Raw genomic sequence first — 144,179 nt, forward strand, 5'->3', positions numbered from 1 at the left:
CTTGTGTAGCTGGGTCTAGCTTAAGTTCTTTTGAGTAGAGGTGAGGTGACAGACTGGGGAAGCGTGAGTGAAGGAGGATGTGTCATTATTTAATTACATTTTCTTTTTAAAGAGTAAAGTCTTACAGACCTGCAAGCCTTAATTTGATTTCCTCTGCAGTGATTGTATCCACTGAATTTGTGTTTAGCTTCCCCACAAAAGTGTAAACAAAACCAGGTCACTCATCTTTCACAGCCCTTGCCCTGTTACAAATATTCTAAATAGTGCACTTTGTGTTCAGCTCTGTCGACGAGAAAAGTAATTTACTGTCTATACACAGACACTCACCTGCTCATCACTACCTGCTGCCTTCTCCCAGTAAAAGGGGAGCAGTTCTTGGGCTGAGAGATGGTAGTCATCCTGTGTGAAGAGAAATCTGTTTCATTTGATGTGTTCTTTTGGGGTGTGAGGGTAGCACAGGTTGTAAGACATTTTATGTTTTGTTTCACAGCATCCTCTCTTGACAGCAGTGGATGCGGAACTTTGAAAGTCAGACTAGAGATAGAAGTAACATGTAATGATCCAAACCATGGTCTTCCTAAGCAAGATATGGTGGCCAGCTATGCCTCATTCCACATGGAAGGTAGACTTGATCATTGTAGATCATTAGAGCATTTCCCTTAAAGAGAGGAATTTTCAGTTGCTCTCCAATAGGACTAATAGATGAAAGCGTTACCATATTCTTATAATCCTTATTGATAGTGGTGAGTGACTTTAAAATTTCTGAAACAACATTGTTAGATGGCTTTACAATAAGAGAACAGGATCTTGCTGTCTTTCCAGCTGGCTCTTCCTGTGCAACCTCTTTACTGGGGTTATTTGGGAACATGCCTCATCTCTAGTTCTATCAGGACTAGAACAGTATCTTGTAAAGTTTGAGCTGCTTGGTATTAAAGACTTCGAAAAATTGTGCCAAAAGGAGCTGGAACTCTCTTCCATCTTTATTAATGGCCATACATAAATTACAGATTGTGTTTCTGTAGCTTGCCTTACTTCAGAGAGACTTTTCCCTGTGGTAACAGTAGTTGCTGTAGTTTAGATGGGAAAGAAGATATTGATGTGATTTTGGCTTGATGTGGTATCTGTAGATCAGGTTTTAAAATCTGTGCCTGAGGTTCCTCAGTTACTTTAAGAGATTTCAGAAATGGATGCTTTGTCCTCTTGGTTAGCATGAGTTAGTGAGAAATCTCTTTGCAGAGGGTGCTTTTCAAGCACCCTCTTGGGCCCTCTCCCTGATTGTTCATGCTCTTTCACATCTTCCTAGAGTCATCCAATGACAGCCTGTGGTTACGATGGGACTAGTTTTGATTTTTGTGTGCTCACTGCCACTGCTGAGAAGAGAGAGAAAACTGCTTAAAACATAAAGTTTATTTTATAGCATGACAGTTTATATCAAGTGAAGAAAATGGAATCCAGCGTGATAAAACTACTTGATGCCTTTTAAAAAACACTATGATGCTTTTAAAAGCTATTTTGTCGATGCTTTGTTGAAGATCAGTGCATTCTCCTGAAGAATCAGGCATTTTTCAATTTTAATAGTATTGTCTTGAAAACTCTTGTTTTAACTTTACTCGGAGTATTGTCTCTCCCTGCACTTTAGCCATTCACCAGAAGGTGGGGCTTAAGGCATTGTCAGTGAACTAGAACTGAAGGAATTTCACAAAGTCCTTTGGATTGGAGAGTTTGAAAAGTGTATTCTCTCCTCCCTGTTTTGCAGAGGAAATCCTGGATCAGCATGACAGCTCCCCAGGCCATAGCACCTCACACTCGAGAATCTTAGTGGTCCCAGACTGTCTGGTACCAGCAGAATCTAACTAAGCCAAAATATCATCACCTAAGACACATCAAAGAACAGAATCATTGTACCAAAAGTGAGAATTATTGTGCCCCTGGAGATGCTAGTGATGTTCTTCGAAATTACTGGGAAACTAATGAATGGGAGAGAGAGGAGCGTTTGCCTCATGTTTCTGGCCCAGTCCCAACAAGCACCACTGTCACAGAATGATAGAACAGTTTGGGTTGGAAGGGTCCTTAAAGATCACCCAGTTCCAGTCCCCATGCCATAGGCAGGGACACCTTCCACTAGACCAGGCTGCTCAAAGCCCCATCCAACCTGGCCTTGACTTGTGTCCCCATGGGCCAGAAACTGGTCAGCTTGATTGCTGTGGGGGGAGGGTTGCAGTGCTAGGCTCCCCGCACCTCTTGGCAATCTTAGGCTCATGAGAATTCTCAAGGCAGACTCTGGCACCCAAATCACTGCTGCCCTGACATGGAGTTAAGTTGTCAGCTGCAATCATTACACTGCAGTAGCAGGAAGCCTTTTGGATAGCAGGGACCCAAACCCCACAGTGACTCGGGGATGAGTGTCTCAGATGTTGAACCTGAATCAATTCTCTGTGAGGCTGTGACAGAGCAGCAGGGGTGCATAAGGGTGTCTGCAGTGACCTGTGTTTCTGGGATGCGGGACACTAATGGGCTGCATGGAAAGGAGCATTCTCATGGCTTTCCGCTTATATACACAAGTTGCTTAAGTCCAGTCTGGATCATGCTAGGTCATGTTTAAGTAGATAACTAGAAGCTGTATAGATTTGTCTATCTGCTTTATGGATGTACTCAGGATTAAGACTTCATACTGAACAGTACTTGACTAAAAACACAGCATCTCCCTCAGTTTTCCTCAGCTCTAGTTTGGGATGAAGAATAGCTGCCTTCTCTGCATGATGCAGGGAGTGTTTGACTCAGAGCAGCCCTGGTTCATGCTCTTTTATGGGTCAGAAAGATGCAGTTGGGGTCCAGTTATCTTTGGTGGAAGTCTGTGTAGATCCTTTTCCTGGAGGATGTGGATGGGATGAGATTTTGACCCCTTGCCCTTATGTGAGCTTTCTACTGAAACTGTTTGACCAGAGTAGCTGCTCTCTGTAGTGGCAACTCAGGTCACAGTGCCAGGAACATCTTTTTTTGAGTGAAACCAAAGTTTCACCTAGATCCCATCTTTGTCAGTGTCCTGTCTTTGGGAATGGCCAAAGGCTGATGCCTAGGGAAGAGGATAAGAATAGAGCAAATGTATAGCAATTGTTCCCCACAGTACTCCTCTGATCAGCAGTGATTTCCAGCAGAGGGATTCACTGAACTAGAGATGATGCCTTTATGTTCAACTGCCCTTTTAGAGATTTGGAACAATTCTAATGGGCAGTTTTCCCAGGCCCTGTTTGTCCTAAGGCTAAATTCCTACCACCTCAACGGAGAAGCTGTAATGGACCCATTGGAAATCACTTCAGTGTTGAATGTAACAGATTCCCTAGATTAACCATCTAGGTGCTGACAGCACTGATCAGTGAAGATCCAGTTCTTTCAGTTTTACACCATTCCAATGAATGGTGCAAAATCATTTGCTCAAGATAGCAAAACCCAAGAGGGGTAGCAAAAATTTTGACCTATTGAATCAGAATGAGTGGTTCTGTGTCCTCATGAAAAAGAAATGAAAAATAATTTTCTGCCTATTTTATGTCAAAACAATAGCCTTATCTCTATTTCAATTACGTGTCCTTTTTGAACAGTGTAGGTAAGTTCTGATATGTATTCAAAACATTCATCTCTTTATATCTTGAAAAACCATCAATAGGTTCAAAGCACTGTTGGCACCTAGCAGAAGCTAACCACAACTAAGAGTGAGGTTAACAAGGCAAACCCACTTGCTCAGGAAGTTTTTGAGACAAATCTGAAACACAGTGTTCCTCTCTGGCAGCAAAGAATAAATTAAGTGTTTTTCTTAGCTCTTAAAATGCATTTAAATGCCAGCATTCTCATGGGGAAGATTGGTTTCTGAAAAGAATTTGCATCAAAATTATCTTCATACCCACTTCTTTAGAAAAAGAGTTGATTGTCATTTATTTTCATAATCACTGTGCCAAGTATTCCAAGTATGAGGAAATACTGAATTCTGCATCTGACCTGCAGCAGCAGATTTGCTCCAGACAGCCTCATCTCCCAGAAAATGGATGGCTGTTCCCCTTGCAGTGTGGTTTGGATGGGGTGCTGCCACCCATGTTAGCCCTGACTCTGAGGCACACCAGCCATAGACCTTGTTCATTCTGGTGCTGCCAGAGTCCAACAGGGGGTCTGGTTCTTCTGAGTTTCATACAGCAGAAGAAAAGAGATTAACCCTGCCAAGAAGTGCCTACAGGCAGAAAAAGGAAAGACATACAAGAGCAAGGCACCAGAGACTGCTGAGAAATGACCACGATGTGGTGAGGGTTTTTCAAAGGTGAGTGCCTGTGGAGGTAATCTAGAGTACCTGGAAGTATAAATGCAAAGGGAATTAGTTAAGTTTCATCTCTATCTGTCTGCATGGGTGTTCTCATTCAAAGTAAAGATGACCTGGTTGATGCTATTAAACCAGTTTCACTTCACAAGTTTTATTGGTTCCAGTGGATTTTTTTTTTTTTTGTTTTTCCATGGTAGACAGATCATCTCTCTTGATCATCATTCTCTTTTCCAAGAGAATCCAAAGAGATCATCATTCTCTTTTCCAAGCTGGGGCTGGAGGAAGGAAGGACAGAAGGAAGAGGAACCATTCTTCTTAGGGTCAGAAATGAGAGAATTGAGTACCTTGTTAAAGAGATAAGGCTTGAGCAGAGATCAGCCCTTCAGAGCAATTTGTCAGTTGCAGAAAATCTACACGGGAGAAAGCAAGGCAACATCAAAGGCTGAAGGACGACAGAGGCTGAGGACAGTAATCTAAGGAAGGTCTGAAAGGTAAAGAGAAGCCTTTGATGGGGTGGAGCCAGTGAGTGCTAGGAAACAAGAGGACAAAAATAGAGAGTTAAGAAAATGATTGGGAGTAATGCTCTGAAGGGAGTGGGTGCAAGAGAGGACAAAACTGGAAAGAAGGGCTGTGAAATGATGTGAGAAGAAATGACAGATTTTAGAGAGACTGAGGAAGATAAGCAAGCTGAGACATAGAAACAGTCATATCCAGAGGAGGGAATAAGTGAAAGATGATATCCAGGAAAAGGGCGGAAGGGGCTTAGAGGAATCTGGTATTGACCAAACACAGAGGGCAGTGCTAAAGCAGATATCAACATCACAGCCAAGCAGACCAGCGAGGGAGTAGTCCATAGCAAAGGCGAGATCCATTTCAGTGGAAATGAAATATAGAAATATAGTCTACAGCTGAGAGGCAAATCAATGGAAGAAAGGAAGGATGCCAGGTAATGAGATGGGCACCAGAGTGGAGGTGAGAGTTAGTGAGGGTGTTGTTGAAAGGTAATGATGTGAGGGGAAGGTGAACTCCAAGGGAGGTCATCCAAGAGTTATCATGGCACAGCAGTGTCAAGATGGGACATGTAGAGAAGTTGGATGAAGTGGTGATGTTGGGAAGAGGGGGAGAAAGAGCAGGGGAGGTGCTGGAATTATTAATAATGAGAAGAAAAGCCCAGCAACCTCTCTCCACTTTTTATTTCTGGAATAATTAATTGCTAAGAAATATGTGGGAAAGAAAAGGAAGGAGTAAGATGACCACAAGAATGAAGAAATGGTGAGATGTTATTTATTTGAGGATGGGGAGTGAAAAGTTAATAAGAAGGGAGGAAATATGATTAGGCAAAAAAAAACGAGGGAAGACAAAACAATAGTGCTGGAGAGGATAGGGAGGCAGGTGCAGGTGGAAAAGACCTCTAGGGTTCTTGCAATTCTGAACAGAAGGGGAGGAAAATGCACATCCCTGTGACTCAGAGGTGACTCCGGTAGTTGCAGTGTGCTCAAACCACTACTGGTTCTTCTCTGACAGGCTGAGTTCCCTCTCCCTTTGTGGCACCTGAATCCCAGCAGCCCATAATCCACAGTCCCATGCCAGGTGTCTCAAATAAAAGTACCTTGTCCCTGAAGCAGAGAAAGAACTTCATCAATGCAAAGCTTAATGATAGAACACCCTGAATGGCACAAATACCACAGAAGAGCTTTACCCTGTGCTGTGTTTCCAAACCAGTGCTTCAAGTATGCAGAGCCACCATGCATTGAAAAAACTTTCTTTTGAGGCAACAGGAAGAGAGCTGTGCCCCTCACAGCATGGCAGTGTCATGTTCAGTGCAGCATCCTCCTTGTGCCTGGGTCACGGGCACAGCTGGCCTGTGTCGGTAGCGTCTTCCAGCCCCATTGGGCAGCCCCAGCTGTGCCCAGGGCCAATGCTGCCCGCCAAGCTGTCCCCGTGAGGTCAGCCAGGCAACACCGGGCCACTCTGGGGGCATCCATCTCAGGGAAACCTTCAGGCGACAAGTCCTAAGAGCCAGATATCAACAGTGCCTGCTGCTGAGCTCAGGAGCAGGAGCAGCCAGCTCTTGTAGGGTGGCAGCCAGGGCTGCACATGGATCTGGCCTTCCTCATGGCCCTGGTGACAGGAAGACCATTCATGAAGAAATTAGGGACAATGCTTCAATGTTTTGAGGATTGGCTTGTGCAATGGCAGCATTGTTTCCAGTCACCAGGCTGACATGAAGATTTAGGCAATGAAGCTGCTCAGCATGAGGGCCCTTTCTGAAGAAGAAGAGGAAGCACAAACATCTCAGTGCTGCTGGAGACTTGCTTGGAGCATGTGAGTAACCTGTGGGGCTCTGGCTAATTCCTATATGCAAAACGAGCGGGAGGGAGGATGCCTTGGCCAGGATTCCCCTTTAAAAATAGTGTGGGCCAGAGTATTTAATAAGTCTAAGTGATACTTTATGCTCATCAAGCAGCATTTTGTAAAGCTCTTTGAGAAACCCTGACTTGAAAATATATATACATCGGGGGGGGGGGGGAGGGGGTGGAATGGTGGATAATATTTTGGGGAAGATTTCTTGACCTCAAGCAAAGTTCATTTATTCTTCTTTTCTATTTAATTAATGAAAAGTCATGTCTGTCCCACACTTTTTTCAATTATCTGTTTAAGGTCTTCAATGACAGATAACTCCAAATATTTTAAATCTATATGAGTCACCCTAAAGGTTGAAAATCCTTTATCTTTCTTCCAAGTATCAGTAGATACACCCACAGTTAATTTCAGGTCTTAAATACCACAGATTCAAAGTCACCTAACTCTGCAGATCACCATCTGTACTTCACCATGTTTTCAGGGTACTGTTACTGAGGAATAATGTGACCTCAGTGATGTGACTGACAGTAAATTCATAGGGTCATGCTGTGTCGCAACTGGAAAAATTAGTCTTGACTAGTGAGATGCCTCTCCGCCTTGTAGCTGTCAAAATCAAACACTAGTTTGAAATTCATTGCACTGGGTCCCTGCCAGAAAATGCAGTGCAATGCAGTTTATTTGAATTCCAAGGATCCTGAGTAGGGCTGAGGCTGGAGTAAACAATATCCCTAAAAAAACACTGTGAGAGCAATGCCGTTCTAGTCATTAAGGAAACAGTAAGCCCAAGCCATTGATCAGTCCTAGTTCTCCTCTTGCCAAATAGAGCCATAACATAACCTTCTCTTTTAACAGAAGGATCTCAGAGAACAAATACCCTCTACTGCTGTAAAATTAGAGTTGTCTTCTCACTCCTAAGATGCCAGGAACATGAGTTTCATGGAGGTGCCTATTGGGAATGGCTGTCACTTGCGCCTAGTAGGGCAGGGGGAGCGCTGGGGCAAACAAGCTTGGACAACTTTGTAAATCAGTGGAGTTTATATGTGTCCAGCAGACATTTATTAGTTGGGAGATGAATCTTTTGAGGCTCTCAAATTTACAGAGCACATCCTCTCACAGTTCTGTGACTGCTGAGCTTGGTGAGAGCTCTTTCCTCACAGGACCAGAGCTCCCCATCCCCATCCCCATCCCCATCCCCATCCCCATCCCCATCCCAGTCACTCTCCCTGGGCCAGCAGCTCGTGAGTGTCCCTGCAATCACTGCTATGAGCTACTGGCCATGGTCTCATCAGGCAAAGAGAAGCAGTGAGGAAGGGTAGCCCGTCCTGGGCTATGTCCTTAATGCTCCTAGTTTTTGTCAGAGTAGCTGACTGCTGTAGGAATTAAGGAGAGGAGGGTGAAAATGAAGTCCTAAGCTCTTCATCACGAAGACAGGCTGTGCTGCCAGGCCTGTCCATGCAACTCAGATGGCCTCTACCCTCTTGAGTTGTCATGAAAATCTGTTTATTTTAGCAAAATGGCAAAGGGCAGGGGTTTGTGTAGAACCTCAAACTCACCAAGTCTCTACTGGAAGCTTTCCCCCCCACCCCGTGTCTCAAAGTTACCACCATCTGCAATGTGGAGGCACAAGCACCATGCAGGAACGGCAGCTTAGAATCACTCCATGTGCCTTTCCAGTTCACTGCTCTTCCTGTGGAGGGCTCAGTACAGAAGAATGAGGCATTTTTTCCTGTTTTAGAAGCAGCCACAATCATGTTTAACTTGGAAGAACCCATGGTAAGAGTGGCCAAGCTGACACACCTTTTATTAGACTGCTGCTTGCCATGATGAAGCTTTCAGGACTTGACACTTTATTGTGCTGACTGAGCTTTAGCAGCTGAAATGGTCTTGAACCTGGACAGACAGTGTTGCATCTCTGATGGTGCCTATCATCAAAGCTTGTGCCAATCAGTCTCTCTCCTGACAATTCTGAGGGCGTGAACATTGATGTCCAGGCATCACACTGGCAGAGATCCCATACCGCTGGGGATTGTGTGCTGCAGGCACCCAACAGCACCCAGGTTTGACATGCTTCAGGGCTTTCTTGATTTACCCACCTTGCTTCTTATTAGGTTGTCATTTCCAAAGCTAGATTTGGGGTTTGTGACACCAGGCGGGAACACAGGGAACTTGTTCTTGAGGCTTTAAATATAAATTTAGCAAAGACTTTCATAAGTAGCACTTACATTCTGCTATTTTAATGCTGACTGGTTGCAGTGTTGAAAGGTGTTTGGCAAGGCAGCAATGGCTGAGTTGTATCAACTCAGTGTCACCAAGAGATGAGGAACAGGGGATCATGATATGGCATTATTACATTCACTGTTCTGACAAAACTGCATGGTAGAATTACACAGCTATCTCCGTATGCATAAACACTCAAAGGAAAATACTAATTTTCTCCAGAAGCTGAAGCAGTTTAATGGAGAGGAGCAGCATTACCTCCACTCTGTATTGTGGTACATGACAAGGAGTGGGAGAATTACAGGTATGGCTCCTGTGAGAAGCTGCCAGAAGCTTCCCCATGTCTGATAGAGCCAGTGCCAGCCAGCTCCAGAACAGATCTGCCAGTGGCCAAGGTTGAACCTACGAGTGACAGTGGCAGCACCTCTGGGATAGCGTGTTTAAGAACAGGGAAAAAATTGCACAACAGCAACTTCAGCTGCAGAAATGAGAATATATGAGAGAAACGGCTCTGCAGACACCCGGGTCAATGAAGGAGCAGAAGGAGAAGATGCTCCAGGTACCCAAGCAGAGATTCTCCTGAAGCCCCTGGTGAAGACCATGGTGAGGCTGCTGTCCCCCTGCAGTCCATGGAGGTCCATGGTGGAGCAGAGATCCAGTTGCAGACCATGAAGGACCCCATGCCAGAGCAGAATGCTCTGAAGGAGGCTGTGACCCCTTGGGAGGCCCACACTGGAGCAGGCTCCTGGAAGAAACTGTGGACCCATGGGGAGAGAGAGAAGCTCACACTGAAACAGGTCTGCTGGCAGGACTTGTGATGCAGTGCCAGAACACTGGAGCAGTCTGTTCCTGCAGGACTGTATCCTGTGGAAGGGACCCATGCTGGAGCAGTTCATGCAGCCTGTGGGAAGAACTCACACTGGAGAAGTTCATGGAAGACTGTCTCCGGGGGAAGAGACTCCACACTGGAGCAGAGGAAGAGTGTGAGGAGTCCTCTCAAAGAGGAAGGAGCAGCAGAGATAACGTGCTGAACTGACCACAGCCCCATTTCCGTGCCCCTGTGCTGCAGTGGGGGAGAAGGTAGAGAAAATCTGAGTAAAATAAGCTGGTGAAGAAGAGAGGGGTAGGGGGAAGGTGTTTCAGTTTTATTTCTCATTACCCTACTCTGATTTGATTTGTAATAAAATAAACTAATTTTCCCAAGTCAAGCCTGTCTGCCTGTGACTGTAATTGTTGAGTGATCTCTTCCTACTCTCATTTCAACCCATGAACCTTTTGCAATATTTTCTCTCCCCTGTCCAGCTGAGGAGGGGAGTGATAGAGTGGCTCTGGTGGGCACCTGGCATCCAGGAGGAGCCGCTAAAATGGAACAGAAATAATGCTGGGCACTTTGTCCATAAAAGTCATAGAATCATAGAATCATTTAGTTTAGAAAAGACCCTTAAGATCATTGAGTTCAACCAAAGCCAAAACACTGACATTGCTATAGAAGAATGGCATAAAAAATACATGTCTTCAGACATGACACAAGAAACAAGGCATGCCAGCTCTACAGCTGCCTAAAAAACTTCAGTTACTCCTTGTTTGTTTGCAGTCATTCTTTAATGACATAATCTTCTCTTCTTTAGTTTTTGTTTAAATGAGTCTACCAGATCGGCATACAAGAATTCAGATTCCACTGACATTCATCTGGGAATTTCATTTAACTTAAGCAGGTTTTCATTTTTTCCTGGCAGGTTTTTTTTTTTTAATCTCTACCTAGAAGCTGAATTGGGTAAATACCCCAGATATCTTCAAGAACACATGCCTGAATCATTTTGTTATTAAACAACAGAAATCTTTCTTTTAGTTTAAGTGGGAGGATTACCAAAGCATATAAATGTAAATAATTAACAAATACATTTAAAAATTTTTTTCCAGGCAAGTAAACCAGAAGAAAAGGCATAATTCAGCAGATAAATTATTGGCTACTTGTGATTTGCCCATAACAAGTATATCTTCTGTGCTGTCTTCTTTTTTAAAAATGAGCATTTATTTTACATGATGGAGCTATTTGTGCTTCTACCAACCTGTAGCTCACACTGAAATAGGGCAACCTGCAAGGAAAAAGAGTGGTTACAAGGTGCATGTAGTTTTACATCGCTGGAAGATATTTCCTGGCTCTCTTTCAGCCTCTTTTCTCTCTGTTAGTGGCCTTCGACAGAATTGTACACTTCAACTCAAAAGAATTACATGGTTAACATGCTTAAAACCATTTCTGTTCATTTTGGAGTAAAATAGGCACTTAGGCTTATGCAGATAAATATTCCTTGCAGTTTTTGCAGGTTTAGTGTTAAACAGATGCAAAATATTTACAAGACAAGGGTCTTAGGTAGTTTAAACAAAATTGTGTGGAACGATGCGTGCCATTAGAGTAAGTGGTCAGAAACATTCTTGGCAGTGTTTAATGTGCCTCCTCCTTTCTTGTGCATAAATAAAGCAAATGTCACTGGAATTTAGTGAAAGGCTGCAGTGTTTTCACTTGGATCTGAAGCGGTGATTGCAGCTTGTGTAGAAGACACTCCACAGCAGATGTGGGTTTAGCTGTTGGGTGCTGAACCATGCCTGTATCATAGCCCATGCTGCCACATCCATACCTGGGCTGATGCTGGGGCTGAATCCTGCTTGCTTGTATCCAAGTGAGCTGCAGCCACTGCTGTAGAGAATTACAGAGGAGAGAAACTCTCTGTACAGAGCCCTTGAAATTGCTTGTAAGTATCTGGACAATTTGGCTCACTAAAATTCTTCCTTTATGTTTCTGTCTGCCTGTCTCTTCCATTTGTAAACCTCCCCCTACAAACTGTTGGGAGTACCATTTCTGTCTCCCAGCCTGCACCTATCTTTCCTTTGCATCGATGACAAACATTCTAGAAGTCAAAAGTTGGTAAGTTTGTTTGCCAAATGCAGAAAGCTGCTCCATTAGCTGGTATAAATAAAAAAGCTCCAAAGAGGATGAAAAAACATGAGGCAAGAAGCTCTGCTAGATTGTGCCAGCTGATGACCTGCTTCAATGAGTTTTCTAGAAATCCTGAAAACAAACTGCTGGTGCTTTGCATCTGCTCAGGATTCTCCGGCATATAGTGATTATTTGTCTGGCCTCATATGGCTTCAAGAGAAGCATTTGCATAAACAAGAGAGAAAGAATCAGCAATCCCAAATACCCTTTGTCTTGATTTAAGCTGTAATTTAATCGTATATATTACACTAATATCAACTGGGCTAATTACAGAAAATTCCTTTCCTGCAAAGAAACAAATTTCACAGTGCCATGGGAACAAGTCCATACTCATTGCAGCATGGCATCTTGGTTGTTTCCTGAGTTATCCACATTCTCAATGGAATTCTGTCTTTTAAATGAAAAACATCCAAGACTGCACAACCCATGCAGGCGAGCGTGGTGGATAGTTTCATCCAGAGAGATGGCTGCACTCCTACATGTTCAACCTTCTGTCTTCCCTGGATGCATTTGCATAGAGCAAGCAATGAAGAAACAACTGAGGAAAATAAAACCCCTTCCAGATTTGTGTACTCTGCAAAGATTCACCTTTTCCAATGCACCTATAGAGCATTTTGGCTCCAGTTGGTAAGTGCCGTGGTTTTCCCTTTTCAGAGCTGTGCTTTAAAAAGCAGCAAGTGCGCTTGAGCCTGCTGAGCAATGTCAGCTCCCATGGGGGGTCCCCTGTGTCGCCTCTGCCACCCATGACCAGCTGGTGGGTGTGGGGGGCTGTATGAGTGCTAGAGGGGCATGGTGAGGCTGTTCCTCCTGCCTTGCCAGTTACCATTTTCTCTTAGGGCAAGTTCACACATCCCTGCCAGGGAGTAATGGCACAGTCACATTGTGCCACTAACTACATCCACTGTCATTCCCAAATGCCCACCATGTACAACAATACCTTCCTTACACAGAACAGCTCTTGCTGCAGATAACAGGCAGGATTTGTATTTCTGTGATGCTAAGATCCCTGACTCTAACAGATGCTCTTTACCCAGGTTTATTGGCTAAAACTTTTGACCCAAATACCCAGATCAGTGTGGTTGTTTCTGGTTTTTTTTCTGTAGCTGTCTTCTGTCAGAAACAGCTGGTGTCCCATGTGAGAATTGCATGTGTTTAACCAGTCAGTGTTCAATTCAGTCCTTGATTCATAATCCAGAAAAGGCCTTTCAAAGTTGCACTTCGGCATTCCATTCCTCACTATATGACTGATGCTACTGCACTGCAAACCACATCCTTGAGAATGTCACTTAGGAAGGGGAGAACCAAAGCTGAAAGAGGATAATGAAGCATAGTGATGCTCAAGCAGCAGGGGCACCATTCAGCAGGGGCACCATTCAGAGCAATGAGGGGTGCAGTGACCAGTGTTGCTCAGTGTGATGCAAAGCCAGGAGGCTGCAACAGACAGCGATATACTGAACACGTGGTACTACAGATGTGCCTTAACTCGAGCTCTCTGAAACCCTGTCATCTAGAGACTCCTTCTGTTTGGTATGCTGCTTTGTTTTTAAAAGCCTCTCCCAGGCTGTAGCAGTCAAGTTCTAGAAGGAAATATTCCAGGGGTGGTGAAAGACAGCCTTCTGGAGATGCCCACAACTCAGGACTGCCTTTGGTTGTCCCAGTGTGGCTTCCTGCTTTAGTTCTGGACTACAGTCCCTACCTTGTGAATGGCTGCTCCAGTCTCAGCTTGTTCCCAGGCTTCCTCACAGAGTGCAGTGATCACCTTGCAGTGAAACAAAACCCAGGCGTAGTTTTGCAGGAGGATGCCCCATACCCAGTATGGATGAGCAGCTGCCAGGTTTGGCTCCCTACATCCCACAGAGCTCTCCAACACCATCCCACTGTAACATCACCAGGGTATGCAGCCTACAGTGTTCTGCTATGAACACACATTCAGCTCATCAGTTAACACTGTCTGCACCTCAGTTTGGATGCTGAACACAATGAAAATGCACATATGTAACACGCAGGGCACGAAGAATACTGTGTGTCCACTGATACAAGTGGGGACACAGCCAGTGTGCTCCTCTGGGCAGGGGAGTCTGAGCAGCTTGGCCAGGAGGCCCAGAGTGGGGAGTAGGGCCAGAGCCCCAGAAGCAGGTACATCCCTCAGCAGAGATGTAGCCCGAGACTTTGGAGCCACTCTGTGCCAGTCCTCCATGCGCTCAGCCATGGAGCTGTGTGGCAGCAGGCCAAAGCCTGTGTCTGGGCAGAAGGAGGTGTGGAGCCAGATTCCTGTGCAAAGCCTGCCCCTGCTATTTGCCTTCCTTTTATTTGTTCTTTTGTTTGTTTGGTCTGTTTGTTTGTTTTTCCCAGAAAATATGGTGTTTATTTTTCCCCATATCTTTCCTCTCCTTTCATAGCAGGCAAGAATTTTTATGCCCCATTTAGTTTTGGTTTGGTTTGGTTTTTGCTTAGTTTCTGCAGCAGAGGACCCATAATTGTTGCAGAAATATCCTTCAGCAATGCAGCAAAAAGTAGATGGGGGATATGGGTTGGAGTGTTGTGGGAAGAGCCAGACAAGTTGGACTGCAAAGTGCCTTACAGATCTAACAGTGCATCTCTCCAGTGCAAGGCTACTGAAGTAAAAACCCTGGCCAGGGTTCAGAAAGAACCAAAGATGATGTGAAGAAGGAAAGACAACCCGGTATAGAAAGTTCTGTACAGTGGACCCTGTATCCACGCAGGACTGAATATCCACCCCAGCTGGGAAGGTGCAGTGCCACAGGGGCCAAGACAGAAGGCAGCACGGAGGGTGCGTGTAACACGCAGGGGACAGGTGGAATTCCCCTGGGTGCCGAGGGGCAGGCTCGGGGCAGGCTCGGAGGTCGTCGTCTCCTTGGGGAGATGTTTCCCGAAGGAGCCAGGTGCGCGCACGCCAAGGCAGGGGATGCTGCGGGGACCGGCCGCCGGGGCGGGCCGGGGCGCCGGGCGGGCCGGGGCCGGGGCCCCGCGGGGGGCGGAGGGCCAGCTCCCGCCTCCGCGGGGCCGCCCCGCTGCAGTGTCCCGGCAGCCCGGGAGGAGGAGACGGCGGGGCGCGCAGGCAGCAGCGGGGCAGCCCCGCCGAGACGTTCGCCGGGCGGGCGGCAGCTCCGCGCCCCGCCGCTCCCGCCGCCCGCGCCCCGCGCCCCCGGCCTCATGGCGGGGCCCGCCGGCCCCTGGGCCGCCCTGCTGCTCCTGGCCGCCCTGCTGCCCGCCGCCCTGCCAGGTACGCGGGAGCCACCCCGCGCGGGGGTGAGCGCCTGCCGTCCCACGCGTGTCGCTGCCCGGCGGCGTGGGGCGGGAGGTGCCGCGGGCCGGGGGGCTCACGGGTGACACGGTGCTTGGAGATGCCCAGCGGCGCCGCTCTCTGCCCCCGCCCGGCACGGGGACAGGGACCGCGGCGGCATCGCGGGGGACACCCTGGCCGAGCCGGCCGCCTCCCTGCCCCGGCGGAGGCACCTGCCTCTGCCCCGTTTGTGCGAGCCTCTCGGCCGGTGCCCCCCGCGGGCGCGGAGGGAGACCCGAGCGGGCAGGGGAGCTGCAAAGCCGGGTTCGCCTCGGCACCGAGGGTCACCCGGCTCTCGGAGAGCGGCCAGGACCTTCCGGGGGTTAGCCCGCTGCTCCGGAGCGCAGGGCTGCAGCCCACAAGGACGCTCGCGGCCAGACGTGAGCAGAGGGCACCGGAGGGTGACAGCCTCCCGCTTGCCTTCAGCCCGTGGATGCCTTTTTACCGCTGGAACCGCGTGCTGGTTCCATCGTCCCGTCTGGGCTCTGCTGAGGAGCGGCGCTCGCGCGGTTAGCGGCACTGACACCGGGCAGCCCAGCGCTGCATCTCCCCGGGAAGGCAGGAGAGATCCCTCTTCTCTTCGTTCCCGCCGCCGGAGTCCTGTGGATCGAACCCTGTATCAGCCTGGGCGAGGCTGGCGCTGCTGTCAGAGTTCTCCGGGCTCTCAGCCTCCGGTTTAAGCTGCTCTGGAGGTGGGGTTGTGGGAGGCAGTGGCAGATCTGCCCCGTCCTTTCCCTTGTGGAAGCAGTGTACGTTCACTGCAGCCCCCTCGGCACTTTTTGCACCGCAGGCAATGCCGAACCGAATCTCCTCAGCTTGTACCCGCGAGGTCTGCACTAGAGCACGGCTGAAGACAGGTACAGACACACATACGGAGGCATTTCAGCGCCAGGTTCTATCTGTTGGGGCTACAGTGGCCATAGCGGCACAGGGACACTTGTCCCCAGGCTCCGGATGTGGCGGCTGTCCCATCTCCAGCCCCGTGCTGTAGTTGCAGAGGAGCCAGCCAAGGACGACAGCATCCTCCCCAACCCTCCCTGCAGCTCTGGGCTGTGCAGCAGAGCCCGGGACTTCATGTCACCCGTGGCTCCTGGTGAGTTTTAGTGTGCAGCTAAACAACCGGAAAGGAATGATCTGTTTAACCTGGAACCGCAATCTTTCTTTCTGTAATTTGCTATGCCCATCCAGGTTAAGCTTGGGATCACACCCCCGGAAGCGGATTTATAATACTGCTCCCTTGTGGCAGTGGTAAATGGAGGGGGAATTGGATCTCTGGGCTGCCTACTGGCAAGTGAGAGGAGGAGGGAAGGGAGCAGAGGAGTTTGTGTTCTGCTGTTGAGGGAAATATCCATGGGAAGTGTCATAGTTTCTGAGGAAAAGTTTTAACTGTTGAGGGCTTGCAGGCTATTGCTTCCCTGACTGTGTAAAGTGATTCTTGGAGATTCTGATCCTTCACTAAAAATTTTGCATGTAATATCCATATAGTCTTTCCTTGTTTGCAGTCCCACACCAATGTGCTGTAAAAATTAGGCCAATTTCTGAACAAACCCAAATGTGTTGGCATAGTGTTGCACAGAGCTCTGTGTGGTTCCCAGCTATGGAACTCTGGAGCACACCAAAACCTGCTGGAGTGGGAATACTGTTGTTAACCCCAGAGTGGCTGTACAGGACTGGATGTGGGCTGCATGTGTGCTCCCTGTCCTTGGGGGTGTGCTGGCCACATTGAATGGGCACCACTTTCCTTCTCCAGTCTAGAGAGTGGTTTATAAGCTACTATACACAGACTGTGTCCTGAACAAGTGCAGCCTCAGGTAGGAGGGCTGGTGGATCCTGGAGCTCTTTCTTGGGGTAAAAGCCATTGCTGAGCATTTTTGCTGCCCTTGGTCCTGCTTTCTCACCTTCTAGCTGTGTTTGAAATGGTCCCTGCCAACCACCTTCACTGCATGTGCTCTGTCTAGGGGACCTGTCCCAAACTCACTCTGCACTTCAGAGCCTTTGTCCAAGTGCCGTGTCTGGGAGACAGGGAGGCTGCCTTGGCTCAGTGGATGGGCTCCAGCGAAGTGAAAGAGCCCTTCAAGTTTCGTCTGTGGAAAGAAAGGAAAGAGTTTTCCCCAGTAAGGGTCTGGCATTGGGCTGGTGCTGTCATTGACTGTGCTCTGTTTATCAAAATGGAAAGTCAGTGTGGGGCCTGTGCCCAGGATTGTTGTGGCAATCCTCAAGCCAAGAAAGCGTAAGAGAAGGGTGTTGTGCTGGAGCCAGCTTGGGGGGCAGATCCGCTTTGTGTACTGCCAAGAGAGATTTGTTCCTTGCTGCCAGATCCCATGTGGGGAAGAATGGATACTGACTATGGAAAACAGTCCTGCTATATAAACCCACCTTATTAGCTTAGACAAACAAGCCCCACCTGTGGCCAGTGAGAGAAACTTGGGAGAAACATTAAGAAGAGGCTATGCTCAGAGCACGAGCCTTTCTGACAGCAATACTAACTCTCATTTTCCTTCCGTGTCTAGACTGTCTGACATAAACAGAGAAAGCAGAAGGGTCTCCAAGGAAACTTTCCACTTCATTTAGCTCTAAGGAATGTATCTTCTCAGTTATTTAGGACAGTGCTGTAATGGTCTTAACTGTATAGCTCTGTACCAGCCTCTGGGTGTGTCAGATGTATGAAAGCTCCTGTGCTGTCCAAGTCTGTGATTCCAGCTCTTCAGACAGCACGCAGACTGATTTTGGCTGGACATATGGTTAAGAAGATGCTTTCAGAAGCTGATCTATACAGAAAGAAGTTAGAGGGGGGCTGAGTAGATAATGCAGCAAGACAAAGACATGCCAGCAGGGGGAATAGGATCTTGTCTCTATGACCCCTGTGTTGAGTGAGCATTCAATTGCCCCAAAATATACCTCAGACACATTCAGTGCTCATATTTCCCATGTAGGACACTTAAATGTGACTTCTAAAGTTCTCAAGATAACTTGGGTTGGACTTTAGATCTGCTTCAAATTTTATGCAGCTGTCTGCATGTGGGCTGTTGTCTTCACATCAACGAAGAACAGCAGTATTTCCTTCAGGCTCAGTTTCTGGTGCATGTCTAGGATCCATGGTTTCTCTAGCTAGGAGTTATGTCACATATCTCCCTCTGTCACTGAGGAAGTGCTCAGGAGTGTGGCTAAGTTGGCATTGGGATGTGCTGGCACCAGGCATTAGGTCTCTTAAATTTATGCTGTTGCAGCTCAGGTATAATCAGGACTGGAACCTTTTCGTAACCAAAGACCTCTAGAGTGAACCCGTGTTCAGTAGCCTCGGTGTGATCCCAAATATGCAAAAAAATGCAGCCAAATCAACACTTTTTTTTCCCCCTTAGTTTTGAAGTGTCAGGATCTGCTTATCTTGCTTAACTTGAGTTACCTGTCTTCATAAATTAGTGTTCCTTTACTTCCCTCTTTGCCTGCCCAAGTGAACCATAGCTAGGGGCATGCATGTATCATGGGAACGTTTACCTTTGGTTGTGCTTTCTGCGAGGAAAGAGGAAGGGAGCACAGATGCTAGGTATGTCTCCTGCAGACTGCTAATGCACTAAGCTGGAGAAGTGGTCACTTCTCCAGAGTGAATGGTGTGGACATTGATGTGCCTTCCTTGTGGGAAGCTCCATGCTGCTATTTTCTCCCCCAAGCTGCAGGTGTACCACACTTTTGTGCAGCCCTGAGAGGGTTCTCCCAGCCCTGCAGACTCTGCACTGAATCCCTCAGGGAGGTGCAAGCACTCCCTGTTGTCTTTTTCTACCCCTACCTTTCTTTTTCTGCCACGTGTCATTTCTCTTTTACAGCTCCCTAAAGCAGCAACAGTTTCACTGGTGTGCTGCACTGCGGGATTGTTTTTATTCCTTTGAATGAAGTTGAAATTTAATTCACTTGGATCTATGAGTGTTTTCATTATTCCCCAAGATGAGAAAGATGGCTTCACTTCTCCAGCCAGTGCCCCTGCCCAGCACGAGAGAGAGCAATGAACTGCTGGGCTGCGAGGCAGTGAAATCCAGAGGGGAGCAGCAGGTACTGAACCTGAGCAGATCCTTTCCCTCTGTCTCATGAGAAGCCCAAGTATTTTGCTTCCACGTGGGTTGAGAACTTGCATTTTGGCTATGTTTGAACTAACACCATAGCCCCTGAGGAGTGGTACGGCTTACATTTTCAGGTCAGTAGAGGAGTGATGGGTGTCTAGAAGAAATGTGAGGTTGTCTGAAAAATCCTTTGCTGTGCATGACCCAATAGAAAGCCTTTGAAATCATGTTTACGTTTTCTTATATGTGTTTGCTATACTGCTGTTTATTCTGTTGCACTGTTGGCTGCAAAACCTACAGTCTGTGTTGAATGTTCACAAACTGAAGTGCCAAAATAAGCACTGCCAAGATCAAGACAGTGGCTTAAATAGCACAAGATTTAAAAAAAAAACCAACAAGAACTGCTGAGATCTTCTGCTTTGCTGTCTGTTCTCTGAGTCTCAGGACACACGTTCCTTAACTTTCCTCCATGCCGTGGATGCCCAGGGATTTAGAGGGGTGGTGTGGTTTAGTCCTGCATCTCCACTGCTTGCTCTTACCAAAGAGGCATTTAGACCAGTGGGATTCTGTGCTGCCGTTGTACCTGGCTAGATTGATAATGCACACTCTGATCCCAGCTCTCACATTTACTCTTACTTGAGCTTTTGCCTGCAGCACCTCTGTAGTTGGAGTAATTTCCTATGGGGGATGTACAAGCACCTGGAAAGTGTCTGCTTTCCCTGGTTCCTCTTTAGACAAGCTTGTAATGAAAAATAACTTTTTCCACAGTGTACCACATGGTTGAGTGCTTAACTACTGTACCAGTAGCAGAGTTAACAAGAGCGACATCAAACAGTGTTTGCACAGTGTCTCCTTCATTGCGTGGTCTTGATTTGCGTGGGGAGATGAGAGGTTGTGCTGACAGCTCATGTGCTTCTGGTCCCCAGCAAGACCTGTGCAGGCTGCTGAGCTCCCTCTGCCTCCTCTCTGCTGGATGGGACCTGGTACCCACCTCTCTCCACACCTCTTGTCCTGTGTCCTGCCCTCCTAAGGCATGTGGCTTCTGGGTCACGTAGCTCTGGAAATGGCAATTCCTCCTCCCCAGTTCCCTGGAACTGCTGTCTGGGATGTCGTGTAAGGTCTTCTCTCCTACTCAGGTTTTCTGCAAATGTGTGTTTAAACTTCAGCATGTTTTGTTCTGTTCACAGCACTTTCAGGATAGTTAAAATCTCTCTGGGTTAAATTGTACCTTTCTCAAGCAGCAGTCCCTGTACCTCACTCTCATTGAACTTGTAAGCTGTGGCCCACCATTAATTAGCTTTTCATAAATGACGTCTGTGCAGTGGGAGACAGCAGCTTGTCCCACGTGCCAGGCTGGGTTGTGTGCCCTGGCTGTGTCACATTGCTGTGCTGTGCTGAGAGCTGAGCACTTGTCAGTGCCTCTGAAATCAGCCTGCATGTGTCTCCATGGTGTACTCCACCAAGTATAGGTGCTTGCATTTGGCAGGCCTGTATTTAACGCAAATAGTTTCAAGGAGTGGTGAAGCAAGGAAAAGTGGAAGAAAGACCCAAGACATAGAGAAATTGTGTGCTCTAAACAGAGAGCTTTTCCTAAACAAAGAGAAATTGTTAGTTACATCAAATGTAATGCTGAAATCCTGTGGTAAGGAAGGCAGTCCAAGCTTCTCCTCATCCTGGAAGAACACATAAAACGTACATCCAAATTTAACTATGTACGTATTAAAAAGTGGTCTGGAGAAGTGTGCATTTTAAATCAGCCCTCTTCAGTGAGTAACTCAGTCATCAAATCAGCTCTTCATTAAACAGAGTAAAGTACTCTTTGAGGACTGTGGAGTGTGTTCATGTTTCACAGTTCCAGTGCAGCTATTTCACTATTACATAGTTTTTAAGTCCTTTTGGGCATCTCGCAGTGGTCCTGGTTCCAGCAGATCTTTCCAACTGTTGTATTCTTCCTGCGCTAAACTGATTATTTTTCCATTGCAGGAGTTGGTTGTACATTTGCTGTAAAATAAGAGGCCACTCTTCAAATGGTTATTAGTCATGTTTACTGTATAGTTGGATGCAATATTTTGACTGAAACTTCTTTTTGGGAAAAAGTGCAGGATGGCTGGAGCTGGAATGTTAGTGTTTCCTTGTCTCTAAAAAGAAGACAGAAATAAGAGAAATTGAATAGTCAATATAATTTGTTTTAGTATTCTGTTATGAAGACCTTAATCCCTTCTTTCAGAGTGGCATCCTTGAAAGGCTGTACAGAAGGGTTTAGGTATCAAGGAAAAACTACTGAGTTTACCTTAAAATTCCCGCAATGGAAAGAAGCAGATGTAACTGGCAAAACATGCTGCCATGGCTGGAAGCTTGTGATACCCAGAGTCCAGCCCCAAGCCCTGCCATCTGCCTGGCCAGCCCTCTCAGAGCCCCTGGATGCTCCTGCTGCTGAGGGAGGGGAGTGTGGGAGCAGCACCCAGTGCCCACCCCTAGCACCCACCCTGCAGCCTGAGAAGTAGCCAGGCTTCATGTTTTCAGCCTCAGGAAGACAGTGTTTAATTTTGCCTTTGCTGCTGAGATCTTTGGGCAGCTCTGAGAGCACTGCAGGACACAGGCTGTAGCCAGATAGATGGAGAGCTGGATTTAGATGCTGTAACTCCTGCTGGGTAGTGTCTTGCTTCATGTGGCAGCCCCATGGAAGTACCTAATGGCATCAGAATCTGACTCTGCGTGAGCAATTAAGCTGCACTTTCACATAGTCTGCATGTCTTTCCTTTTCATCACCTTTTGAAGCCATGCCGAGTTTGGTGACGTACTTGTGTGGTCTTTAGCATGGGATGCATTGCAGATGGCCCTCAGCTCAGGAGCCAAGAGGCTGCAGCAGTGTGAAGCCGACAGCGATCTGGTGCCTCGGCCAAGGGCTCGCTGCACTTTGCAGGAGTGGATGCTCTGGGTTACGTGTTTGCAGCCTTGCTGTCTGCATCAGCTGAGCTTCGTGTCAGCCTTTGTCCCAGCTGTGAGAAATGAGACAACTCTTAAAAAGATTAATTTATTGAAAACAGAAAAATTGAAAAATTACAGAAATTAGAAAAATACAAAAATTTGGGATCCTATGGCTCGGTAGATGGTATGCCCCAGGAGCGCAGGGATTTGAGATCTTCTGGCTGAGACAGCATTAGACCTCGGGTAGAGAAAAAGAACTTGCAGTGCTGGGCTGACTTTTAGCTGGTCCAAAGTCAGGAAAAAATTACTAACGGCTCCTTAATAGGAGTAGGCTTTTAACACCCAGCACTGGCGTCCCCCACAGCTAGCCTGCAGAGAGCGAGGGGGGAAAGAGACCCCGCCTCTCTGCCTCGTTCTTTTTATAGTGTCTTTGCTCCTCCCCAGTCTGCCCACAACCCGCCCCTTCGGTTGTAAGTGATTGGTTCTTTCCCTTTGATAGATATCTCTATCCACCAATGGCTCATCGTTGTCAGAGGGGTGATACTAGTTGAGATAAGGGAGCTACAATGCCTTCATTAAAATTCAGGTATTCAGGTTGCCTTGGAGCTTGCCTGCAGAGTAATGGCTCTATGGCTAAAAATAGCTGCTGGCTGTTAGAACTGGGGTTTTTGGCCTTGGAATCAGAATGCAAGTGAAAACACCTAAAAAAGGTATTAAAATACATCCAACACATCTTAAAACACTTGTAAAAGTATACAGTAAACACAGGAAGGGTAACTCTTATGGTGTACCGGTGGTTTGAAGTTTGAAAGGGGCAAGTTGGTGATTTTTAACTGGGGAATTTTTAACTGGGAAGGGTGCAACTCTCTTAATAAACTATTTTGAACAATTGAAAACACTGATAATGGAAGTGGATTTTTGTACCTGGGCTGATGGGTTAATTTGAAGATTTAATCTAAAAATATTTAACTCAAAGTTAATTAATTAAAGCACTTAATATGCAAAGACCAAGCACAAATAGGGATTTCACGTATGACACCAGCTGTGCTGTTGGTTTGATGTTTCTGGTCTCCCAAAGAAGAGGTGCTATAAAAAATTTAAAACCAAATGGCAGCCGTGGAACTGGTCCATTTGGCTTTGCTGGTCTGAGACTTCAGGATGATTTCAGATCACATGTATTTTTAATATGTGCATTTGACACGTGTCTAAGGTGGTGTTACTGGGGATGTGGGTTGGGGATCACAAGGCCTGGTTTCATTCAAAGGTCTAAGACAAACTTTCAAAGTGACATCTCATCTTTCCCGAGCTCCACTGGCCGTGTTTTAAAAATGAGTTGAATGCTTTTTCCCATGCTGCAGTGCTGAAGAACTGCCCAACCTAATACCCTGCTCTCTTCTACTTCAAATTTTCCAAACAAGAAGTAATGACTGATATCTTGTGAGTTGCCCAATTGCCCAAAGCTGAATGTATGCCAAAGCAAAATTGCTGTCTTTACAAAGAAACAAAGTCAAGAGAAAATGAAATTAAACAGAAAAGATCTTCTGTGATGGAGCAGCAGCAGTATTGAAAACCTAGAAAGTCTAAACCTTAAACAGCAATATTAGCAAGATGAATTTTCATGTTACATGTGTGCAGTAATGTATTATTGTGTTTGCCATGTGATGATTGCTGTGCCAGGGCACTGAGTTCCTTTTCTTCACTCTTAATGGCTACTGTAGATCAAGCCAGTCCTCCAAGAGCCTGAGTACATGCTTAAATGGGAGTCAGGGGACTGAATGCTCAGTGGGCAGTGTACATGTCTTCATGAAAGCCCTTCCCAGTCAGGTCAGAGCTGCTGGAGTTCAGTTGCTGAGTGCAAGTTTGTTGCCACAAGATGTCTCAGAACGTATGTGCGCCTCATCTGCCCTCCCAGCATGTCAGCCCCCAGTGCAGGATGTGCCATGGCCCTTGGAAGTGCTGATTGCTGAGGGCCAGACACCTCTGCACACACACTTTCCTCTGCAAAACAACTGTTTAAATTACTCAGGGAGGGATGGTGAGTGCTATGAGACATTGTGGGATTCTGGTTGTGTTTGGTATCTCATTGTGCAGGTCGGGCTGGAAACCTGCAGCTGATGATGTGATGTGGGAATGGGAATAAGTGTGAAACCTTGGAGGGATGGAAACAGATTTCAAACCACAACTTAAGTGAAGTTAAAAGAGAAGTGGCCTTGCATTGGCTTAAGTCTTTCCTTGTGGTGGTGACAAGCCAGCTGTCCTGTGTTATGCTAGCACAGAGCAGTCACAGGCAGCGTGGTGTGGGCACAGCTCTCACAGCTCTGCCTGCACAGCAGCACAGGGGGAGTGTGTCTGGGAGAGGATGGTGTCCATACTGCCTTTGGGAGTGGAGGGAAGGAAGGAAATGTCCATGCACGTGTCAACAGAGGGAAGGGAGAAGGAAATACAAGAGAAAGCAAGATTTTTTTTTTTTATTTTTTTATTTTATTTTTTTTTTTAATTTATGTTTTTGGACCACCAGCAGAGAGAGAGGAAGGATTCAGCTCAGTTGAGAAAGCTGAAGTGCTGAAGTGAGAGCTCAGGTAACTGATGGACCTCCTGGTCTGGTGGGAGTAAGCATCAGAATATCTGAGGAGTTAGAATGGATGTTTCTGAAGGAAGGTGGTGTGCCTGAAGACAGGGGGAATTATTTTTAGCACATGCCTACCTTTCTACTTGTTGCTTTCCTTTGGGAGAAGCAAGATTTTTCTAAAAATCTAAAAAGACCCTTACAGAACAAGCTGCTAGTAATTTCAGTAAGGGTGGCAGAAACAGACCCTATGAATCCAAACATAAGAACCTCATAAAATTAGACACAGAGTTTGCAAGATTTTTGGCAATGTGAAATGAGCCATTTGGCTTTTTCAGCAGTTAGACCTTCTGCAAATATATTTTTTCTCTACTTGTGCTATATAAATACATTTTTAAAGCCTCCAAACTTTTGTTATGGTTGCAAGCAGTCCCTATAAAAACTGAGAAGGCAAATACTGAAACTTAAAAATGTCTGTAGGAGCTTTTGAGTAATTTGGGGCCCCTTTGTATGGAACGAAATCACTGTGTTTCAGGAAGCTTTGCAGCTTTAGCAAAATGTTTGTGCTACTGAATGGTAGCAGATGGCCAACCCACAAAACGGTAGCAAGTTGCTTAAGCTACTTGTAAAATAGTGCAAATTTCTTTGCCTTGCCCTTAGCAGCCAGCCTTGTTTTGAGGGATCCAGGGTAGGACTTTGTCTCTGCTGTTGTTGCAGGCCTGCTTCCCACTGGCCACACAGAATACCCAGATTCAGGCTGCCATAACTGAGTAACATGTCCTTGCATGCCATATAGATGTAGGCAAAGCCCTGCGACAGGAGAGGATACCACTGCCACAGAAGTAAGGGTTGGTTTTCCTCAGAAGCTCAGGTTTGAAGAGAAGGGGAATTATTGTTCCTCACTACCTCATTATAGGTCACCAGCATTGGTGATGGGTGGTTCAGAGCTCACAAGCAGAGCAGGCAATGCTGGGTGGGTGTTTTGGTATTAGAAAGCTTCATTCCTCTGAACTGCACCAGTGTCAGCTCGGTGTCACAGGTCACCCAGCAGCAGTCAGAGAGTGGGCTGCATCAATACACCCTTCCACTGCATCCATCCTTCCAAATCTCCTACTTTGGGTGTTCAAACACCAAACATAAATAGCATAAAATAGGAGTCCATGGACATCAGTAATGTACAGGTCTAGCAGGCTGCTAGCTATGGCATGTTAAAGACTCTGGAAGCCCTTCCTGAGACTTGCTCTCCTGATTTTTGCAGAGGCTTTGTTAACATGAAGGATTGACTTTCTTTCCCAGCGGCTCCTCTTGCTGTATATCCCACTGGTCGGGGATATTCTGTGCTCTGTGGGGAGAAGCTGCAAGTCTTGCACCTCAGCATTGGAGACCAAACCAATGTAGATACATGTATTTTCAGTTTTAGATATCCCTGGGCTAACCCAAGGAAGATGGCATAGATTCTCTTTTGCAAACCTGCAGAGCTGTGACTGCATCTTTTTGATATGTTCAGATGCTTTTCAAGGGTATTAGTTGGGTAAAATCTCTGCCAACTGTCCCAGCTAGTGCGTGACAAACCGTGATGAGGTGAATCCGGGTGGCTGCTGCTGTGTGTCACAGTTGTGTCTGCTCAGCTATGATAGAACTGCTTATAATGTGTGAAACAGCCCAGGGCTTTGCATGGAGACATTGCTTTGAACATGACTGCAGAAAGTTGCTCTTTGGAAATGAAATGAAATAAGAAAGTAATTTATCAGTAATGAAGATCTGTGTCTATACGAGCCCAACCTAATATGAGCTCCTAAGAATAGCAATAATAGTATTGTGTCCATTTCCCTGGCATGCACTTTATCTAGGATCTATGAGTTTTGCACTTTGGGAGCCTTGGAGTGTGTGCCACCAGCTTCCCTTTTAGGGTACAAAGCTACGTGTGTACTTTCTGAAAGAGCTTTTGCAATAAATAATGTGGAAAAAAGTTACTTAGAAGAATCAGAGCGGGTGTTATTTCAAGACATGAATTGTGAACAGTTTTATATTAGAGGCAGATAAATAATATTTTAGTGGTTTTTATTTGCATTTTCCATTAAGAGGAAGCAGCAAAGGCTATGTTATTTTAAGATGTATGTTTTCCAGTCTCTGTGAAGAAACTTAATCTCTGAGAGCTGCTAATGAAAGAGCAGAGACTAACATTGAGCCTGCGTTTTGGTCTTAGCAAACCTGCACCTTGGGAAAGCAACTTTTCTGATTTATGAAAGGCTTTGAAATATGAAATAAAAATGGAGTGTTCTAAATTTTTTTTTTCCTTCAATGAATGATGAAGCCTGAATTCCTACTCTCTGACCTTGTGAGTCTGAAGCATTTTTGGCAGTTTGAATGGAAAGTTGAACATGCACTTCAGCTAGAGATGGAATGGAAAGACTTTACATAAACATATGAATCTCCAGTAGATTAAAAAATCTGTGCTATTTCATAGGGTATGGGAGCAAATGTATCTATCTATATTGAGGTGGTTTCAGAGAGAGGTGTAAACCACCCCCCCAACCGCAAGTAGGATGCTTGACCATGATTTGGTGAAGTCTGTGGTATGCATAAAGGAATGAACTAAAAGCAGAGCCACAGCATCCAGGTTGCCAACACTTTGGATTCAAATCCAATCTTCATTTCAGAAATATCTTTCTGGTCTTCAAGTGCCCAAGATGAACAGGTTTTTCAGGGGATGTGAAGGTGAAGGTGACTGAGAGTTGTCACTTTCCTCCCAGAGCGTGTCACAAACCAATACAGAGTAGGCTGTAGGCTACCGTTTGTCTCCTGGTTTGAGGAAGGGCCATGAAACATCCCAGCAACCAACAGCTGAGAGAAATTTGGAAGGAAGTCGGGTGTTTGGATAGAAGTATTTAATGAAAAATAAAATTCTCATATAAAGTGAATAATATGAACGAAACATGCAAAGCTTTGCGCTTTATTGATGTTGGTGACCACTGCTTGATGAGGTTGGAGTGAAAGCTGGTGCAGAAAGAGAACTGTGCTGCCTGCTGTGACTTCTCATAAGCCTAGCCCACATCTTCCATCAGGATAATTACGTACAATGTTTTCTTCAGCCTTTGAACAAGCAGGGCCTTATTCTTCACTTGACTGCTTCCGTAGCACGTCACTGATTTTAATGAGATTGCACTGATATGAAAGGAGAGCAATGGAGTGAAGATTTAGGTTCATAAGAAATGATCCAGGTGCACAGCATAAAGATGCCACGGTTTAGTTAGCCTCCTAATGAGTAGTGCAGTTTTAATAGGTGTGTTTTCCTTACTGGAGATCTATGGCCATAGCTGTGGGGAGCAGAACAGAGGTTGGCTCACAGAAGCACATGCTCTGGCTCTGACTTGTGTCCCCTGCCAAGCCACATCAAAGCTACCTCAGGCTGCGGGCATGGTGGGAGGGAGCAGTGGTGGAGGGGATGCCTGACAGCCTAGAAACAGTAATCTCTCATTTTGTTACTACCTCGCCTGTGGGTATCCATTGAGGTCCAGCTAAAGGGAAATAAGTTGTCTCATGCGTGGGGGTGAGAATAAATGTGGGCAAGCTGCAGTGCAGTGCAGTGCAGTAACGTAACTCACACATCCAGGACCCACATCCAGTCTGGGCAGGGCAGCACCATACAAGCTCCATGCTGGTGTCAGTGCTGGAGAGAAGAGCATTTGTGGGCTTCTAATCCTGTCATCCTTCCCATCCAGCCATACCTGTGTGGGCATCAGCTGTGGGTGGAGAAGCATCAGTTTCACCTTCAACTTAAAGAAAGCTCTGCATATATTCTTTCATGTGGAAATCTCTAAAGAAAACACTTCCTCAGTGGCAGCTTCACAGAATGTGAGAAAGCCACCGAGACTAAGTCAGTCTGAGCAAATATTCTGTTTTATTCCAGGTTTTCATGAAAGTACCAGAAACTTCAGTTAAATGGAGCAGTGCTAGCAGCTGATGTTTCTTCTTACTGCCATGGTGGATTTTACCATGTGCATTTGTACCAGCAGTCAGTTCTTTCTCATAGAAACACATGTAGAGATTGTGTCTTAGAGGTGACAGCTCTCAGTGTGGGAGTCAGTGTACTTTACAAGAGGGATATTATCCATCCTGGTGCAAGCTTTGTGTTGTCTTCATGCCTTCTTCTGCTGTTGTCATGGAAATTGCCAGGTTGTTAGAGGAAAGAGTGTTGCTGCTCATCACGGATTGTGCAGCCAAAATCCTGCCTGACTTCCAAGTGGCACTTAGAGTATCCCCATTCCTCCAACAGCCTTTGAAATGTTTGAGGGACAAGCAGTAGACTGGGGTAGTGGAGAGCAAAGGGAAGCCCTCTCCTCTCCAGGAGCTTGCATGGAAGAGCCTGTTGAAACCCATGAGTTTGCCCCAGGCACCAGTGATAGATGGATGTGTGAGTGCCCTTGGGTCTGCCCTCAGGAGCCATGGAGTTGCTCAGGGGGATCCTGCTGCCTTTGGAATCTCTCAGGGATTTCTTCTCCCACCTTCTCCTGCAGTCAGAGAGAGCAATGTGAGCTGTATTTAAAGCCCAGTTCTCTCCACTATGGAGAGTGTTACCACTTGTGGTACCAACGGGCTTCTTTGACATGGTTTAAGTTGTGTTTCCAGGGCCAATGCTGTTAAAGGGCCCAGCCTTTGTAGAGGTGGCTGTGAGGAGAGTGTGAGGATGGTGCATGCACGCAGCTGGAAGTCAGGGATGCCAAGGGAAGGTGTGGCTTCCAAGTATTCAGGAATGTGTTGTGTGTGGGTTTATCTTCTGTGCTGTCCACTTCTCTTCAATAGACAGTGTATTTTCAAGACCTTCTTTAACAATAAAAATATGCATTAAAAAGTAGTATGAGTCAGGTGTCCCTAATTTTCGAGAGGAAACTAACCAAAATTGTAGGTATGTTAGCTTTGTGGTGATGTTATGTTTGCTCTTAGCTTTCCTGAGATGGTTTTGATGTAGTGTGTGCTTCATCTTAGACTGTTACACACAGAAGTTACCACAATTTATAGTAAATAAAGAACATGAATATGAAAACAAGAACAAATTGGAAGTAAAACAATGTGGTGTCTACAGTCACGAACACAGCGTGGAAAGACACAGACTTTGAAGAGGGGTGTTTTATTCCTGACAGTGTCTTGCCATGTCATGAGTTGCTTGGTGTGGGTTCATGTTCTAATTTTCTCAGGCAGGTTTCCTTCCTGTCACTGAACTTTGGACTAGGGATAAAGAACAGCTGGTACAAGGATTATCTGGAAGAAAACAAGCTCAGTTTTAACTTCATCCTCTGCTTTTGTCATGTTTGTGATTGCAGTCAGATTAAATTCACACTGCACCATTTAAAGGAGCCTCAGGCTCTGATTTATCTCAGAAACAGGGCTTAAGATGTTGTAAGTTGATATTTGTGCTATTTCTACAATTGAATATCCAATGAAGCCAAGGAATGTGAGTTTCTTGCCCACTAGGAAGAATCTGAGTGTCACAGGAGCTGCCAGTTGAGACAGCCAGGAGTCCTGTGAGGCAGTGCTGTGTCAGCACTGGGAAACCTCAGGTGCATTTCAGCAGAGAAGCACTAATACTTGCTTTATCCTGCAGGTGAGGCGTCGAAGGGGTGTGTATGGAATCATTTGGGATCAATGGCTTTATCAGATCCATTGACACCTCAAGCTGTTCCTCTTTGTTGATGTAAAAGAAATAGGTGAGCTTTGCTATAAACTTGTTTTTCCGTAAAATCAGTGAGTCCCCCTTCTTGCAAATTAAATTTTCAGTGACAGGCATGATAAAGTACAGGTTTCCAGTGAAGCCAGGGAGCTTCAGGTCAAAGTGGAGTACCACAGGCATTCAGTCCCTCCTTACAGTCTTCCATTTTTAAGTTTAGAAAAGGTTAGACTTGAAGTCAGTAAACGAAAATTGAAAGGATGCCTGCATTAACATTTGAAACTCAGATATTATAGATCTGATTTTTATTTTTTATCAGAAACTTAAAGGCTGTAAGCCTAATTCTGCTGAAGATACCATCTAATCATCTGTTTTCTGGACTCTCAGGGAACAGCTGGAGTTGGAATTATGGCTCTGTCCTGCACAGGAAGAAAAATCCTTATGTTGTCAGTCATTTTGGCAGTATTTCTGGTTGATATGGTTAAGCCATGTAAGAGAGAGCAATCCACTAGAAAAAAAATTATTTTCACCAGATGAAGAACTTCAAATACTTCAAATGTATGCAAGATAATATTATCAGGACCTTGAAAGATGCATTGATGAGGAGCCCAAAGAAAAATGGACTAATATCAATGCAAGTCAGTATTAGACAGCCAGGTGGAGGAAATGTATCTAGACACAGGGATAGTTTGAGTGGCAGGTTTAAAAGCCACCTTCCAGTGCTGGTTTTGGAGTAGCTGGTTTTAAAAACACTTCCGAAATGGGTCTGCCAAATGATCAGCTTTTTCTGTTTTGTACTTATTAGGGAATTGGGAATAATTAAAGTTTTTATGACATACAAAGTACATTCTTCATAAATGCTGCTCCCTTTTCTCTTAGTGATTGAGGATTTTATTTTAGAAGGGTGACACCCCTACATACTGTGCCTGAATTTACAGAGTATGCTATATCCATCCATATCCATCTCACTGCCTTATGTTTGGAAGCTTTCAGGAGGCCTGCTGCTGGAATAGGTTTCATGTTTTACTCTCCCAGAAGTGGCTGCTGAGTTGAGCAGTGGGCTGTATTTCTCCAGGAACTGAAACAGTGGCCTGATGTAAACCATGTGTTTTGGAGACCAGGCCATGCACATTAGTGAGAGTGGCAACAAGGAGCCTCAGGGCCAGAGCTGTGCATCCAGGAGAGCGTGCAAAACACCTGCTCAATTCTTCTGGACTCTCAGGGGTTTTTGTCCTCCAATTGGACCTAAAGGAGCAATGACTTGATCCCTCCAGAGCAGGAGTAGGTTTCAAAATGAGTTGGAGACAAAGTGTGCTACCAAGGCTTCAGCTGGGAACTACCAATGTTTAAGCTGGGAGAGCACTGAAGACTTTTGAATGAATTCTTGAATCAAAGAACTCAAATGCATGTGGTGAGGGATATTTTTAAGTGCTTGTGAGACTAATGTCAGTCTTCAAGTGATGATTATAAGTGAAAAATGTATGCTGTAGTGACACGACTATGTAGAATAAAGCAAAGGGGCTGTTTTTAAGGTGTAACTGTCCATAGCATCTCTTGAGAAGAATGTGGAAAGATGGAAAATGCAAGTTTTAAAACCATGCCTGTTCAAGCCAACCAGTCACACCTACAAGGCAGCAGGGTTAGAAGGCAGCTCTGTCCTCAGGGTGACTGACAAGAGGAAGATGTCGTGCAAGGAATGTGCACAACCATATACCTGTTGTCTGTACCTCACAGGTGGTTGCAGTGACTGTGTGCTTCATTTGCTTTGATACTGGAGTTCTTTGTTGTGCCCATACCTACCTGATGAGCAACATGGTCACCAATGATTTTTTGCAGTTTAAAGGTTTTGGCTGTATACATGTACTAGCAGATGTAGATGAGCAAGATGATGATTAGGGCAAGATACCAAGGGCACAGTCTTCAGGGAGAACAGACAGACAATTATAGCCCAATAAATTAATGAAAAGGAGTCCCCCAGCTCAGCCTCTGGGTGAAGTCAGCAATGGTGAGGGCAGCCCTGTACCTTTGCCAGCTGGTTTCACCTGCTCTGTCCCTGCAAGGAGTCCCCAAAGCTGTTGTCACTCCAATACCGTCTTTTCTCCAACTCACTGAACAGGCAGGTGTTGGACAACACCCTGGACAGGCACTTGCAGACCAGGTCCATGGCTGCAGTGTGCTCTGACAGCCTTTGTGGGGTTCCTGGGGGCCTTTGCCACCACAGTGGTTTGATCATTGGAGAAGCCGAGATGTGAGGCATCCAAAGTCAGTGGGTGTGAGAGACACACAGCCCAGCCTCAGTGGGCTCCCTTCAAAGGTCACTGATGCAGAAGGAAGCCTGTGCATTGATGTCAGTGGGAGAACGTGAAGCCTTCAATAACTCACTGTTGGTTTTTCCTAAGTCGTAATACACGTGTTAATCGTGTAGAATTACATTCTTGAATTTGGAAAACGCCCTGGTCCACTGTGCTTAGCATTCAGAGGGCTCTTCAAAGGGAGCACTGGAAACTTCTGTTGATGCTGTCAATTTAAAGAATGTCCTCCGGATGCCAGGTAACTCCTCTACAGATGTATAATGAATCGCTTTCCTTAAATCAGACATTACCGTTGGATACTGGTCCTCTGCCCAAAACTCCTGACTGGAGCCCAGTGAATTATGGCACAGATTCCATTGTGCTTTGCAGGAACGAAAGCGTTCCAGTCCCTGCTTTCTGTGCCAAGCAGAAGCGTGTGGAAATGTGCTAAACGATTTTTTATTTTTTCTGCAAGAAACAAAGGATTTTTATGTCACTTGACTCTACTGCTTTAACTGATTAGCTTATTTCCAGGAGGAGATCTGATGTTGAGTGTATAAATTAGCAGCAAGAGTTGTTTAGCCCACACAGGGAAAAGGTTAACAGTGCATTTTAAAACGTTAGGGGACCTACCGACCCAGTAAGCCTCAGGGTAGATTTGTTCTCCCATTTCAGTCCTACTTCATCTGGTCACATACTTAGGCTTTTACACGTGTTAACTGCTGCAGTGCTCTGAAGATCCCTACTGGAGCTCGTGTTCTGCTCTGTGCCAGGGCAGGTCTGAAGGAAATCATTGAGCTTAGAGTCTTGTGCATTTAGAGCAGTCAGCACATCGCAGTTCGGAGGGCCACATCAGCACTGTTTGAGCTGGCTCACCCACTGCAGGAAATATCTTTGCAGAGTGAACTCTTCTTGGGATGGCCCCAGTCCAGCCCTCATTGAAGTTGGTGGAATTGCTCACATTTTCTCAACCAAATTTGCATCAAACCATCAACTTAAAAAAATTCCAGTAACACTTTGCCAAAGTGACATGGGGCATTAATTTTTGGGTGGAAAATTAGTATCTTCCTGTGATATTGTGTCTGTCCTCTTTCTTCTTTCCTTTTCTGCTCATGTGGCTTGGGGTTAGCTGTATGGTGACAGGTAACAGTCAGAGTATGTGAAGATGAGGAGGAGAGCAGCCACCCCTGTGTGGCTTGCTGGATGAGAAACGTGTGATGTTTTCTTTCCCCTGTGCTCTTCAGTTACAGTAAAATGACATTTTTGTTTTCCTGTTCATGACTAATCAACAAAGTTTGAAAACCTTAAGTTGCACCAAGGACTGAAGAGCTTAGATGTCTGGCTTTGCTAGTAAAGCTCTGCTTTCACCTTTTCAAATACACTGTTTCATAACCTATTTCAAATAGGGTGAGAAAATAAGATGGTGTATCAGAATTGCCCCAACCCTTAAAGCCAATCTACAAAGTGATTTACCTACTGGAAGATGGTGGAGCACCATGTGGAAAATAGCACCTGTCAGGGTCGTGAAGAAGAAAGAAGTGATCATGTTGCAAAGTATTTTTGAAAACAATAAACTTTTTTCTGGTAAGGTCTGGCCATGATACACCCAATACATGAACACTGCCACGTAAGTGTGGGGCTTTACTCGCAGGCTGCCCTGGTCCTTTCTGTGGGGGTGGCATCCCTCAGTCTTTCAGCACCCCTGGGCAGAATCCTGGCTTGGTTTCACAAGTTGCCAAAAACAGGGCACCTGTAGAGTTGCCTTAGGATGTGTTTGGCGTGTGTGTCCTGAACTTGAGTGTCACCGCTCAAGCGGTTACATCTAGGAGTGGCCAATATGAGTGTGAATGTTTTACGAAGAGTCTCACCTCACAAATGGAGTTAAATTTAGAGTTACCAGCTGAAGAGTCGAAATATAATGCCTCTTTTTTTTCTGTTCATGAATTACCTATCATTTTTTGCTGCAAGTACAGGTGACACCTTCATGGTGGTAGGGCTTGGACGCTTATGGAATGCATAGCATATAGAGTGTTTTCCAAAGAAATAGCTCAGAAATCTAGGAACCACTGGCTGAGGAATCTGGCTGAGGTACATTTCTAGTCCTGGTGGTGGGTTTTGAGAGGAAAACTGCAGGGTGTCCATAAACTGAGTTGCTCAGCTGTGAAATAGGATTGCAGATGGTCAGTCGTGCAAGGTTCTTACCTCAGAGGACAATTGGTTGAGCTTAGGGAATAATTAAGGACTTCTTAAGACAGGGATCTACTCTTTGAGGAGGATGAATGAACTGAGCAGTTCGGCACTTTTTCTTTACTCTTTCATACTGTTATGTCTGGTAAAGCAGCAGTAGTCTCAAGCACAGGGTTCAGAATCAGTAAGTCTCATTTGATGCTTAGAACTTAATTTAAAATAACACAAAACACCACCTTGCCCCTAAAAAAACTCCCAAGTTCCACCAGTTTGCTGCGGCAGTGCAGCCTATGATGATTTTTGGTCAAGTTGCCCGTTGCAGGATTTCATTTGCCAGCTACCATTTTTGGCCTTTTCTGATGACTTTGTTATCTCTCAGCAGCTACAATTTCTGCCTGCCAGCTGTTACTTTGCCCCTGGCTGGGTCACTCAGTCTCCCAGACTTCTGTCTGAAGGGAAAAGAGAGATTGATAGTTTTTTATAAACTATATGGATATTGTCTACTGACTGTGCCAAGTTATGTCTTATCTCTGCAGCAGAACACATTTTATAGGTCCAGTTTTCCACTCATGAAGTTACGGCACATAGAAGCAAAGTGTAGAAAAGTTTTTGTTGACTATGGAAGACAAAAGGAAAAATTTGTATCTAGACTTGTGCTGGTAAATTGAAGTGCCTGATTTTTTGTGACCTCAAATTTCAACTATGTTTTGTTCTTGTATCTTAATAGGTTTGAGTCACTTGGTATGTTTTCCCCTGCAGTTATAGATTGATTGCTAGGGGTCAGTACTTCCTTTTTCTTCTGGAGCTATTTTGTGTTTTCCTTTGCTAGATAATTGATGAGACCCTCTGAAGAATCTGTATGATTTGGCAAGTGCAAGCTGCCTCCTTGTGTGGTTGTTCAGAGGATGTTTTACCCTCAGCTTAGACCTTGTGCTTTGGGCTTACATAATTTAGAAAATGCTTTCCTACAGTACTGACACACAGAGAAATTTTGGCAATACTTGTAGACAGTTAATCTGTGAAAAGTCAATACCAAGGCTTTAATCAGCCCTGAATTTTTTGGGGTCAAGGTACTATACACAGATTCCTGCAGTTCTAAGTAATATTGGATTTCTGTACTGAAGAGAGTACAAGGGAGTGACTCTCATTTTCCAGAATATAGAAAAGCATTTTATTTTAATGTACTTGCAGGTAGCTCTTTAGATGAGTTCTGAAGATGATTACCAGTTGATTTAGTTTGACTAGAGTGGAGGTCCAGAAAGCTGTTAAATCAGTTTTGGAACAAAAGAGAAAAAATACTTAAGGGATATTTACAGGGGTAAATAATGGGCAGATTAGGAAGATTCAACATTAAGTTCAGTCAAGTACTTGGTAGCTAATTCTATTAGGACTGTTTAAGACTATTGTTCCTGGGAAGTTCAGTATCCCCACAGGAAGGGACTACATTAGGAGTTGAATGACTTCAATGATGCATGGGATTTATTTCTTCCTTCTCCTATCCCTTCTCTGGTGAGTGTAGCTTGTTTAGTTCGGTTTTATTTTTTGTTGAGATTTTTGGTGGTGGTGGTGGCAGTGGTGGTTTTGAGGAATTTTTTTGAACATGAATGAGCCTTGCCAGGAGGACAAAACTCTGGTCTTTAGGACACAATGAGTTTTTTTGTGGCTCAGTCTCTGCAGTCCTAGGGTTACCGTCCTCATGGAAATCCACATTTTTTTCCCAGAGCCAAGATGAGAGCAGGAGACCAGGACAAGAGAATGGTGAGGTGCAGGGGCTGTAACTGCAGGAGACAGTGGCTCTGTTGGGGACTTAAGGAGTGTGAAATGTCCTTTTGACTGGGAAGTGCTGACCCTTTGGCATGTCTAAACCTGGTGGGACAGCAACTTGGTAGGTACTTGTATGAGGAGGTGTGAACCCAGATTCATCTTCTTATCCCAGACCCGACTGATGGCTCCCGGGCTGTGGTGAGCTCCTGCTGGTGCTCTTCATTTTTTATGAAAAATCCCTTTCTAGTAAAGCCTGGCACAGACTTCACACAAAAAAGCTGTTTTTGATGGATCAGCAGTTATTAGCAATGCCATTTTAACCATTGCTGATAACTCCATCTTGGGTGCCTTCAGACTCCAGCCGGTCAAACTGTGATGAGGAACGATAAACAGAAACTGGAACTAACTAGTGAAATGGGAACTCTACTACCATGGAGTGTGGTGCTACCATGAGGAAAGTAATTGAAGCCTTGGAAAGCTCTGGTTTTAAAATCTGATCTGATTCCCTGCATTCAGCCTTAGGGTCAATACAATTCTCGTTTCCTAAAACCACATTTGTTTAAGATTGAATACTGTACTTGGTGGAATGGCATTACTAGAAAAGACAGAAAAACCTGTTGTGAGTGTGAACTGTAAAAGATAAGAGGGGAAAATCTGTACAAGTATGAGATCTCAGTGCTGGCTGGTGATACCAGCCCCTTTTTCCTGCTTGCAGCCTGCACAGTAACTGGAGATGCTGTTCAGAGAACCAGGCTGGTTGCTTGAGGAATCCTTGCATCACTGCCACTTCTTAAAAGAACGGTGTCAATGTGTCAGCAAATGTTAAAAAATACCCAACTTGCATGAGGTACATTTTATAGTGCTGTATGCTCAAGGGATCATGTAATGGGAGTTCGGGGAGTCAGGAGTTGAGTCGTGTGTGGAACAGACATTTTAGATATGAGTCTGTTGGGGAGCAGAACCATAAGAGATGGGTTTAGGAGAAAAGAACCTGCTTTTAATAGTAAAACTGTTCTGTGCTTCATTTTATATTGAACTTCAGCACTTGCCAAAAAATAATGTACTGGTGTCCCTGAACTAGGGAAAGGGGATTTTAAAAAAGGGAAAGGAATAGATTTAAACAGGAAAGATACAAGACATCCCCAGTTTCTGGCAGGAGTCCTTGTATCACGATATGTATTCACTTTCAGAATCTTGCACCAGTCTGTCTGAAGGGCCTGGGAAGAGACACTGTTGAGTATTGTACTTCCCGCTTGGAAAGCTTATTGTTACTGCAGTTTGGTGTTATAGAAAAAATTAAAAAGCTATAAAATTATGCCCTTTATTCTGACGTTAATAGATGTGCTTGTAACAGATATATGTGGACTGCTGTATGTGTCCATAATAATGCGCTTCATAATGACTGTCAGGGGGTTTTTGTGACTGTTTGCTTACTTTTTGAAGAGAAAGACATGCCAAGCAGACCTCTGAGAGTGCGAGCCCAGTCTCCAGATGGCACGCTACCTTTTCGGTGGAAACCACCTTATGGAGCAGGCTTCAGAGGTCCACGCAGCAGATCCCAAGGTTACCCCCGTGGGTATGGAGAGAGCAGCCGAAGGATGAGCTATGCTCCGATGCCACAAGAGCGACAAAACCAGGAAGCGAGAAAACTAGGTGAGTCAGGTTTCCCTGAGAGCACCTGGCTTAGCTAGCACACTTCTCTAATCCCCTGTGGCTGCTAGGTGAGCACAGATCGCGTGTTGTCCTAGCCATTGAAAACCCTTCTTCCTATAAATAAAAATACTTGTTACAATTGTCTTCTGTATCTTAGCAGAGGTAGGGTATTGCCTAGAGAATAGGGTAGAAATTGCAGGAGAACTTGATGCTATGTTAAATGAGACACCATTTACAAGTTTGTCATATTAACAGCAGAGGGAAAGGGTGGAGAGAAGAGCCATAGCTCTAATTCTGTTTGCATGTGGTGGGACTGCTCTGAAATCCATTCTTTCTTTTAAATGAAAAAGGTTACAGGAAACCTTCTGTTTTTTCCCTGCATGCACAGCCTCTGAGTCAGTTCATGTGGTTTCGTTTCCATCAAGGAGCTCACAGGGACGGAGCCAACCTGTCTATAGGTCATCTTTAACTAAAAGAAAAGTCACAGGTATGTTTCTTTCACATCTACTGTCAATGAGTGGAGACAATTGGATGCAGAGATAGCTTTGTGATATTTACTCTTTTGGTGCTGGAGCTACTAGGTTTTTGTCTGTGTGTTAAAGAGCTTGACTGATGTCTCCAATTCTCTAATTCAAGCAGGATTAATGAAATAATACAACTCTGTAACATAGTTGGTTGAGTTTCTGAGGTATTGTTTGGTTTGTTTTTTTTTTAATCTCCTCCTCTCTATCTAGTGACAAATGTTGTGCATTGCAGTAACTGCATGACAAGACTTGATTAAATCAACGCTAGGACTCCCAAAATCATATGCCTTCTTTCTTCTCAGATCCATAACCCCTTTTCTGAAGGGTTGATTACCAGAAGTGTCAACCTGGTCAGCAAAAGTTTTCACTTTCTTTTGGAAAGAAGGCATTACGTGCTGCTGCCATGGTTAAAAAGGATGAGTGAGATTCTGAGTCATCTCCATGCCAGTGTGCTTTTTCACCCCCTCACACTGTGATGTGAATAGCATAGGAATGGCAAAGTATTTAGGATATTTTGATGGTGATGAACACCTATGCCAGAGCTGAGAGTTGTGGTTGAACTGTACTGAAATCCCATCTCACACCTTTTCTGGAGAGGTGATGCCCACCCATTTCTCATGCTCAGTTTCTTTCTTCAGGTGCTCCCATTGCAAAACTTTGTAAATAGGCCCCCTAAGCCACTTGTGAGTAGGAGATGGGTCCTCTTGGCCATTTTTGTTTAGTTGCTCTTTGGCTTGGAAAACCTGGAACTGGCTGAGAACCCTCCCCACTAAAAACCTGATTGGAAGAGGGGAAATGTGCCTCCCTGCTGCCTGCCATCTCTGCAGGCAGTGCTGGATTTCAGGCTAATGTGCCACTTGCTGAAGAGAAGGGCAATCTCTCCCTGAATTTCAGTCATACATAAGATCCCTAGAGAATGAGGTCATCCTCCAGCATTTACTGGCTCCTTTCCTTTCCTGAGACATTGATATTTTTTCCAGTGTTACTTGTCTATAAAACTCTGGCTGAAAGCTTGTTCCTTGTACATTCTGTGCCTTTGGGACACTTGGAAATAGTTGCTGTTACAGTTGTAAGGAAAAGTAATAAATCTTTCATTGGCCAGTAGATAGACTAGACTAAAACAACTCTGATGGACAGACTGAAAAGGGAACCTCATCAAAATTCAAAACCTCAAAATATCAAATTAGTTTCACTTAATGGTAAAATTCTGTAAAATATTTGCAAAAGGTGTTCTGATATGTCAAAACAGCCTGCTTCAATGATTTTTTCCATTTCTTTCCTTGTATACCATAAAAAATTTAAAAGCTGAATTTAAACAATGTGTTTGAAGCACTTAAAACCATAAAATATGCAGTAATTCTCCCTTGTGAAGAATGGTTTTATTGCCCTTCAAAATTAACCCAAATTTTAAAATCTCAAGATTTTCTCTAAGACAAAATTTCTGCTCTCCTGGTACCTCTAGCAGTGCATTTGCCAGAGATGGTGAATATCAGTATGCTAATAAAACATTTGCTGTGGGTAACAGTTTGGGGACCAATAGAATATTGAAGGACTGTAGAATGTATTAGAACTCTGGTCTTGCAGGCACACAGCTAACAAAAGAAATGATCTTTCTGTGGAATACCATCATTAATCAATGTACTTGATTTTCCACTTCCACCTGTATTTCTAATTCAGCTGTACTGTGTGAATGTTACAGTGTCAGTTGAAGACATTTGCTGTTTTTTACGAGAACGCCAATGTTGTTATTGATATGCTGTTTTGTTTTGCCATTTCAGAGGAGGAAGAGGTGGAGGTGGCACAAGACATAACTGTTCGAGTTATGTCCTCTCAGTCTGTGCTTGTTACTTGGACAGACCCACTGTATGAAAAGCGGAAGGTTGCAGCAAATAGGTACTTAGCCCTGGGTTTTTTAAACGGGTACTGAAGGGGAACTGCTGCCAGATATCTACTGAATGCTTTTGCACTTATTTAATTGCTGTTGGTTATGAGAATAATTTAGCTTGCCTCCCAGGACCCTGCTCATTAGCATTTAGAGATCTGTGTAAGTGTTGTTCTACAGGGGTTTACATCTCTTATGAAATGCTGCTGGCACCAGCTGGGGTATTTGGCTATTCCAGTGGTGGTATATCACCACAGTCAGCAAATCCCCGAGTGTGCATGGGGAGAGAGGGAGTGGGGGACAGGGTACAGCCCACATAGGTGAGGTGTTGAGGTGGATTGTCAAAACAGACTACAGCTTCGAGATGACCATGCTGTGGGTGAAGGAAGCATCACTGCAGTGGGAAAGACACCCATCATCACACCCTGCATCCTCTGATCCTGCAGAAGCCCCGTGTAGCTGAGGCTGAGCAGGCTGGGGCTCCTTTGAGTGAGAGCTTGGCTTGTAGCAGCATGCTGCAGCAGTTGGAGACCAAAACAAACAAGGAAATGGGCTGGAAACTGCTAAAGCTCTGAAAGCACTGGACTGTGTTGCTCAGCCTGGGAACACTGAAGAGCTGTGCAAACTGGTGCTGAAATACCCTGAGAGTCACAGCAGGAAAACTAGTAACTGTAGATGTTCTCTGTTTCTTTGTGGAAGCAGTTATCTAGGCAGATACGTGGGAACTGAGCCACTGGTGCTATTCTGGGAGCAAGGGCCTGCCAGCAACCTGGCCGTGCTCATGGCCATGGGGCACTGAGATGGTGGTGTGGAGCCCCCCAGGATGCCTGGCTCAGCTCAGAAGATCTTGCAGCTTTCCCCAGGGAAGAGTGTGTTTTGAGTAAGAGTCTGGAAGGAGCGGTCCATCCTTGGGGATGAAAGCAATCATACTCCATTAGAGGAAGGCAAAAATGTTTGTTTAAAATATGCTGAGTTTTGTTGTTGTTGGTACTTTGTTGTTTGCACTTCGGTAGGTTCCTCCCTAAGCCCCAGCAGGCTACCTGAGGGCAAAGCATCCTTGTCCCTCTCTGGTTCTGCTAGTGCTAGGCTTCCACATGCAAACTTTTTATTTTCCTGTGTTTCTGATGCTAGGCAATATAATGTTCGCTATCGGGAAAAGGGGGAATCGGCAAGGTGGGATTACAAGCAGGTGTCCAACCGGCGGGCACTGGTGGAGAACCTGGTGCCAGACACTATGTACGAATTTGCCATCCAAATCTCAGAGGGAGAAAAGGAAGGCAAATGGAGCGTGTCTGTTTACCAGCGGACCCCGGAGGCAGGTATGTATTCAAAGAGTCCTTGGGGTAACACAGGTCTTAGGGTTTGAGCTGTGGAATAGGGCTGACTTGAGGGAAAGCCAGAACGAGCCAAGTGACTGCTTGGGGCAGCAGAGGGTTGAGAATATGGGAAAGGCCTCAGTGCTGCTGCCTGCATCCCTGCAGTAGTGAAGCACACCAGGAGAGCACACCAAGCTGCTCTTGTGGTGCAAGGAGAACAGGGGGAGATGACTTGGGTATTTCTGTGGGACAGGTCAGCACCTTTAACCCCTGCAGCTAGATGTGCCCCTTCCTTTGAGAAGAGCAACCTGGCTTCCATTACTCTCCCAGCAAATTTAAATCCTCCCTCCACCATGGAGAAGCTGTCAGGCCCCTTTGGTACAGGGAAGTGGTCCATAAAAACCAAATCACCGTGTCATTCCAGCTAAGCCACAATAGCAGTCTTGTGCAGACCTCATGTTCCTAAAAATATGGAATAAAATTTCACTATGGTCATCTGAGAGATAGATGTGACAGAGGCAAGCATGGACCTGAGCCATGTGTACTCTTCACGTTTATCTTTGAAATAGCTGTATAGGAATCTCTGCTATGAGAAGATGGAGCAAAAGGTGTATACTGTGTTGATCCTTACTTGCCTCTTCTGCGTATGGCTGTTTCCCAGCTCCTGCCAGTGCACCTGAAAATTTGGACGTTTGGCCACTAAAGGGGAAACCAACCTCTGTAGCAGCATCCTGGGATGCTCTTCCAGAGAGCGAAGGAAAAGTCAAAGGTGAGTCTTCGCTGTTGGTTTCTAACTCCCTCAAGGAGGTGGTCTTCTCAAAGTCAGACTGCTGCCCTGCAGTAAGCTGGAACCTTGGCTGTGCCAGGACTTTTTCACTTGATTAAACCCAAGCAAGATTTTCATGTTTCCAGCCCAGTGTCTCCACAGCACCGCTGAGAAGCCACCGTCACTGTCTGCCTGGGATGTCACAGAGCTTCCTGGGTTATCATGCATGCACATTTTACCTCTTCTCCCGTTAATAAGCAGGTCAAAATGAGGCTCAAGAAAGAAGTTTCCAGAAAGATTTTTAAGAATTAGTTGAATAAGAAAATGTTGGGTAGTTGCCAAGAAAGTAAGTGGGTTTATGTTGTGTTTTATTTCTAGTTTGTTGTGCAAGGAAATCCTCACCTTAAGAAGCAAGCACAAATCTGATTTCAGCAGATATCATGCATAAATCTTGTGTACTATAGTGTTATTGTACGTAGTCATAAAGATAGTTTGCCAGTTGGCTATGTTTTTGCATGGAATTAAAGAAAGAGGTCTTTCTGGGATTTTTGTTTCTGTTTCCCTCTGAAAATGAGGCTGATTTTTTAGCCTCCTGTTCTCCAGTGGTTGACAGAATTGTGTTCTCAAATTACACAAGTTTTTGGAGGTCCCTTATCAGCACTGCAGCATTTCAGGATTTAAAAACCCATTGGCCTGGAGAGAGGTACACCGTGTCTGCAAGACCTACTTTATGTGTTCTTCAGGGCAGTAGTGGAATTCCTTCCTTTTTTGAAGTCAGTAGAAGTCTTGCCAATTGCTTCAATGGAGCTGCAATTGTATCCAAGAATCATTATTTCTGTAAGTAGGGTCATGCAGGGACATTATCTGATCTTCGAGTCTGCTCCTGATTTTGACCAATCTGTAGCCCTTTTTTCAGTTTTGTCTGCATTGTTATTAGATGATTCATCCAAGGCAATCATTTTAACGATACCTAATATTCGAGGGCTGAATGCTTATACTCATCTAATTTATCATTGTTTGAGTATGAAGTGTTACATGAGAGGTCTTATTTTTAAACTAAATAAATGACAAGATATTTTTACTGGCAAAATAAAATCACTGAATTAGCATTTCATGGTCATTTTGATAGCATGTGGTAATCAGGAACTTTTGTCTTTTGATCCTTTTGTTTTTCAACCCTGTCCTTTTATATATTTATACCACATATTAAACTAATGGGAAAAAATGTTCTCCAGTAGCCATTTCAGAGTTATCAGAAGCTACAGCAATGTCTCTGCAATGAAAGCAACTCCTGTGTAAAAATAGGAAAAGAAAAAAGATTCAAAGGTTACCATGCCTTCTGATACATTGATTTAGTTTTCAGTGGAGCATTAAATGTATGTGTATATAAAATATTGATGATGTCTTTTTCCTTGATTTTGATGAACTGTGTGTGGCTTATTTCTTAACACAATGAATATGGGCTCACCATCAGAAGAAAAAAATTACGTTTCCTATTTTTAAAGATGACATTATGTTCTAGAGTTCTCCTGTTGTGGCACTGTGACTCCTCAGGTATTATTGTGGGTTTTCGTGTAGAGAGAGAAAGCTGGCAGCCCATGAAATTCATTATCAAACCCCTGGTTTTGTCTGATACCTGTGCCTCTTACAGAAGATTTGAAAAGAAAACAGAGCTTGCACATGTCTGAGATCTCACCTGCACTCCTTGGGAGTATAATGGGAGGATTCCTCTTCATGCCCAGAATTGTTCCTATAGGGGTAAAATTTCTCTCAATGCAGAAAACTAAGACAGAGCACAGGCATCACAGTAATTCAAAACTCAAAGGTGAGAGCAGGGTGAGTTTCAAAGTGGCAACCAGACCTTGCTTTGCTCTCTGCTGTGGTGTTTGGCCCTGGCTCTGGTTAAGCACAGTGTGTCAGATTTTGATTTTGTTGGACAGACATGGTGTTGCTACCATTTGGCAAATCTGCAGTGCTGATATTTTCTGGTAGAAGAATCTCTTCTGAATAGGAACAAATATTCAACTTAACCTACATACATACGTATATCTCTCTCTCATGTCTTTATACTCCAGCTGTTGACTCGGCGTGCATTGCTAGTGTATTAATTTTAGTAATGCACGTTCTAATTCATCCTACCCATACAGTCTGTCCGCTGGAAACAGGACTGTTTTCAGTTTCCTCCTTCCAACCGTCTGCCAAATCATTTCAGAATACATTCTTTCATACGCCCCGGCTCTCAAGCCATTTGGAGCAAAGTCCATCACCTACTCTGGAGCTACAACATCAGCCATTATAGATGGTCTGCAGGCCGGAGAGCGCTATATTTTCAAAATTCGTGCAGCAAACAGGAGGGGACCGGGTCCTCAGTCAAAAGCCTTCAGTGTCGCCATCCCAGCAGGTGAGCATCAAGCCATGAACCAATGGTGTAGTTCACCCACTTTTGCCTTGGTCCCAATTGCGTTAATTCTTGCTGACTTAACTTCTCTGCACTCTATCTAACCTGCGGGATTTTACTTCCTTAATATTGTTTCTGCTTGCTCTTTTCATGAGTGTATTGTCCAAATAAATGTTTGTCACTCTGCAGCATGTAAAAGGACATATTTATGGACATTTTAGCCTCTTACATAAATGCATGTCATGCTCCGTGACAGTATTATGTGCTCTTGTTATCCAAAGGGCAAAGAAAGCAATGCTCTGGGTCTTAGGCTGCTCTCTTCCTGAGAGCTCCCACTCTTGAAAGTCACTTAGTGTCTTACTTGGATACTACTCCTTGTGTTTGACTCTTGCCAAAAAGTTGCTGTTGTAGGGGCAGAACATTTGCTGGGTTAGCTAAAAAGATGGGCCACAGCCTTACATGGGATAATGCAGCACCATGCCATCAACATGACAAAATCCTGCTGAAGATTTGGTTCCACTGAAAGGGTGTTGCAGTCCCTGATTTTAGGTATTTGATTTTAGTTGGTGTAAGTTTTACCCACGCTACAGTAATTCCACATAGGTACCTTCATACAACCCAAAACTTAGCTTGGCTGGACTCCACAGCCTGATTAATACAGAAATAATTACTGTCTCATAGTCTCATAAGTTGTTTTGTTCTTGCTACCTGGGTGGTTTCTTCTCTTGGTCAGTTTCTGTGCATCTTCTATTGCTGTGAATAAACACTTTTTTTTTTTTGCCCCTAGCTGCTCATGAGGATTCAGTTGCTCAGCAAAAGACAAATATTCAAGATAATTCAGAGGCTAAAAAGACTGGGAATGCTGGCTCATCTCTTTCTCAAAGTTCTTCTGTTTCTTCAAAAGCCCAGCCGTCACCTTCTTCTAAGCAACTGTCTGTTCATTCACCTAGTGTTAGTGATAAAAAGAGTCTTCTTTCTGAATATAAGAATAAAATCTTGACTCGAGGGGTCCTAAGTAAATCTCAGTTACCTTCTAGAAAGACAGGAGAGCTGGAACCTGACCTGCAGTCCACTGAGGTGACAGATGATGGCGATTCCTCCCAGGAAGCTACAACATCACCACCAAAAGCCCAGGACCAGAGGAGGAATGTTAAACCTTTGTCCCCTAGTGGGCCAGTCCACCCTGTCCTTGCCTCAGGGAGGACCTCTGTTCGAACCCACACATCTGAGGTGTCAAGCCAGATGAGCACAGAGAAGCATGAGCCACCAGAACTCTTACCGTCATCAGCACAACATTCTTCTGCTTCGTCCATTCCCAGATACACAGATAATGAAACAAAGCAATTGAGGCAAAGCAACAATAATGTGCCTTCTAAGACCTATTCCCATCCTCTGCCTGCCAAAAGTAATGGTCTTGTGAGTAATGTGGAAGGGAAGCCAGACCCCATGCTGAGCAAAGTGTCATCTAAGACTTCAGAGCCTGGTCACCAGGCCTTGCCATCAAATCGGCAGTCTGCTGTCTCTCATGAGGGTGTCTTAGGCCATCGCAGTAGGTCTGGCTCTCTAGGTCATTCACATCAACCTGCTTCCAAATCAGCAGATTCCCATGCTCGTGATAGCCATAATGAGTTTGACAATGAAGAAGCAGAGGACAGAGCAGGAGAGCCCAGCACTAAGTCACAGCAAACAAGGCTATCCTCAGGCTCCAGTTCCCGCACATGGAAGGATTCGAAATTAGCTGCAGTGGCAGTCTCATCAAGGTCTGCTGTTTCTGGTTACACTTCACCTCACTCTCGCTCCTCCACCAGCACCAAATCCAAGGGAAAGAATGTTGATAAGAATTATAGGGAGGACTCACAAGATGAAAATCCCTTATTTCCTTCTTTGCCCTCTTCCAGGCAGCCTTCTTCAGCAATCTATTCCAAGAGAAGAAATCCTCAGGTTGATTCTGATTCTCACCCCAGAGAGACACATGGTGAAAAATCAGCCCGCTCTGACTCAGAAGAACAACAAAGTCAAACAGCTGCTCCAGAAAAGCATTCTGTTTTGCAGTCTTCTCTTTCCAAACACAAACCTGAAGAGCAGGGCAGTCGAGAGGTAAAAGAAACACTTGCTCAATCAAAACCAAGCAAGTCCTTGCCTAGAAAGTCATTCTCTTCTCGTCTTTCAGTGGAGAAGACCTCCCACTCGGAGGCTCCACAGAAGGCACAAACCAGTCCTTCCATACTGCATTCAAGGGGCCGACGCCTCCCATCTCACATCTCATCCCAAAGTAATGAAGAGTTGCAGGAAGATGATGATGAGGATGGAACAGAGGGCAGTGACAGAGCAAGCAGGCACTCTGTGTTTCTTAAAGAGGTGTCCTCTTCTAGGGGATTACCTGCATCTTTCTCTCAGGGAAGCTCAAGTTCGTCTCGATCAAAGCAACAGCAGCCAGGTTCTCAGGTACCTTCCTACAAACCAAAACATACTCAGCCAGACTCCAGTTCTGCCAGTGATACAGCAAAAGACAGCCAGTATAATCAAAGGCTGTCATCCACTTCGAGACAAGCTCATCCTTCATTACCTACTCGCTCAGGAGTTGCTACAAGAACAGCATCCCAAATAGAGAAGAAATATGGCCTGTTGCCCTCAAAAATGTCTAACACTGAACTTCCTCAAACATCTAAATCTCATCAGTCAGTTTCTAATGAAGAGGACAATTATTACAGTGAATATGATCAGAAAGAAGTGGAAGAGAAACCCACATCTTTGGCAGCAAAACGGTCCCCTTCTGTTTCTAGAGGTAACAAAAACGTATATGAAGACACTACTAGCAATAAAAGAAAATCTGCGGACACTCTTCTACCTCACAAAGTAAGTTCTGAAGAGGAAGAGATGGAAAAACCTTCAATATTAAAAGTGTCTTCTCCTGAATCATCAAGAAGCTCTGCCATAGCATCACGGATTACTCAGTCCTCTAACAAGCATACCCCATCTAAACCAAGCTTTGTCTGGCCACGTTCTTCTGCATCTACCACCACACACACCGTTTCTCCAGCAGTTTCTTCCACTTCATCTCCTCGTCAGCGACTATTGAACTCCAGGCTAGGGAGCCCTTCTCAGCGGCAATTTGTTCGACCTCCTTATAGATCAGGTATCCTGCCTTTGTTGTACCAATCTCACTAACTGTGTTTTTCCTAAGATCAGCAGTTAGATGAAAAGTCCTCCAGCAGAATGCAGGTTCAGTTATTAAGTATAATGTGTTGCTCTTTATTTTGGTGGTTCCTGGGAAGCCCAGTTCTTGAGGACATTGCCTATTTGGTGTAATATGGTGCCCCAGACCTTTTCTCTTGTCGTCTGATCTGCACAGGACCCTGTGATCCACAGAGAGAGTGACAGAGTTAGGTGCTAAGTTGGAAAAGGGCTATGTTCCTTATTGAGCAATGACTTCACCAAATGCTTATTGAAAGCCCATTTGTACTCAGAATATGACAACCTTTCAGGTACGTAGCTCTTCATCGTGGATTGCTAAAAGGCCTTTGTAGGTTCCATAGTACTACCTTGCCAATGCCTAGGCAGTGAGGTGTTTCTTCATGATGCCCTGGCATTCATGATTTCTTTAATGAGTTTTTAAGCAAATTTCCTCTTTTTCCTAAGTGACAGCTCAGGGTTGTCCATACCTGTTGAGGACTGTGCCCATCACAGCCAGGCCATCTAATATGTTTATGGCTGTGATTTACCCCAAGAGTTAGAGACTTGCTTTCTGACAGAGTATCTGCTGACCTGGGTAGTAGAATAGAAGGTCCACTACACATCAAGGTATTGATGGAAAATCCCTGACAGTCTCAGTGACTTTGCTAGGTAGAGCTTTAAGATGGGAGTAGACCTTGAATAATACCATGGAGGATGAGATGTATGGCATGAAAAAAAAAACGATTTCTATATGGAGATTATATAATCTTACTACTAGCAATGCAATTGTGAAGTTATAGCCAACAAGTGTTCAGTTAATTTTTTTTCCAGTCTATATATTTTTTCTCCTTATATTTTTCTGGAGGCAAGTCTCTGAGATAAGGTGTGAAAATTGCTGCCCTTTTGGAGCTGGGGGGCCTGCAGCTCAGTGCTACTGCTTCTCCCCTTGTGATCTGAGTGTGCTTCTGTTTAGCAGTGTTTTTTCAGCTAGAGAAGAAGACTCCTTCCTTTTCCAGGTTAAAAAACATAGGTGTAGAGATAATTCCCATCCCCTCTCCTTTCAGTTTGTCACTAAAGCTTTGTATAAGGTGGTTGTGTTTAATAATTGTTTCTTCCCTCATCCTATTTCTGAAATGCTTACAAAGATCACAAACATTTTAATGATTGTAGTGTCATCAAGAAATGTTGCCCTGCTTGCTTAAAAAAAAAAAAAAAGAGGGAATAAAGAGACCAAATAAACATGATGGAAACAGACCATGAGTGTTTAACCTCTTCAGAAAAACAATTTCAGATTCTTGTGTCAGCTACAGAAATATGACAGCTTCAGGAAGAAATGGAGTGCCTGGTTTGTGAAGTGCAGTGAGGGCTCTTTCTGCTCTCGTTTATATTCAGATCAGCCAGAAAATACATTTACTTGCAATTGAAAATATGGCTTTTAGGTTGCACAGCTTTCTTCAGAATAGTGTGTTTTCTTCCCTGTTCAGGTTATAATGGCAGACCAAATCTTACAACGAAAAATGGAAATGGAAATGGAAAAGTAATCCCTGGTAATAATGGAAAACCAAGTGGACAGAAAGTAATCAATGGCCCTCAAGGAACAAAGTGGGTAGGGTGACCTTCTCTCCAAATTCAAGATGTTTTGGCCTTTTATTGTACTTGTATTTTCATTAAAACAAGACAGGCAAGCAGTGGCCTCAGTCAATGCAGCTGTTGTAAAGTGAAGCTATACTTAGTGGTTTGGTTTCTACTGTTCCGCTGAAATCTAATGACAAATTCTGGGTTTTGTTATTGTAACATTTTAAATTTAAGGCCTGATGGGTTGAATTTTAAACTATAACATTACTCCTATAAAATTTAAAGAAACATTTGTTCTCCAGAGTCAGTGAGATTTGTGCTCCCCAGTGACTCCCTGAGTCACTGGGGACTTGACACGACAGGCTTGACACGACAAGCTCTTGTCTGCTGTGCACTGTGAGTGGATACTGCCTGGGATAGCTGCTGTGAAAGACATGTTCAGCAATGCTTCTCCCAGACTCGCACTCCAGGTAGAAGCTCCTGAGCAAGAGTTTTGAAGTAAAAAGTGACTCCATAACTGTCATGATGCTTTAAATGCACTTATGTAGGTTTTGCCATTCTTACAGACGTGTTTCCAGAGGTATTTGCAGAAGAGCTCAGATGCCATTGATAGGAAAGCCACACAAGCTGCCTACATGCCCACACCTTGTCTTTTAAAATCCTTTACAATGAGTTTTTAACCAAGGAAAGCAGGGAAGGAACTGGTGCTTCCTGCATGTTTGCCCAAGTGCTGAGCAGTAGGAGTCTGTGATCGGCTTCCCTGGCGTCAGCAGAGCTGCTCGCACATGGCATGACACATAACGACATTTATTTTATGGCCACTTCAATCTTACCATTTTCATTAGAGGAACATAAAAAAGTGCATCAGGTGTGTCACATTCAAGGGAGGCATTTTGAAAAGCATGCCCAAAGTACTTCAGATAGACTCCAGAAAGGGGGCTAGAAAGGTCCTTGGAAGGCCATGGGGCATTTCTCTGCCTCACAAGGGGAAGGCTTTGCTGCAAGCAGGATGAACACCTTGTACAGCAAGAGGATCTATGCCAAATCTGGGGCCTGGAGGGCTTCAGAGACTGATCTCATCATCTGCTGTCCTTCCTGCTGCAGTCTTTTCCTCAGCATCAGATGTAAGTCTGTCTTGCTGACCTGGAATTGCTGCTTCTGTCCCCTTCCCAGTTTCCTCCCAGCACTTAACACCTTTTGCATTTTTGTGTTCTGTGGCTCAGTGTCTGTTACCTTAGGTTAAAACAGCATATGGTTCAGCTGTTTTGGGTTGAAATAGCAACGAGGACTGGATTTTAACTGCAGTTAGCTCTGGAATTCAGTCCAAGCTCTCAGACATATTTGTTTTATGAGACAGAGGCTTTTCTTCAGTCTCCTATCCCAATTAAAATCTTAGCTACTTTGTTTTCACTGCCGTTTCAGTATAAAGTAACTAGTCTAATTTTTAAGTTTTGTTTGGTTAGACATAATTCTAAATCCCATCTTCAAAATTACTCAGGGTCATAATGAAATCAGTATTACAGGAATTCACCTTAGGAGTTGTGCAGCCCAAGAAAATAAAGGGTTTTGCTCCTTGGCACATGAGAGCTACAGTAGGTGATAGGAATATGGCTGTGCATCTCTGGGGCCCAGTTTCTGGAAATCTGCTTTCTTCAGCAGTGATATCTCAATGATTACTATATACTTGGTTAGTTTTAAAAGTTCAGGTGTGTTGTAGCTATTCCTGAACATCACATTTAGTGTCTGAATTTCCCCAGGATTTCTGTTGCTGTGAAATTTCATTTCACCCCCTCTCATGCTAGCTAAACTTGAGTCCATCTGTTGCTTTTAGATTGTAGATCTTGACCGAGGGCTAGTGTTAAATGCTGAAGGAAAATATCTCCAAGATTCCCAAGGCAACCCTCTCCGAGTGAAATTAGGAGGGGATGGACGTACAGTTGTTGGTAAGTTACAACTTCCTTCTTACAGAAGACGCTCTACAGTTTTTGTACACATAGTACAAGTCTTTGAGCTGTTGAATGCTTCAGCCATCCCCAGGTCCCATGCGAGCCATTTGGAGTGGCTTGTACCTCAAGTCTCCACCAGACAGTCAGCACATTGCAGGACCTGGGGAGGCTTTGAAACATCCTGTGGGACTCCTGAGTATGAGGCAGCAAGAGTCACTCAAGTCCATCTCACTTGTATCAGCATTAGAAAGGACTGCAGAACTGAGCCAGAATAAGGATTGATGATTAGAATAAAGACTGATGATTGTTTATATCTTTATATACACAGAAATAATTACTCCCCATTGCTAGCACTGTACCAGCCATGTGTGTGTGTTTATTTCATTTTTCCTTCTAAAACCAACCACAAATAGTAAGAAACCCTGTGTGTGTTCTCTGATGACACTGCTGTTTGCATGTCAGTCCATCTGTACAGATCTCTCAAATACAAATTCAGTGCCTCTTGTTAAACTGGCTACCATGAATATTTACAGTATCCAGAATTTGGCACACAAAACTTTATCTGCAGTGACAGCATCTTGCCAGCTCATCGCAGTTTTTCCTTGCACATGTTTGACATTAAGGAGCAGAATATGGATTCATCATGCATTTCATCAACAGTTATGAGAGTGACTTAGATGAAATGCAGTCATTGTCTGCACATTGTGATTCTGAAGTGAAACCTCCCTGGAGTGTTTATCAAACAACTGAAAAATGTGAACACCACTGTGGTTTATCTGAGGTTCTTCTGAACCATTTTCCAGCTTCCTTAGCCACGGTTCTTTCCTAAGTAACACCCTCTGTCTTCTGTCAGTTTAGTTACAGGAGGCTGTATTCACACTGTCAAGACTTTTGTGGCATCTACTGTGATAAAAAACACAGTAATGCTTAATGCTATAAGCCTGAAGTGGATTAATGGTGAGATTTTTTGGTTTTGTTCTTCTCTCCTAGATGAAAAGGGTGCTCCAGTGGTGAGTCCTGATGGATTACCTTTGTTTGGACATAGCAGATTTAGTAAACCTGTAGCGAGTGCACAAGATAAACCCATAATAAGCCTTGGAGGAAAGCCTCTGATTGGTCTCGAAATGATTAAGAAAACAACCACTCCCTCAACTACTACTACAACAGTACCTACAACAACAACCACAACAACTACCACAACCACTACAACAACTGTTGCTACAACCACCACCACCACCACTCCTGAGCCAACCACCACTGACCCACCCACCGAGAAACCCACACCAACCTGTCCTCCAGGCACCTATGGAGAGTATGATGATGAAGGCAACTTGCTCCTGGGGTTTGATGGCCTGCCAGAGTGCAATGCAGAAGGTAATTCCCTTTTGTGCTATTTGAATTTCCATGGCTGTGCTATTTGTACGGCACAGTTACATGGATGTAGAATGGGAACGAATCCGCCTTGAAGATTTTGGTCCCTTTGATAAGGTAGGAGCTGAGATTAGAGCATATGAAGAAGAGTTTGGGTGTTAAATGGTTTTTCATTGGAAAATGCCAACTTTCATCATAGCTGAAGTTTTTTGTGGAATTGTGTTGTTTTCAGCAAATTTCTTCCCTTGTGTTGGACCCACTTTTACCACATGTGTTCACTCACAGGGGCACAAGTTTAGGCAGTAGCTTTGTGGTCAAAGCACTTAGATAAAAGGTTTTCTCATTCAGTTTCAGGTCAGGGAAGGACGTGGGGGAACTATACATTTTGTCTATTTTGTGTTCATTTATCACAATGAATGCTGAAAAGTGTCTCTTTTGAGCCATGGTGGCAACAGCATTTGCAAAGTGATATTCTTGTTCTCTTGCCAGCCCTTGGAGATAGATTGTCTAGCAGGAATGCAGCACAGCACAGATGAAGCTGGTGACAGGCAACCTTGGTTCTGCACAGATAAGGCAGAAAGTTGTACACTGATATCTTTATCATCTGAAAATACAAACCAGTGTCAGTGCATGTCATTTTTCCTTGATGCAGTTACACAAGCTTAGGTTTTGGTGCCAAACTGAAATCCAAAGTAAACATGTATATATGCACTAGAATCTTTGGGTGTTGAGCCTGTTCCCTATCATGTTTTGTGCTTTCAGCACCTGGATGTTGCACTGTTAGTGAGTTAGCTGCTTATTTTGCCAAACCAGATCAGGGAGCCTCATGGTAGCCCTTATTCTTCCCATCTGTAATCCTCAACCCAGTGTGCTAATGGGCAATAGCAGGACAGCCATAACTTTACCAGCATGTTGGCAGTCAGACATCTGAGAACTGCAGCGGCCTGTTTTAATGGGTAATGAAACCCTCTCACCTTTCTCCCATACACCTGTATCTCTTAAGTCAAAGTAGATTTACAAGCAGGTCACGTAACCATGGCCTAGGAAGCTGAGCTATCACTTTGAAAAGGGCAGTAATCTGGGGGGGTATGGCTTCAGCAGCTCACAGTGAATCTAAGGATGGCATCTTGGGAGAAGATCTCAGAAGCAGAAAACAAAAATTCCTTTCCCAGCTGTCCTAGGTAACTAATGAGTCAGAATGTCAGTTCCTTCTGCAGGTGGAATTACAATGAGTTATAGTGTTAGTATTTATTAACAATTAGCCATGTTTGACAGTGTGCATTTATAGAAGTGTGCTTGCAGATGTGTATATGCACAGATGCGTACACACACAAATATATATATATATATAAATTACTTCATCATTAAATATTTCTGTGAAGATTTTTGCTTTTCCCTATGGGAAGTTCATCGTTCTTAATTGTACTTACAAAAGTGTTGCAAATATTGTTATATTTGGTCACTCTCATACTTTCAAAGTTGCCTAAAGGAAACCGTGATTTTTGGTAGTTAGAATCCCTCCCACACCCCCCAGCTCCTTTTCTTACCTTAAATGTTGATTATGTCCCGTAATGTTTCCTCTTTTTTGGCCTGTGCTGTTTGGTACCTGGAGGATGTCATCTGAGAATACACATTGTAAGAACAGTAGAAGTTCATTAAGTATGTCTGGGGTTAAACTGAAAGTAGGCTCCAGAAGCTGAGCAACAAAATAGTTTGTGGTGTTACATGTAGCAGAGTTCTAGGCTGGGGAATTTTCATGTGATTTTCTGAACATTTAAAAAATTCTGCATGCGTTTTTTGCCTTCTACCAGATGGGCTTGCTGAATCCTTGAACTTCACAGAGGCACGAATCAAAACTAAGTTTTTATTCAGGCTGTGTGTTCAATGAGAATGGCCTTTAAGTAACTCATAAACTGCCTGGCATTTTGACAGTATGTCTGCAAATGCCTCACAGTGGAAGAGTGAAAGGACAAGATGGTGCTGAATTTCTGCTTCTTAGCTGGTATATAGCTTGAGCAATATTAGTCCCTACCTGGAAATTTTAAAAGCTTCTCTGAAGAGTCCTTTTTTTTTTAGTTTTTTTTAAATCCTAGCGACCTGCCTCAGGATTAGATAAACACAGCAAAACAGCCTGCCTGTTCCACAAAGGAACTTGCTATAAAAGAAAAGATCTTTGTGGTATTTGTTTAATGATGGTTGTTATTGTTTAACAAGTGAAGTGTATATTTCAAGAGGGTAAACAACTACTACTTGAATTATCTAAACAATTAATGCAGTTTTCACTTGACCGTTTCCAAATCATATTGAAATATATTTTTATCTTGTCTTTCCCTTTAATCTGAGTCTAGAAAACACTCCTCATTATTTAGTGAAATACTTTTTCTGCCAAAGCTTGATATTTGTTGCTTAGTGCTTTACTCACAAACAGACAGGGCTGCAAGTGCCAAAACCCACCGCCAAATATTCTACTTAAACTTTAGCAAATTCTTTTATCTCTGGCAGGATTTCTTCTCAACCCAGCAGAATTTATTGTCAGCTTTTCACTAGATTCAGCAGTCTTTAACTTTCAAGGAGGAGTTTGGCCACACAAGGATGATTTGTCAGTGAAATTGACTAAACTTTATTCATACCTCACAAAGAAAAGAACAGGTGGAGACTTAACCACGCGTTGCATGTGATAAAATCAAGTGATGGATTTTGTAAGACAAGTAAGACAACAAGACTGTCTTTACAGATGCCAAAAGTCAGCAGCAAGTGGTCATAGGAAGACTTGGCCTTATTTGTTACAGGCAGGGTTTACTCAAGAGCTTCAGCGAAGGGTGATGGAGCAAGAAGAACTGCAGCTGGAGTATGTGCAGAAAATATTAAAATGAGAGGTCTGTGGGGAAGTACCCCTATCATCACCATGAAATAGCTAATGCTAAACAAGCACAGACACTGAAATTGAGTACAAAAATAGAAAATTAAATTTGGCTTTGCTGGATTGTAGGTAGGCCAAAGACTTAATAGCTAATAAACATGGATGAGTTGAAATCTGCCCATGAAAGATTTCAAATTTCTGCATATCTGATCCTCTTGTTTACTTGGATTTAGGTGGTCAAAGGTAAATGCATGCATTATAGATGTTGGTTGATGCTGGACAGTTGTGGGTAGATCTGCAAAATTCAGCAAAGAACCTACTTTGTGACTGACTACTCTCAGAGAAATCAAGTGACTTCCAAGGGGATCATCTGAAGAGTGGCTGTAGAAGTCTATCATGAGGAAGTCTCAGATTCTAATATGTGGAAGTCCAACAAGAAAAAACCCATTTCCTGTGTTTTAAAGTTTATTTTGTTATTAAAATCACACAGTGTATTTAAAAGAAAATTATTTTAGGAGGAAAAAAGTAGTCATACTGTAATTGTTGGTTCTAAAAAGAATTAGCAAAATGAAAATATATCAGATTATATTTGTGAACTAATTAACATTGGAAGTTGAAATTTTGCACTGTTTGCAGTACTGGTTTAGTAAAAATAACACAATTGCTTCTCTATTGAGTGTTACCAGAACATTACCAGTGTATGTGAAGTGTCCTGAGATCAAAGCTGTCTTTCTCTTGTCTTTGTTCACACGCTGGCCACTCCCCAGCCCCAGCATTTCACTGGAAACTTCTGATGGTACCTGCAGCGGGTCACAGCATAGTGCTTTTGCTTTGTTTGCATGGCTTTTTATGACTGTTCTGAGCTTTGTGTAATCTTTGGCTTCCCTGAATAACATGTGGAGAAATGCTTTCCTCAGAGTGTGGAGGAAAGCCTTCAGGATTCAACAGATGGTTGATGGTTGATGTATCTGGTGCTGGATTAATGTCCTGTGGAGATACTGAGATAATATAAAGGAATAGTCATCTGGGAAGTCTGTTGGTGCATTTGTATTGGGTTTTGGGGTGGATCAAGAGAATGTTTTTGATGTGCACCTCATAATATCTGTCCTTGCTATGCTTTCATTTGCATCCTGGAGCAATCTCGCTCTGATTTCCTGAACTGAATTCATGTTGGATGAAACTAAAGCAGAACCAGTGCTTCAGGATTACACCTATGTGGCCAAATATGTAACTGGCAGCCATTCCATAGGATCAGAGTAGAGCAAATGCAGAGTAAAACTCCAGAAAATCCAGCACTAATTACTTCATTCTACAAATCCATTCCTTTTGGGCTGCATTACTTGCAAGACCATTGACATGAGGGTCTATAAATGTCATGGCTGTGTGGGCTGTTTGTTTTTATACCTCCACAAAAATATTTGGGTAGAAATATTTAATTGCTTGGTTGGTATTTTTGGCATATAATATTTTCACATTTGCTGCTTCTGAGACTATAAAATATTGTCAAATCCAGATGTGAGCACTATGCAGTTGCTGGCAGCCTACCTTTGCTTCAGAGCAGCTGAGGCCTGGGGCAGAGCTTCTGGACTCTTTATTTTGTGTAGCAGCCCTGAACCCATTTTCCCCCAGCAAAGCTCCTGACTACTGCACTTAGCTTCTCATCTGTATTCAAAATATGCAGAGTGGACTGTCACTGTGTTATTTGGAAACTAGGCAGTTAGCTTATTTCTTTACAATTCAACTGGCTAAATATTTTTATTTTAAACTTTACTCCAGAATTATTTTATTGAATTCTTATGGCATTTTTTTCTTTCTCCTTCAATAGATACATTCTCAGGACTGGATGCAGATGTGACAGCAACTCCAGAGGCATATGTGATATATGATGATGGTACTGTTTAACTGTAGAAGTCTATTGCAAGTGTCATGTTGCTTTTTTCTCTGTCTTCTTTCTTTGGAACTAGGTTCAAGGAGGCAGATTGGTAGATAGGAGCTTAAGTGAGTGGTGGTGAGCTGGAAAACAGTTCTGCATCTCATGTGAAGAGAAAGGGTGCAAATCCACCTGTTTCTGGACATAGACGTCCCTTTCTATCAGTCCTGCAATCTAACAGGACCCTATTGAGGAAAAAATTACTTTTCAGAGCTGTGTCATATAGACACTGCATCACTTCTGGATTCGCTCTCTCTGGTACAACTTCTAACTCCAGTCCAGTCTAAGTCAATTACCTTCTCTAAAATACAAAATCCAAATAACATTTGAGCCCTGGAAGCTTGAAATACCTTAGTGAGTTGTTTTTTTTTAATGGGTAGCCTGTATTTAGACAATTAAGCGTGCTCATACTGAATGAGATCACCTACATATAAAATAACTAATCAGCTCAATTCATGTGGAATTTAAATCAAAGAAGTTTAAAATCAGATGAAAGAAAAAGAGGGAAATATTTTTTCAGAGTTATATTCATGCCATCTTGATATTATAATCAAGGATATACAAAACTTAGCTGAAGAGGAAGCATCAAGTCACAGCATTTAATTGTAAGTTTGCATAGGGAATGCAAATTCTCAATTATTGGAACAGCATTCACTTTCTGCCATCAGTGACATCTGATGTTCTATCCCTTTTAATCCTCAAATTTGTGCTCCTACCCCTGCATATGAAAGTGGGTAAGTACAGACCTCAGTTAAACAAAAAGCTTTTTAGTAGAATTTATGGCTCTAGAACAATGAAAGTTTTTTTATTTGTGGTTGTAGTGCTGGGATCTTAAGTCTAACCAACAACAGGAAAACATTTAAAAAGAGAGTGCAGCAGCTGAGTAGAAGATAACATAGACATTTGTACTTTTAATTCTGACCACTTCATACTGAGACTGACATTTAGAATGTGGGTAGGAGGGGATGATCTAGAAACTGCACAAGACACATATCCCATGTTCCCTGTATCTCCATGGATGCAGAATATCCTCAGTGCACAGGTATTTTGCCAGGCCTCCCTTTAGGTACAGGTCACCTGCAGAAAACAGATGCTTTAGCAGTTTAAGCACAAAACAATCAAAGACATTGAGCTGAGTTCCCCAGCCTGCGTGAGGTCATGGCAGGGATGCCAAATGCTAGTTTCCCTTCATTTTGTCTGCCAATCAGGTAGCACACTAGCTTTTCACAGAGCACTGAATTTAATAGGACTGAACATCATGAGAGTCATGTAGGGAAATTTGCCTTCCTTCGTGGCCCTGGAGGGACCACAAAGGGCAAGTACTGGACTCCACGTCTCCAGTCGCAGGAGGGTTTGAGAGTGGTATGAACCACCTCTGGGGCTTTAGAATTGCAACACAGTTTTCTTAAAAACCCATTTTTTCCTCTCCCTTATCTCCTTCCTTTGGCATCTGAGGGCTTTGGCCAGGGATTCAATTACAGTGCCATTGTCTCTTGGGGGTTGTGAGAGGAGGTGGCAGATGCACATTCAGGATATTGCTGTACAAATACATTTGTTAATTGTCATCCTGTTTAATCGTGTGACTGAGGTCTAAATCAGCAATCACATGCGTGTTCTGAGGCGAAGACTTTGTGCTCACTGTCCATCAGTTTGGTAGAAACCATTGCAAGGCTGAGGTGTGACCAGCCTCGACATAGAGGCCTGTAAAGAGTGTGCAGCAGCCAGGGCAGGGTGTGTGGCACTCCTTTGGGATTGCAACAGAAATGTTTCCCTTCTCAGTTCAGCCAAAATTAGATAAGCATGCTAACATTTTCATCTTATGTTTCCTCTGAAGACTATGAGTTTTTTGAGAGCACTTCGCCACCAATCACCACCACCACTGTCATCACCACCACTGCTTCTACGACGACAGAATTGGAGGTTGTCTATCCAGAGACCAGTGTTGTTGGCACTGGCCCTGTGTCAGAATATGATATTGCTGGGAAGAAACGCTTCACTGGTAAGGATGTCCTTTGGTTTATGTAGCTTACTACTTGTGCTGCAAAGAGTTCTTATTCCAGCAAGGCCAGCCCTTAAGCTGAGACCATTGCACAAACACATCCAGTAGACTTGTGTGTGGTTCTTTTAAGGATTGCCACCTTGGGAAGCCGAACAGCAGTACTTTTTTCCTTGCTTTGATGCTTGTGTGTCTGTGTGTGGGCCCACAGTTATTTCATTGGACCAGTACAAACCTCTTTCATTGTGAGTGCTCTGCTCTGTGTTCTGCATTGTATTTGGTCTAGTTGAAGTTAGTAAGAGAGCAAGAGTGTCTACACCAGTGCTTGGTACAGCTTGACTGCATCTAACTTCACACCAGTAGTTCCAGCAGTGCAAGTTTCCATGTAGGTGTGAGTCTTCCTCTGGGGGACCTGATTCTTTTACACTGATCTATCCAACCCACATGATTTCATCCACCTTGCACAAGCATGTGTGTCAAAAGCATGCTTCAAAGTCAAGGAATGAATTGTATTTTGGATATGAACTTTCCAAAAAGTAAATCCAGTAGAGATAAATATGATTTTGCTATTTGAATGTTTTCTCAGTAGAAGGAATTTGATGAAGGAGCCCCCATTACATGAGCCATGTCTCCTGTGTACACAAGCCATTCAAGTGTGTAGGTTGGTGTTGCAGCACTGACTTCAGAGCTGCTCTGCTTCTTTGACAGAGAAGCAGCTGGGGCCCAGAACAGAGGGATTTGGAGATTGTAGGGCACTGCATTCCAGCTTCCACCCCAGGCTGGTGACACCCCCTGAAGCCCTTTACATATTTCTGGCACCTGAACTGAGATCAGGTCAGCTGCTGACTCACCTAGCATTTCAGAAAAGAGTTCAGGGGATGCAGAATCATCTTTGACATGTCTTGGCTTCCCTTCCAATATCCACAAGCTTCATGTGGCTTAGAGTGGAACTCTGCTGCTGGAGTAAAAGATTTGTTTTTATATATGCCAAAACTTTTTCCAGTGCATCTTGAGTTTCTCTGTCCAAACAATTTCATGATGTTTCTATTCAGCTCTCTCACTGACAGTGCTTCTTGATTCATTTAGCTGGAGAGGCTAAAATTAACTTCATTGCGAGATCTGGAAAAAATTCCTTTAGGGCATGAAATCCAATAAGATAAACCAAGAAACGTTGGTTTATGAACATTTCAAGGCACTAGGGAAATAATATTACCATTTCAATGAATTGTATTATTGCAACTGAATAAACATTTCCAAAGCAAGTTTTATAGTCGTTACTTTGAATGTTACGGTGACTTTTAAGGCAATAAAAAGATGGTTTAATCTTTTTCTGAACTGAAGTGCAATTCCAGGAAGTATAAAGCTTTTAAAAATAGAAGTTACCGGTTGGTAGCACATGCCTGGAAGGCAGGGACTCCTGACTCCTGGTCCCTTAGTACCCAGGGGACCACAACAATCCCTTTAAACTGGTTGGACTTCACCTTGGAATTACTCTTTACGTTTCTTTTGTTGTTTCGCTCCGGCTTCAGGATATTTGTGTAAGAATCAACTACTTAGACCTGTAAAGTCTTAGATGATTGAAGGCCCTGGCAGGGATGTGTTCCCATGTGTGGAAAGGCAGAATTTGGGTGACATTTTCATCACACCGTCCAGAGCAGCTGGAGGTAGCGTGCGGAGAGTGCTGCAGTCAGGCTGCTCTCTTCTGCCTCTTCTAGCAAAGACAGTCCTTCGTCTTTGCATAATTTGGTGCAGTTGTGAGTGTGGAGTAAACCTGAATGTTGGCATCCCATTCCTGCTGCTCATCAATCAAGTTGGCTGTGAGCCATGCTTTGTTAACAGCAGTTTCTGGGCTGGAAGGTGAGGAATTTTAAAATGCACCACAAAACTTGACTCTCTTTAGGAAATTGCCAGCCTGTGTGCTACTCAAACTGCTAACTAAGTGCCACCCTTCCCTGTCTTTTCTAGCTCCTTATGTGACCTATCTCAATAAGGATCCAGCAGCCCCCTGCTCCTTGACAGAGGCCCTGGAGCATTTCCAAGTGGAGAGCCTTGATGAAATCATCCCTAATGACTTCAGAGAGAAAGATCAGCGTCCCCTGAAAGCCCCTCACAACATCACGGTCGTGGCAGTTGAGGGCTGTCACTCCTTTGTCATTGTGGACTGGGCCAAACCTGCTCAAGGAGACATGGTAACAGGTACTCTCTTGAGGGTTTCTCTCCTGATGGGAGAGTGGAGAAGGGGAAGGTTTTCTTAAATGACCATTTTACTTTAAACTGAGCTGATGGCTCATGAAGTTCTCACTCCTCTGCAGTTTTCTGAGGGAGGTGAGTTACTTTCTGAGGAATGAGAAAGGTCCATCAGTCATCCCTCAGTGCCAGAGTGAGTGAGCAGCCCATGTTGGTCCAGATCTTGAGATTTTGGCACTGATTTTGTGACAGTGGTTCTGAAGGCATCACATCCTGCCTGTGTGGTAGCTGTAATAGTACTTTGCTTGACTGAGCACTTCTGCCCCCAGGTAGTGCCCTCAGCTTCACTGCAGCCACCTCCAGGGCCTGCTTTGGAACATCTTTCACACTTGGCTGCAGTCTGTTACAAGCAGACGTGACTGCGTGGCTGGACCTGGTCTGGGTCCTGCCTGGCTGTGGGTGTGGCGACAGGAGTGGACTGCCTGTGGAGGGGCTTCTGGCTTGGTGGTCTTCTAGTCTGCTTTTGTTTTCTTTTTTTGTAGGAAAATAATGTAAATTCTCACAGTCAGTTATCTTGGAATCTGGGGCCAAGGCAATGCTTAGCTTGTTTTACTGAAATTTTGATCAAATAACAGTCTGACAAGCAAGGTTCTGAGAATTTTGTATAATTTTAATTTTTTTTCCCAAAAAAACTCTGATATTTCTGACTGTATTAGTGTCTGCACAATCATTGTGTCACTTAAAACAGTGAATGGGTTGCCTCTGTCATCTTTTTGCCTTCATTGTGTTTTAAATCAGAATTCACAACTGGATGCCATCCTCTGATGTAATGCTCCATCATTATTAGCTAATGATAGGAAATGGTTATAGGCTGGGATTTTCCAGGAGGGTTAGGCGTGGAATCACTTTAATATTTCAAAGATGTTTCCACTCCTTTTAATCCATAAAATTTACTGTGACACCTAGGGATATAATTTATTTAAAATATAATTAGAATCCTCCCAACTGTTTGTCTTTCCTGTTTACAGGCTATCTGGTTTACAGTGCATCCTATGATGACTTTTTAAAGAATAAGTGGTCAACCAGGACTGCAGGGTCTACTCACTTGCCAATTGAGAACCTGAAGCCCAACACACGGTAAGGATTTGATCCACTCCTTTTCAGCTCTGTTAAGGAAGTAAAACAAATTTTGAGAATTGTCAGTTGTTTTTCTTGGTCTTAGTATAAATGCTTACATCTGATTTAAATTTTACTCATTCTGTTGGACAGCAAACTGTTCTACAAACTGTACAACAACATGATATCTTTACCAAATTAACCCTGGAGCCAATGGCAGTGTGTACATGGTATATATGTTTGTATGTATAAGAACACATATCAGTAACAAAGAAAATCTTGTTTTAAAATGCATTTTCTAGTCTTTTGCATAACTGAATCAAATGTTAGGGGGGAAAATATACTAAAATATGCTAAAATATACCCGTGATGTGACTTGATGTGATGTGGGTCATTCCAACATACGTGTGGCCAAGATTTGGTGCCTGAGGGCTGCTGTGGAAATGCTGCCCACTAGTCTGTTTTCGCTTTCTGTTCACATATGTAGTGCTGGAAGAGAAGGCTTGGTGGTATAAAGTGAGGCTGTGGCAATTGCTCAGAAGTCAGTTTGGCAGGAGCTTTAGGTCTTTATCTTGCAAAAAATCTGACTGAAATGGCAGAACGAGAATGCATGCTTCACATGATACTGGAATAATTTGTGGCGACTGGGGGGAAAGTAAACAGCTACAGAGGGACTGCATTAAAATTACTCCGTCTGATAAGTCGGATTTACTCTAAGCAGATGCTATTGGCTGCTGGGTGTCCCATGAGGGGTTATAGGTGGTGCAATCTTGCAGCATGGGCAGTGTATGAGAAACAGGTTGGCATCTTGGCTGAAGTCAGCACCAGAGAAGATTTCAAGCTCTCCTGGAAAACATCTGCCTGGTGTTTAGGTTTTACAAACAAAACGGAAATCTATGTTTAATCCGTGTCATAAGTTTTCTTCTGAGGCCTGGTCTGACCTCCATTTGAGAAGTGGAAGTTTTTCCATTAGTGAAACTCTGATCAGATTCAGTGGGCACAGGAGCTGCTTCCTTGTGCCACGTGATTGTAAACACTAAACTACTTTAAACCATATTAAATCTTTAAACCAGTAGTTTTGACAAGGTCCCTTCCCTAACCTTAATTCCCAGCTGTCACAGAAGATGATGCAAAGGGCTGAACAGCATCTGCTCAACCACTACATCCAGTCTTCTGCACTCAGAAACATTATAATCCTTGCCATAAATATTTCAGTCCCCTTCCTAGGTATGGTTAGGCTTTTTCCTGCCTTTTTTAGGAAATCTGTCTCAGTGCCTGATGGGAGTAACTAGATAGTCTCATGATTTAAAACACTGTCCTTCACAATCATATCTCCAGGTCTCCTGAAATCTTTCTCTCTGTCCACTTGGGTTTTGTTCCATCTGGGGATATTTTGATCCCACAGTGCCTGCTACCAATTCCAGTGTTGTACAGAGTATTTCATAGGAGGTTCTCAAACATTTACTCAGGACTTAAAATTGCAAACAGAGCCTGGATCTTCTGTTTCAGGGAGCCAGATGCACCAAAAATTTGTTTCCTTTCTACATCTCCATTAAAACAAAGCCACGGTCTGTCCAACAAGCAGCATCAACCACAGCTGGCTTCTGTGTGCCACGAGGGCCACACAAAAGAGCTAAAATGTCCATGAAACCGTTGTCCTGTGCAAGTGGTAGACCTGTGTGGCACATACCTACCTCACGCCAGCTCCGTAGGAAGGTCCTCTTCAAGCTTGGCTCCAATGTCTTATTATAAAATTCGTTGTAAATATTGAACAGGGATGTAGTGCTGGGCCGTTTTAGATGGAGGAAGACACTTTGCATTAACCTGTGAACCTGCAAGCACTGATTTACACATTTTTCATATGGAGGGATGGTGTAGTTGTAGGAGGAGGATTTTAGCCCTTGCCATGGAGGTGCATCCTGCCATCTCAGCCTGCCACCAGACGGAGTGCAGGGCTGAGGATCCATGCAGGCATGCCTTTGGAAATTCTGGAAAAAGGAATTTGCATCTAATTTTTTTTAAAAAGTTGCTTCCCTAATTATTACGCTGAGTGATTATCTCACTTTGCGCTGTGAGTGCCAGCTATTTAATTCCAACAGAAGGGAGACACCTTGAATTAAAACAAAGAACAATTTTGCTCCTAATGACAGGCATGTTGAATGATTAGTCATGTAGCCTTAATGAAAAAATGTATTATATATTCAGTGCTCTGTTATAGTTCACTAGAATTGGTATATAAAATCTCGAAGGAAGTTTATTCTTAGGAGGAAAAGCCTTTTTGTTGTCTGTATTGAAAATGAACAACAAATGATACTGCATCTGTTGTGATTCTTCTGTGCCTAATGGTAACAATTCATATGGTTCTGCCTAAGCAAAGTGTAAATCAAATGTACATATTACAAATTTCGTTCATGTATTTATGTGATGAAAACCAGTTGAGTTATACTGATTTGAGATTTCCTGGCAAATTCATCAGCTGAAGGATTCTGAGTAATGAAAATGTCAGATTCCTGGATCTAGAATGGCTTTGGCAATTTCTTTTTTTATTTGTCATGTCTGAGAAAGAAGTATATCCTGACTACATTATTTTATTGACATTCTTAATACAGTAGTCATAGCATTGTCTATGTTTAAATCACAGGTCAGCAAGTCATGAGATCTGGCTCTCTTTCTGGTACAATGAGAGGCTTCTTGTGTATATAAAGGCTTAGGAATCAATTTTCCAATTTAGCAAAGAAAAATGTACTCATGACTTCATCACTGGTTTGTTTTTTTAGACAGGCAGGCAACATGAACCATCATATGTCCTAGATGGGCTTCTATGTATGTAACAGGACAGCTGAATGCTCAGTTGTCCTGATTGCATAGGTAATCAGTTCCTGCATTATGCATTGGGTCCAAAACTGCATGTTTTTCCCCACTTAACTAGCTGCACAAGATTCTTGGGCTGTTCTCTCTGCTGTTTTGAGGGGGGTCATCTCGCTCATATGTCTGATGGGAATGCTTTGAGGCTACTATGAATACATGTGTATTGAAAGGGTTACTCAGTGCCACTGTGTTGAAAGGTGGTATCTGATTATACTTCTTCGGAGGCAGTGGGAAGTCAGGTATCCACACTTTCCACTGTGCTTTGAAGCATTATGAAAAAGGTGTGGGCTGGAAAACATTTTTCTCCTGCTCTTCTGAAGCGGTTACAGCAAACACTGAGCTGAGTCAGTTAAGCTTGGTGCTGTGTTGCAGCTCTTTTGGTAACCAGAGTGAGGAATTGCTGCCTTGTGTCCCATCCCTATGGACAGGCTCGTGCTGCTCGCCCCTGTCTTGATCCAGGTGACAAAAGTGCTAGTGAGGGAGGTGTGGATGGATGCAGGTGCCCCATCACAGCATTGGCCAGAAGTGGAGGAGCACATGGGAGGCTTTTTCCCTTCCCTCTCCACTTTCCCCAGACATGCTAAACACTCTTTTATAGAAAAAATCCAGGTCAATAGTTAAAAACAGGCAAATTTTTCTGCCAACAAAAGGATTACTCTGGACATGAGCAAAAAGCACAGTCTTGCTAAATTCTGCCATTTAGTGTGTTTTCTTTCTGCCACAGCATATGTGTCTTTTAAAACAAGCTGTGAGTTGTTCATGAGCATCATATACTCCTTAATTAAAGGCAGAACTAGCTGCAGAAAGCAGGAGTGAAGTAGGTTTCTGGTGTCAGCTGCAGGACACAGCAGGGACAGGGGACATGCCCCTTGTGCAGACATGGGAACATGTCCCACAGAGGGTCTGACCATGCATGTGCTCCACGTCCGACACACCTACAAGGTAAATCTGTTGCCATGGATGAAGTCCAGACTATTTCAATTCTGGTAGCTTGCACATTGAGTTCACCTAGACAACCTATCTGTAATTTTTAAGGAGTAAACAAGATGCCCTGGCCCATACCCTGGAGATAACCACCTTGCTTCTTGGCAAAACCCAGTGTTCATGTGACTATCACCCTTCGGGCAAAGAAGAATACTATTTGCACATCTTTCCAGCCTTTTCATAAAGATCAGTTTGATTTTAAGGCAAAGCAGTTCACCTTAATTGACAAAAGATACTCCTTTTAATGAAAGAAAAAAAAAAATCACCTTTGCCAAAGGGCTGGGTCAACCATGTCCCCTCTGGTTTATTCTTGTCAGTATTTTCATATGTGCTTAGCTATGCTTAGGGTAGAGAGGCCTTCCATGCCCTGCTATGTGGTTAAGTCTGAGAGGAACAGATACAGCTGATGATACAGGAAAGTGCACATGGTAAATATTGAGTGGCAGACTAAAAACAGCGAAGTTCTTGCAACAGGCTTCTGTTGAATTTCCCTGCTGCCTGGTAAAGCATGAGCATCAAGTCTCAGCCCAGCATGGCCCATGCAAATGAAGCAGCACTGGCAGGCTTTTGTGCAGGATGGGGAGAGCTTCACCAGGAAGAGCAGCCTGATGTTTTTGATGGGGCAGACTCCCTTTCATCAGCTGTGATACATCAGGCCTGCCATTCAGGTGGGGCACTGTCATGTGAGGTAATCCAGTGCTTGGTAGCAACCATCCATGCAAGTAGTCGCTTGCCATGTTACGTGCGTAGAGTTTTGGAGATGTCTGCTTTTGGATGAGAGGCTAAACCAAGATCCACATGCTATGTGGATATTACAGAGGTACAGTAATTTTTAATTTTTTGATTAATTTCTTTACAAGAATGAAGTTGAGCAAGCAGGCAAGAAAGGAAAACCTAAACTAGGGAATTTTAAAAATTCTGTGCTGGAAATTTTTAAGTAATCTTTCGTTCTAGTTGGTTTCTGTTGGGCTGCTACAAATTTAAAAGGAAAAGAAGAAAACATTAATCCGGGGAAAATTGTCAGGGTAGGCATCAGCTAAAAACCACTGTATTTGGAAATGAACTAAAAATGTACTTAAATGTGTTCTTCTCTAAGGGTAAGGATAAGTTTGCTTCTGTTGAGCAAAGAATGGAGTTCTAGGGGTGAGTCATGTGCTTTGAGTTAAGCATGTGATTTAAATACTTTGGGGAAATCAATAAGACATCATGTGATGCTTTCTTCTATTACTCAAGTATTGTGATCTTAATGCTGCTGGAGTTTTTACAGAAAGGTTAAAAGCTTAGCTTCTAATCTCATATAAATCTGATCCAATTTCAGTTTGCAGTTTACACCACTGCTTTCCTAGGAGTTAATCAGGTTTAAAACTGTTCCTGAGATCTAAATTCGATTTCCTTGCAACTTTTTCTTTTAGTCTTTTGCTATTAGCTGTTTCGTAGAGAATGGATGTCGTTGTATGTGGTTTTTGGAAGGGGGATGATACATAAATAAGTGTTCCAAAAATATGCATGGGAGCAATTGCAAAAAGGAGATGTTTGTCTGTAACAGCCAGCTCATACTCTGGCTCAGTATCCAACTCCATTTAATGCAAAGGACACTCAGTGGAATTCTGCTTTGATTCTTACCCTGCTTTAGCATTATTTATAATTTAGCCATTGCACTGGAACCTGTTTTAATATTATTTCCCTTCTCTTCTTGTTTCAGGTATTATTTTAAAGTCCAAGCAAAGAATCCCTTTGGTTATGGACCTGTTAGCTCTTCCGTCTCATTTATCACAGAATCTGGTATGGTTTGCTTTTTATTTTCATCTCAAAACTCATAATAACAGATGTGGCAGGGCAAAGACTGAAACCAGCATGCCAATAACAGTGATTATTCTGGACTTGCTGCTTTCAGATTATGGGTACTTTTACTTTAATTATTTGTTTTCAGTTAAGATAGGAAAATAATAAGCATTCCTAATGCCACTATGAAAATGTAAGTAATGTTAAAGTCAGTTCCGGGGGAACAGGAAGTTGAATTTCAAATACAAAGAACTACTAATGTTCAACAATACAGAAGCAATGGGAAGGTTAAATGTCTTCGATAGATTGACCAAAAATTTAGTAAATTAGTTTCCTAATTGTGAACAGCTAAACAGTTGGAAGCAGTTGTCTCTGGAAGAAATACAGAAAGCAATAGTTCCATCAGACAGGCGCAAAGTTCTCTGTTTTTTTTTTTTTTTGACAAGGCATGCTGCTCTTTCACAAGGCTGAAAGTACAATCAAGAGCAACACCCCCTTCTAAAAATAGTAGGTTAAATGAGCTATTTTTCTCCTGTTTCTTCTACTTCCATCAAGCCAGAGGCCACCGACTCCACTGAATAATAAAGGACAAATTTTTCAGTCTTTACTTGAGTGAAAGGTCTTGTTGTTTCTTGCAAATTTTGCCCTTTTAATGACATGGGGTTTTCGCAGTGTCTGCCTTTGCTCATTTGCCTTCACTCTGTAGTGCTCACTTCAGAAGCTCCACTAAGAACTGTGGAAGTAAATCATCACAGAAGGGAGGCAAAAATGCAAGATAAGTCAGTGGTCCTGGATAATGTATTCAGATTTTCCTTAAATGAATAAGAGGCTCAAGTATTAATTCAGGCATAATATTTGACATTGCCCAGGTGGCCAAGAACGCCGATGGCATCCTGGTCTGTATCAGCAATAGTGTGGCCAGCAGGACCAGGGCAGTGATTGTGCCCCTGTACTCGGCACTCCTGAGGTCGCACCTCACGTCCTGTGTTCAGTTTTGGGCCCCTCACTACAAGGGAGACTTTGAGGTGCTGGAACATTGCTAGAGAAGGGCTGTCAAGCTTTGGAACAGGCTTCCCAGGGAAGTGGTGGAGTCTCCATCCCTGGAGGTATTTAAAAGACATGTAGATGTGGCACTGAGGCACATGATTTAGTGGAGGACTTGGCAGTGCTGGGTTGACAGTGGACTCAGTGATCTTAAAGACCTTTTTCCAACCTAAACAATTACATGATTCTGTGCTGTATCTTGCAGATTGTTTTCCTGCTGCCAGTATATGGGCCTGAATGCCTAGTTTTCCCATCTAAAATCAGCTTCTTTGTGAGCTTTATTTAACATGCTATATACACCAAATTTAAAGTTTTGTTTGCAGCACTGATCTTTTAAGCCACTTAAAAGCGGCTTTGCAGCTGGCACAAGTACAAAAACAGGTTGCTAAATGCAAGGCCCAGTGGTATAATTACAGTGATGGAATAGATCATAAGAGAAAGAAATTGCTAATTCAGAGTACTCTTCTAATGCAAGTGTAAGGTTTGAGCTGATGGGAATATTCAATAAAGAATGCCATCATAGGATGAAGCACCTTATTGAAAATGTTCAATCAGTGACTGTATGTTTTATGTTATAAAACAAGGTTTGGAACAAAATACTAAATTTTCTATTTGTTTTTTTCTTCTAGACAATCCTCTCCTCATTGTCAGGCCACCTGGTACGTCTTTCTCTGTTGTTTCATTCATGAAGTGCATAAAGCCTGTGCAAAACACTTAGAATACAGGAATGAGAAACATTTTTAAACATGCAGTTTTAGGTACAGTTTTAAACAGGAACGAGTAGTAATTCATGGGACTAATTCACAAAACATTTTTTGTCTTAAGACCCCTTATTCTGTTTCCTGGAAAGAAACCTTGTAAAGATATGTTCCAATAAGCACTTGATTTTGGCCCATCTTTTTCCCTGGTACAACAGCTTTAATTGCTTGGTAATAAGCAGTAAACTATGTTACTTCTGTATCTGTGTCTTTCAGTTGCCTTAGCATAGCTTGAATGGCACGATCAGGTTTCTCTCTCTCTCCCTAGTTCTGGTGCTTATCTGTAAAAATCATCATGCCCTTATAAATGCTTAAAAAGTCAAGAATATATTACTGACCTGAATGACATGCCACAAAGCTGTTTAGCTTGCTTTGTATTTCCAAATTTGCAATAAGCTAGTTCAGCCCCTAATCAGAAAATCTGATTTCCTGGTGCTGGGACTAACCTTGCTGACATGAACACTGGTAGGGTAACCCCAGGCAGGACATGCTCTCAGAAGAGATGCAGGAAAAAAGACCTCATGGTTATTACGCTCTGTCAGCTTTCCTAAGGATTTAAAATGGTTGGTTCTGGATTTTTTGCTACACTGTTCATGAAAACAGTGTCCAGTATAGCCTTTCCTTCTCTGTTTTGTTGTGCTTGCTAGTCTGGTTTCTTTGTGTCCTCTGAAGTCTCTGAGCAGTGATTGCTGGTGGAAGTGTTTGCAGGATTTGGTCCATGTGCCTAGTGAGAGGAAGAATGACTAACAGAAAAAACTTTCAATCTCTTTTGTAAACCACCTGGAAATAGCAGAGTAAAAACAGGGCTTTGGGCTGTAGCTAGAGAGAAAAATACCAATTATCACATTGGAAGCTTTTTGTATCATTCTGTATTCATTAACACAACAGCATTTTCAAAATAAATTATAATGTCTTGGCTAGTACAAAGCAAACATTTAGGTAAGCCAGTAGCAATATTTAGTCTTTTGCAATGCAATTAGGCAGTCTTCTCTGCAGCACTGCTCTGAACAGAGTTCCCCAGGAAAGGTTTCACTTGTCTGTTATTGGAAACTCATCTGTTTTGATGTAATCTGGGGAAACAAAACAGAAAAGTACGTTTGTGATACGATCTTTTTAACCAAATAGCAAGAACAGACTTCGCAGGCTGTTGTTCACCATGGAGTTCTTAACGTCTGTTCTTCTGTAAAAGGGTTATGTTTTATACTTAGTCTTAAAATGCAAGTCACTGTCAGACCTAAGATCAAGCTGTGTTAAGAAAAGAAACTGTGTAATACTAGGTAGAGAAGAAGTCTTACTAAAACAATTAAGACTGTACTTAAAGCTGTGGTTCAGTACATGAAATAGTATTTTAATCATTTAAACAGTTATTATTGTCTACTGCCTAAGAGGGATTTAATGAAGTCTCTAAGATTTTTTTAAATAGTATTTTTTCTTGAAGTACTATTTCTGAATATAAAAAAGTCATGCATTAATCTGCTGCAGCATGTCTTGTAAAACATACTAGATATTAACTTCTGCAAAGCTTGGACTGAAATGTTAAAGTCTGTCCCTATTGTGGGATTTATTTTTTTCTCCAAGGCGGTGAGCCTATCTGGATCCCTTTCACTTTTAAATATGACCCCACCTACTCAGACTGCACTGGCAAGCAGTACGTGAAACGAACTTGGTACCGCAAGTTTGTAGGAGTGGTTCTTTGCAACTCCCTAAGGTACAAAATTTACCTCAGTGATGACCTGAAAGGTAGGCACCAAGATTAATTTCCTGCTGCATGATTACTTGTCATCTCCTGTCTTCTGGCTTTCTTCATTTCATGCATGGCAGAATTGTGTGACCACTATGTGGGAGTCCTTCTCTCAAGAAGAATTAGCAGTAGCTCTTACACAGGTGCATTGGCTGAGAGATAATGAAGAAAACTTTCCATATTGTTGATCTGGGATTATGGGATTATCTCAATGTCCTTTCAGGCTATGCTAATAACTATTGTAGTGCCTTGGTATAGTTTCAATAGAGTGTTTGAATGTCTGTTAGAGAAAGAGAGCTCCACAGTTTTTAATTTTCATTTGAGACTGAAGTCAAGCTAACAGCATTGACATATTGAGCATTTTTTACTTTCACATGATATATTTCAACTAATCCAGTTGAAATTCTCTCCACCTGTCACCTGTAGTACACTGCCCATGGACTTGCAAAATGGGGACTACTCCTTACTGAGCTGTAACCCATTTATTTTCCATAATTTCTGCTTCCATACTGTGAAGGTAGCATTCTCCCTCTTTCCAGTCACTGTTTGTTCATTGGTAATACTGTCTGTGTCACTGTAACATTCTTCCCGTTTTCTTCCACAACTGCTTTCCTGGCGGTAAAGAGTATCCCAAACATAAGTATTGCTGAGTTAAGTAATCTGTCTGTATCCCTCTTCAGATACCTTCTACAGCATTGGGGATAGCTGGGGAAGGGGTGAGGACCACTGCCAATTTGTGGATTCACACCTGGATGGAAGAACGGGACCTCAGTCATACATTGAAGCCCTGCCCACCATCCGAGGTACAGCAATGGGGGAGTGGGATGCTGGCCAGGAGCCTGTTATCCCATCTGTGGGATTAAGGGGTAAGGAGCAGAGCACAGAGTGGAGCTCTGTCCACAGCTGCTGGCAGCTCTCCAAGGAGTCCAGCTGATGCAGTAGCTGAGAACATTATGCAAGACCCACAGGATTTGTGGGTGCAGAGAGAGAGAGACAGAGACAGAAAGAAAGGGGCATATCATGCAGATACTATGCAGGAACAAAATGCAAAATCAAGCAAACAAAAAAATGGTATAGGTCTATGAAACCTTTCTCTTATTGATAAGACCTGCCTCATTGAATTGAGGTGCAAAACCTCTTCCATGTGCCTAAAGGAGCCAGCAACATCTTTGCAAATACAGCTTTTGTGAACGATTTCTATTAGTTCATTCAATGCAAAACACAAAGGAATATGTCTAGTGACTTAAGGTAAGTACTTTCATTCTGGCCTGGTAGATACCTCTCTCAGAGGGAAAATTCTTACCTTGAAGGAGTTCTCTGAGCAAATTGCTCACCTCACATAACCAAGAGAGTGACAGCTTGCTTCACAAAATGAAACCAATCATGGAAGTCAGGCAATCTTTTCAGTAAGTCTCTTGGTTTAAATTACTTGGTTAGCTTTAGTGGTTTCAGGTTAAATTATGTGTTGATATTCTTTGCATGGTGGCGTTACCAGGAAGAAACTGAAATAGTGATTGATATTTGTGTATCACTGTGAAGTACTGCACTTCTTAGCTCAGAAGACAGATGATTAATCCAGATGTGTATATACTAGGTCTGGGAGACAGAGATAGAGAGCACACAAAAGTTTTATTATTGGCACAAGCCATGAGTGTTTCAGATGTTCCAATGCACGAGCTATGCGGACAAGAATGCTGCACCTCTTCTAATGCTTTAAGCAGTCACATTCTTTCTGCAGATGAATTAAAAGGGGAAGGGAGGGCTTAGCTCAGTATTTACTGCATGAAATGATACCTTTTTGTTTTGTGAAAAGCTGACTTTTAGTCTATTAAGCCCTGTGAGATAATATGATTTGATGGTATTTTTTGCCCCAGAGTCCTTCATATATTTAAACTGACTTAGAAACTTCATAAACACAGCTGAAATATGCCTACTTTTTTGAGTGAAATGCAGAAGCTCTTTGGCAGACCACAGCATTACACAATAGTTAAAGAGATTTTGAGCAGTAAAACCAATCAAAACTACAAGAAATATGAAGGACCAGAGTTAGATCATTCAAGAAAGATCTCAGCCAAATACCACAGCAAGCCAATACCCTTTTGATACAGCTCCCTGCCAGACAGTTTATAAATTTTCATTTGTGCTGTGGGATTGATTCTCACTGCATCTGCTACTTTTGTTAAATTGATGTGTCTGTTCTGGAATACAAATGGTTGTTTTTCTCCTGACAGGGTATTACCGCCAGTACCGCCAGGAGCCTGTATCATTTGGACGCATTGGATACACAACACCTTACTACTATGTGGGCTGGTATGAGTGTGGTGTGCCCATCCCAGGGAAATGGTAGCAGTCTGCTTTCCTGTCTTAAGTAGACCATGCTTTTCGAATTATTTCTACCAGAGGACTGTGAGCAACTGATTTGGAAAAGGAAAAAAAAAAAAGATAAATGGGGCAAACCAGTGAAGACCAGCTGCTCAAGAAACCCTCGTGAAGACAAACATGGACACCCTTTACCAGCCTAAATCTGTGGTGCTACTTGATTTCTGCTTGGAAGCAGGGATAAGATATAAGTTTGGTGTCCTACCTTCCTCCTCTGTGTCTTTAAGGCACAGAGAGAAGGTTGCAATGTGTGCAACCTGTGAAAATTAGAACTGCATTAGCCATGAAAATTTGGAAGTTTATTATATCTTACAGGAACGACCTAAGCATGCTGTGCTTGCTTAATGGGATGCTAAACTGTCTTTTGCTGCCCGATGGGGCTCCCCTATGCAATCATGCCATGTAACTGGCCACCCACCAAAGGCAGTATATTCTCCTGAAGACTTACCCTGTGGGTTTACCCACTGCTGGACTAATCACCAGGTCACAGTGTAAATTCACTTTGAGATATATCTGTATCTGTATCTATATAAATACAGTACTGTACATCTGCAGAAATACTTCTTAGAGATGCTGAGATCTTCTTGTTCACTAGATAAATATGTTTGGAATTTTTATGTAAAAGGTGCTGTTAATTCTTTGAAATATTGCTATGCACAATATATTAACCAAGGAAAGAGCTGTATTCTTCTTGTGAGTACTGTTGATGTAACATCTGAATTATTGATAAAAGACCTGTGTCCCACTTCCTTGGCAGCCTTTGGACTGGACATTCAGTGGGATTCTCCCCCTCTATCCATGTTAGAGTAGCACTGTATCATCCAGCGAAAACACATACCCAGCAGTTCATCAGCATCAATTAAGCTTTCTGTCCTTTACTATTTAAAAGTTTTAATGCAACTTTCCGTCAATCCATTCTCATCTTATTTTGTATGTTATTTATTCCTTGTCGGTATCTTTCACATTACTGTGCAGAGGCATAGCGTGAGTAATTTGGAAATTAGAAACTGCTTTTAACTTATTTGCTCTCCGAAAAGAAGCCCAAGCCACCAATACAGGAGTCAACTAGCAGGGGCTCATTTGACCATGGGGACAAATTGGGATACACTTCTTTTTAAATACTACTGACATCTCTTCCAAACAGACCAGATAGCAGAAACTGACATGAATGAGAGTTATAATAATGATTTTTCAGAAGGCATTTGGAAGCTTGCAATAATGTAGAATTTTTGTAGTCCTTCTGGGCAATGTAGCATTAATGGTTTTATGGTAACATCTCAACAACCTTTACTCATGTTAGTAAGACTCAGCTGTTCTGGCAGCCTGGGAGAGTAGCAGTAACCTGGGGGACAGATCCAGTCTCTGGTCCATCTCTCACTCTTTTTCCAGCTTACATGTAGTGTAGGTCTAACACCTCTTGAGGTGTTTCCTGTAGTTATTTTAAATTGCATGGGGGCAAAAAAGGGAGCTAAAGTGATTAAAAGAGCATTTTCTTTTTCATGGTGATTTGGGTTTTAACATTTTAATTTTTCTTTGGCTTCAGTACAGTGCCAAATATATGGTCTTGAAGTATAACTTTTTTCCCTAATAAACCTATGATACATGGTTCCATTTCTATTTCATCCTTTCTGGTCATCTGTGTCAACTAATCTAAGTGACAAATTGTTAGTTTTCAAAAAGTCCTCCTTGAGGCAGGAGTAAGTGTCAGCTTTTTGTAAGGGACTGGAAGCATGTGAATGTGTTGTTCCCTTTCGAAGATGGTTAGCAGCTAGTGTGGAGTTACCAAGAGCAAATCATGCCTGACCACCCTGATCATGTTCTTTGTTGAAATTACTGCCTCTGTGCACAGGGGAGAAAAGGGAATGTCATTGGCTTCTGTAAAGCATTTGGTATGGTCTCCCAATGTCTGCTTGTATTGAAACTGGTGGAACATGGCTTGGAGACTTGGTCTTTAAAGTGGAATGCACGGATGGAGTGCACCATCAGCAAGTTTGCCACTGACACTAAACTGGGGCTGTGGAGCAGTTTATGTGCTGAGGGCAGAGCTGCTCAACAGAGGGACTTTTACAGGCTGGAGAAACGAAATGTCAAGAAACTCATGCAGTTCAGCAAAGGGAAGTGAGAAGTCCCCCATGTTGGTCCTTGTGGCAATCCAGGCTGGGATGACTGTCCAGAGAGCAGCTTTGCAGAAGAGCTGCATTTTACCTTCAGAGATCACAGGTAAATTCTGATTTGTTCATCTGCAGAGACATAGTTTCTTCATTCTCTGATGGAAATACCTTTGGGGTGGGACAGTCCCATTCAGAGATAATCATTATGGGTGAAGATCTGATACAGTACTTTTTTCTGCAGCCTCAGCTGAGGAGGAAGTGGGGGTGCTGGGGCAGGGGTGGAGGCTGTTGTGCACTCTTCCCCTCCAGTGTGAATCTTCTCTGAGGCTAAACTAGCCAGGGCAGTCAGTAGTGGGGCACAGCAGGGAAACATGTGAAGTACAGTGGTGTGCAGCCTGTTGCCTTCGCTTTGAGGTCTGGGTAAGTCCTCTGTGCTATATGAGGTGATCTGATTGACACATTTGCATCCTTTGCCCTGTGCGTAGGGTAAACATGTTACTGTGATACCAGGTAGTTTCTTGATGAGATGATGCTGATCTTGTGGTGCGATTACAGAGGTGACTAAAAACCATGTGGGCCAGGAAAGCCATGTCCCATCCAGATCCTCTCTTCAAGGCCCTGTCAGTGTCCTGAACAATGGGCTGCCCTCCCCTTTCCTTCCCTATGTCCTTGCTGCCCCCATGACACCCTGGTCCTGCCATGCCACCATAGGAGAAGCAGCACACCCGCTTGGGAGCTAAACTTCCTCTCAGCTGAAGCAGCTGTTCAGCTTTGTGGCTGCCCTGCGTATCAGGGAGTGTCATACGACTTTGGATAGTGCTAATGGGAGAGGAACGGGTCTTTTCCTCTCTCAGCTCTCCTCCCATGCCCCTCTTACTGGCAACACCACATCTGCATCTGGTTTTCAAGCTCTTGGCGCCAGCTCAGAGAATGCCATGTCCCTTCAGAGGCTCTGAGGGGTGTTGCACCACCCCTGCTTTCTTGTCTAAGTGACCTTGAGGGAACAGGATGGAGGAGAAGAAGGATCCCCACAGAGAGAAAATTCACACAGCTTGGGCCTGCATCGCCTCCGGTCCAAGTCTCTCAGGGGTGGAGGGATGCCAGGGCCCTGCCTGGTGGGGAATTGTACAGAGTTGAAAAAGAAAGGGATGAAAACACAACGGAGGAAGGGGTGGGGACGAAAAGACAAGCAAGCTGCTCAAAGCATTGTCTGGCCTGGTCAGTTCCAGATGCTAATCTCTGATCACTGTACCATATTTTTGTGAGAATTGGGATTTCTGCCTCAAAGGCAGCAGGAACAATTGCCAACATGTGACAAATGCCAACGGTTCTCAGGGGCAGCCAAAGCCATGCATGTGGACCCAGCATGTGAACAGAGGAACTCTTTGGTGATGAAGGAAGCATTGAGTGTCACTTGGAAAGATACTAGAAGGCCTTCATGGGAGGTAACCCAGCCCTCTGAACAATGTGAAAAGATCCTTGCAGTTCCTCTCTACAAGGAACTATACAGTTTTCTGTCCTCAGAACTCATGCCCTCTTTTCTCACCAGGCGGATAGATATTATTCAAGTGAAGAACTGTCGTCTTCTGGCAGAAGAGAAAGAGGTAAATGCAGAAGGGAATGAGGTCAATGTGGCAGTAGCACAGCTCTGCTTCCTAAGGCAAAACTGGCATCCATGGATGTTTAAAAAGTCCCACCCACAGAGTCCTGCCAGCCTGCCTGAGGGCCCTTCGCTGGTAACATTTAAAAACAAAGACATGCCTTGTACTGCTGCTCCCTTTCTCATCCTGCTTGTGTGTCCCATAAAGCAGGAAGCACTCCCACAGGACTTGTGCCACATCGCTCTGCCAACTGCACCACAACAGTCAGTGAAATGTACGACCCTGATGAGAATGAGCACTTGGAGAAAAAACACCAGAATTGTATCGGAGTGCAAAAATCCTGGTGTCAACACTGGCAAGTCAGGTGTCAAAGGTGACAGCTTGTGGGCCAGGTCCTCAGGTACCAACAGTTGCCATAATACCTTGGGGCCAATTGTGTCACCAGTGCCAGTGTCACCCAGCTCCAAACATGGCCTGACCAGCAGAAAAAGAGCTGGAGAACCTCCACATGGCACATGCCAAGGAAGCACATATTCACATTCTACAGCAGAGGAGAGCCTGCACATGGAGTATCTTCTGCCCTCCTGTACAAAGCCAGCTGGTGGACATCAATGAGAGGGTGACCACGATGGTTAGGAGACTGGTGCATACGGCATACAGGGAAAGGCTGAGCACTGGGTTTGTTCAGACTTGGGAAGGGAAGGTTTTGCTGGCAGTGATTTGATATTTCACATGGCCTAATGGGATCATAAAGAAGATGCACCCACACTTTTGTGAGCAGTACACACACTGAAAGGCTGAAGGGCAATGGACACAGACTGCAGCACAAGAACTTCCTAGAAGTATTACGAATATGTGTGTATCATCAAACTTACCAAATACAAAGACAGCAGCCCAGAGAGGCAGGGAAAACTCCGTCCCTGAAGGTGCTCGTAACTGGCCTGGAGAGGGCCATGAGTAACCTGATCTAACTTCGATTTTGGCCTTGCTTTGAGGTCCAAGCGTGTTGGATCTGATTTTCAAAGGTTCCTCCAACCTGGAGAAATGTACAAGTCTATGAATGATACCAGCCACTATATTATGCAGCCAGATAAAACCAGAACCAAAATTTCACAAAAAACAAAGTTAAATCTCCAGACATTTTCCACAGTGGATTTATTTATTGGACAAAAATCATCATAAATTCACAGAATGGCTGAGATGGGAGGGGACCACTGAGAAACATCTAGTCCAATCCTGCTGAAAGCCAGGTCAGCTATAGTAAGACCATGTCCTCTTGCATTTTAAAGATCTCTAGTGATGGAAACTTCACAGTTTCTCTGCAACGTGTGTCAGTGTTTAACCACCATCCCACAATAAAAAAATATTTCTCTTTTGTTTAAATGGATTTTCCTGTATTTGAGTTTGTGCCCATTGATTTCTGTCTGTCACTGGATACCACTGAGAAGAACCTGGATCCATCTTTGTTACTCTCCACATCAGATATGATTCCACTGAGCTTTCTCTTCTCCAGACTGAAAAGTCACAGGTCTACCGGCCTTTCGTTTGATATCAGAAGTGCTCCTGTTGCCTCATCCCCTTCATGGCCCTTCATTGGATTTTCTCCATTATATCCATATCTTGTACTGGAGAACCTGTAACTGAGCACAGAGGACTCCAAGTGTGGAACACTGAATAAAAAGGAAAGAAACATCTTCAATAAAAACAAACAAACAAAAAAAGGCCTTTTTTTTTTCCTAAATGGAAGTTGCAAGCTGGCTCCCAGATAATACATTATCATTTGTGAGGAAGTGAGGGAGGCTCTGAGGGCAAAAGCAGGGAAGGAGTGTAGCCTGCTAGACTCCCATGAAGAATTTCTGACCTTGGTTTCTTATTGAGAGTAGTTCTTGTACATGCTTTCCAGATGTGACTTGTGAACGCTCTCAACCAAGCCTGAGGATCAGGCCACGCATGAGCATGGGCAGTACCCTCCTGGTTTTGCAGGAAGCCTCTAGATGGCAGGAGATACTGTTTGGCTGGGCCTTACAGCAGGTCCATGCTGCAGGGGATGAGTGGCAAGAGTGGAGGTTTAGGTTGGATATCAGGAAAAATATTTTTCACCCAGGGCGTGGTTGGGCACTGGAACAGGCTCCCCAGGGAAGTGGTCACAGCACCAAGCCTGTCTGAGTTCAAGAAGTGTTTGGACAATGCTCTCGGGCACATGGTGTGATTCTTGGGGTGTCCTGTGCAGGGCCAGAAGTTGGACTCGGTGATCCTGATGGGTCCCTTCCAACTCAGCATATCCTGTGATTCTATTCTGTGTGCATTCATTATTTCACACACATTGTGAGAAAATTCTTTTAATGAAGGCACAGTTTTGGTTCAGGAGCAGTAAAGTCCATTCTCAGCTCTTAGAGAGAATCTTAAGGAAGAAGTCCATCCCTTATAAGACAAAATTTGCAGTCTGCTCTGTCTGAAGCTTTGGAAGGTTCTAAGTTGAAACAGATACAAAAACACAGTGTGATCCTGCTGGGCTTTCACAGGTGATACTTTTCCTAAGGTTGCAGGCAGTGTGATTTTCTCAGAAGTACTCTGGGCAACAAGAACCAGTTTATCTTGCAGTAGGAATAAAAGCATTACTGACTCTTCCAGGAGGCTTTCAAACTCTTCTTGAATGTAATAGCAAGTATTTCTGCCCACCTAAGTGCATTCCACACTTCCATCCTTCCAAAGGTCTTTGCTATGTGAAGGTCTTCTTCATCATTAAAAATATGGGCTGCGTTTGTTTAAACTGCTGATAAGATCCCAGAAGCTTTTGTTGATTCTCCATCATTAACTGCAGTGCTGTATTTCCCCAACTCTTTTTCTTACTAAATGTCTGCCCCTTCCACATTGTGCCCCCTTCCCTGCCCCTAGCCCTGGCCACACCCTCGGGTTCTCCCTATTGGTTCCAGTACCCCAACTCCGCCCATGTACCACCCCTGCGCCCTGAGAAAAATCCCAGGCTTCCTGTCCATGTGGTTTCTGTCTGCCTCTGGGAATCAGGCTGTCATCGTGTAAAATAAAAGTTCCTCTGAGATCGCTATGCAGGCACCCTTCTGCCTCCCTTACTGTCACCGTGTTGCCCGAAAAGCTACGGGAGAGCCCTGCTGTGCTCTCTGGGAAGGTTGCAGCTTGCTAAACCAACACAGGAAACTATACCACTGCAACAATTAACCTCTATTTTTCTCTTTCACTTACTTTCTTACATTGGTAATTGGAGATTCTTTCTTGGAGCTGAGTGTCTTTCTTGAATCACTATGTCTTGCAAGTATGATCTAAGATACATCCAAAAATATATCACAATGGATCACTCGGAGGTTGGTGTTCCTCCCTGGCACCCGTGGGCATGATCTGTATTGTCCCACTCAATGTCTTCTAGCAGATGTTTAACCTGCCTTGCCCACACATTTCTCTCCCACATAAACATAGCAGATGTTAATGCCACAAACTCCAAAACACGCTGTAGCAGCATTTCCCCCTTCCCTCTGGTCAGTAGCATCATGAGGGAATAAAACGGAGGCAATAAAACACAGGAGAGGACTTGGGATCGGATCCTCTCTGCTCTTCCACCTCACCCAGCATCTCTCTCTTCATGCTGGCCCCTGTCTTGCCTGGTCCAGGCTGCAAAACCTCTCCTGTGTGAGCCCTTCTTGTGCTGCCCATGGGTGTCCCTACTGAGTAGGAGTGCTTGCATTGCAGGTCTTGCTTGAGGCAAGCTCATGAGCTGGAGTCAGTCACCAGTGAGTCACCTTCTCCCAGACTACACATGCTGTTGCACTGGGTGATGAGGGTCATTTTGGGTGGCCTTGGAAGGTCAGTATTCATAGATCAGCTTTGGAGGGGAGGAGCTGCTCGAAATGGCTCCTCAGAGGGTTCCAGCTGCCCTGCTCTTGGTTGGGACAGCCTTGAGAAAGGCAGAAGACATCTGCAGAGCTGCACCCCTCATCCCGACAGACATCCATGCGCAGACACTGGGAGTCCCTTTCTCCACGGTAGGGCAGGGTGAGAGCCCAAACCTGTGCCATGGTGACCCATACAGACAGAACTGCCTAAAGGCAAGGGCATACACAGGAGAGGCTGCCCAGAGCAGATAACACTGTATTTTTGTGTTCTGTACTGAAACAGCAGAGTATGTAGATACAAGTCAGCTGACATCTGTTTCGTTTATGCTGCTAATCAGCAGTGAATAAACGAGAGAAAACTGTTCCAGGCTCTGGGTATGTTACAATTTCCTCTGCCTGAATGTGAGAAAAAACAAAACCTACAAAATGAATACTATTGTCAACACCAGCTTTAGGCAGTGCAACCTAAACAGAACAGAGAAGTAACCAACCAGAACAAGGACTTGTCCCTTCTTTTCAAGTAGTGCTATGTGTTACTATTACATCTACTCTTCATTTTTTGGTACTCTCCTGCTCTGAAACTTTACCTTGCAAAACTGCACATTGATGGTCTTGTCCGCTGTACTGCATCAGCCTGGCTCCTGCACAGAGTGTCCATGGTGATGCTGCAGCCCCTTTGCTCTCCTACCAGGTACTCTGCTAGTCCTCAGTCTGCAAAGGCTCAGAATTTATCTTGCCAACAAACATGGCTTGACTTTCAAGATGATGGGGAATCTTCCTCTGAAGGGAAGGCTGGTGATTCCTAGCTTTACTGCTTGCTTTTTGCACAGAAATGGTCTAGGTTAGGTCAGGGCTGACCAACCATTTCCCAATTAACTTTACTGCTGGTGCAACTCTTATTTTATATTTTAAGGTTATATTATTTTTCTGTATTCTCAGTTTCCCTACTTGAAATATGCTTTAAGATCTTCTATTACAAAGGAAACAATACTTTGGTTTCTTCCTTTCAAATTTTTTTTCTGAAAATTATTCTGAAATCTTGTGTGCTGAGAAATCTGCTTGAACTGTTTTTCCTTAGAAGCTTAAAGGTTCAGAAACCTGAAAAAAACCATGGTGCTCAGAGAAACTGACATACCACTTATTCATACAGTTAGTGAATTCTTATGTTTATTATGTAGTATATTTTAATACTGTATACATCAATATATCACAAGATACTTGAGTAACCTCTACTGAAAACAGAATTGCTTCAAAGAGACATCATATAAGATATAGGGACAAAATGTTTTATAAGAGTTGTTTGAGTTGCATCTGAGGAGAAAAATATATGGCACTGAAGGATATAACATGAACAACACATGGTACATAGCAAATTCTTAGTGAGTTTTCGTGATATGCTGATGTTTCTAACAAGTGGATTAAGTGGGTATTAGAAGAATTATGATGCTTGCAACTTGGAAAATTCTGAAAACATTTGGAAATCTTTCACTGTTCACCTTCTACAGCACTCTCGAGAGGCTGAATGTCCCTTGGTACTGCCAGTTACTCCAAACAGCTTGGGGTCAATTAAGCTGAGTGATCAAAATGTGATGCACTTTTTGTGATCCCTCAAACTTCTGAGATTCCCAGGCCTTGGCTTCCTTTGCAAAAATAGCCAGACCACAGTCTGCCAATGGAAACATTCTTGGTTCAGGGATCTTTTCTCCGTCAGCAAAAGCAAGCTGCTGAAGACAGGTATCTAGTTTCTCTGTGCTGAGTGGTGTTCTGGTCATCTTGGTGTATAACTGCAGCTTTCCATTCTTGTGATCCAAATTTTCATTTTTACAAACATTCTGTTCACCTCAGAGGTCGCAGCTCCAAAGAAGAGCTTCAGGCTTGTGAAAAACATTTTCTTGAAATAATTCTGTAATGTATCACTTGGGAGGTAAAAATGTTGTGGTGTGGGTTAATATCTGCAGCGTGTAGAATGTTGAGATTTTTATAGTTGTTGGGTAAAACCAGTGAGATTGCCTAATTTGCCTCTCTCCCTTCAAGGCTTTTTTTGTTGGTTCCATTATTGTGGAGGGGAGCATGCTTCTCCATGGTGTGCATTCACTTTTCTGTAGGTGTGATCTTCCACCAGCCACATCAAAACCAACACATTTGTTTTCCAAACAGACAAAGAGGCAAGAATTTATATGATAGCCCAGTGCCCTCTGGGGTTTTGCTGACTTTGCCAAGTGTCCCTTGTTCATCCCTTGCATGTGGCTAAACCTGAGGTCTCCTTATGTTAAACACCTCACATTTCATTCAATAGAAGTACAGCAAGGCAATGCTGATTTGGTCTTCTTGTTTCTCACTCTGCCAAAGAAAAACAGGAAAGGAGATTGCAAGAATGTCAATGGAAAAATCTCTGAGGGTTTTCCTCTGCAAGAAAACCCCCTGATAAATATTATCCTTGTCTTAATGTTGCTTCATGCAATTACAGAAGTATAAAAAGGGACTCTTTGGAATCCCCACTGACTCCTGGTGCTTCACAGGACTGGAATCAGATATCTTGGGGATCTCTCAGCATGGGAGTAAATCTGGTCATGGGTTTCTCCAAGTTTCACTGCTCTGTAGAGACTTGTGCATTGTTTAGGAAGTTATAGGAAAAGACCCTCAGTATGGGGTCTTATTTTCAGTCTTGCATCTTTTCCACCAGCTTTTGTTTCTGTTGTTGTAACGGAGCCTGAAAAAACTTTGTAAAAAGGCACTTTGGTACAGACTCCACACATTTCACACACATGGGTCCGTAGTCCTTTTCAGGGTCTCAACTAACAGCTGGATTTGCAACTTCCTCCTTCATTTGGGTCATCAGGGTGTGGGTTAGCTAGCTGCCAACAGCTGCAAGGAGACTATCTGGAGCTGGAGGCTTCAGACCAGATGATTAATCCCCACCTTCTTCCTTATATTGTAGTAGAAGACCTTTTCACTTCTTGAAAGTGCAAAATCTGCCTTCTGAGAAGCTGAGGTTTCCTATTAAAAAAGGGACATTATTTAGTAGTTAGTTGCCTCAGTACTGGACCGGTGACAAGTTATAGTTACACTTCAGTTTTCAGCCTCCACAGAAGAACATTTAGAGGTCTTGAATTTAAATTGGTACATAAAATTGGACAACTAACTGTTTACAGATGCAGTAAACTGGATGCTTTTTTCAGGCTCACGATGTAGTTTCTGCCCCCATGTGCTGGCATGAGAGCAGAGCAGATGTGACCACAAACTCACACCATGGGTCAGCAGAGATGCCTCTACTGAGCTTCACCGAACAGGGTCATTACTTTGAGGCCAGAAGTGACTATAGAGAAATTAATATTTTAGAAAGAATGAACAGTGCCACGTAAGGGTCTGTTTGTCATTTCCCCCCTTCCTGACCAATTCTAGGCATCTGTTCTAGTCACACAGCTAATGTGGCTTTCTCTACAAGCACATTATTGCTGTGTTTCCCTGTTTTATGAGAAATGTTGATTTGGCTACTGTTATGTTGCTTTGTGGTTTAAGATGTTGAACTGGGAAGTGGTTCTCCTTCAGGATCTGAATAGATCTAATGGGAAGTAATGCACACCAGAATATGCAGGCATGGTTTGACAGAAACAGTCAACCCTCAGATGAATTGCAGTTCTTGCACTTAGATAGGAAATAGACCCACAGAGAAGCCACAGAGAAGCCAACAGATCAGTGCCAGGTTTAGATTTGGCTCCCTTGATGTGCGGATGGTCTAGCTGATGGCTGTGTTGACACGGACAGCTTAACCTGCTCTTGAATTCCAGGAAGTACTCCAGGAATGGTGCATCCATAACTGAATATGTCCTGCTCGCTTAGACTTGTATTCCGGAGCTGTCAACTTTTTGTATGGAGCTTAAGTATCCACATCCAGACACATGAATTTGCTTACCCAGTTTGTCCCTATGAAGCTAGCAGAAACTAGTCAGCTGTCGAGGAGCTGGGAGCCAGCTACAGAACAGACTCTACTGTTCCTGAAAACAGCCAGTCAATCAATCACACGCATGTTGCAATGTCCTACGATGAATACTTCATATGAACCAGCTACAGGGGAAACTCCATATAATAAATGTTGGCACCACTGCCAACATTTTATATTTTCCACTTGCAAATGGTCTTTAAAACAAACTGCACTGTGCTTCCATGGTTTCTGAGCAAACATGCTCAGACAGTAAGGAACTATAATCTAGATTTGCAGGAAAAGGAAATGAAGGGTAGAAGTGATTTCGCATCCTCCAGAAAATAAAAGGGGCAAAAAACAAAGTAAGAAGGTGAATGTGAGTGTTAAAAGAGACCTTTTGGAGGTCTGCCACCAACAAAGAAGGAGAGATGTGAGCTAGGGCAGTGCTGGGGTTGTGTCACAGGGACATGTGGGAGTTACCTGAGACTAGTGGACTTCATTTTACTGTAACCTCTCTATGTACCTGACGCGAGGCAAAAGAGCTCCCAAGTGCCAAGACCTTCACCAGATCTTTGCTTCCAGTAGCCAGAGTGTTTCTCTCAAAGCTGGTAGCACAGATGGTAGTAAGAGAGAGGAAGATATTTAGGTATGGTTAGGTAGGAGGAGCAGTTGAAAGCAAGGAGATTTGAGTGTCCTTCAGTGGCCAGTAAAACTGGGACAGGCCCATAGCAGAGTTCAGCTGTCCCAGGAAAGATCTGGAGATGAGAAGAACACAGCACAGTCCAAGGACAGGATGGTTAAAAATCCATTGTCCTTCTCCTAAGGTTGATGTGAAAAAGAAGTAGCAGAACACTTGGCATCCAGTGTGTGGGAAGCCAACTCCTATGAAAGTGGGAGGAAGAAGAGTTAATTGCTGAGTGGGAGGGAGGAAGAGCTTCACACTGGGAGGTTTTACTTATTTTATGGGGCTTTTTCTGGGCTGTAGAACTTTTATGGGTCTCTGAGGAAACATCTGAGCTGGCTAAAAGTCCTGCTGAGCTGGAAAGAGCACAAAAGTGCAGTGGGCTAGAGATAAGAAAAAATATTTAACCCAATTTATATTTCCCCTTTTTGTAATCCACACATTATTCATATGCCGATATTTGCTCTTTCCGCCTCACCCTCCACCAATAAAGCTTTCAAAGCACTGAAGTATCAGAATATTTTTTTCCTAAAGAACATTGCAAAAGTCCTTAATATCTTACACTGAAAAATAATTTTACATTCCTAAGCCTTGCCATTTCCAAGATGCTGGGGACAGGGATAAAAATCCCTCAAGAAATGAGAAGTCATCAGCGTGGTTTGGGGTTTCAGTGGTTTCACTGTTCAGCCTGTACTGAGGAGGCATTCCAAAATACACAGCTCCTGCTAATGCCACTGCCAGAGCACTGCTCCCTCATCCATGTTTTAAATAGTCCTCCCAAATGTATGAAGTAGGAGAAAGGGCCAAGAGTGGAAAGTGCAAAGCCCTAACAGAGCCAGAACATTCTGAGGTGGGTACCTACATGTTGTTACATCTAGACCAAGGCCAAGATGAGTTCGTGTCTGCTCTGTACTGCCAGTACAGAGTGGTGGTATGGGGCAGCTCTAACACTGTGCTTTTCAAGCCAAATCCCTTTCCTCTGTGACTGAGACATCCTATTCCAGGTCCAGGCCTCCCTTGCCTCCTGCAAGTCACAGGTAAGTTTGCTGTAGCAAATAATTTCTACAACTGTAGTTCATTTTCCATTTTATAAATACAATGCTGAAACCAGAATGTGATTGAAATGCAGACCCACATTAAATACCCTCTTTGGCACTTCGAGGTACTGTAACAAGTCCATTAGAAATTTGTGGAGTGCAGCAATCACCAAAAGAGCCCCAGCACCCCCAACTCTATTAAGTCTCACTATGAATCCAGTGTTTACAAAGACTTGGTCTGAATTAAGCATCTTTTGAGCTATTTGAACACTTTTGAAATGTGATGTTTTCTTCAGAGCAGGGGTGAGGAACATGTTCCTTGCTGAGAACCAAGTAGACCCAAGCACTATGACAGGCCAGGTCCCTTAATGATGTCCAGTAATGGAATGGCATAAGGATGGAGGGAAGTCAGACAGCTGGGGACTGTAAGACAGGCAACAGACCGCAGCTGTTCCCTGGCCAACCTGTTCACCCATACCTTCCTTCACAAATTAGTCTAGAAGGCATGGGAGGCTGCTCTCAGGTCTCACTGAAACTCTCTTCTGCAGGCTGAGCAAACCCAGGTCCCTCAGCTTCTACTCACAAAGCAAGTGCTTTAGTCCTGACCATACTGGTGGCCTTCCGCTGAAATTTCTCCAGTTTATTGATGTGTTCCTAGTATTGGGAACTTTAAAATTCCACGCGGTATTCTGCATGTGGTCTATTGAGTGTTGAGTGGAAAAAGCAGTCACTTCCCTTGATCTGCTGGCTGTGCTTCTGCTCACACAGCCCAGGGAGCTGCTGGCCTTCTCTGCTGCCTTTGGACAGAAATGACAAGAGAACAGTCCTGATTTTGCTCATGCTTAAATTAGTCACTAATTTTATCCTGGCAGACCTGTGAGCAGAATTTGGATCAGAGTAAACGGCTTTCAGCCTCAGTACTTGGGCTTTTTCTCCCATCGTGAACTAAAGAGAAGAGCAACAGGGGGATGCAGAAACCAATTCCAAAAAATAGCTAAAATGCCTTGAACCACAAAACCCAGTGAATCTGTAAACTGCTAATTACTAAAACTTCAAGGGATGAATGTAGAGAAAACTGCTGTTTATCTGATTTACACAGCTAAATCCTCCTCCCAGCCCTACACCAAGACCTTTCTGGGCAGGCACCTCTTCCCTGTCTAGCACAAGACCAAAGTCTGTAGTGCTGTCAGCCTGAATCTTTAACTGCTCATCCATTTTCCTACATATCTGTGTGACTAGTGCACAAAACACTAGCCATGGGTTTTCTGGGACTTAAGGGACCTGCACCACCCCTAGGTTTCCCTGAAAGCTCTGCCTTGTGAGGCCCCCATTCTCCCTTGCAAGTGTGTCATGTACCGAGCTGCATGACTGTACAGAGTCCCTGCTTATAGTGGAGCTGTATCCAGCATTGCAAGACACGAAACTGATGCAGAAATTCAGAGAGGTGGTGAAATGCTGGCTTTATGAGGTTAGTGAGAGCCAAAGGAAAATGTCTGTATTCCTTCACCAAGCTGAGCTGACTGTTTAGATCTGTGACTCCTTCTTCACATACTTTGCACTTATGGTCATGGTGCTGCTTGTGAAACACTTGCATGGGCTTGAGGTCAGCTGCCTACAGGATCCTGGAGGCCTGGGGGGACTGATGCCACCAGCCAACAGGACAGTGGCATTACTGTGATCAGAAGCCTGGAGCAGTGACATGCTGCATTTCAGAAAACAAGAAGATTGAAGTTACAGGTCTGCTGAAGGGTTGACTGCAATGGACCTGGAAAGGTCGGCTGTTTCTGGTAATCATATTCTTTCCATCTGCAACAACAGATTGCAGTTTCAGCAAAGTTTGGTCAATTGAATTTCAGTGTTTTTTTCTTCTTCATGATGCTCTTTCTCTTCAGGGGTCTGACTAATAGTACAAATGTTAAAATTCTTTCTACTTTCTTACTGCTTGTATTTGCAACCAGGCATTTTTGATCCACAAGGTCTATGTAAGTAGAACCAGCATTTTGCTGACCATTGCTAAAAAGATCCTTTTATGTGACCCATTTCTGAAATACTTATGCATGTGAGCAATTTCCACAGGCAATTTCTGAGTGGTCTTGGGAATCTGGAGAGGTCCCAGCCGACTGGAAGCTGGTGAATATTGTCCTGATTTTCAAGAAGGGCAAGAAGGAGGAAGCCGTATGAGGAGTGTCTGAGGTCACTTGGTTTGTTCAGTCTGGAGAAGAAAAAACTGAGGGGAGACCTCATTGTGGTCTTCAACATCCTCACGAGGGGAAGCAGAAGGGCAGGTACCGATCTCTTCACTCTCGTGACCAGTGACAGGACTCGAGGAAACAGCATGAAGCTGAGTCCAAGGAAGTTTAGTACAGATATTAGGAAAAAGTTTTTCACTCAGAGGGTGGTTGGGCACTGGAACAGGCTCCCCAGGCCAGCCTGACACAGTTCAAGAAGCATTGGACAATGCTCTCAGGCACATGGTGTGATTTTTGGGGTGTCCTGTGTAGGGCCAGGAGTTGAACTTTGATGATCCTTCTGAGTCCCTTCCAACTCAGCATATCCTGTGATTCTATGATTTATTTACTTATGGGCATTTGCAGGATCTGATCATGAAACATTTTTATTTAAGAAATTTCCAACTTAAATGGAGGAAGTATGTCATTATGGATCCTGGCAAAGGTTTCGGGTCATTGAAGATAAATATTCTGAACTCTTTTCAGGGATGAGAATCCATTCCTGGAGAAGGAGACCACAAGCATATAGGAGGTGCTGACTTAATTTAGAAGAGAGATTGGAAAGAGAGAAGAGCTTAGATAGCCCTTAGAGTGTGCTATTTAAATATTGCAACTCACACAAAATCACCAAGTGTTAGTCTACTTCTCACCCCAAAGACAGTTGTATAAAATTAAACATTTTTTCAAACAACATATTTAGAGTTCTCTTCATTTGCATTCTTGAATTGGAGCATTTTGCTCTCACAATATTGAGATTGCAAAAGCTGGGCTCAAGAAATAGAATACCTCTGATACACTTCTGCTACTTTGATTTCAGAAGTTAGAGGGCAAGCAGAATATCAAGCACTGCAAGAATTGCCCTCAAAGATGGCAAACTTGTCCCTAAGAGCTGACAGTGCTGCATCTGGGCAGCACTGGGCTCTTGCATGACAGCTCCATCTTCCACTGAACAAACTGCATCTGTCATCCCTGTAGGGCTAGAGATGGGTCAGTGATCACAGAGAGGACAGCAATGCAGTGTGTTCCCTCTTTGGTGCGTGCTCCTCCAGGCAGGAATAGTCATATAAATTACAATTAAAATGAGCCTGAACTACTGACTCCTTTCAAGCTCAGTCCAGAGACTAGGTGATTTATGTTTTTACAAACTGGATGAACTGCAAGCATCCTGGCAGGTGTTACTCACACACCAACAGGTCGCCCTCAGCACCTGAGTGCAAGCTGAACTATTGCATTTTTTGTAGCTCAGTTTGTTAGCACTGATTTGGGAGAGGTTACCGGAAAGGACCTTTCTCCCTCTCCCTTTCTTAACAATGACAGCTTCATGTTTAAGTAATTGTTAACCACTTCCTACACAGTAATTTCTGTACTCCCAGGTGTTCTGAATGGGTTGGATCATCATGGTTTGCCGTGGCTTATGGAAAAAATAGCTGGAGCTGCACATAGTTAATGTCCTGATAGGAGCCATGTCCAGCCCTGCAGGCTCATTTCCCTTCTGGTGCCACTGACACTTCTGAGCAGCGTGGCTGTACGTGGGAGCACTGTGGTTCTGTCTGCTGTAATGGGGGAAAAGAGGGAAGTTACTCTTCTGCTCCTGCATTACAGACACCTGGGGCTGTACCAACACCAGCATTCAGTTGCAGCAGGAGTGTGTTTTTGAAGTGAGTATCTGCCTTCCCCATGCACAACCTGCAAAGATTTGTACTGCAGGCTGGCCTCAGGGAACTCAGACTGGCAGGTGAAACCAGGCTGAGAGGGGTTCCTGGGAGTGCTTGCAGCATGTGCTACATCTTAATGGGCATCTGAACCAGGCTGGAGGAGAGATGAGTGGTATGAGGTGGGTCCTCAGCACCAACCCACTCCCAGACCTATTCCAACTGTGCTACACTGCATGTTGGTGCAGACAAAATTGTGACCTCCTCAAAAATCCACCTTGGTTGTTAAGCACAGAGTTTTGAAAATAGCTGAGCATTCCTTGGAGTGATTACATACAGCAATGGGAAAGCTGGGAAATAATAACTGAAAAATAATCCTGCAACAGAGACTGAAGGTAGGAAATCTGGTTTGGATAAAGGCAGCACAGCCCCGAACTTTCACCAAGTTTCAAGCTGCAGTCTCACACAGTACAGAGAAATGTCTTCACCTTGCCCTCCTCCGACCTCCTCCAGAACCATTTCTACTCCTGAGAGCTTCCTGCAGCTTTTAATTGCTCTACTGCTTTAAAATCCCCTTGTAGCATCCCTGTGCAAGCATGTGACATTTGAGGGTATTTCTGCCCCACTTTAGGATCTCAGAGTAACTTGTCTGAATTTCCTCTGTGGTGCCCGGTCTAGTCCAGCTAGCAATCATATGCTGGAGAACTAGAATCTGTGGAAATATTTTGACGATAAAAATTAGGGGTAAAATCTTGCCCTTACTGTTGTTCATAGGAGACTTTCCATAATTTTTGGCTGGATGAGGTTTCAGCCTGCAGCGCTGCTTGCCTTTAACATCACTGTGAGGAATGAATATGCAGTCACAAAGTTTTTAGCAGACTTCAAAACTGAAATGGGAAAGAAATGCATACTAGTCAGTGTTAAAGAAATTTGTCAACCTGATATTTATTTTAGAACAAACAAAATCATTTCCCTCTGTTCTCCCCACCTTAAATGGATAAAACATTTCCTTGGAAAGAAGTCAATACTTCCAAAGAATTTTGCCACGCAAACGTGAAGAACCCCTCAATGTTTGCCTGTGTGGAGGTGGTGGTCACAGTGTTCTCCTAGACAGGGGGTCTCCAGCACCTGCAGCACAGCTGGGTGGATTTCCTGTAAAGTCAAAGAAAAGAAATTGATAGGTTTTGTGGAAAGACTCATCTCACCCTGAAGTGGGGGAGGGGATGCAGCTCTAGGCAAACACCTGAGTATTGGTGCCTGCTGCTTCCTAGAGGTAGGACTCAGATGCCTAAACACAGGTCTCTCCCTAAGGTGCAATAGTGTATCTTGTGTGGTCCCTAGACATGATCATGGGAAGCTGTGGGTCACCTGTAGGTCTGGTTTTTTACCCCCCAGCCCCACAGGGTGCCTATCCTTAAACACCTAGATTTAGGCAAGGGAGTGAAGGTGAATGCATGGGGTCGGCAAAGCCAGAATTCTTCCTGGCAGCACCCCTAATACTCAGGTTTCTTTGCACTATGGTAGGACAAAAATATTTGTTGTGGCTTCATCACGTTTGGTGTATCAGGTGCACAGTGAGAATAAAGGCAGGGTAATTAAGCCTGTGTTTACCAATAGCCTGGTCAGTGAAACCATGAGATATCTCAGACTGTTGCTTCCACAGGGTCAGAGAGAGGGCACCACCAATACCTTAGAAATCCCCACTTGTCAGAGGATCACTTTTGAAATAGAGATGTCTTGAAAATAATGCCAAGGACAACAAACACATTTAGGCTAAAGGACAAATTGCTGGCTGATTGCAGACACAGGCTTTCTCTTTTATTGCAGAATCCAAATGCCATAAGATTTGTTACCCGTTTCAGACTTTAATGATTTGATTGTTTTTTTCTTTACTTGAGAAGAATGATGAAAACCAAGAAATTAGTAATAATGTTCTGCATCTGTTTGGCAATCAATTTCTCCTTGCTTTAAGTGTGTTCAGCAGCTCTACATCTCTGCTGAGTCGAGGATATTCAGTGAGCAGCAAGGGTGAAATATATTAACTTCTAAATAACTACATTAAAATTTCAATGAGAAAAACAGAGAGAGAAAACTTCAAAGTTCTAACTCTTGTTTGGCTTGGCATGTTCCCCTTTGTTTATTATCTGTACTGGTATAGTGCCTGCATCAAGGAGCAGTAGCCTGCTGTGCTTTGGAAAGTGACTAACAACTGTGTCCCTGCTCCGTGGCCCCGACAAGCAGAGTCAGAGAGGAAGTGTAAAATTGGTAGAATTCAGGTGACACGTAACTGTGAGAAAGATAAGCTTTAGGTCAAGCCTGTGGAAGAGAGAGAGAAAAGAATCTTTGTTTTCAAATGACAAAGCTGTAGGAAACGGAATAGAGTGGAAGCTGTTTTCAACACTAGTTTTCTTTAAGACATTAAACAATAACTTTTGTTCTCAGCATCTTTTTCTGCTCTGGTGGTGGTTTCCTTTTGGAAGCAAATTGCTTAACTGGTTTATGGTCCAAGGGCCAATGTCTGATATGAATGATGTGTCCACACAAGGGCTGGGCAGGAGACGATCCTCCAGCCTCATGAGGACTGTCAGGATCTGACATTCTTTTCTGATCAGAAAAGGGGAAATGTTGAAGTCCTGGAAAAAAAAGAAAAATTATACATAACAATTCCAAAGGAAATGAACATTTCACACTGAGTGACTGGATTCTCTATTTTATAAATCTTTATTTTGATTTTGACCTTTTAAAAATGTTTCCAAATGTTTTTTCTTCTCAAATAACAAATCTTTCAAAAGGGAATGCCATTTCAAATGCTAGAAAGGAAATCCTTGGAATACCAGAGCATCAAAATGTTCCAACTATTCCCCAACTTTTCTTTTTGCACTGGGCCATACAGGGGTGTGAGGACTCTGTGCAGTGGCAGCTCCCTGTCAAGATGTGGGGATGGCTAGAGACAGGGTTTGCCCATGGCATGGCTCTGGTGGCCAGGCTGGTGCTGGCTGCTCCCACAAAGGCCAGCTTCAAAAGGACCCTCACCCACCACCCGTGTGGCCTCCCACTCCGTGCAGAAGGTACGTGTGAGTGAGGTTTCGCCCTAAAGCCATAAGGACTTGTCTTCCTTCCAGCAGCTGTGTCAGCAGCGACAGCTGGAGGTACTTACAGTCTTCAACAGCCCCATTTTGTTTCAGTTTGCTTCTGACCACATCAACTCCTCTTATAAGACAGGTGTTGCATCCTGTTCCTTTCAGACATGACCCACATATTAGTGTAGGGATGGGGGCTTCTCTGCTCTCTGCTTATGCTGCCTGACACTGTATAATTTCAAAGACTATTGGTGAGGAATGGTCTGGCAGCCAGCAGAACCATGTAGAGATGCCAGGGAAACATCCTCAGTTCTTAGGGAGAAGTAGCCACCTGATGGATTTTAATGATACGAAAAAATTTCTGAACTGATACTAGAACAGGATTTCTTAGCTTTAGGATTGAATCTCAGACTGATATGTAAAACAATTTCATTGGTTTTACCCACCTGCCTACCAGAATCAATGATTCTCCAGCTTGCTACTCTGAAGTACACTACATGACATCTTGAAAGCCCTGAACTGAGTTGTACCTCATTCCCAGCATTTTCCAGGCATCCCAAATCTGAGTTCCCAGAACCGCTCTCCCCTAAATCCTTCCAAGCTGGGCTCCCTTACTCGGTGGTTTTGGCTGCCACAGGGAATTTGCGGATTGAACCTTGATGGAGTCTGAGTTCTGCTATCAATCAAAGGAACATTTAACTGCCACTGTGAAAAGAAGAAAAAGAAAGAAAGAAAGGAAAAGAAAAGGAAAAGAAGAGAAGAGAAAAAGAAAAAAGTAGGGGATAACATGTAAAATTTGGAAAGTATTGTGACTTGGAAAGCAAGTATAGATTGGAGATTTAAGGAAAATCTCACCCAGTCTATTATCACAAGACTTCACCCTTCTGAGCTGGAAAGGACAGTAATGACAGAATGAATATTGGAAAGAGCTACTGGCTGTGAGGTGTTTATTCCCATTTCATCAAACAAGTGAAATACTGGACTGCAGTCATTTTCATTCCAGAAAGCCTATCTCTGCAATTAAGTGGGAGAAACTCAAGTCCACCAGAGGAGGATGAGTCCTTATGGCAATCAGCAGTTTTGTAGCTCATTATCTCTTTCTTTCAGATAATAAGACAGTTTTCCCTCTAAAATTTCAACGTCCAGGAGAACGTGGTGGGAAGCCAGAAGCATAGCATGCATTCAAACCTGCTGTCATAAACTTGTCTCACACTGAAGTTGTCCTGAAGCCTGACCCAACTGTGAGTATCATCTTACACAGGCTAGAAGACTGGAGGACAGCTGGACACCTCCAGATGCCCAGTGTAACCATCTGCCTTAACCAGGTAGTCTGATGCAGAGATGGAGGGTAAACCTGGCTCATCTGGACAGCAGAAGTGAAACCAGGCATTTGCCTGCTGCTGCTGGTGGTAAGTGGAAATACTGTCACACACTTTCACATTTTATCCATGTGACCACTGAGAAGCAACTGCCCCAAACAGACTACTTCAGGTGCTTAGAAACAAGCTCTACAGGGGAAAGACGAGCCCATTTTTGCATAAAAAGTGTAGCTGCGCTTTCTCCTTTTCCTTTCAGTGCATACCCTGCCCCTGATCACCACTTATGGTCGTTAAATACACAGACCTAAGATGCATCAAGGGATATTCTGTGTGTTTTACAGATTTTTAAAATGTTATTTCTGTAATTTACCTTTTGTTCAGGCATTCTTTATTGTGCTTATCTCTCTTTGCACAAATTATCTGAGTTTCTTCTCTGATCTTGTGATTTGGCTGTGATCTCCTATTTCATCCATGTATTCCACTAAACCTTTATACTCTTTGTTTATCCATTTGCTTCTGTCTCTTCTTGCTTTGCATCTTATTCAGTAAATCATTCATGTATGCATATGTGAGCTCAACCACTTGTTCTGGCTTTTTTTGGTTTAAGATTCAGCATCATTCTTTCAAAGCAGAAGGTCCCACACCTGAAAAGATCTGATATCTGGAAGTGATTACAGTACTTACTGGCAGGAGGTTGTGTAGATCTGGAAACTGAACATTTAAAGTACTGTCATTGGAGGATACCTTCCTTGACTTGCTGGCAGTTTGGGATCCATTCCTGGGATACCCGACCCTATATGCACTGTATGCTACCTCTACGGGGAGTCTGAAAGCCAGACCCACCTTGGGCCTCCAGATCAACTGGTCAGGGGTACTGATTTTCTTCACCCATGGTAAACTGTCCTGATATGCTGAAGCTGGTGCAGCTGTATGAACTTTTGTATGTGAATTGATTGATAAGTGTCTTTCTTATTAATCAATCAAGTTGTTTTGGACTATCACTTATTCTACAGGGAGGTGGGCAGGCTGCTGTGCTGGGACGCTTCACAGTGTCAAACATTTTGACAACAGCCCTGCAGGGACTTGGCATCACCCAGCTATTTTTATAGCAGCAGCCCCTGTGTGCTCTGTAAGCCGATACTTTGCTAACCCTGCAGTGTTTAGATTAAAAAGAAAATAAGGCAATCAAAAAACCAACCCCTGACTGTGCCTGAAGCACAGGGCTTGGGATTTTGCTGCAGAGTGGCCTGCCACTGGGGACAGAACTGATGGACCCCCTGGGGGGTGCTCCTGGGGTGAGGAGCTGGGGACCAGGGTGGGGGGAACCTGTGCCAGTGAGATGCCTTCATGTCTGTCCCCATGGTGGGGGACAAACCCTCAGCTCTGGGTCTGCCTCCAAAGGGGGAAGATAAATCCTGCTGCCTCACTCTCTGGTAATCAGGTGGCCATCTCCAGTCTGGTTTTATCCTCCTTTGCTCTGTGCTGCTCTTGATCTTGTACCTCACCTTTATAGGGCAGAAAGGAGAACGCAAAGCAAAGCACCTGTGGAGGAGGGTCAGGCTTTGCCTCTGACTTTCAGGGGTTCAAGAGAATAGCGGTACAGTCCTAAAGACACACAGGGCTTGTTCCTCCTGACTCCAGATCCAAAGCTACAACTACAGACTTGTAAACTCTACAGAGGTTAAAAACAATGAGGGGCATGGTGTGGGGCAGAGAATACAGAGTTGTGGGGTGTCTGTGCCCCAACACAAGTGTGCAGAATAGTCTGAAGGGCTACTAGCAGGTAAATGAGAGTGGTCTGCAGATCGCCTAGTTTGGACCGGTTTCAGATCAAGACAGCAATGGGAATGAAAAAGATACAAATGATGATGCATCTCCTTGTATCCCTTTCCCTTTCAATTTTATGGAGAACCCATTTTTTTTTTGGATGTCAGCATGGGACACAGGGCCACAACATAATGTGTGGTGGTTTAGAAGGAGCTTGTAGCAAGACTGTTCTGACCTCAGCTTGCAGACTGCTGTCCCGTATCATGGTTTGAAGACACATAAGGCTTTGGATCCAAGTGCTGAATCCAGCATGGCTCCCTAGACCAGACCAGGAGCCTGGTCTTTGACTGCTTCCATGCCTGAAGAAAAGGAGACTGTGGGGAGACCTTATCACTCCACAACTACCTGGAAGGAGCACGCAGCTAGGTGGGGGTCAGTCTCTTCTCTGAGGCAACCAGTGGCAGGGCAAGAGGACATGACCTCAAGCTGTGCCAGGGAAGCTTCACCTTGGGTGGCCAGGCATTGGAATGGACTGCCCAGGGAAGTGCTAGTCACCATCCTAGGAAGAGTTCAAGAAATGACTGGATGTGGCATTTAGTGCCATGGTCTAGTTGACAAGGTGGTGGTCAATTAAAGGTTGGAATTGATCTCAGAGGTCTTTTTCAGCCTAAATGATTCTGTGATCCTGTGATCCCTAAGCATTTTCCTTCTGGCTTACAACTACTGATCAAGAGCTTGAGTTCATATTTGCATAAGTAACACCAGAAAACAATAAACCGCTCATGGATTTGATGGTCCCATCCCAGTTACCATTATATTTTCTTCTTGCTATTCTCTCCACACCTGAAAGATGAGCAAGGTTTCCCAAGGTCTGAAAGAGATGATACAGCAACTGTATTACTTATTAGCACAAAACCAGTACAGGAATTGCAGTGGGTGTGGCTGTAGGAGGTGGTGTGGTGGCAACTGAAGGGGATTTCTGCACATTCAGTATACGCAGAATATGGTCTCAGAGTTACTCTAGAATCTGTTTGAGCTGCTATTCATTAGGACCAGTGCTTCCTTTTATTAGGTCATGCTGTCTTTTCTACATTGTGAAGTCCTTTCATGCCAGGATTTTACTCTTATGGGAACTTAATGCCTAGAAAGAGCACTGTGGGATTGTATATAGTGAGGCCATAAACACTGGGTCATGACTTAAAGTCACAGCTTAATTTAAATACAAATTTGAGCTTGGCCTTAGCTGCAGCCAAAAGCACCTGGCAAAGGAATTACATGGGAACATTGCTGGAGGGGAACATAGGGTTTCTTGGGCAGGGGAGAGAGAGAGTGTTCATATCGTCCAGCTTTGGGTATTTGCCCCAGAAGTAAGACAGGGATCTCTTGGCAGAGTTTCCAGAAGACAATCAAGACTACCTTGATTCTTCACTTAATACCACCATCTGTCCTCACACAGCATATCCTTAAAATTATGTCACTGGTATAAGAATCACCTGTGTGAGAAAGATTCAGAGTAAGTGAAGGAAATTCTGGGCTCCAGTAGTATCATTCACCCTTTGGCATCATTTTTTACCTGGGAGAAGACAAAGCATGCTGAGGGCAGTGTGGCTTGTGACTTGGGTTAGGCAAACCCCTTTATCTGAGAGTTGTTTCCTTTGCTATCAAGTGTGGTCACTGTGGTGACCAGCCATGTGTGGATTTTGGAAACTAAGAAACTGTCAGTCCAGGCTGACTAGATCCTGCACGGGATGTTAGAAATAAGAGTGCAAGTGCAAATGCCCAGGAGAGCTCAGGGAGGCTGGATGGATGTGCGAGAGCCAGAGCTGAGGCACAAGAGGTGCCTCAACTAGAAAAATAACAAAAGGGCCAGTGTTACACAGTGGGAATATATTTTCTGTTCACTCCATTTTATAGCACTCAGTCACCAGTCAGAATTCAGTCAGCTACTGTGTTCCAGGCCTTGCAAAGCAGATACATGCTGAGCTCTGCACACATTACAGTATCGGTTCTGAAATCCTTGTTCGTCACAAGCAATGTGCTAATGCCCGTGCTAAAGGATGGTCTGCAGAGAATAGCACTGCTTGGGATGAACCAGACAGGGAAGCCTTCTTGTGTGTCACCTGCCTGGGGCAGGAGGGCTGCATGGGCACAAACTACACTGCAGCCTTAGACAAAACCTCACTCTCCTTTTATTCCTTCCCAAACTTTAATTTTTCACAGATCTCTACAAGCAGTGTTAGTCCTTACATGCACCAGCAGTGCAACAAGCGAAAGAACCTCCATTATAACCAGGCATCCGTCCAAGGAAGAAGAAAATTAACAACTGTGGCTCCAAAACTCTTGGAAGGGCTGTGTTGAACATATGTCTGTGGTAAACAGAAATTTCCAAACCTTAGTAAAACACCTTGCTTCTTATAACACAGATGGAATTACTGGGAACTTACTGTGCTTGGTAATTGATCAAGCTGTTTAAAATAGTAAGAGAAAACATCAGTTGCAATGTCAGTGAAAAGCATTTGCAAAAGTGCTGATGAATACGACTTTAATCCCATATAAAATTGTGGTGAGAAAAAGGAAATTTCTACTGGATGCTCTCCACAGAAAACCTCAGTTTTTGGTTGGTATTAATCCACCCTGAATAGTTTCTGATCTGATTATATTTTACAATAATGTGGAAAGGCACACCAGGCAAATCATTCACTGTGCTTTGTCCAGGTAACTTTTCACATGAAAAGAGAACAGGAAATTAATGCTGGAGAAAAAAAAATATATTGATGGACTTCCCTGATCATTTTAAAACTTCCACAGTCCTAGAGGAGAAGGTAGTAACAAATGAGTGGTCCTACACTGGGAGACTGTTACATTTCACAAGCAAGACCTAGCCCTGCCAAACCCTTGAAGGAGGCAGAAATTTCAAAGGATAGTTTAAGATTCTGGTTTGGTTTCTTTTCCTTGGAGGGGTCGTGGGGTGTAATTGCAGATTTAGCTGAGTTTTTGCAAAGCTAATGCAGAACTAAATGTAACCAGGGAGTAAATTTCAGAAAATTTTTAGTCTGGTTTCCATTTTTGTTCTCCTAAGTCAGGAAATTAGTTTTTCATGGGAACATCTACACAGACCTTGGGGTTTGTTCAGCCTGGAGAAGAGTAGACTGAGGGGAAAACTCATAGGAATCTACAGCTTCCTCAAGAGGGGAAGAGGAGGGGCAAGTACCAATCTTTTCTCTCTGTCTATCAGACCTGAAAGAGCTGAAAGAATGATATGAAACTGTGTCAGGGGAGGTTAGGAAAAGTTTTTTCACCCAGAGGGTGGTTGAGCACCAGAACAGGCTCTCCAGCAATATGGTTATAACACCAAACCTGACGGAGTTCAAGAAGATTTTCAAGAAGCATTTGGACAATGCTCTCAGGAACATGGTGTGATTCTTGGGGTTGTCCTATGCAGGGCCAGGAGCTGGACTCAGTAAGTGATCCTTGTGGGTCCCTTCCAACTCAGGGCATGCTATGATTGAATGATGATTCTATAACAGAGCACAGTAAGTTCAGAGGTACATAAGCTTGCCTTGGACAAGGTAACCTGAATACCAGAAGTATGGCAGCCACTGCAGGATGAAGGTTGCCATCAATTGCTTTGGAGATGCCTGGCTCAGCTGAGGTGAAGGTGGCTGTCTCCCCCTTCCCCATAAGCTGTGGGGCAAACATACTCCGCTTCAGTCCCATCAGTCCCTTCCCCAAAAGCAAAAGCCAGGGTGTGGACACCACACCTTTCTGTGCAAAGGTCCCTGGGAAGGGTTCTAATTACAGGATGTAAAGACACAGCCATCAAGTTCTTTGCTGCTAGGAGTGTTGTTTTGCCTAGCTCATCTGAACCTTTAAATATTGATCATCACCTCTCATTTTTTTTGGCATTCTCACTAGAAACAGCATTGTTTAGCTCACTACATTATGGGTCCCACTTATTTTAATGATGCAAAAACTCCATTTGCAAAGTAATTATGATTTGGGTATGTAAAGCAAAGACGAGAAAGTACACAAAACAAAAGACCATCAGCTCTCCCAGATCTAAGTTCTTCTCATTTTATGCTCTGGATATGAACGGAAAAATTGGAGGAGATCAGATTGGAAATGACAGTGTTCTTTTGTATTAGAAATTACATTTTGTTACAGGGGCGCTGGAGAGACATTATCAGCAGGGTGTCTGTAATTTATTGACATGTGCAACAATTTGGAATTATGTACATTTTAATATAGATGCTTACTTTAATCACAGTGTGCTATCAAGGATTTTCGTGCTGGGATTTGACCTCTTCTGTGTGGGAGTTTTATGTTCCCTAGTACCAAAATGGCTTGTAAACACTTTTAGCTGCCTCAGGGATGGAGCTGATGATTCTGCACATTGGTGGTGGAGGAAAGATCTATGAAAAGCCATGCAGCCCTGTAGCTCTTTGACTTTAGGCTCTTTCCCTTACATTTATTTTTTCACCTATATGTGCAAAGTTTCAGTTTTTCTTCATTCCCCATTTGCAATGGCTTTCCTGTGGAGAAACAACAGAGTAGGAAAAAAATCTCTTTCATAATACCTGTTAGAACATCCCTCTACCATGCAAGCTGTGACCACTTTAAATCCCTAGGACAAAGGATATAGTTTATCAGGTGAAACCACAGGTGTTTCTCTTATTATTTAAAGTATTATTCTTGTAACAGAAATTGAGAGAGAAGGGTGTTCAAAGATGCATCTCAGATTTGTCCTTTTGACTAGCATACATCTGCAGAGAGCTTTTGGTTTCTGTTCTCTGTGGTTATTTCATATTTTCAGACACTCCACTCAGCACTAGAACCAAAATTGGAAAGAGTACACATTAACCCATTTGATAATATGATGTGGTTTATCTTCTGCGTTTGTGTGACATCCATTAAAACATGCATTTGGCCTGGGACTGCCCTAGAAATGGGCACTGAAAGAGTTCCAGCTCTGCTCCAGGAAGAGACAAAGATTCAGGAAGTCAGTTGTGGGACCAGCTATCAGTAGTGTGCTCCTGAGGTGGCAATTCATACTAAATGAAGGTGGTGAAACACACAACCAGTCCACACATCTGATCACAAAATCACCAGGAAAAAGCCAAGCAAAAGTGTTGTCTCAGGATCATCTCTCATAGAGAAGATTTTCTTAGAAATATGTAGGACAGCATGGGGAAATAGGGAAATTCCCATGGGGAAACTTGGGATGGGGAAATCTATTGGAGGCAGCAAAAATCCCTGCCTCAGCTGTTTGCTCATTGCAAACCAACCTTCTCCATACTCCCTCAGTCTGGCAGAAGTATCTGAAAACAGAGATGAAGTCCGATCATTCCTAAACTACTTGAAATGTGAAATTGCTTTAGAGGACATTTCTAAAGAAAGCAGTGGGAGAAAAACAACGCTCTTTATAAAATCATCTTCTTTTTCCCAAACTGAGATAGCAATGGTCAACTTGATTTGCCTTGCTAAGCCTCTGAAAGATCCTGAAACAGTGAAACCTACCTCTGCTGTTGTCTTGGACCTCTTGTCACCTCTGCTGTTGTCTTAAGCAATATTGGGTCAGGAAAAACCTGGGCTTCTGAGTCCTGTCCTTGTGACTGGCTGATGAACAGGGCTGAGCTGTGTGTGCTGGGAGGAGTGGCAGACCCCAAATACCGAGTGCTGGCAGCCACAGCGTACTGTCCAACACCTTACAGCAAACTTCAGACCTTCAGCAGCTAAAGCCAGAAGCCAAAAAATTATCATATGCCTCTGGAAAGCAGAGGCCAAGATCAGGTACTGTCAATGTCCTCAGCCCACATAACAGCAGAGAATTTATGAAGTTAAAATGAAGATGGGCATTTAATCTTTGTCCAGAGTTGCAAGAAAATTGTCTGTAAAACAACTGGAGTTACCCTTCTGCCACCTCTAAATTTCAAACCTGGAGAATGCAAGGCTGTGATATGACGCTCACTGAGCTGCCCACACAGTGGTCTCTTCAGAAGGGGGCTTGTTTCCCTCTCTTTGCCTCAGAAATCAGGAATAGTTGGTAGGGCTGTCCTGCAGGGACCAGGAGCAAGACTTAGCTCCACATTAAAGTGCCCCGGGGCAGGGTGTGACACACACACTGTGAGTGCACACAAGTGCCAGACTGTGGCTAGCCGGGTATGGTGCAAATTCACCACATGCACCTGAGCCTGCTTGGTCCCTCCAGATGGATGAACTGTGAGGTGGAGACACACACAGGCACAGTCCATCCCCAGCCTGCTCCCCATGGTTTTCCTCTTGCCAGAGGCATGCTGCATCTATATTCCTTGCTGCATTTCATCTCTTCAGGTGCCAGTAGTGAGCTGGGAACTGCCAGTCCGGCACGCTGCTGGACATTGCTGGCTGGCAGCCCCTTGGCCTTCTGCTGTGTGACCAGTGGGTGAAGTCATGCAATTATTTGCAGCGCAGAGGAATTTGAGATACCAGCCCAGTTCTAGGCTGTAAACACATCCATCTTAGTGCTGTTGTCACTTGCATGATTAAAAGGGGGGAAATGGAAAGAGACAAAATGTCTGTGGAAGACCAACTTGATGAAAATGGAAAAAAAGAAGATCAAAAAGGAGCTTGATTAATGGACTTGCATCCAGGCCAAGGGATACATACACTGAGAAGCACTTTGACTTATTCCTGTCCATTTCCCATTTTGAGGCACACGGAGGGAGGGCTTGACAGTTTTATGCCACGTGCACACTGACACGGCACCAGCAGTGACAAGGAAGTTTACACAGACGTGTTGCGTTGCCGTCTCTCTTTCTTTGAGTTTCTCAAGAGGGATCTGGATAGGGATGGGAAGCAGACTCTGATAAACTTTGGGGTTATATCTCCATTCCTGTCACACTAGTTTCCAGTTTCTTGTACCCCCAAAGTGACTATGGCCCAGGATAAACAGTCAAAACTGCTACAGCAAGGAATGAAGTGAAAACTTTGCAGTCACTGAAAGCTGCTTCTCACTCACATTTAGGCATCCTACCATCCCTTCCCCAGACTTGGAAGTAGTATGAAAAAATTACATGCCCAAAAACACCTCAGCAGTGATGAAAGTGCCAAGCTCTGTGCATTGCTTAGTAAAACCTTCAACTCTGCTGCTCAGAAGAAATTCTGAGCCTTAATTTGGAGAAGATTAGCAAAATATAATCTCTCACTGTGGACTCTCCTGCCTGCCTGGATATTAACAGCAATGGATAAGGTGTGCTCTGTGTGAGATTCACTTAAGACGAAAAGCAATACTGTCAAAAAGCTCCATGGGTAAAACTTGGCTGGACAGTGAAGGAGCGACAATCTTTGTCACAAAACTTTGGCTCCATTCCCATACAGCTGTTGAATACTTTCCTTTCCAGCTATAAAATGTAAGGTTCTAGTTTTACTTGCTGGAAAATGCCACCAGGGTTTTATCCAGAGATTTTGCTTGCCCTTTTGCCTTGTTAAAAGTTTGATTTGTTTTCCAAGTCAGAAGACATTGTTCTAATGTGGGTTTAAAGAGCATCTAGGCTGTCGGCCCTATTCAAAACTGTTTTTCCAATTTGATATGTACTAGAAAGACTGACTTCTCCAACCCCTTCCCAGTGGTAGGGGAATTCTGCTGGTGGGGTTAGAATACAAGGTGGCAGAGTAGCCTTAGAGTGAATGGACAAGCTGTCAATCTACTCTTCTTGCAACGTCATATCAGCAATATATTGAGGGCCTGTTTTGCTAATTGACTGCAACCCTGGAAGACATTCAGTCATTTTAATAAAGAGCATGTAATGGCTTTTGCTTTTAAAGAATCTGCAAATGGTCAGGGTGCCCAGAAGAACAGATGCTGAGGCTCATCAGTAGCTTGAAAGCAAGGAGCTCAGCTGGCAGGCAGAGCTGTGAGAAGTTAACATAATGGAAAAAACAACACATTTTCCATGTAAAACCTCTCTGTTAAGTAGAACACGGCTGCATGGATTTTTTAAGCATTAAATAGTCTTCAAATCTCATTCCCTCTCCCAGAAAAGAGGAAATATAAACAGGCCAAATGCTGTGAATATGGAGGGGTTGGAACTGGTGACTTGCAATCTGGTTGCAAGGACACCTTTGCACCATGGGCGATAAGTGATATTGTGTAGAGTACATGCTGTTGAACTTCTTATCTGGCAGGCACAGGCCAGAGGACTGAATTCTGGCTGATGTGAGACTGGCTGAAGCAGCAGTGTTCGTGCCAACATGCAGAGCCATGTATTTGTACATGGCAGTTAGCATTGGCTTAGCCTATGTGGTCAGTCCTGCCTTCCCCTCCACACCCCAAGGTACATAAAATCTATATTCTTGTAGGCTGAAACGCAAATGAATGAATGAATGAATGAATGAATGAAAGAATGCATCTGAAGGGCATTGCCTTGCATGGCCCAGCCAGCAACACTGTCCAGTAGATGTCACTGAGGGAAGTCACTTGTGGACAGTTTCCCTTAGGGTAAGAACCAGTTACACAACTGGAGACTATCTGACATGACCCCATCATGCATCCCTAGGGAAGTAAGGCAGCCCCATTTCCCAGAGGCAGGGGTAGTAGAGGTGCCTTCCAACTCAGCTGTTCCTAAACCTGCTAGCACAGCAGCTTGTCAGACTCAAGCTGCCACCCACATTGGGCACAGATCCCTCTGGCTTTGCCTTTCTGATACACACCCCAAGCCTGTTGCCAGAGAAAATCCCTGCCTGTTGGCTGAGGCTGCCTGCTGTGTGCCTTGCACCAGCCTCGGACTCAGATTCTTTTCCGTAGACGAAAGGGCTTGACAGCTCTTCAGTCTGACAGCTCATTCTTCCATGGCTTTAATGAGGCCTGTAATTGTTATGGACTACAGTAGTTAATTTTGGACTGTAGAAGCAGCCAGTAGTTGGATAGGAAAAGAAGGGGTCTTTATATTGCCTGTCAAACTGACCTTCCTTTCTCAGACACTCTCTCCTCTCCCACAGCATCTCAATTGTGACTTTCTTCTACTTCTCATTGACTTCAGGCACCACCTCATCCCCCTGCAGAGGTCTACATGGGTTTCCCTTCCCCTGCCTCCCTGTAATGCCAAATTTCCCCTACACCCTTTCCTAGTGGTAGCAGATGCCATCTCCCTCCCTACCTGGTGCACTCCCCTCCCAGCACAGCCCCAGCCCAGGGCATGCAGTGGTAGCAGGGTGTTGGTCATACCATGGCCAGTGGCCCTGTCTGCAGAGCCAGGTCAGCCACATGGGAGATGTCAGTCTGAGTAGATTTTTAAATTGCTTTCATTTTTCAGTCTGACTGAACAACACAGGCACAGCTCCACAGCAGAGAAGACTTGTGCTGTTAAGCAAGCAACAACTCAGAGAAGGCCAGGAGCCTTTCCAAGTGCAGAAAACTTTCAGCTCAGTGAAGCCAGTTACTAAGGTACTTCAAGTTAGAGAAGTGATTAAGTGCTCTGCTGTGTCAGAGCCTCAAACTGCCACTTCATGACAGAAAAGAAAGATGTCTCAGCAAAATGGAGCCAACTTTCTTTCACAAAACTTGTGACATGCTGAATACAGTCTCAGAGAGAAGCTGCCAGCTATGAGGGCATATATGACTGCCTGTTGATATCAGTGTGCTTATACATCAAGCACATTCCCTCATGGGGTTTGCTTGCCTTGAGATGATTTTTGGAAGTGATAACTCCTCACAGAAAAGAAAAAAATTTATTCTGCTTGAAGAAGTTTATCAGAGCAGAAAAGGTAATTTCACATGCAGGGTCAACTGCCAAGCTGTGCTTTACTCTGGGTTGGCAAAATGAGAAGCAGGTCTGCGTCAAGTTTGGGGTTGCCTTGCATCAAAAGCCCTGTGCAAAACAGCTGGGGCAGCGATGAGGCATAACGTGGTAGGCAGAGCTGAGCAGGGGGGTCTGCTCTGCCATCAGAGGCTGCAAAGCACCCACAGCTTTCATAGTGGGCTGATGGGCTACTGGTCATGTTGCTGGTTTTAGTCTGGGAAGTGCTAGTTTCTGCTCCTGTCCCAATGGCCTAGTGCTGTATTTTGCTGGGCAAGACAACATTTTGAGGGCTTCTGCAAATTTCTTTGTTGAATCAGGCCCTGGCAATCTCAGTGCTGAGACCTGTTGATGGTTAGTTTGCTCAGGCATGCTGAACTCAGGCGTAATGATTGCAAACGCACTGAGAGGTTACTGCTCGACACAGGTCTGCAGAGACCTCCAACGTGTCTACCAGGCTAAATTAGGCTTGTGCAGGTGCCTAATTTTTATTTTTCCTTCTGGGCCTTTTGTATAGTAACAGTGTAATGAAAATATCCCTGTAGAGTCCAAGGCCCAGGCAAGATTTTGGCATGATAAGCTCCCACAGTTTCAGAGCAAGTGGTTCGATGGAGGCTTTGAGATGAAAGGTGCTGGCTGAGCTGACAGGTGCAGAGTTAATGCTGTTCAAGCCCCCAGGACTTCAACAGAGACAACCTAGGAGTTGGGGAGAAGAGGGAGTGTGGAAAGAGGCTTAACCAGCTGTGTCATTTGGCAAGGCATTTTATGGGCAGCATCATGCACAAGCCTGTCAGTACAAGGCAAACAGGATTCTGCTCCTGTCCCATGCAGAACTTGTGCAATTGATTGGGTGGCTGTTTCTGGTGTGTCCTGTTGCTGCCCTTTAGGCTTCTGAGGATGGATCCCTGGGCTGGTGCCTCAGTTTGAATGTGCCAGCCATCCCGCAGACCAGGAACAGAACACACTTCTGGTTACAAACCCTTTCCATGCCTGCCCTGTTCCACTTTGGTAGTGAAAGTACCCTCTGTCCTCGTGTTAAAACTAAGTTTGTTCTTTGCTTGTACAGCAGTGGCACTGCAGGCTGGAGCTGCCCCATGCAAGGCAGAGTTGGAGCAAACCCCTGGGCCCTGGTTTCGCCAGCTCCGACAAGCAGGTTTCTTAGCAGTTCTCCATCTGAACAGCTGCCTTGTTATTACTCCCAGTAAAACAGAGATGGGGGACATACTTTGAGGGGCAGCAGTAGGTTGCCTCCAGTTTAAATTTGCCAGCAGCTGAGGTGCTCTGGTGCAGGGGTGTGCAGGGGAGAAAAGCCAGCCCCAGTGAGTCTGCCAGTGGGGACTGAGCTGTGGGGTGTGCCCAGTTCAGTGAGATGCTCTGCACCCCCACCTGCCATGGCCAGGGAACACCTCAGCTCTGAAGGCTGTACTGCTCCTTCAGCATTATTGCATGGGCGTTATGGGAGATGGTTTTTCCCTCTGTTTTTGATTTGCTGACAGGTATATTGTAACCTGTCAGCAGGACTTGTTTCAGAAAGCATCTGAGTGACTAGCTTTGCCTGCTAGTGTCAGTCATTTATCACGAAGCACTGTTGTTTAAGGTGCCTGTTGCAGAACTCACACTCTCACAGTGCTGCATGACCACATGGCCTTCGGTGGCAGTACTGGAGTCAGATCTCTGGATTCTGAGATAAATCCATGCATGGGTCTGTCTGTTTAACCTGATTTCTTCTCAGCCTAGCTGGTACATACTAAGCACTTTTCTGCCCTCATCACGTCCTGTCAGCAGATCCACTGTTCTCAGTTCTGGAGAGAATAATAACATTTGATCTGTTAATTTTTCATGGTTGTTTTCCAAATGGCCCACAGTGGACTAACATGACTTCTTCCAGTTCTCCTCACAAGTACTTTTTATTGGACACATTCAATTATGGGCCAATAGTTATACTAGCAAGACACCCCTGGATCAGAGACATGGGGCTTGGATTCCTCACTAAAAAAGGATGCTGATTTTTGCAGAGGTGTTTCAGCATGAAGACAATTGATATCCAGCCTTAACATTGAGGAACGGCTGGTTTCTGGAAGAGCATCACTTTTTCCTCTATGCTGTATTCTCATGGCTCCCAAGCAGACAGGAAAGTTTGGAGTCCAGGAGTGGAATATTTTGCTGTGAGGAGAGAAGTGGATTACTAGAGACACATGACATGGGATAGCAACATGCGAAGGGTAAAACATTAATTTTTGTTTTAAAAATGTGCTGTTAGAAATTGCTGTCCTAGCAACAAAGCACCTTTGTTTGCCAAATGCTGAACCTTAACAACACCATATTTGTGCTAATTCCATCTGTTTCAGTTCAAGACAAGAGTTACTAAGTAAATCAACAGCAAGCAGTACCAGTGTCAAAGATCTAATAAAAAGTATAATATCATTGCCATGTAACCAGTCATTTCTTTGAAAATCTGAAATGCAGTGATTGTCCCAAAGCTTCTGGATCACAGGGAAGAAGTATCTGAAGGAGAGGAACACTGGTATGAAGTGTTACTGACTTTATGCTGCTCACTGATACACTGTTGGACTTAATGCAGCTATAAATCCTCATTTTTAGGTACTTCCCCAAAGTCTTGGTTAATGTAAATGGAAGAGGCTGAATGGTTAGATGCGCAGAATAAATGTTTTCCTCATCTTTATGTAGTGTTTCTTTAAATAGCTTTGCATCTCTGCTGGCTACACATGCTTTCCTCCAGGAGAAGAGACTGGGCTAGTGTTTCTAAAGCCTGCAGAAATGAACATCACTGCAAGTAGCTTCAGCTGTGGGCAAGGCTACATTGCCTACTTCAGTGGGAACCCACTGCAGCTGAGGGGGATTTGATTCCACCAGAGACAATTCATGTTGCTTCCTTCCATCTTCTTGCAATTTCAATTGCTAATTTCATCTACCAACAAGCAACTTCCTCAGCTCTGTAGTGGCTGGTGTTCCTCCTTAAACTGCAACACATATTGTTCTGAAAAGAAATGGGGATGGAGTAGGAAGTCGCTTAGCTGTGCAAATTTTAGTACTGACCTGGCTCTCCTCTAAGGCCTTGGGTACATCTTTTAATGATTCTCTTCATATTTCCTGTCTGCTGGATGGTTTCTGACACACAAAGGCCTAACGAGGAACATGGTGGAAAAAGTTTTGAAGAGAAGTGTCAAGCCATTGAGGATAACAAGGGTCTTCTTCTAGGTCTGTTCTACCCAGCTGCAGCTTTTTCTCCTTGGGGTAAACTCATGGAACCAGAGACACAGTTGCTGAGGAAGATCTTGGGAATTCTTCACTGTGAGGATGTTGAGGCACTGGAGCAGGTTGCCCGGAGAGGTTGTGGATGTCCCATCCCTGGAAGTGTTCAAGGTCAAGTTGGATGGGGCTCTGAGCAACCTGGTCTAGTGGAAGGTGTCCCTGTCCATGGCACGGGGGTTGAAACTGGATGATCATTAAGGTTTCTTCCAACTCAAACCATTCTATGATTCTATGAATTTAGTTTGGGATGCAAGACAAAGCACCTCCAGCTGTAGCACACCTTACACCTGGGCAGCCCTGTGTCAGCATCACATGATCAGATAAGAGAGTCAGAAAGTCTCTGAGTGCTTGCAGAGCTGAGGAAGGGAGTGCATGCCTGTGGCATCTCCAGAGGAGCAGATTTCACTGATGGTGTCAATTATAAACTTATGTTGTTATTGTTGTTTGTTTCCTTTCAAAGGATAGATTACAGGGTGATATTTAGAAGCAGCAGTAAATTATTATAAGCTTAAAAGCCTTGCTTGAAAGTGTCAGTCTCCACAAGCAGGTACAAATATTCCTCCTTCCCTCTTTCCTGTCATTGCCCTTCAGTAAGAAGTGAATGTTTTTACACAGAACTGAGTGTGTGTCCTGGTGTGCCTGGCCTCATATAAGAAGTAAAAGAAGGTTCTAGGATCAACTCTAAACCCTCTTCTCTTGTCCCCCCTAAAATTTACTTAAGAAATATTTGTAAAGTACACAAAGTCATAGGTCAGGGAATGATTTTCAAGTGTTCACACATTAAGTAAAGTGAAGATCCTTAAAAATGCAAGTGTTAAGAAGTATCTTTTTCCATAGGAAGACATGGCTTGGGCTTATTTATTTATTTAAAACAGACATTTAGAAATATACAGAGCTGAAAATGTCAAGAATTTTAGGACTGTGTGAAGTAATGTTCATGGCAGAACCAGTAAACACATCGCACCCAACAGAAACAGACTGCAACTGGCATAATAAAATAACCACAGTTATTCTCATTCCAGATGAAGCTCAGTTTAGGCATAATGTTAGCTGTGCCTTCCATCATATGAGCACTAATGTCTCCAACAGAATGTTTGCAGAGAAATAAAGCAAGCAGCTGATTACAAGGAAATTGGTTCATATGTTTTCCAGAGAGCTGAACTTCTGAGCTTGCTCAGTGAGCACTGACTGCAGGTTGCCTGGGTTTATATCAGTCTGATTACAATGATTTCCACAAGGAGAATTACTTTTTGTTCCTGCTCTGATATCCAAAAGCTCTTCAGTAGTTAGCTGAAATGCAAAAGACCATAACCATTTTCACTCTCTCATGTTTCAAATAGCTTAGAGAAGGTTTGTCAGGAGAGCTGGTTCAAATTACCATAATTATTTCTGCCATAGCTTATTACACAAACAATATATTAAGCATATGATAGGAATAGATAAAATTAGTTAAAGGAACCTAATCTAAATTTATTCTCTTGTCTGAAGTGTTTAGTTATATTAATCTCAAAATGAAGATGGAGAAAAGAGCTGCAGTCACTTTCAGTGGGGACAGCTTGTTGTGACATACACTGAGGAGCATTGCCCAGCTGTCAATGTATGACAGGCACAACACCCAGCATTACACAGGTGGGATGTAGAGTCCTTCCAACAAATAATTCCAGCTCTCTGAGCTGGAAAACAACTCTTCCGGATATCAGAAGGCCCTTGAGGCTAAATCCAAAAGGAATTTAAACAAAGTCACACATGGGCTAGAAAACAACACAGGATCCCATGCTCCTATTAAAGAGTATTTCGTTTTTGTAAGTAATGGGAGATCTTCTGAGTACCAGCCTGCACTACTGACTTGACAACCATCTTATTCCCCCAGAACATCTCAGATTTTAGGCCCTTGAAATACATTTTCAGGTCTTTCCCGAACTTATTTCCCACTTTTTCTTGGAATTTTCCTGTGTGTTTTAACGCTGTTTCTAATGAATAATTCTTTCTTGTTTTTTCTCACTTTGTGTCATCACATAGTGATTAATACCGGTGTCCATAAACTCCCTTTTCTAAGCCACTTTATAGCCTACATGCTAAACTTTATAGCAGCTGAGTTAATAGAGTGCATGTTTTTTCTCTTATGAGGCAGCTCCCAGTAGGTTATAGGCAAGTATTTGTGTTTCACCGTATGAAGACTTCATAAGCATCCTTTTAATTGAACACTGGTACTCAGCAGAGATCACTCAAGACTGCTCATTTTGGGCTGTGTGGCATTGCAGGGATAAATTTTTCATTTATTCCCATCTGTTTCCAAAATTGTTTTTTCTGGAAAAGTGATAGGGGCTTTAACGAAGCCTGTGAAAGGTCAAAAAACAACATCTCTAATTGAATGCACTCTTGGGAATTCACTTGGAAATAATCCTCTTCATTTTTTTGTCTCCCTTTCTGGCTGCCAGTGTTGAACCACAGAGTTAATAGCAGCCCTCTAAAATAAGCTGGCTTGTGTGTTGGGCCAGCCACAGTCATCCCTCTCTAAACCTTTCCATTTGCTGATACCAGAAGAATAATGGAGAAGAGTGCAGCTGGGGTGGAGTGTAAAGATGTGCTGAAGATGGATATGATAAATGCCTTCCTTTTGGCAATAAGCCTCTGCAGTCCACATGCAAAGGACCATGGAGTGAAAGGAAAGGGCAGATGATGGTTGTTTCAGAAGAAAACTCTGCAATTTGCTCCCCTATCTAAGGCTCCTAGGGTACAGCTTTTCCTCCAAGTGTCCCTGCTGGTCTCAGCTTGAAAAATCTCAGACTGAGGGAGACAAGCATGTGGGCTCCAAAACCTAAAGCAGTGGATGACAAGGAGTGCACACCAATCACCACCTGGCCAGGCGGGAGGAGAGGCACCACTGTGGTCTCAAAGGGAGGGAACACATGCAGTGCTTTGACTGACTGAGGCTGGGCTTATCTGGCCTCTATCAGGAGCCGCCAGCTTGCAGGACTGGTTCAGAGCAGGCTGCCAAGTTTGCCAAGAGGCTGCATAAACAGTAATTAGCATCTCCCCCATGGCTTAGCTTACACTGAATGGAAGATGGTCAAATCCCACATGATTTCCTGCAAACCATCATTTCAACATCTCTGGTGCTCTTCCAGATAGTGACAGCTACTGAATGGTCCTTTCATGAGTCCAACTTCAGCGATGAGCTCCAGACATGAGGATTTTCTGTCATCTGCTGACAAGTCTCTTGAGACACCGAGTCACCCATAGGCACAGCCATGGAGACACCATCCTCTTTAAATTTCAAGCTGGCAGACCAGGAAAGAAATGCCGTCAAATTAGAGTATTTTAGGGTGCTGCCAAGTTGTCTATAAACTTGAAAAACTTAGCTCTGAATTAATGAGCAAGCATCTTCAGCAAGCCTACCAAAATGGATTGCATAGTATTTGAGACATTCAAGTCCTAAAGAAACCTTGTTTATTAACAGGTGTGATTGGCCTGATGTGCTTTCCTTCAGCCAGTTTGCTCTCATTTTTAAAAAGATTTTTGAATATTTTGCTGGAAAACAGGCAAAGATTAAAATTAAAGGAGTATTATAGCCAGATACATAAAGGCCCACAAAACAAATGAAACTTTTGTTAATTGTAAGAACACTGGGATTTATATTTCTAAAGGCTGCTTTCTTGTGCTATAAACTTAATGAAGTAGATGAAAAATGGTCTTCACAGCCTTACTTGTGTGGCTGTAATGATTCAGTTCTGTGGGGTTTTATATTCCACCAGTCCTAGCAGCATGGGTATGGTTTACAATCAAGAGCAGTAAAATGAGAGTGAGTTGTATTAATCTCTTCTGAAATAGCCACCTCAAGCATTCAGACAAGCAAACTTTTCCTCATCAGGGAATAAAGGAATTCTTAGTTTCTACCATGAGGTTAAAGCCATGGTGTCTGTCCTGCCTGGCAGAGCTCTTGCCAACCTCCAGGACACAAGTTGCCAAAAACCTGCTGTTCCAGAATTTCTTATTTGAAGACACTGACAGCCCAATGCAGAAACACCATTCCTTCAGAGTGTGATACAGCACTTGGAAGCTACTCAGCCAGGCATTACACACAGAGAATCATGCTATTTGCAGCATTTTTTTTTTTGTTGTCCCATTAGGAGCTTTCAGAGAGCCAGCACTTGGCATTGTAGCCTGCAGTTGGGCTCAGCTCATACAAGTGTTCCAGGAGGATTTAATTGACATAATTCATAATTCACTGAAAAAGCAAAGTGGGACAAGTCAGACTCTGGACACAGGTAATGGAGAGCAGCAGTCAAGTGAAGATTGCAGCCAAATGGTCAAGGCTCAATTGTGCATTTTTTTTAGTTCAGGGTCTGCCACCTCTGAAGGGATGTGACAGGAGGGATGGGAATGTAACAGATGTGGAGATCATTTCTTGCCATTCCTTCTCCCTCCCTTTTTCTCTCCTGTAACAGGCATGATGAGGTCTCATGGCTCCAGACCTGCCCCTTGTTCGTGTGGCAGCCACTTTGAATTTTCCTCCACTGCTAGGAAGTCGAGCACAAACTTTGGCATGGAGAGTTCAGCCAGTGAAAACGCTGTCTAAGCTGTTTCGCTCCATCTCTACAGCTGTCCTGAGAAGGCCAGTGGGGTGTGCAAAATGTCGGCTTTTATTCATTTCTCTTGAAATGTCAACTAGAAATATACCTAGAGCCATGTATACATGTGAACATACCTGTGAAGAACTTCTAAATTAATACAATTATACTTTAATAGCAGAAGCTTTTCTCTTTGACCAAGGCACAGATGTAGCATGATTTGTTTGCTTCTGTGCAGGGAGAGATGGGAAATACTGGCTTTTTTTCAGTAAAATCCAGCTGTTGATTTTATAATACTGTCAATTGCTCTGCAACTTCTAGAGACACATGTCCTTGGTGCAACTGCTGGATCCACAGCTGTTCTCTTAAAGTTAACCATTGGAATGTGGGACCAATCCAGCCCTGGGAGATCAAGCCTGACAGATGTTCATCACATCTGCTCTTCAGAGCTTCCAGTAGATAAGTCCAACCATCTCTCCATTACAATCTTCTCTCATATTGATCCAAAATCTCCTTTGCCACAAATTAGGTGGATTTCTTCTTGTCCTCTGCTTTAAGCTATATAGGGAACTTGTGAAAGAGAAAGTGTTACAAGGCAGAAGTGCACAGATACAAAGGGGAAAGCATTCAGCCAGGCAAGAATGTTACAGAGAAAGGTCGAATAGCTATACACAATCAAAAATAAAAACTAGTCTGATGCAATTTCAGTACTGTCTCTCTTTTTTACCAAAATAATTTTAGGTTTGGTGCCTGGTCTTGTCTGTCTTGTGAATAAATTTCACAGAGTTCTCTCTATGCCCAGATCCAAATAGAAAATAGGAGAAGATACAGATCAGACCTTAGGATTTCCTTTTTGAAGGTATCTATTTCATTGGACAGCATGACACACAGACAACTGCTCCTTGCACATGGTTATAAAACTGGTTGTGCATGGTGGTTCAGCAGAGACTATTTCACTTTTTTTCACAAAAAAAATCAGGGTGGAGAGTTATAAAAAACTCAAAGCAAGAAAATTTTGCTTGTTTCCCCTTTATTCTCCAGATGTCTTATCCCTTCAGAGGAAGAAACCAGATTGGTCTGACGCAGTTGGTTCTAGACAAGGTCATGCTGATGCTTTTATATTCCGTCATTGTCTTCCAACCATTATTGTGGGAACACAGACTGCAGAGAATATTTCTCTGCCTGTTTTGAGGGGTTTTACCCCCCTGAACAACACAGCTTTTGACCTCTGTCCGTGGAAAAAACTGCCTACTCTTAGAAAAGAGCTAGAAACTACACTAGTGTAAATTAGGTGATAGACTAATATGTACAGGGTGAAAAATTTAGAGGTTTTGGGTTTGTTAATGTAGTAAATAGATAAAAGCAAAAAACATAAAAATGGAAGATTGTTGTTGTTCTCCAAACTTTCTTCTTCTACTACTCCATATTCTGCAGTAAAAGTAGTGTGGAGTGATTGGACAAAGAATTCCGCAGTTCCTGGCTGTGTTACTGAATAATTGGTAGAAAAGTAAAAATAATGTACGTTTTTAGTAACCATTGGTTAATTTATCTTTAAAAGGCTGTGTAAATCTTGATAATTGGGCTTTCTCCTGTATTCTCTGCTTTGTGCTGTATGTCTGGATCATGCTAGTGACTCTTTTTCTCTGATAAGAGTTAATAAACAACTATCAAGAAGCAGCGAAGACTGAGAGTCCCGTTTGTCTCTCGAACTCCTGGCAAGGACTTTAAAAACTCTCTCCCATCAAGAGAGGTTTGAGTATGGCATGATCAGTGTCAGTTATTAATTGTTTTGTTAACAACCATGGTGTGAGGGACATCATGCTGATGTCTGAGTCATTAAAAATGCATATGATTGTCTGCTTCCCACTGCTGTCCTTTGATGAAAGGGTCTGGGTCCTCTGGGCCTAAGACAACAGATGGTGGTGAAGCACCTGCCAAAAGAGCAGGAGGGGATGGAATGATGCATGTGGTCGTATCCTGCACCAGAAAATTAATAAAACCCAGAGCATGACTGTTCATTACTTCAACAGAAAGCCACAACTTAAATGAACATCAGAGAGGATCTTAACACATTCTTGTGTGGCATCCCAAGCCTACTGCGAGTGTTCTTGCAAACTGGTGAGTTGTCTCCAGAAGGATGCTGTTTTGGGCAGTATCTCTCAGTAAACACAATTTTTCATGCCACAGATGACATGTGCTCTGAGTCACCCCAGTAGAGTGCACTTATCCAGCTCACCACAAAATCCACTGCACTGTACATCCTGATGTGTGGGGAAGGCTCAGCATGCTTGAGGCCCCCACACTAAGAAGGAACGTGAGGAGCAGCAGGGCTGGGGCTGGGCCACTGGCCTCTGTCCTCTCTTTCCAAGCAGTCAGGTTGTCCCTTGGGTGACTTTCCCTTCCTATCCCACTGGGGTTCCTGGAGGAGCTGGCAGGGGGGTGCCAGGGATGACTCCTGTAACAGGAACTACTGAATGCGTGTGGATGGGGCTGTGAGAGCATGTCTTGCTGCCTGGGGTCTGCCTGTGCCCTTCTCTCAGACCAAGGGGAGCAGAATAAATACCATATTTATAGATGCCCGTTGGCATGACCACTTGGGGACACTCCAGATTCAACTCTCACATTCAACTCAGCACCAGGCATGAGCGATCCGCAACCCCTTTTTTATGCCATGCAACAAAAAGCTGTCTTGGTCCTCACAATTTCCCTGCTTTTGTGCTCTGCTTAAGCTCAGTGGGCTCCCTGCCATGAGAGGTTTGGACTCCCAAAGGCTTATAGGTGGAAAATACTCTGTCACTTGCTGTTTGCTGAGGCTGAACAGTGGAGTTGAATGACTGGCTTTCAAGCTGCCAGCACCTTGGCAAAGTTCTCAAGAGGATAAAAACCAGAAACATTTAATAACTGAAATACAGACTTTTCAAAATTACTCAGAAGCAAATGCCCTCATGGGTGTGGAGAGAATGAGAAGGGGACCTAGAGAAAACAAAACAAAACAGAAAAGATGTCTCTAGGGAAGGTGTCAAATTCTGTCACTGGGGCCTTCTGGAGATATGTCTCTGCAGAGTTCTCTAAGATTTTCTTGACTTACACATTCTCCGATGCAAATGCAACTGATCCAGTGTCTTCCTGAGATGAATGCTAAAATGAGGAGCACTTCCAAAATAAAACTGCTAATCTTTCAAACAGTAATTTTAGTAAGGTTCACTTGTAATTACTTGGTCATGAAGAAGCTGGGGGTCCAATTTATGCTTGGAGATTTTTAAAACCATTGTCCTGAAACTGTTGGAATACCTTTGGCCTCAGGTGCTAACATCAGAATATAATAATAAGACCAGTTGTTGTCAAGGTACCCAGCCCCCTGAGCTGGAAGACAGAGACAGGGACCAGAATGAAGCCCCAACAATCCAGAAGGGAATGGTCAGTAAACTGCTATGCAACTTAGACCAGCACAAGCCCATGGGGCTGGACAGGATTCACCCAAGAGTACTGAGGGGGCTGGCAGAAGAGGTCACTAAGCCTCTTCAATCATTTGTCAGCAGTCCTGGTCAACCAGGTAGGTCCCAGGTGACTGGAAGTCGGTAAATGTGATGCCCATCTATCTGAAGGATTGGAAGGAGAACTACAGGCCTGTCAGCCTGACCTCAGTGCCAGGTAAGGTCATGGAGTAAAATCCTCTTAAGTGCCATCATGCAACAAGTACAAGACAACCAGGAGAACAGGCCCAGCCTGCATGGGTTTGTGAAAGGGAGATCCTGCTTGACTGACCTCATTTCCTTTGATGACCAGGTGAGTGACCCACCTAGTGGATAAGGGAAAGGCTGTGGCTGTTGTCTATCTGGACTTTAGTAAAGCACTTGACATCATTTCCCACAACATTCTCCCAGAGAAATTGTCTTCCCATGTTATGGATGGATGCATTCTTCTCTGGGTAAAAAACTGACTAGATGGCTGGGAGATTGATTGCAAATGGAGTTCAATCCAGCTAGTGGCCAGCCATTAGTGGGGCACCCCAAGGCTCTGTACTGGGGCCAGTCCTGTTTACAATCTTCATCGAGGACCCAGATGAGGGGATTGAGCGCACTGTGAGTTCACAGACAACACCAAGGTTGGTGGGGGTGTCCATCTGCTGGAAGGTAGGAAATCTCTGCAGAGGGATCCTCTGCAGAGGAAGGCTGGATCCATGAGCCAGGGCCAATTATGTGAGATTCAATAACACAGTAAGCTGAGTCTTGCACTTGGGTCACAGCAATCCCATGAAGCACTACAGGCTGGAAACCTGCCTGAGGAAAAAGGACCTGGAAGTGCTGATTGATAGATGGCTAAACATGAGCCAGCTGTGCCCAGGTGGCCACAAGGCCAATAGTATCCTGGCCTGTGACAGAAATAGTGTGACCAGCAGGACCATGGCACTGACTGTCCCCCTGTATTTAACTGCTGAGGCCACACCTCGACTCCTGTGTCCACTTCTGGGCCCCTCACTGAGGCACCGGAGTGAGATCAGAGCAGGACAACAAAGCTGGGGAGGGGTCTGGAGCACAAGACTTAGGAGGAGTGGCTGAGGGAGCTGAAGTTGTTTGGCCAGGAGGAAAGGAGGCTCAGGGGAAACCTTGTTGCTCTCTACAAGTACCTGAAAGGTGAGTGTCAGTCTCTTCGCCAAGGCAACTAGTGACAGGACAAGAGGAAATGGCCTCAAGTTGCATCAGAGGAGAATATTAAAAAAATATTTTTTGCAGAAAGGGTTGTAAAGCATTGGAACATGGAAGTGGTGGAGTCACCATCCCTGGAAGTTCAAAAAATGAATGAATATGGCACTTGAGGACATAGTTTAATGGTGAGCATGGTGGTGGTGCTAGATTGACAGTTGGACTTAAAGGTCTTCTTAAAGGTCTTCTCCAATCTTTATTCTATGATTCTACCTTCTTGAAACAGTTTCCTGAATAAGCAGTTTCTGGGCCAAGTTCTTCTCTATTTATGTCATTACCTGTCCTATTAACTTTAAAGGGTTGGAATGGGCACAGTTCCACTCCCCCGTAAAACAAATTAAACTCTTGTTTTCAGAACATAGACCCTGAAGAACAGAGAAATGCAGCTGTGTCATATTGGCAGTTCCAGTAGTGCAAACAAACCACCCAAGGGTCCTGACTGAATAAGTGTATGCCTTGTTATCACCATAAGCATGGTAATGTTTAGAGACGGCTGGGAGACTGGGACAGCAGATTTCAACATGAAATTTAAAAAATCTTTGAAGGCAGTATTTAACAACGAAGGAGGTTCAACAGTTCATTTCATAGGTCATGATGTCCTGAGACTTGTGTAATTACTAAAAAGTTGTTTTAAGTTTGTAGGCAAACTGGAGTAATATAAACTAACACTATAAAAATGTGGGTGAGGTTTTCAAAAATACTTGAACAGGGTTTAACAGAGTTCCTTCCTGTATTGCGTTGCATTTTGATGCAAGACAAGTCAGAGCCAGACTAGGATTTTGAAAAGTCCTTCATCTTTTCTCCAGCCTTCAGTTTTGGTGCTCCCATGTAGGAAAATAATACACTTTCTTATCTACAGACTGTAAAATCACTTATTTCAATCATGCTGATTGAAAACAAGCCTATTTTGGCTGAAAATAAAGGCTGACTTGCACTTCTACCACTAAAGCAGAGGACATCTTCAGGGAAAAGATGCTCAGATGATAATTACTCAGCATTTTACACCAAACTTTAACACTATTTCTGAAACATAGCTTTATCTCCTCCATACTGCAAGACCACAAGGGTTTCCTACCTCTGCTCCTTCAGCTTCTGCTTGTGGCACTTGAACGGACAAGAGAGACAAGTCTCCATTCTTCATAAAGGCTTTTATTACAAGGTTGTTCAAGGTTCACTGATGAAAGCCCGTAGGTAGAGGATGCATGTGAAATTGGCAAAGGAGGTTGCCTAGAAAAACAATATGTAAAGGCTGGGGCATGATCAAAAAGAACAAAAAATCTGAAACAGAACATATTTCCCTTTCCTAAATTAAGTCCAAGTTTGCACCTAGTTTGTATGCTGCAAATGAAGATAATCCATGAGTTGGTGGGTAATAGTGCCAGTGAAACTTGATTTGCTTCAAATTGCTGAGGCTTAAACTTGGAGTTTCTGGAGTCTTTCTAGTAAGGGAAATGGTATACTGAAGTCTTGTCTTTTCTGGTGGCACTAAAAAATTAAGTAGCTCCTGTACTGTCATGTCGTTCCCCAAAATATGAAATTGATGTCTGCATCTGTTCTCTGTCAAATCTGAGAAAAAAACTGGCTAGGGGATTTAAAAGTTATTAGGGATACCTATGCAAAGGTATACACTGATACTGCTCTGACTACAGAAGCCTTAGTTCTTTATGAACACAGGCTAAAAGTGTGGCAAATTAGGGTGAAACCAGAGTTGAGTGAAGAATCCTTCTAAGATTTTGGTCAACGCTAAACCTATTATGATTTTATTATGTTTCCTAATATCAAAGTCACTGGTGGGGTGAGCTTTTGTTTTTGACAGCATTTGCTGCAAGCCAGTGCTGATTAATCATGTAAATACAGTATTTTCAAAAAGCATTGTGCTGAAGCTGCTCCTGTAGGCAGTCAGATGTGGCTGAAGAGACATGCAGCGCCATGTGACTTTGGCTAACTAATTGGGTAGCTAAAATATTGGATCTCAGATACATGAACAAATAGTTGTGGTGAACAACTTGTGAGCCACAGACAGATGTTTACTTGTGGAAAACTTTCAGCTAATAGTACGTATTTCTGGAGAAGTCATAGTCTGTTTACGGGCAATTTCTGGCATGAAGGGACTATATTCATCAATTAAAATGTTTAGTCTGAACTGGTTTCCAACTCTAATTGAAACTAAATGAAGAACTGGCTAATCCGGGTTGCAGCACTTTTCTTTTAAAAAGCTCCAACACATATGCCTCTTCTTCATGTATTGGTAACTATGCATGAGTTTGTTCAACTTTATCTTTCCTCAAGGGTGTGGTAAGAATGCTGCTTTTGTGGTAAGCATGCTGCTTGACCTTCTGTGCTGGTTGACAGGTTCTTGGTGAAAGTTTCTCAAAACTTAAGAAGGAAATAAGTAAGAGCAGGAAATTGAAGCATGTCCAAATAATACTAATGATATTGCGTAGGTTTGCCAAACCAAGGCAATTCACAGCTGATCACAAAGTGGGTGTTCAGTTTAAGTAGGAACATCCTTACCTTGTGCTTTCCATGGAAGCTTTTCTCTAATAGGAGCCTGCCTGGGGCTCCTTGGCAGGCTGCACTACTTGGTCTGCCAGCAGTAGCTGTTACCCAGCCAGGGAGACCCTACTTGCCCTGGTACATTTCCTGGTACATTTCTCCAATTTCTCTTGATGCTTTGTGTTGTGAAGGACAGAACTCATGTAGTCATGTTGTAGAAATAATCCACTGTAGATGTGAGGATGCTGGTTGGCTGAAAAATCCCTGTAAACCAAAAAACATTGCTGGCAACAAGAGCCTTAGGGTAGGAGGGCAGAAGACTCTGCGGTTCATGGATGCTGCCAAAATTCGTGGCAATCCATGAAATGAGAAGGCCTTTGAGAGATCTGCCCCAAAAGAGAAAAGGCATTTGGGCTATGGATTAGAGGTGAGAACACCACCAGAACTCTCAGCCCACCACAGTGTTCTTCACTGGAAAAAAGCACTCCCCAGGTGGAGCCAAATGGATGGGTGCCCCTCCTTCCTGCTCTTGTTTTCATGCAAGAGGCCTGGGTCAGGTGAGAGACAAACCATGCACTCTCAAGACAGTTTAGGCCACTTCTCAGTTCCCTGCCTGTAAAACAGAGCTATCAAAGGTTCATTTAGGCTGGTTCTGGCAGTCAAATGAGTAGCATTGATGAAACTAACTCTTGTGGCTGTTCACTCTTGTGATTTTCCAGGCTTTTGAGAAGAGCTGGATCAGACTATAAGGGAAATGTGACACACTGTCTCTTAGTTTTGCTGTTGTTTTTGGCAACATGGAAGTATCTTCAGCATGCTCCATTACCCAATACCAGAAGACACACAGCCTTCTCATAGATTATATGGTTTCAGCTTGTAACTTACAGTGTAATGAGCAAGACAGATTTGAAAAATATTACATTTAATGGCAGTTTAACTGTATATACAGTCTTTGGAAAGCATCAACAGCGAAACTCAAAACCAATATTGGTACTCAAATGTCTCTAAAACCACACAGCTTGTGACTGGAGCCAAGAAATATAGCCTGTATTCCCACTCTGTGTGGATTTAAACAGGAGTCATTTGGGATACATGGGTGTTGACTGGGCTGTTGCAATGATAGAGGGTGCTGGGCTAGTCACAGACAAGCTAATGTCTCATAAAGCAAAAAGTAGTTAGTGCTTTATGGATAAACTTGTTACTGAAATGATGGAAACCTCTTTGTCTTCTTTGTCTTTTGTTTCAGCAGGAAAGCCAGTTGCAGTAAATTAGGCAGGTTTGCTGGGTTCAGATCTCAGAACAAAGATTTTCCTTTTAGCCAACTTTATTCATGCCAATGATGACAAATATCAGAGGTCTCAGCTGGCTAGAAGAATGTGACTAACCATCCACAAATGTGTCCCTCATCTCCACTGTAAAAAATTAATAGAGGAAGCAGAAAGAGCAGTGACTAATTTAGTGCAATATCCAATGTAATTTTTTCAGGACACTGTCCCATGACAGTGAGGGAATTCTGGCCTAGATCTTCATTAAAAGGTGATCCAGATCAATGCAGGCTAGTAAAAGTACAGTCTTGAAGACTCAAAAGCCTTGAGGCAAGGAAACAAAAGCAAACATATATTATTTCTGAATTCCCATCATCTCCTAAACTGAACTGCCCTAGGACTACTGGGCATTGGGGCTTGGCTGCATATCAGAGAAAGAAAGAGAAGAGGTGGCAGAAGGTGGTTCAGTTCCCTCGCTGAAGTTCCAGCAGTGCTGGCTTGGCTGCTAACACAAACAGAAAGCAAACAACACTCCGAGCCCCTGCTGGTAAATGGTGTTGACTTATGCCAGTGGAAAGAGCAGACCTGAGCTCAGTGTGCACTTCTGGGTGAAGACAAAAGACAAAAGCCTTCCAGGCAGAACTAGTAAACTAAGGAAAGTTAAAGAGGAAATTCTTGTGGGAGTGCTGTCAGCGTTACTGTGATGGGTGGTGATTGTGGTCCCGGGCATGAGCCCCATACAGCTCAGACACAAACATCCGTCAGCCAAACACTGTCCAAGTGGTGATGCCCTGTGCCCCTAGAGAGTCCCAGTGGCTGTCCATGAAGTGGTTTGCCTCCACTGGTGTCCAGGTCCAACATCTCAAATATCTCCATATCTACTGGTTTGTGTAGCCACCAAAACACTGCTGTAACCCAGAACAGGCCAGGGGTATGGCTGATTTGGAAGCAGCCTATGAGGGGGCTAGAAGAGTATGAGTGAAACATCAGCTTTTGGAACCTGATGAAGATTTCTCAGTATATCAGCAGCTCTCTGAGAGGAACACAAATTAGTGAGCCTCAAAAGCTTCTAAATTATATAAAATAATTGAGATTGGATAGTCCAGCGAAAACTATCTGCACAGAGCTTTTTCCCAGAGACCTGGAAGTGTGTGTGTATGCATGTTAGAGACTTTTCTCTCCTTCAGAGCCCCAACACCTGCCTCCTCCTCAGACTCGGCAGGAGAGATGTGAGGCTGAATTCAGTTCAGGTACAGCCTGTCCTTTAAAGGTATCTGAAGACAGAGCATGCCGGGGGACTGTTGCAGACCCTGTGCTCCCATGTGCTTTCCTGTCTGGCACCAAACTTCCTCGTTAGTTTGAGCGACAGGGGCTGTGCTGCCAAAAGGAGATAGTTTAATTACTGTTTTCCTCCCTCCTCTCTTATGAAGTGGCTGTAAAACTACTCACTGCTGAACCTGAGCCATCCCAAGGCTCAGTTGACTGAGTGAAATATTTAAGAGGGCTATTTATTTAGGCGTCAGCTTCACAGCCTCCCTTCATAACCGTCTGTACAACTCTGAAGCTACTGAGTATTTCCATAGCAAATAGTATGATTTATTAGGACTGTCTTGGTTCCTATGCACAAACTCCCTCAACCATGCACAGATGGATGGTGTGAAAAGGAGTCAAATACCAGATGAGCTGCTTCCAATCAAGGGACCTCAATATGAGGCCACCCTAGACTGGAAGGCACTCAGACCTGGGTTTCTGAACTCCCCCACTCTAGAACAAAACAGCTTGCATGGAATCTATGGAGTCTCCAAGCATGGGACAAAATGGGATTGGTTTATTGGGAAATAGGAAGTCAGCTGGCATGTACTTGCTCTGAGTGCTAGCTTGCTCATAGCATCTGTGGAAGTTTTTCCTTTCAGTAAAAAGCCACCTTAGCTCTTGCAAGATTGTAATTCCTTTGTGCTCCCTGCCAGCACACAGTATATGGAGCATGCTGGTAGCCCCTAGGCTGGGGAGCCCCACGCAAGGAAGTGGGTGTGATTAACAGACAAACAAATCAGCAGATGGGAACAGACAGCATGAAATCCACAGACCACCAAGAGAGCTGGTTGTCCAGATAAAAGAATTCTGAAGCATTAACACAATGACTTGGGTCTGCTTGTTGAACTTTGAGGGGATCTGCTAAAGAAAATGGAAGGAAAGCACTTTTCTATCTCCTATATGGGGTACATGAGCAATTAATACAGCTATCTCAAAGACAAATAATTTCAAACCACTCCTCATCCTTTCAAGGACAGAATGACAGGTCTTGAGAAGGTGGTGAATCACAGATGCAATACATCATGGCTTTGTAAGGTTTTCTCCTAGTGTTTTGCAAGATATTCTTATAAGACAGCTTGGCAAATAGGAACCAAGCAGTTGCAAAACTGGTTTGGAAGCCATATACAAGGAGTAGCTGTCAGCGGTGCAACACTGCATTGGAAGTTGGATACACAAACAGACCTCTCCTATAGAAAGCAGTATTCACTGTCTTCCTCAATGACCAGAAAGATGAAAGAAAGAGCATCCTTATTAAATTTAAATCTGGTGCAAACTTTCCAAAATACTGGAAGACAGGGTAAGAGTTCACCATGATCTTGACAGCTTGGAGCAGAGGTGTGAACTGATGGAAAAGGGGAACAACTCAGGAAGCAAAATGTAAACTATAGGGATGGACACAAGTTTCCTGTTGCTCCACGTCTAGCTACAATTAACCAGCACCTTTCTAAATGCCAGGATTCCTGTAGCTCCTAAAAATATTGGCAAGGATTAGCACATATCATACAGGGCTTCCTGCCCTAGTAGCTGCATGATCCGCTTCTTCGCCAACCAACAGCTGCATATAGCAAAAAGTACCTTCTGGTAAAGCAATTGCTATAGGAAAGGAGTTGAGGTGATTCAGGTCTTCAGTACTTTGTCTTTAAAAAGTGCAATTTCTTCAGTTTTCCTTAAGGAGGTCCAGAAAACTTTCTGGTTTCTGTTTTAAAATTTTCTTTTCATGGGGGTCAGATGTTCTTATCAATGTCCCTCCACTCAAGATGTTTCTTGTGAAAACTGAACAAGAAGTTTCCTGCTTCAGACACCAAGAGCGAGTGGGAAGTCCTCTCCATACAACAACATTGAAGGGCCAGTGGAGACAAGGGCATCCAGGTGACCCTGCCAGGGCACTGTGCCATGCTTGTGTGGTGGCACTGCAGAAATGGGGACAGACAGCAGGTGGTCCATGGCAGTGCAACACCCTGGGCTCTGCATACATCCAAAGCATTCCTGAGAGAAGGAAGTAGAACAGTGTAGACAGCTACAGAAGTCTGAAGGCTGGACATGATCCTTGTGATGGCAGATCAGCATATTCAGCCTTTCTGGTGGGGTATAACAAAACCCAATGACTGGAAGTTGGAAGCAGGCCAGTTCATACTTGAAATAAGTAAGTCCCAACTTTTTGAAGCAGGAAGGTAACTTAGTGCAGATTTTTTATTGCCCAGGCTCTTGAAGGAGAGATTGGGTATTTTTCTAAAAGATGTGCTTTGATTCAGGATAAATCTCTTGCCATCTGTGTGTGCAGCTGGTCCAAGCCCAGCAGTTAGCTGGTACAGACCCTTCTTGGGAGGAGTGGTCTTCCTTCACCAATACCTGCCACACTGGCCGCCTCTCACCTCATAGTTTCTCTGGGCTACTTCAGCCGTGTGATGGGTGCATAGAGCTTGGAGGTGGGGTGCCATGGCCGGCAGCTCCTAATACATGGGCAGATGGTTGTCCCAGCCTCCCTGCAGCCCATGCCACAGCCACCAAGGGACATTCCTGTCCATAAGTTCCTCACCTTTCTAGTTTTCCTTGGAGTATGGACCCTGCTGAAATCGTAGCCCTTACTATGAGATAAATGAGTGAAAGGTAAGGAACGGCCCATGACACACGGGAGGGCAGCGAGTGTCCCACCTTTGTTCACTGTGGTCTGCAAAGTGCACCTGGGTTGTGGACGAGTCAAACACATGATGAGTGCCATCTGCTGGCAGATGGGAATAGGGTACTGGGGATGATGGAGAGAACAGCGAGGGCTCTTTCCACCCTGCATGCCTTCTCTGCTCTTGGGTGCTGCAAGGCTGTGTTTACAAACCCTGGCTCCTGTTGTGCCGTGGCCGTGGGTGCCAGTGACTGGCAGACTGACAGAGGGACAGCATGAGCCTCGTGCCATCTTCCGCATTCACGAGCTGGTGCTCCCTGCAGATGTGTGCTAACGCAGGAAGATGGACAAGCATGAGAGAAGGAGCCTTGGTGTGCAGCTCCAGCACTGACACAGGCCAAGAGGGAGCCAAGGTGGCTTGGCTGATGGGATGGTCCGCAGGAAGGTGGTGGGTGGAAGGTGCCCAACACCCTACAACACAGGATCCTTACAGCCTGTAGTATGTGGGCAGTGGTTCAGATCTCCTAATACGACCTGAGAACTTTTTACATTACTCACTGCTCTGTTTTAAGCCAAACCAAAAAGAATTTTAGAGTATGTATGGAGATGTCTATGTGGTTTCTATTTATTATATAAAAATCAAATGATACACAATCGAAATAAACCCATTGTGTATCTTTGTTGGTGAAAACCTTAAAAAATAAGAAAATACTGGTCACCAAGCATCAATTTTTTGTGCAAATTCAGAGCTACAATAATGCAGTAAACCCATACCCTTTGATAGGCAAAAGTATTTCTGTGCAGACAGTTCCAAAACAAATGCCATTGGAATAGCATTCTGTAGGAGGTGTTTGCTAATGGATGTGAGCACTGAGCAGCACTTGGAGGGGTCATTTCTGTTCACTGGCAGGATGGTGCTAATCCCACTAGAAAATAGGACAGCCATGTACTATCTATGAGATAATTATACTCAGTGATGGAAGACAAAGCCTAATTATATATACCTTATCAGCTAAAAGAGCTGTGTGGTGTTGACTTGGAGGGGACTAAACTGCAAAACATTTTTTTCTGTTAATTATAACATGCACTTATCACCCTTTTTAATTGGCAAAAATACCAGTTTCCTTCCTGCCAGTTTTTCAGGGATTGCTGTTGCAGTGCTTTCTGCCTGAGGATGCTGGAAACTTCTCAGAGAATAAAGACACATGTAATGCCTATGAAAACCCCTGTTCACAGTTTTTAAGTGAGCTGCCTAACTTAGGCATGGCTTGCTTTTCCAGAGCAAGTAATCACTAGTGCTGGTATGTGACTCCACCAGCACTATAGGTCTGATTTTGAAATAGATATTTCTTGCCTGAACTATGCAATGAGATATAAGATTTAAGACCTAAGTCAAAGAAGGCTGTCAACCTCAAGGTCCTCAGTTTACCCTGGAACACCCTTTGGGTGTGAATGTGAAAGCTCTGAAAAATGAAAACCATGAGAAGTATTTCTACTGTTTGGCTTGAATTCTCGCTGGAATGTTTGTTCCACATCTTTCAAAACAGAACAAGTGGAGCAAACACTTCCTGAATTAAGATCTGCAATGGACCTGTGAAGATGTAATGCAGACAAAATGTGGAGGTCTTTGACCAAGTCCTTCAAAGGCCAGTTTAGCCCTCTGCCATGTTAACATGTTATGGGCAGTACTTATAAAAACATTGCTGCCACAAACGTGTTTGGATACATGGCATTTGTAAGATGCAAAAATGAATTAAAACAATAAAAATTTGGAGAGGGAAAGGTCAAGCAGTTATGTATCACCATTCCCAGCAGAATGTAGAGCTTTGGTCTGAGCTGAGGTCAGTAGAGGTTTTTTCCTGACTTGGGTGGGTATCCCATCCAAGACCATTGAGAAAAGGGATGTGATATAAAGCATGCAGGTTATGCCCCAGTACAGACCTTGGCTTGGCTCAGGGGGCTAAGCAAGCTCTGTAAATAAAATATTCTTTACACAAGGGTTCTATCCCCACGTGTATATTTGCACGTGAGATGTCAGCTGAGGGAGGAAAGGCTGTTAGTGCCCTGTGTCTCTTCTTGCTCTTTGGGATCTGTAGTTATGGAAGCATGAGGCATTAAGAGAACAGCTTTCCCGTTGTTAATGTAATAGCCTCTTTCAATTTAATTTATTTACACTTGAAAAAATAAGAATGTAAACTTCTTCTACAAATATTTACTGTTTATTTTTACGACGTGTGTTTTTATGAAAAGTGTTCAATCTCTAAGTGAATTTCCTGATTACTGTTTTTGTTCACATGGTACATACACGTGCAGCAAAGGCAAATGCCTTGTGAAGGGGACTTAATTCTTTGAGATGAGTTCATAAGCAGCTCAAAGAGAGGAACTCACTGCTTCTGAGAAGAACAGAGATCTCCTAGCTACAAAGAGTCAATTAACCATAACCTGAATAGATTTATAATATTTCTTTAGAGATTGTACGTAAACAGAGGTGCCTTGTTTATAAACAAACCTGGTAATTTCAGAGAAACATGCATCTAGTTTCAGCCACCAGTAAGGTTTCAAGAGGTTTCTGCTGTCACTCTTGTGATCTCATGTACTTGAAGTGACACTCAGTTTCCTGCTCCGCCAAACTTAGAATTTTAAATAATAGCATAAAAATCTGAAGTGGTTGAGAATAAGAATGAGCAAAGTTTGTTGGACCAGATTTTTTGTAACACATTTCCTCCACTTGGAGTCTGTGCTGGTCAAAAATGGATGGACTGAATCCAGTGTAACATGGATCAATGTGTGCAAACTCCAGCTACAGTTTTAGGAAACAGATGTGAAAAGCTGGGTTTCTAGACCTGGATTTGTTTCCCCTTGCCTTAGATGTCCACAGTGCATTTTCCCAGGGCAAATCATCTCTGTTTTAGGAGGAGTTAAGCTGTGCCCATTTCTCTCTGTGTGAAGGCAGCCTGACCAACTCGTTCAGCTCTTAGGTGAGGTGGATCCTACCCTCACTGTAATGCACTGAGGGCCTCACTTCAGCAGCACCAAGCTCCATGCTTGCCTGGGACTGTTGGCTTTGGACATGCACTTATCTAAGTGTCCCTGTGTCCCAGACAGGAAACTTTAGGCCAGCTCACGCAAGAGCAGAATGAGCTTGGGGGCAGAGCCTGAGGGGCCCCCCAGGAAGGAACAGGGGGTTCAGGCAGACTTGTAGAGCCTGTGCCAAAAGTCACACTGCCCTTATGGCCACCATCCCCTGCCCCATCCGAGAGCCTGGGAGGCCTGGCTGCGCATCCTGCTGGGGGACTTGGGGTGTGGGAAGGCAGTCCAGCCCACACACAGAGAACCCTGCTCTGCACTAACATCACACTGGACAAGATCCTTCACAGATGAGAACACCCTGCTGTTCTTGGTCTTGCAAAGGCCTGTTTTACACATCTCTCACTGGAAGAGTGAAAAACTCTTTCCAGACATATAGCTTAAGTTTCTTTGTCCACTCCTCCAGTTGTATGTAGATACCCTCTACCCTTCCTCTACCCCTCACCCTGCTCTTCTTATTTTTGGAGGAGCCAAAATAGAAGAAGATAGTTTACTTAATTGTGTAATGGATAGATGAATTTTCTGGGGGGATGAGGACTGTGGGAATGAAAAGTTTGTTTTTGTTTCGGGATAAATTTTTTGGACCTTGTTATATTTTCTGTCTTTTCCCTATAATTCTTGGCAAAAAAGACTTAAACAAGATGAGGAGAAGAACTCCAGATGAATAAGTCTGTGTGAAATTAAGAGATTGTTGATTTTCAGTCAACAGAGGCTAATGAATTAGTACATAGGAATTATCTGTTCATGGTGTCCCCAACTTCTGTTTTCCAGACACTCAAGTCTGAACGCTGGATAAGACCTTTGCACTGAGGTCCTTGCTTTGAGGACTCCAGTTTTCTAGGTAATATGAAAACTGGGAATCCCAAACATATTATAGTAATTTTGAGTACAATTTCTTTCCCCAGCAGATGTCTGAATGTTTATAATGCACATACACACTTATGCTGCACGTAAACACCTTCAGCTTACAAAGGGGAAGCTATAACAGATAAAAGGAGAGCTGGCTTGTGTTGCTCCAGCAGTTCTGTGTGCAAACCTGACACACCACTCCTGTGTCAGCTGACAGGCTCTGCTATACTGGATAAACTACCTTTAGATGATTCTCTCAAGTATAACACTGTTTCTTCACTTAGCTTGAAGAAATGTCATCCAACAAAAAATGTGGGTTCTAGGCCTGCCATATAAAGCAGATTTTAGAACCTTAATGAGGAAAAAAAGGAGGCAAGAGGTAAGAAAAAAATGTAGATGAAGAGACAAACTCCAAGTATATTTGATAAATGAAGTAAAATTAAAGTCCACATCTGACTTTGTACTGAAACTTGGGGAGTTCTGGCAAGCAAAACCCTTAAACAGTCCTCTGTGGACTCCTGGAGATAAGAAGAAGATAGTGTTCATTCTTATATCTGAACCATTTGGGTGCTGACAAGTCACACTAACAGAATTTGCAGCTAAGTTGCCCTTTAGACAGAGCAGCATGAGATCAACCATCACTGAGATGCTGGCTGCCTCCCTTCTCTGCTGCCTCCCTTCTCCAGCTCTTGGGCTCACCCACAGAGAGTAAGGGAGAGCAGCAGCAATACAGCTGAAAGTGTTAACACAAAGTCTAGGTGGGGGAATTAAAATCCCTTACTGCAGTGAAGATGGAGTGCAAAGGTGGTAAATGTTCACGGTGTATAAGCAGTGGAATATGGAGCTGCTTAGTGATGTGGAAAGGAAATGCAGGGATCAGGATCATGCAGGATTAAATTCAAGTCTCCTTTAAATTAGCATTATTGAGTAGGGATGCATCTGTGCACATGATGGCTTGAACTGATCTTTTTAAGCAGCCTTGTAAATTTAACATTCTGGCTATACCCTTTTTTAATACCAATTTTTTCAGTTTGTTCTCATTTTAACTGTACAACTTTTATCTTAATTTCCTAAATAATCTTAAAAGCCAAATGAATCAAAAAGCAATATGTCTTTTAGCACTGTCACTAGAGTTGCAAGTTGCTTTCAGGGTGCATGCAAAGCTACTCATGAATTAATATTAGACAGGTACTTGAAAGCAGAATTGGGGGCAAACAGTTTCTGTTTCAGGATTACTGATTTTTAACTTCTTGGTGAAAGATTAGGTTGAGGATCCTGCTGACATAAAGTACTGAGGAATTACAGTGGAATGGAAGTATTCTGAACTCTCACCCTGCTTCTGTGTCCTTCCCAGACACTGCCATTGGACATAGGCACATAAAAATCCGTTTAGGTGAAATTTGGTCTGATCCAGCATGTCTACTGATATTTTTCTACCACATTTTAGTAAGGAAAATCTCTTATTATTCAGACATTTAAAAGTACAGTCCTCTGAGACACTAAACACCCAAACCTCTATACCCCCAAGCATTCTTCTACACCCAGTGAAGAAAAATGGGTATCCAGGTGCCTTAAGGCATGAAGAATTACACCTGAAGGAGGTATTTTCTCCCCAGGAGAGTTGAGGGGACTGACCTGGGTTTAGATGACTAATTTTAGGTATGTAAGTGAGGTAATAGAACTTCCACCCGTCCTATTGCCAGGTGTAGAGAAAGGTCTGGAGGACTTGGAGTAAAGGTTTGAGTAATAGCAGCTTTCACTCAGATCACAAGAGCTCTTGGCACCCAATAAAAAGAATAAAGACTATGTTTGAATCAAAGCCTCCCCCTTCCACCCCTATTCACTTGCCTTTTCATTTTGAAGGTTCCTGCCAGGATCAGAATAATCCTCACATACTGGCTGGCATGGTTCCCTCCAGCTGAAAGACAAATGGGAGAATGAGGGGAGATTACCTCTTCAGCCTGCCAGCAGACTTGCTTTTTGAACTAAACCACAGTGTTGTTGCAGCAACGCTCCTGTAAACTTCTGTCTGTTTACAGGAGGCAGGGAGGCACAACTGGTGCACAATATCGGTGCCAGCCCAGCCATACCCAGATATGCCACTGTCCAGTGAGTAGCAGTGATGGTGATGCACTGTTCCCCTCTGGTCTGCCTGTTCAGCAGGCAGCACACAGCAAGCTGGGCTGGAGTACACTCTAACCATATGGTCAATGGGATTGCTTACATTCTTAAAATTAAGCACATGTTTAAGATATGACAGCCCCACCTTATCGCTGTGAGGGTCTGGATGCTGCTCAGGATGGCACAGCTTTTGATCTCTGAAGTGTTCATTGCTCTGCAAACTGATGACACTCAACTCTACTGTCCAGGCCACTTCCTTGGAGTAAATGTCTCTGCTTTGCAGTGTCCTCCTGTCTCCAGAGGCCTCAGACAGGATATTGAGTAACCTACACTTTCCAGTGTTCAACTTCAAGCACTCACATGAATTCATTCTCCTACAACCTGTTGTGATCCCTCTCCCAGAGATCACAGAATTCTAGCAAATCCATATCATAAAACTGGCCATGATAAGGATGCAAATCCTATCATAAAACTGTGTCCATGAGTTAACCAACCTTTTGCTGGCACATCCTCTTAGGTTTTAATGAAAAGCCACTCGTGCAGTTTCACTGGACCAGAAAGTCTCCTTCGGCCTTTTTTCTTTAAGCCATGCAGTGCTAATGGAGGAATTAAACTCTTAAACCTGATGTATAGATGTGTTCTGTATAACTGCACAGAAGGAAAAAGCTATTAACTTCAGTAATAGCTGTTGCGTTTGGTTAGACGTCTTCTATCCCCCGGAAACACACAGCAATTAGGCACGTCTACCAAGGGTCCTTATCAAGTCTGGAGCAACTGCTCTTGAGAGTGTCCTCAATGAACACCAAGCCAAAAATGGCAGAACAGACATCTGCAATCTTAGGTCAACCCCCATCATTTCCAGGGGGATCTTCTAGGAAAGGAGATTGGATGGGTCAGACTGGTCTTTGCCCCAGAAGAGCCAGACAGGCCGCCCTCCCAGAGGAGCAGACAAACCTTTCTGTTCAGATCCAGCAATGTTACTTGGCATCAAGTGGGGAAAAAATGCACATATTCAGGTGATCTTGGAGAATTTCAAGTTCTCAAGGTCTCATCCATTGTGAGACAGATATTCAAATACAAGCACAAATTGTTTCATTTTAATTTTTACTTTTATATAGTATAAACTGCACTACCTTCTTTGCTGGTGTAAAATACTATAGCAATGATCTAAGCTATAGAGGTGCTTAGTTTTACATCATTTGAGGATCCAATGGTCTAAGCCAGCCCTTCTGAAAGAGAAAACAATTCATTCAGTACAGGTTATGACATTATTCTGTTGGCACTTTAAAATTAAATTTAGTAGCTGAAATAGTATAAATGTATAAAAGGCCAACAGATGGTTTCTTGCCCCCAAGATCAAGAAATAATTTCTCCTTTCAGGGTATAAAAATACTAAGAAAAATCCTTGACATCTCTCTTATCGATCAGCATTTCTTAGAGGTTATATAGGAAAAAAACCCTAGCTCCAGGTAAGAGTAAGATAAAATCTGAGATGTGGGGCCATATGAAATCTGTAAACAAAAATTTCTTTAGGCAGCTGCCTTCAGAGACTTGTGTACAATTTTGATTGGAGGGATGAAGAGAGAAAAGGATAAATAAAAAAAACTACCCATAAATGATTTTTAAATGTCATTTTTTAATATATCAGGTATTTTAAAATAACAGGGAATCACAAACCTTTTTTCTTTAGATATCACAGCCAATATTTGAACATTATGTTTACCTGAAAAGTCACCTACCCTGCATATTTTTGGTTCAGAAAAAAGATTCAATTATAGCTGACCTGTATACAATTTCCTGCTTTTCTGAATGTGATATGGTGTGCCAGATGATTTTTTTGACTGAGCAGTGTGAGCAGATGAAGGGCATCCACAGGGATAATCTGACTAGCATGCTCAATCCATCTGGATCATATCAGCTTTTTCCCCTCACATAGAGACATAGGAAAGAGGCAAAGGAAAAACCTGATGAATTGCTCCCTCAGATTAGTTGGCCACTTACATAAACTTCAGGCTCATTTCATAAAATATGGCCCCAAGTCTCTTCTAACCTCACCATACTTCATGATTTTCAAATGAGCCCACTCAAAAGCCTATTTAGAATGTAGGATGCTTAATCAAGCATGTGAGCTAAATTTCCCTAAGGATCCCATCACACAGAATGAATTCTAGCAACTTTTAAAGAATACTTATTGACTTAGCTCAGCTACTTTAAAGTTATGTTTTATACTCATTAAAATAATCCTCTTGCTTATTCAGGACCTTTTCAGCAATGAGATCATTGATGAGAACAACACATGAAACCTCTGTCCTATTTGTTTCTGGACAAACACATGTTGCCCTTGTAGAAGGAGAGCAGAATGACTGTCCACTCCATTCCCATACCCTTGGGTAGGCACAGCTAAGTAATTGCTGACTGGCACTTGTCCAATCCCTTCCTACAGACCTGAAGTGATGGAAACTCTATGGGCTCCATGGGAAATACGTTCCAAAGCTTCGCTGTCCATTATGCTACAAAGTTATTCCTAATGTCTTTTCCTAGTTAAGTACTGAACATCTTGGTCAAGAAATAGACTCAATTTGTTCTAAATAATTTGAAGAATCCCCAAAGTAAACCTTCTGGGATAGATAAGTCAAATTTCTTCTAACAAGAGGAATGTGTTGCTACATTTTTACAGATATTCAGAAGAGCAAGTAGACACTTGATTAAACAGATGAAAGTTCAAAGCTTCTAAACTGTATTCCATGCACAAGCTGAATCTCTAAGGGTTTCAGCAGCTTTGTCTGCAATTAATGCAGTGCCACACTGCCTATTTGACCTCTTCTGATTAAAACATGTCATCCAATCATGGGTAATGTTTTCTTGATGAACAACAGCAATGGAAACTCTTCATTCACCAGAAGTCCCATTTATTCAATAACAGCTGTTCCTGTCCTCCTTTGTTTGATTGTCCTCTGTTGTATCAGAGGACTCCTACAACACAAGATCACTTTTCTCAAACGTTTCCCAAAATGTTCTTTCCTTTAGCATACTGGTAGAACTAATTTCTACTCTTCTTAAATGTTGCCTTACTGTGGAAGCCTGTCATATGACCCGGGTTGGGACACTTAAATGTATCTTCCTCCATGAAGACAATACTGCAATATCCAGCACACAACCCGAGGGTTGGGTGCAGTCATCCAGTCTTTATAGTTGTTGCAGTAACCCTGTGTTTTGTCCTATCAACAGGATTATACATGTGGGAAATACTGTGAGGATCACAATTTAACCCTCAGCTTTGGGATATGTGACAAAATATGTTCTTCCCTCTCCTTCCTGCTTTTGCACAAAAAAGAAAAACACTCAGTTTTCTTATTGTAGTGGGCAAAACTACAACTCCCAGTGCTCTAGAAGTAGGCTTTTCTTATGTAGAAACTCCTTGCTGGCAGAATGATTGCTGGTCCCTTCCTTCTCCTGCCTATCACGCACAACAGCTGGGACTGATATGTCAGAACCCATCTGTATCTGCTCTTTGTGTACAGAGCTGAAAGGAAAAAGCAAGCTATAGGACTTGGCTCTCTTTAAGCAGCAAAACACAGCTAACCCCTGGTCTCACGAGACCAAGAGAGCTGATACTCCCCATCACAGGATGCCTCAGGAATGGAGATGCTGTCTAAATTGAAGAGGTCTGGTCCGACATGTTTCCAAGAAGGAAGAATAAAAACTGGCCTGTGTAAATGTTTTCACATGAGTCAATAAAGCTGTACATTTCTGGCCTGTTTTTCACTTGCTGACTGGTACTAAGCCTTTAACAGAATGGGATCAAATCTCACCCTTAGGGAGATAGAGTTCTAATCAGCCTGCTCACCTGCCAGCTCCAGCCCTTTTGGGGGTGACAGCTGCCTCCACAAGCCACTTGCCCCTCTCCTGCTTTCTCCACTTTTTTACCCTCCCTCCACATGCTCTGGGGTGTAACATGTGGGGAGCTCTGCTCCCTTAATTGCTTAAATCATTCTCTTCCTATGGTCACCTCTACCCAAAATCTTCTCCTTGCAGAGGTGACAGAGGCAGGTTCATGATTGTACCTCTCCCCTGCCTGTGTCTCCTCAGGACCTTGAAACCCCATGCTGCTTCCTACTTACTGACTGGTTCATACCTCCAAAACTACAGCACCCAGGAGCTCTTGCGTGTTCCTCTCCTTTCTCCTTCATGTAACTCCGCATGGGATATACTGCTGCTAGTACACGTGAGGAGTGAGATGTGCCTCAGTGATGGACCAAAACTGACTGAAATCTGTTGCTTTCTGAAAAACAAATGTTGGCAAGCATGTGTTCGCACACAGTGCCCTAAATTTTAGTTTTCTGTGTCAACAGAAAGCAACATACAAGAAGACAAATATCTTCACACGGCATTTTTTCCCAGAGCCCTGAACTGTCTGGACATAAATTGCCATGCAAAATTACTTCTTTTCTGCTTGCCCATATATGAACTTATACAGTCCTTTGAAACTCAATGAAGCAATGGTGACCTGCATTTGACACATTCTGCCCACAGGAAGCAATTATTGATTTAAGGCACTGTGTGAATGAATTGGGACTTCGGCACCTATTAGTGAAACACCTTTTGGTTTTGAGATTTACTCCTGTCCTTTCTAAATATGGATTGTGGGGCTCCCCCTTCTAATATGGTGCATCAGTTCCCATCGGCATTTTTTAACTGGACTGGTGGCTCTTTCTCCAGCAATCAGATTGCCCTCTCATACAAGGAAGGTGGGACAGCTAAAATCTTTGTGAGGCCCTAGTACAGAAGAAGACCAAGGTCTCTCTCCTGGATTGAAACCAGAAAACCTATGCTAAGGGATGGCTGCAGGTTGCTTATGAATGGCAAATGATGATGGCTGGCAGAACCAGGTGTACTTCAGCAGTTGCAACTCCAAGCAGGCCCACAAAGCGGGGAGATGGCAGATGTGTGAGCAGAGGTTTGGCAACCTCCCTGATTAGTGCTGGAAGCCACTTTAGTCTCTGATTGGCTCTGTGCCAGAGAGAAAAAGGTGTCACAGCACTGTTTCCCATCACCTACAAATAACTCTGCCCTTTGCAGCACTCATCTTAAGCCTAGCTTGATAAGGGCTGAGCCCTAAGCGTTTCTCACAAGGAGAGCTGATTTGTTTTAGTTTGTGTATCGAACAGCAGCTCTTGCTGTGCCGAAGGCTGCTTGTAGCAGTTGATTATTTCCACGTGGTTATCTACAAGCCTGAGCAGCCCATGATGCAGCTAACTTCATAGCAGGAAGATAAGGCACTGGAGGGTCCCACTGGAGCCAGGCTGAGCTGCACAGGGAAGGTGACCAGGTCCAGAAGACAGCATACAGGGTCAGAGAACACAAACAAAACAAGGAGTCCACAAGGCTACTCCTCTCAGTTCTCCATCTGCTGAGGCTGAACCCTTTCCTACAGGCAAGACCAGCACATCACATTGCAGATCCTTTCACTCCCTCTCTTATTTTACAGATGTCAGCTAGTTCTGAACCTATTGAAGATTTCCTAAGCCTATCTCAGACAAGTTGCCTAACCTCTCTATTTTTTCTCCCCAAGACTACCATCAGGGAGAACCTTTCTTTATGCTGCACAGCCAGTGTAGCAGTACACAGCCAATGGTCCAGCTACAGACACCTTCTTTTGGGGATCAGAGAACCCAAGTCACGTTCCAGCACAAAAAGGCAGGGCCACTCAAATCCCAAAGCACTGCCTGAAGTTATTCATTTGTGAGGAGATACTCCAGCCCTTTTTCCCTTCTATATTCCTCTTGCCAATACTGGTGTGGAAACTTTTCTGCTTCTCTCCTCTCCATGAACATGCTATAGTGCCAAAACCCAAGTTAAGAACATGCCTCTGTCAATGTACTCTGTAAATATATCTCAAAATAGTCATGTTGGTCAAAACATATTTCAGTACTTTGATTCAAATGCAGATGATCTCATACGGGGAATTGCAATGAAATGAAGCCATTTATTAAAGACAGAAGACCTGGAAATCTGTTAAACCATAAAACTAAGGAAAACATTTTTATATACATCCATTCAATACATATTTTCTTTCGATTTTTCCAGAATCCCTGATCCCTTGCTAAGACATCACTCAAAGCACTGATGATGTTTTCCCGTCTCCATTAAACATAACAGAGGTCAAATACTGGAAAGTGGGACTTTTTCCAGATTCTATGTGGAAACTCAAACAGGTGAGTAAAAGATGGCCGTACATATAGCCTAACTTCTGATGCTTCATATTTGTCTCGACATGTGCTAAAAGATGCACATCACTGTCAATAATAATAACAGATTTATAAACTGGGACTTAACTGCACTGGCACTGCTTGGAACACAGCTCAGTATTCACTTTAAAGGATGACTAACACTAGTGATGTAGAAAACTATGGTGTTAAAGCAGTTGGTTACCCTACGTTTGTAAAAGAATTAGAAAATTTACCAGAGCAAAATCAATGCAATTCAGTCACTTTTAAAGCCGCGGGAATCTTTTTCAATTCCCACCTTCAAGAATGGGCAAAAATAGGAGGTTAGAATTAAAGTAGCCTAAACACTTTGCAAAGTCAAATGCAGATGCAATTTTCACTCTCAGGCATTAAAATTTATTCTTTATTATCTCACATTCAGTCTAAAGAATGGACTGAAAAATGTCCCACTTGAAGTGGAGTCAACAGGGAAGTAGATACTCATGTTGTACTTCTGCACATAAGAAGAAATCTTATCAGGATTGTCAGTTTGGGCATCCATTCCCCCAGAACTCAGATGTATGCCCAGCTGTATAAACGTAAAAGACCACAGTTCAGAACTGAGGAAAGCTAGAAAACCTACTCACAGGCTGAGGAAATGAATTCCTGGGAATCACTTTGAAGAGAATTGTCTCTCCCCGAGGGCCAAGGAGTGCTGCCTGCTGAGGAGGAAAGGTTTCTATCCCAGAACACCTGGGTTCCACTTAAATGATCTCGGTAATAAATATCATGAAAAATGATAAATTATACCTACTTGAGCTGTGTGCCTTAAGCAACTGACATTTGCAAAGCACAATGAAATCCTTGAAATGAAAGACATAATTCATTTCATGCACATGTGGTGCATGAAATGAATCATGCCATTGCCTAATTTCATTCCAGAAGAAAGCTCTGCCTACCTGGAATTGCAGTGTATGCGCTGAAAAGCACAGATAACATGTGGAACATTTCCTTTCATGATGAACATATTTTTACCATCATAAAATTCACAAAAGGAGTGTTTTTCTCTGAATCTTTGAAGGAAGACTAAGTGGCCATCTTCCTCTCAAACAAGGAAAGAATAAATCCTAAAATTCAGGTCTGTCTACAGATCATATGTTGGTTAATGCAAAGTAGCTGTTGTGATGTTACTGAAATTCACCAGTCCTGAAACAGACTGAAAAAATTATCTCATGAGCAGTCAAATAGAGCTAAGAAAGGTTAATGTTTATTTCTACGACAGAGGTTTCATACAATCATAGAATATCCTGAGCTGGAAGACACCCAGAAGAATCATCAAAGTTCAACTCCTGGCTCTTTGCTGGACACCCCAAGAGTCACACCATGTGCCTGAGAGCATTGTTCAAATGCTTCTTGAACTCTGTCAGGCTTGGTGCTGTGACCACTTTCCTGGGGACCCTGTTCCAGTGTCCAGCCACCCTTTAGGTGAAGAACCTTCTCCTAACAGCTAAACTAAACCTACCTGGACACAGCTTCAAGCCATGCCCTTAGGTCACCACAGAAATCAGTGTCTGCCCTTGCTCTTCCTCTCATGAGGAAGCTGTAAGTGCAATGAGGTCTCCTCTCAGTCTCCTCCAGGCTGAACCGACCTGGTAACCTCAGCTGCTCCTGATACAGCCTCTCGTCAAGGCCCTTCACCATCCTCACGGCACTCTCTAGTAGATTAATGTCTTTCTGACATTGTGGCACCCAGACCTGCCCGCAGCACTCGAGGTGAGGCTGCTCCAGTGCAGAGCAGAGTGGCACAATCCCCTCCCTTGCCCGGCTGGCGATGCTGTGCCTGATGTTCCCCAGGACACACTTGGCCCTCCTGGCTGCCAGGGCACTGCTGGCTCATGTTCAACTTGCCATTGACCAGGAGCCCCAGGTCCCTTTCCCTGGCACTGCTCTCCAGCCCTTCATTCCCCAGTCTGTACATACAGCCAGGGTTGCCCCGTCCCAGGTGCAGGATCCAACACTTAGTTTGTTAAACTTCATACACTTGGTGATTGTCCAGTCCTCTCACTTGTCAAGGTCTCTCCACAGGGCCTCTCTGGCTTGGAGGGAGTCAACAGCTTCTACGAGTTTAGTGTCATTAACAAGGTTATTTAGTATTCCTTCTAGTCCTGCGTCCAAGTTGGTTATGAAGATGTTGAAGATTCACCAGTCTTTGAGATGTTTGAGGTTTCCCACACTGCAAGAAGTCTGGAGGCTACAGGTTTTACCCACATGAGTGTAGACACCTTGGTGAGATGTGGGTGTCTCCATTCCCCACAACCTCAGGGAAGGGAGCAGATTTCTCCTTGACAAAGTCCATCTCCTGCCCTGCATGTGAGAGCTCTACATCCTGTGGTCAAGCTCCTTCAACATTAAGAATGGTAACCTGAAAACTGTATCTGAATTGCTTCTTCTTTTTCAATAGATGCCTCTAATCCTGCATATTCAGGATGAAAAGTTCTGATTCTCACTTGAAGGTAGCTGGTGCTGTACTGAGTCTGAACACAGCTTTCAACACTTGCCTGGGGGAACTGAAAGGCCCTTGTTCTAGCCCGTGAGAAGTCCTTCCAATAGTTACAAGAGGCTCTGAAAAAATGTAGCAGACATACTCTGATTCCCACTGGCCACATAATCTTTTCCAGGAAGATGATGGGTTCTTCTGTCCATGTGTGCTTGAGATAGCTGAAAGCAGGAAAACCGAGGCACTTGTATATCGTCAATTAAAATGCCTGTGGCATGCTGGAAACAGTAGCATCACAGCAGGATAAGATGAATTCAATATAACATGAAAGATGAGGGCATCTAGGGGATTTGCATGGGCTCTGCTATTCCTTTTCATAGTTCATTCCACAATTTCTCAAGAATCCACCAAAGTGCTAAAAAATCAGCCACCTGGTCGACTTATCTGACTCGGCAGGAAGTGACACTGCTATGGGACAGACTTACGAGGGAGCCTAAAGCTGTTTTTGTTCCAGACTGGGAAAAAGCCAATATGCTTTCACAAAGCAGAATGAAGTCACATCTCCTGTCTCCATACTATTTGCCTTTATCTCAGCACCTCAGGAGCTATTATGTCAAAAATACGTTTGCAAAACATTTTCACCCTCAAACCAGAATCTGGACACGAAATAAAAACTGCCATTAAAATGTTCAAAAGAGCTCTCCAGTGTAGGTTTATCTGACTGCAGGAGCAAGATCTGCTTTATATTTTGCAAGTTTTAAATGCTTTTTTCCCTGATCTTTGATTGAAATATACAGAATACTTGATTGCTGGAAAAGCACTTACTACTATCCACATTTGAACACACTGCAAAAGCATCTGACCCAAGCAAATGCTTTTCAGAAGTTCTTTTTTGTTAAAAAATTCTGTTTTATTGAAAAACAAATAGCTTTGCAGAAGCATGTCAGCATTGACCAACCTTGTCTTGAGTCCAAGGTGGGTTTTTTGCTGGAGAAAAGCTGTGATGCCAGAATAGCCTGATAATTATCACATACTCTCCTGTTTCAGCCAGAGCAGTTACGAACTCAGAACAGACAGGACCCTACTTCTTGAGGTCCTTCTAAGGACGGCTATCACTTGGGAAAACATCTCTGGCTCTCTTGAGTGTTTTAATTAAAAGTTTCAAACAGACTGGTGTTTTCAGCTTTATTACTACAAAAAGTAATTAAAAACCCAAAACAGAGTTATTTTCCCTGCAGTACATGAGCAGCTGTCTCTAG

The 144,179-nt window shown here is 43.7% G+C and overlaps 1 protein-coding gene across 1 annotated transcript; it reads left to right on the top strand.

Annotated features, from left to right (window-relative positions):
* The first annotated feature begins 15,053 nt into the window (after positions 1–15,053).
* Positions 15,054–76,503, top strand: FNDC1 (fibronectin type III domain containing 1). The gene is made up of 20 exons (XM_039568587.1): positions 15,054–15,123; positions 38,080–38,289; positions 38,678–38,776; positions 40,592–40,706; positions 41,827–42,014; positions 42,673–42,780; positions 44,990–45,178; positions 45,963–48,311; positions 49,834–49,955; positions 51,756–51,867; positions 52,861–53,244; positions 57,927–57,992; positions 59,866–60,030; positions 61,993–62,223; positions 63,243–63,351; positions 68,885–68,964; positions 70,638–70,667; positions 72,345–72,506; positions 73,188–73,310; positions 74,739–76,503. Exons 1-20 carry the CDS (start codon positions 15,054–15,056, stop codon positions 74,852–74,854), a joined length of 5,028 nt encoding a protein of 1,675 aa, XP_039424521.1. The 3' UTR covers positions 74,855–76,503.
* Positions 76,504–144,179: the final 67,676 nt, after the last annotated feature.

The sequence above is a fragment of the Corvus cornix genome, chromosome 3, assembly GCF_000738735.6.
Source record: "Corvus cornix cornix isolate S_Up_H32 chromosome 3, ASM73873v5, whole genome shotgun sequence".
NCBI classification, from domain to species: Eukaryota; Metazoa; Chordata; class Aves; order Passeriformes; family Corvidae; genus Corvus; species Corvus cornix.

Excerpts from the sequence above, each read along its gene's own strand:
- FNDC1 (XM_039568587.1), top strand. The coding sequence starts at position 15,054 with ATGGCGGGGCCCGCCGGCCCCTGGGCCGCCCTGCTGCTCCTGGCCGCC. Across the intron at positions 49,956-51,755 it reads GCCCTCAAGGAACAAAGTGG|ATTGTAGATCTTGACCGAGG; the intron begins GTAGGGTGACCT and ends TGTTGCTTTTAG. Across the intron at positions 57,993-59,865 it reads ATATGTGATATATGATGATG|ACTATGAGTTTTTTGAGAGC; the intron begins GTACTGTTTAAC and ends TTTCCTCTGAAG.